This window comes from Chlorocebus sabaeus, chromosome 8 (genome assembly GCF_047675955.1).
Source record: "Chlorocebus sabaeus isolate Y175 chromosome 8, mChlSab1.0.hap1, whole genome shotgun sequence".
Taxonomy (NCBI): Eukaryota; Metazoa; Chordata; class Mammalia; order Primates; family Cercopithecidae; genus Chlorocebus; species Chlorocebus sabaeus.
This window is the reverse complement of record NC_132911.1, coordinates 27316996-27438891: the sequence shown is the minus strand read 5'-3', so window position 1 is coordinate 27438891 and position 121896 is coordinate 27316996. Positions and strand designations below refer to the sequence as shown.

The 121896-nt window shown below is 39.5% G+C and overlaps 3 protein-coding genes, 1 non-coding gene and 1 pseudogene across 10 annotated transcripts; 3 read left to right on the top strand and 2 right to left on the bottom strand.

The window, feature by feature from the left end:
• The first annotated feature begins 3783 nt into the window (after positions 1-3783).
• PBK (PDZ binding kinase) lies at positions 3784-25584 on the top strand. 2 transcript variants are annotated; one of them, XM_007962013.3, is made up of 8 exons: positions 3784-3988; positions 8489-8566; positions 13469-13562; positions 18109-18251; positions 18820-18989; positions 20611-20740; positions 24307-24483; positions 24986-25584. In XM_007962013.3, the coding sequence occupies exons 2-8, from the start codon at positions 8509-8511 to the stop codon at positions 25180-25182; spliced, it is 969 nt and encodes a 322-aa protein (XP_007960204.3). In that variant the 5' UTR covers positions 3784-3988; positions 8489-8508; the 3' UTR covers positions 25183-25584. The 2 variants fall into 2 exon arrangements, with proteins under 2 accessions (XP_007960204.3, XP_037839576.2); XM_037983648.2 differs by having other exon boundaries at positions 3809-3930.
• Positions 25585-30197: 4613 nt separating this feature from the next.
• ESCO2 (establishment of sister chromatid cohesion N-acetyltransferase 2) lies at positions 30198-60521 on the bottom strand. 2 transcript variants are annotated; one of them, XM_007962006.3, is made up of 11 exons: positions 60431-60521; positions 59471-59539; positions 57883-58687; positions 54818-54911; positions 51006-51063; positions 47037-47154; positions 46067-46198; positions 42994-43083; positions 42233-42376; positions 35386-35561; positions 30198-31809 (listed from the first exon to the last, which is right to left on the bottom strand). In XM_007962006.3, exons 2-11 carry the CDS (start codon positions 59521-59523, stop codon positions 31677-31679), a joined length of 1803 nt encoding a protein of 600 aa, XP_007960197.2. In that variant the 5' UTR covers positions 59524-59539; positions 60431-60521; the 3' UTR covers positions 30198-31676. The 2 variants fall into 2 exon arrangements, with proteins under 2 accessions (XP_007960197.2, XP_007960198.2); XM_007962007.3 differs by having other exon boundaries at positions 31557-31809; positions 54833-54911; positions 60431-60497.
• Positions 60522-61320: 799 nt separating this feature from the next.
• Positions 61321-61422, bottom strand: LOC119618944 (U6 spliceosomal RNA). The gene has a single exon (XR_005235290.1). It is a non-coding gene; the product is annotated as a U6 spliceosomal RNA (small nuclear RNA).
• A 977-nt stretch (positions 61423-62399) lies between these two features.
• CCDC25 (coiled-coil domain containing 25) lies at positions 62400-102679 on the top strand. Of its 5 annotated transcripts, XM_007962004.3 has the most exons (9): positions 62400-62535; positions 70102-70149; positions 74814-74853; positions 80512-80563; positions 84663-84738; positions 88677-88780; positions 88995-89197; positions 97070-97115; positions 101247-102679. In XM_007962004.3, the coding sequence occupies exons 1-9, from the start codon at positions 62508-62510 to the stop codon at positions 101274-101276; spliced, it is 627 nt and encodes a 208-aa protein (XP_007960195.3). In that variant the 5' UTR covers positions 62400-62507; the 3' UTR covers positions 101277-102679. The 5 variants fall into 5 exon arrangements, with proteins under 5 accessions (XP_007960195.3, XP_007960193.3, XP_072874115.1 ...); XM_007962002.3 differs by lacking the exon at positions 97070-97115; XM_073018014.1 differs by lacking the exons at positions 70102-70149; positions 97070-97115 and having other exon boundaries at positions 62408-62535.
• Positions 82161-82251, top strand: LOC119618973 (small nucleolar RNA U13; annotated as a pseudogene).
• Positions 102680-121896: the final 19217 nt, after the last annotated feature.

Below are 121896 nucleotides of genomic sequence, written 5' to 3'. Positions count from 1 at the left end.
GGCAGCCTTTTCCTACTGGCACAGCTGACAGCATTCACAGCTGGAAGCTTGCATGTCTATGTCCGCAGATCGATTTTACAGGCTGCTCTTTGTTAGAAGAGAAGATGATTTGGGGGCTGCTTTTCATTAAAAGGAAACCTTACTGAGGACTTCCTTACCCTCACTATCTGCCTAATTTCTTCTTAACTCCTATATCACAATCGGCAGCAATTTACTTAGCTTTGAAGTAATTAGAATGCAATAGCAGTAAAAAAGAGAGAAAAGGGCCGGGTGCGGTGGCTCAAGCCTGTAATCCCAGCACTTTGGGAGGCCGAGATGGGCGGATCACGAGGTCAGGAGATCTAGACCATCCTGGCTAACACAGTGAAACCCCGTCTCTACTAAAAAAAAAATACAAAAAACTAGCCGGGCGACGTGGCGGGCGCCTGTAGTCCCAGCTACTCGGGAGGCTGAGGCAGGAGAACGGCGTAAACCCGGGAGGCGGAGCTTGCAGTGAGCTGAGATATGGCCACTGCACTCCAGCCTGGGCGACAGAGCCAGACTCCGTCTCAAAAAAAAAAAAAAAAAAAAAAAAAAGAGAGAAAAAAAGTTAACTTTCTTTTACATTTTCAAACTAGGCCCTTGAAAATCAAAAGCTGAGGTCCTGCATGGACCAGAAGTTAGAGTTTATGCCGTAAAAAGATGACAGTGCCGATGTTTCTTTGGGCTCAGGCAGCCAAATGTCAGAGTTGTGGGCTCTTTTGCTAAACCAAGGAAACGAGGTCATTTATACACTGAAATAATGATCTGGGTTGCAAGCTGTTTTCCATGACAACTGACTAGTATACAAGATTTTGAGTTCATGGTTGCATTTCACAAATGATAACACTGCACTTGTGAAGTTCAGATGTTTCTACGGCTCATCTCTGGAGGTAGTTTTATGGTTGCAAGATGGGGAACAGGATGGTTATGAGTAAGGCTTTACACCAGGGCCTTTGCTCTCGTGCATGCTTTTGGCCTCATTTTACATCTGCGTCGATCTCCCTGGAGTTTCTTTTCACTAACAATGGTTAATTATGAAGCTTTCAGGCTCTGGCTTTAGGCAGGATTTTATTAGCTAGTAAGAGTAGAAAATAGGCTTGTAAAAATGTAGGACTTCATAAAAAGTATAGAACACTATAGATCCTTAAAGAAAAGGTGATGAGGTCTGTAATATAATGCCTGCACAAGAAAATTAGAATAAGAGTTGAGAGAAGGAGAGCTGAGACACTGTGCTTCTATGCTTGAAAGAGGGTGACCAAAAATGGAAAGGCCCCAGAGGTGGAGGGGTGTATGTGTGTGTGCACACATGTGTAATGTGGAAGAGATTTTAAGCACATTTGTTAAAGAGGAAGTCTAAGGGCAACATGGTTTCGAATTGAGGCTCTACCAATTGCTAAAGCCTGTGACTTTAGGCAAATTACTTAACCTTTCTGTGCCTCAGTTTCCTCATTTGAAAAATGGAGTTTACAATCATAGTAACCTACATCATAGAGTTCTGAAGATTAAATGAGCTAATACATGAAACAAGACCTGACATACAATAAATACTAAATAAGTGTTTGCTATTATTGTTATTGTTTGATGTTGAAGAAAAATGGCTATTAGAGGGGGTGAAAGTAAAGACTTAGGAGAGGAGGAGTGATTTGGTTAAGTTTCCTTAGCCCCCATCCCCTGCCTCCTCCTGAGATGGGCTAAGGAAGCTCAGGGATGCTGAAAGATTGGACTTTGAAGGGTAGAAGTAGGTGCTCTATAAATGTGTTTTTTTTTTAATTGATGAAGGACAACTTTATTATTTACACTTAAAGGCTGATGAAAAACCATTACTTATCCTATTAAAGAAAATCTAATATTTCAATTGAAAATATAGTAACTATACTCATGAAATATTAATTAAGTTGTCTAAAACACAACTTGAAAGCATCTAGCATGCATGATTAATTTTAGTACAGTGAATTCCAAATCAAGTATACATGTTACATACAGCAAAGCTAGATTACAAATTATCATCATCATCAACTTCTTCATGTTTTCTTTTCATTGGCCGTAGTTTGTGATGACACCATATTAGTGTAATAAGAATGTCTGGACCATTCGTGGTGGATTAACCAGAACATTCTGAATTGCTGATGTTACAGGAATTAATGCTTCACAGGGCAATGTGAAGCAGACATCTGCACTGTAAACTTTTGCCTTGTGAGGGACATTCGAGTCCTTACTCTAGTTGCCACAAACATGGTTTGTGGGCGTGGTGTGCCCAGTGTGTGAGTACCTGGTTGGCTAGTAACTGAACCAACATTTAACCTGGGTGAGACAGAAATAATGCAGGGTGTTCACAGGAGAATAAAAACTCCAAACAGAAGTTTCCCTTGAGTAGGAGCTATGGGCTGATGAACCCCTGAAAAACAGGGTGTGGACCAAGCTGGCTAAGACCAACTAGACCCAATGCACTGGATTTGACCTAGGCTTCACCTAGGACCTCATTATATGCTCATTAACACGCTAAATCACACCCACCAGCTGCAGTGACAGTTCTGGGAACACCCATATTGGTGTAAAAATGAGTGGCACCACAGTTCAAGAAATCTCCATCTTTTTCCAAGAATTTTCGTAACTATTCGTAAATTTCGTAACTATTCCACCCCTTGGTTAAAGAAACCCCTACAGAGAGAAACCGCAAACCCCACTGTGTGATTCTCTTGAGTACACCCACAATCCCTGTTTTTAAGTGTGTACTTTTTCCCTTTGCAATAAATCTCCATACTTTCACCATTTTCCAACTCATCCTTGAATTCATTCTCAAGACGGTGTCAAGAGCGGGGTTCAGGGCCCACCGGCATTTGAGGACCTCCCCTGGCCCACTGATATCATGGGGACTGTTATTCTTCCCTCAGAAGTTGATGCCTTTTTCTGTAAAGACTTAAGCCTGTATGTATGAGACAGGAGTTTGACAGGACTGATTTCACAAGATAGAGGTCGCAAAGACCCCTACTGATAAAACAGATGCAGTAAAGAGGGCGGCCCAAACCCACCAAAACCAAGAGGGCACCCCATGGGGAGCCACTCAGCGTTTCCTTTCCTGGTATGCCAGGGTTGGAAAAACCACTCCAGGCAAATAACCTGGATAAAGATTGCAACGGAAATCCATTAGTGGATGACCTCTGGTCATCCTCACTAAATCATTAGTTATAATGACCCTTGGTGTACCTTAAAACAGAAATTGGTTTTTCCAACCCTTGGTGTACCTTAAAACAGAAATGAGCGGCCCCACAAGGGGTACCCCCTGTCCCGAGCACTGGGCTCCCTGGTCTGCCCCATGGCCCATCCCCTCCTGGGGAGCAGATGTTCCTAAATAATCGTTGCATAAAGAATGTTGAACTGAATGTGGCAATTACATGAGTTAGCAACATTTCTAAATAACTTTTTTTTTTTTTCTCGGCTAAAGATGATTGTTCCTTAAGCCACACATTTGTCCTGATAGTGTTTCAAGGCCTCATAAACCTATAATAAAATTGACATCATAATCACGACACACTCAGCACAGATGTGAGCGTTTGGAGAGCGCTTCAGCCTTCAGCACAGGCACATGTGTTCTATTCACGGGTTTGTGCTCCTCGGAAGGCCTGATGGTTCCTGTAAATGTTTGTGCTCCCCGCGCCTTTCCTTCCTTCCCTTGTCTTTGGCGCCTGCGGTCATTGGGAAATCTGGGCGAAGGAGTAGGAATGGCGAATCGGCGGGGCATGTCCTTCACGCCGCCCCGTAGCTCCGGGCTGACACTAGCGCAGCGCGCGACCTTTTGAAAGCCGGGAAGGTTCGAATCGCAACGGCCGCTGACGCTGTCGAGCGTACTTATTGGTGCTAGAGGCAGATGCAGGGCCTCGCTGGGGGCCTCTCGGGACCGATTTTGAAGAGGTACTTGGCCACGACTTCGCTTCACCTCCGACCTTTCCTTCCCGGGGCTGAGACTCTGGTAAGGGGAATTTTTTTGCGAGCCCCGGCGGGGGCCGAGCCCGGAGCCGAGACCTCTGCAGGGGCTTTCGTGACAGGGTAGGATCTGGTTACAGCCGAAGAAGGATTTTGGCAGCCAGCCCCTTGTGAGTCCCTGGATCGGGGTAGACAGTCTGACCTCCACTCCCGAACCCTGCTGAGCGTGTGAGATGCAGAGGACCTGAGAGTCATGCGGTCCACACTTGCCCTTTGCTTTCCCTTGGACGTTCTACATCTACTTTCTCTTTTCTCCTTTACTTTTTCCTCTCATTCTTTTATTTTTCCGTTTTCTGCTGCCCGTCCGCGCCTTAGCTTTGTCAGTAGTATCCAGGTATTTGTCGAGTCCCGGGGTCCCAGGCTTAGGGCCCAAAGGTCACTGACGTTTTGACCTGGTAGATCTGTAGATTAGCTTGCTTGAGTGCTGCTCACCTTAATGCTGCTTCTTAAACAGTACTTGATTGTTAAAAATATCTTAAGTAATTCACAGAGTATGAGATTCTGCTCACGGTCATCCTACTGCCATTTCTAATGTATCTTCATTTAAATATTCACTGTTTTTTTTAGCTGTCATCTTCATGAGAACCTTGTGATTTAGAATTAGTATGGTTATTTAACAATTAATGTTAATGCATATACAATACATAACATAATCTGAGGCAGAGTTTGGGCTACTGGCCAAAAGCCATCTGTCAGTAGTTAATGCCTAAACCTGAGTGTGCAGTCGGGAAAAAAGTGGCCCTCAGACAACTGTGAAATGGATAGGACATGGTATATTGAGGTGCAAATAGCTTGGAGTAGAAGGTGGGACTCAGTCCTAAGAGAATATAATGAAATGTTAAGACTCCTGTTTAAACCTAGTTGTTTTTAGAGATAGGTTTTCTTTTTTTAAAACATGCTGCTTCTGAATATCAAATCCTCCGTAGACTGAGCGGGAAAAAGCAGTGAGACTTATAAGGCTCGTTGTAAGATTTCCAGGACACTATGCGCCCGGGTTTTCTGCATCCTACTTTGTTGGCACCTCCTTGGTTGCTTTGTTTTTCCTTTCTCATGCTTGGATGCCCTAGGGCTCACCCCTCTTCTCTCTACAGTTTACTCCCTAGATGATCTGACCTAGTCTCTTGGCTTTACTAACGTCTGCGTGCTGCCATCCCACAAACTTAAATCTTCAGCTTGCATTCTAGACCCGTATCCACCCACCTATTTGACTCCTCTCCACAAAACTCTCCAACAGCTTTCTGTCTCTCAGTACAAGCTGAAATCTTGACTGTGACTACAGTTGAGTAGAAGTCAGAGTCCTGTGGCTACAATGCTCTACTTGACTTGCCACTTCCTACCCCCAGCCTCCCTGACTTTGTCTCTTTCTCCCCCTTGCTAGCTTGCCTCTTCGTGAAGATTTCTGCCTCAGGTCTTTGTATTTCTTGTCCTCTCTCTGGAAGACTTCCACTAGATATTTGCTTGGCCCTGCTCCCTCACTTCCTTCAAATGAGTTTCTCAAGGAGACCTTTCTTGACCACTTTAAACTCAAATATTAAGCCCCTTCCCAAGGCCTTCTGCTCCCTTCACTGATATATATTTCCCCTGAAATAGTGTACGTTTATCTTCATACTTGTTTGGGTCTAGTTTGCTGCTCTATTTCCAGAGTGTAGAACAGTGCACTGTTAGAGCACATAGTATGTGCTCAGTGTGTGCATATTGATAGAGTGAATGAAGAGTAGCTTCACACAGGCAGATAGAAATCTTAGAGAAAGCTGGGTGCGGTGGCTCACGCCTATAATCCCAGCACTTTGGGAGGCTGAGGCGGGTGGATCACCTAAGGTCAGGCGTTTGAGACCAGCCTGATCAACATGGTGAAACCCCGTCTGTACTAAATACAAAAAATTAGCTGGGCATGGTGGTACATGCCTGTAATCCCAGCTACTTGGGAGGCTAAGGCAGGAGAATTGCTTGAACCTGGGAGGCAGAGGTTGCAGTGAGCCGAGATTGCACCATTTCACTCCAGCCTGGGCAACAAGAGTGAAAGTGTCTCAAAAAAAAAAAAAAAAAAAAAGTCTTAGAAGATCTTTGAGGTGCCACATCACAGCGTCCTGTGGGGAAAGATAACACAGATGGAAGAAGGGGAGTCAGAATGACATGGGGAAATTTTTTCCGAAGTAGAAATACCTCCTGCAACCACTCTGCTAAATAGTTTATCCTTCCCCAAAGTTCTGAAACTGGTTTCAGAAATTCTGCTGTCCTGCCTTCAAGTTAAATGCATCACTTCATAACATTATTACATTCTTGATAAATACATGTAAAGGGGCTCTTCAGTGTTCTCAGTACAGGTAAATCTGAAGACAATAGTGATTGTAGCTACATTTTAAACAAGATGAACAAACTTGTCATTAATAGACAGTTAAAGCTGGGCCTTTGAGATGATTTTCTTCCCCTTACTACACAGTTTTTAAATATGCTATTATTAAGGGCTCCATAAAAAATTTAAGCAAATCCCCCTTCTTCCCAACTTTTTATATAGACAAATGAGCTTATAGACATGTAGGAACAGTTTTGCTTTATAATAAATAAATCTAATAGGAAACCTAATTTTTTAAAAAGAAATATTTTTAAAATAAAAAAATTCTTAAATATGTTACAGAAGAAAGAAACACATTGAGTTGCTTTGTTTATATATGTGGTATGTACATTTTCTTTTCTTTCGTTCTTTTTTTTTTTTTTTTTTGAGATGGAATCTCGCTCTGTTGCCCAGGCTGGAGTGCAGTGGCACGATCTTGGCAAACTGCAACCTCTACCTTCCAGGTTCAAGCGATTCTCCTGCCTCAGCCTCCCAAGTAGCTGGGATGACAGGTACAGGCCACCATGCCCGGCTAATTTTTTTGTATTTTTAGTAGAGACGAGGTTTCGCCATGTTGGCTAGGCTGGTTTCGAACTCCTGACCTCAACTGATCCACCTGCCTTGGCCTCCCAAAGTGCTGGAATTACAGGTGTGAGCCACCATACCCAGCCTCATTTTATTTTCATAGACAATTTTTATAACCATTTATTGAGATAATTGATGTATCATAAAAATGCATCCTTTGAAAGTGTAAAATTCAGTAGTTTCTAGTATACTCAGAGATTAATATATCAAACCATTATCTGGTTTTAGAACCTTTTCATTACCCCAGAAAGAATCCCCATACCCACTGGCAGTCATTCCACATTCTTTGTCTCCCCGCCCCTAGCAACTATTCAGCTATTTTTTGTCTCCATGATTTGCCTGTTCTGGACATTTCCTAAAAATGGGATCATTGGATGGGCACAGTGGATCATGCCTGTAATCCCAGCACTTTGGGAGGCCCAGGTGGGTGGATCACAAGGTCAGGAGTTCAAGACCAGCCTGGCCAATATGGTGAAACCCCATCTCTACCAACAATATAAAAATTAGCCAGGCGTGGTGGTGGGTGCCGGTAGTCCCAGATACTCAGGAGGCTGAGGCAGGAGAATCGCTTGAACCTGGGAGGCAGAGGTTGCAGTGAGTCTAGATCACGCCACTGCACTACAGTCTGGGTGACAGAGCCAGACTTGGTCTCAAGAAAAAAAAAATGGTATCATCATATATGTAGCCTTTATGTGTCTGGCTTCTTTAGTATAATGTTTTCAAGGTTCATTCTTGTATATATTGGCACTTTATTCCTTTTTATGACTGAATATTCCATTGTATAGCTATGTCACATATTTTGTTTATCCATTCATCATCTGATGGAGAGTTCTGTTGTTTCTGCCTTTTGGCTGTTATGAAAAATGCTGCTTGCACAGTTTCCTTAAAGGATATAAGAGACCTGTTAACAACTACTCTTGGGAAGTGTGAGAGGGAGACATACTGATTACCTTGTTGTACTAGGTGATTTTTTTTTTTTTTTTTTAGCTAAGTGCATATATTACTTTATAATTAAAAATACCCAATCACTAATATTATGACAGGGGTAAGTAATTATACTTTTTGGTTTTAGTTTCCTCATTTAAGTAAAATTGGACGAAATGTTTGTTGAGGTCTTTTTTAGTTCTCAAATTTTGTTTGTGATAAAATGAGTGATAATGTTATAGGCGTGTTTTTTTGTTTTGTTTTTTGTTTTTTTTTTTTTTTGGTGAGACAGAGTTTCACTCTTATTGCCCAGGCTGGAATGCAATGGCACGAACTCGGCTCACCGCAACCCCTGCCTCCCGGGTTCAAGCGATTCTCTCCTGCCTCAGCCTCCCGAGCAGCTGGGATTACAGGCATGTGCCACCACGCCTGGCTGATATTGTATTTTTAGTAGAGACAGGGTTTCTCCATATTGGTCAGGCTGGTCTCGAACTCCCAGCCTCAGATGATCCACTCACCTCAGCCTCCCAAAGTGCCGGGATTACAGGCATGAGCCACTGTGCCCAGCTATAGGCATTTTTCTTCATGAATGAGAGTTGTATTCTTTGTATCTGCTGTGTAACTTGCAATTTGTTTTCATCATAGGACTGAGAGTGGTTTTCACAATGGAAGGGATCAGTAATTTCAAGACACCATGCAAATTATCAGAAAAAAAGAAATCTGGTAAGATAGCAGATGTAAGACTTTTTTTTTTTTTTTTTTTTTACTATTACTATTGTTGTTTCTCTTAGAAATGTCCTAGTAATATTTAGTTTGATTCTTTATTATCGGTCACTTAGAAACTTTAGCGTAAATCCCCTTTATGATGTTAATATTAACAAATAAGACTTATTTTATAGGTCAGGGTTTGATCATATCTGGACTAATTTTATTGACAATCTAACAGGTTTGGAGACTCTCCCTGCTCAATAATCAACTTAGCTTGACCCATTAAAGAACTGCTTTACCTTTCTCCCTCTCATCCATACGTCGCTCTTATGAGGGAAAGATATTTTCCAAGGCAACTCAATGGACAAAGGACAATCTTTTCAACAAACACCTGGATATCCATGTGCAAAAAATAAGCCTTGACCCTTAACTCCCATTATATAAAAAATAGCTAAAATTAAATTTCTAGAAAATAACATGAGAAAATATGCTGTTGTCCATTTCTAGTGACAGATTTTTCATATTGACCTTGTATCCTGCAACCATCCTAAACTCATTTATTCCATTAGCTTTTTAATAGATTGCTTAGGATATTGTATATAGTTGGTCATTTGTGGATAAATAAAGATAGTTTTACTTTGTTCCCCAGTCTGTATGGCTTTGTTTCTTTTACTTTTTTTAATTGCACTGCCTTCAGTATGTTTTTGAATAGAAACGTTAGTGGATATACTTGCCTTGTTCCCAGTGTATTATGTTAGATGTAGGTTTTTCACAAATGCCCTTTATTAGTTTGAGGAATTTTTCTTCTATTTCTAGTTATTATCGTGAGTGGGTATTGAACTTTGTAGAGTGCTTTTTCTGAATCTATTACATTTCCTTTTAAAATCTCTTAATGTGGTAAATTATGTTAATTTTCAAGTGTTAAACTGACCATTCCTTGTGTAAAGCCAGTTTGGTTATGATATATTTTATATATTGCTTGATTTGCTCATATTGTCTATATTCAGAGGGATATTGGACTGCAGTTGTCTTTTTGGGATATCTGTCTAGTTTTAGTATTAGGTTATTCTGTATTCATAAAGTAAGGTGAGAAATGTTTCTATTTTTTTAATAGAAATATCTTTTTGTTTAACTTTATGTGGAATTGTTATTATTCCTCCTTAAACTGGTGGAATTCACTAGTAAAGCTATCTGGGCCTGGAGTTTTCTTAGTAGGAAGATTTTAACTGATTTCACAGTTAATAGATATAGGGCTATTCAAGTGATCTCTTATTTTCTTTGTGAATTTTGTTAGTGTTTTTCAAGGAATTTGTCCATCACTTCTAAATTGTCAAATGTTCTGGTGTAAATTTATTCTTGATATACTCTTATTAACCTTCTAGTGTCCTTTTTTATCTCTGGTACTAGTATTTTATATTTTCTTAATTTTTTTCCTTAATCAGTATGACTTGAGGTTTATGTATCTTGGTGAATGTTGCATGCACTTGAAAAGGGCATTTTTTTCTACTCTTGTTGGGCACGGTGTTCTACAAATGTCAATAGGTCAAGCTGATTGACCCGTCTGTGTTATTTTCTTCAGGTCTTCTATATCCCTACTGATATTCTGTGTACTTTTTATATTAATTACGAGAGAAGAGAGTTGAAGTTTCCAACTACAATGTGGATTTGTCTGCTTCCCCCACCCTCAATTTCTATCAGTTGTTGCTTCATGTATTTTGAAGGTTTGTGCTTTGTTATTAGGTACATACACATTTAGGATGGTTATTTCTTTTCTTTCTTTTTTTTTTTTTTTTTTTTCCGAGTTACCCTTTGTCGCCCATGCAAAGTGCAACAGTGCGATCTCGGCTCACTGCATCCTCTGCCTCCTGGGCTCAAGCGATTCTGGTGCCTTGGCCTCTGAAGTAGCTGGGATTACAGGCATGCACCACCATGGCTGGCTAATTTTTGTATTTTCAGTAGAGACAGGTTTTCGCCATGTTGGGCAGGCTGGTTTCAAACTCCTGGCCCCAACTGATCCACCCGCCTTGGCCTCCCTTTCAAGTGCATGCAACGTTCACCAAGATACATAAACCATAAGTCAGATCCCAAAGTGTTGGGATTACCTTGTCTGGCCTAGGATGGTTATTTCTTTTTGATGAATTTATACCTTAACTATTATGAAATACCCTTCTTAATCCTCAGTGGTACTCTTTGTTCTGAAGTCCACTTTATGTGGTAGTAATGGAGCCACTCCAGATTTATTTTGTGTTTTAATGATGTTTTTCAACCCTTTACTCTTGCCCTATTTGTGTCTTTATATTTAAATTGAGTTTATTATAAATGGCATGTCTTGAGTTGTTTTTATCCATTCTGACAACTTTAATTTCCTTTGACTGTTTTGCCATTAGCTACATGTGGCTATTTAAATTTGGATACATATTAATTCGAATTAAATAAAATTACAAATTGAGTTCCTCAGTTGTATTAGCCACATTTTAAGTGCTCAGTAGCAACTGACTACCTTACTGGACAGCACAGATGTAGACATTTCCACATAGCAGCATGATGTATCGGACAGCTGTTTAGACCATTTATACTCAATGTAATTGTCTATTGTTGGATGTAAATCTGCTGTTTTGCTGTTGTTCCATAGCTCATTGATGATTTTTTAAAATCTTTTTCTCTCTTTGCTTCATTTTTTGATAGTTTTTGTTGCTCTGTCTTAAGATTTAGTTATTCTTTCTTCTGCTCTAAGATGATATAATTCTTATCCATTGTATTTTTCATTCCTAAGCTTCTATTTTGTCTTTTTCTTCCTTGTTATGCTCAGACTTTCCTTTATATCATTGAGCATATTTTTAATATTTGTCTTAAGGTTCTTATCTGCTAATTTTGCCATCCCTGTCATTTTTTTTTTTTTTTTTCTTGAGATAGAATCTTGCTCTGTCGCCCAGGCTGGGGTACAATGGTGCAATCTCAGCTCACTGCAACCTCCACTTCCTGGGTTCAAGTGATTCTCCTGTCTCAGCCTCCCGAGTAGCTGGGATTACAGGCATGTGCTACCATGCCTAGCTACTTTTTGTATTTTTAGTAGAGACAGGGTTTTACCATGGTGACCAGGCTGGTCTTGAACTCCTGGCCTCAAGTGATCCGCCTGCCTTTGCCTCCCAAATTGCTGGGATTACAGGTGTGAGCCACCATGCTTGGCCTCCTGTTATCTTACGGTATGTTTCTATTGATTTTTTTTTTGAGATGGAATCTTACCCTGTGGCCCAGGCTGGAGTGCAATGGCATGGTCTCGGCTCACCGCAACCTCTGCCTCCTGGGTTCACGCCATTCTCCTGCCTCAGCCTCCTGAGTAGCTGGGATTACATGTGCCCGCCACCACTCCCAGCTAATTTTTTGCATCTTTAGTAGAGACGGGGTTTCATCATGTTGGCCAGGCTGGTCTCAAACTCCTGACCTGGTGATCTGCCTGCCTCGGCCTCCCAAAGTGCTGGGATTACAGGCATGAGCCACCACGCTGGGCCTCTATTGATTTATTTTTCTCCTTGTATGGGTCATATTTTCTTGCTGCTTTCATGCCTGGTACTTTTTGATTGGGTGGTAGATATTCTGCATTGTCGAATACTGGATTTTGTTATTCCTTTAAAGAGGGTTTGATTTAGTTATGGTCTGAGGTTAAGTTACCGCACATTAGCTCGTTCCTTTTGAGACTGGCTTTTAAGCTTTGTTATGAATGTTTATCTGGGGCTAAAATCTAGCTGTACTATCTAGTTGTGACCCTTTAGAGGAATTTACTGTGTGTTACAGGGTTACCATCCTCTGGCTCATGGTGACATGAAGTGTTCTCAGACCTGTATGATCTCTGGTAATTGTTGAGCCAATTGCTTTCCTCTGGTGTTTTCCCAGCTTTGGGGCATCTACACGTTGTTATGTGCGGATAAGTACTTGACCAAACACTCAAAGGGAGACTGTTCAGATCTTTGAAGTGCTCTCTTTGGAGCTCTCTTTAGTTCTCTGCTCCACAAATTCTAGCCACCTAGTCCTTCTTGACCTCTGATCTCTCTCTCAATGTGACAGGACTGCTGGATTATGTAACCTCTGTCCTGCAGTCTGGAAACTGCCTTCAAGCAGTAAGTTAGGGCAGTGATAGGGCTCACCTCATTTGTTTCTCTTCTCTCAGGGATCACAGCGCTGCTCTGCCTGTTGTCAAGTGTCTGAAAACAATTATATTTTGTCTAGTTTTCTAGTTCATGGCGAGATGGTAACTCTAGGAACAGTTAATTGTCGGGAGTAGTTAATTATTTTTCATGAGTAGAAGCAGAACTCCATCTTTTCATCTTTTTTTTTTTTTTTTTTTTTTTTTTTGAGACTGTGTCTTGCTGTCACCCAGGCTGGAATATAGTGGCATGAACACGGCTCACTGTACCCTTAACCTCCTGGGCACAAGCATTTCTCCCAAGTAGCTGAGACCACAAGTGTGTGCCATCATGCCTGGCTAATTTAAAAAAAAATTTTTTTTGTAGAGATGGAGTCTCTTTATGTTGCCCAAGCTGGTCTCAAACTACTGGACTCAAGTGATCCTCCTGCCCTGGACTCCAAAAGTGTTGAGATTATAGGCATGAGCCACCACATCCAATCCCTTTATCTTTTAACAATGTTTTAAAAATGTGAAAACAGTTCGTAGCTTGTAGACCATACAAAAACAGGGCATTTTCCAACCTCTGCTTCAGAGTTACTGTAGGATGAAACTCTAAAAGTAGACTTGGTCAAAGGGTACCCATTTAAAATTAGGATATATGTTGTCAAATTGCTCTCCAAAAAGACTGTGCCAATTAATACTCTTGGCAGTAGTATATTGAGAATGTTAAGAGGTTTTGTTATTTTTTATTTTTATTTTTTATTAATTTTATTTTTTATTTCTCTGACATTTAGTATTATGTTCAACTCCAACTATAAATATCCCAGCCTCTCCGTTTATGCAGAAGCTTGGCTTTGGTACTGGGGTAAATGTTTACCTTATGAAAAGGTAAGTATAAGATTTCAGATTAACCTTTTTACATGTAACTATAATTCTACTGTACTTGGAGACAAAAAAATAGTATGAAAATTCCAGTGTTTAGATTCGGTGTCTGTTCCTGATCCTGGCTGACGGCTGTATTCCAGTCCCTAGACCCTTCCATAACTTTGCCAGTAGCTCTGCCTCTGCTTTTCTCCTAGCTTCCTCCTGATGCGTTATTAAAGGGGAAGTCATTTACTTTTTAATTTTTCATTGGCTTCCATAAGAAGAGGAAGTGGCAGGGGAAAGGGTACCTTTGTGGTAAACCAGATTCTTCATAAGAAAACCTCAAAGAGGAAGCCAGTGTTGGGTGATGTCAGTAACTGCTGTCTCTTCTGCAGCGTTGCCCTCCTAAGATATTCTCTTCTAAAAGAAGTAAAAGGTTTATAGCATCTTAATTGTTATTAAGAAGGGTAAATACATGATTTTAAAGTAGGAATATTGAGTTAAAAGAAAAATGAAATAATTGAACAAGTGTGGTGCCAATATAGCTGTCAATAAAGTGTTTTTTTAAATTACTTTTTTATTATATATTTTTTTGAAACAGAGTCTCTGTTGCCCAGGCTGGAGTGCAGTGGCACGACCTCCCAGGTTCAAGCGATTCTCCTGCCTCAGCTTCCTGAATAGCTGGGATTATAGGTGTGCACCATCACACCTAGCTAATTTTTGTATTTTTAGTAGAGACGGGGTTTTGCCATGTTGGCCAGGCTGGTCTCGAACACCTGGCCTCAAGCGATCTGCCCACCTTGGCCTCCCAAAATGCTGGGATTACAGGCGTGAGCCACCATGCCCAGCCCAAAATTACTTCTTTTAATCATTACTCGGTACCTAGTTTCATGTTTATTAAGTGGCAAAAAACTAAGTTAATATATATTCCTTACTTAATGCATTCTTGGAATCAGTCTGACTAGTCCAATCCTCCGTATCTTAGCTTCATCCAGGTTTACATTGTTTCCAGATAGAAATGCTTTCTTTAATAAGAGGCTAATTAAGACTAATTTAGTAATTATATACAATGGGTATTCCTGAAGCATTTTTGCAGTTTAAACACTTTTTTTGTATGTGTGGTATTGTTTTCTAATTTGTTTTTTAGTGTTAACTCCTATTTTGAAAGAAAAAAATTCTCATAGATTTATGGCTAGTTTCATTTTTTTCCCCTTTTTAAAAAAACTTTTTAAATGTAAAGTGTTTTTAACAAAGTTACACTGTATGTGGTTTAGTCAAAAAGCTTCAAATAGCTGATCTTGAAGAACAGCAGTGCCTGCCTGACCCTACCACTCCTCATGATTCAGCCCTGTCAACTTGGGATGTCTTTTATCCATAACCTGCAAATTTCCTGTGCTTCTCTGCTGAATTAGATCCTGTGTTTTTCTCTATCTTGTGTCTTACCATTTCTTGATTTACATCCTGTTTTCATTTAGGACATCGTGTAGCTCCCCATGAATTAGTTCACAGAAGATATATTTTTTGAGAATTTGCATTTCCAAAAATGTTTTCATTTTACTCATACACGAATGGCCCTTTTTGGTTTTCTGGGTTATAATTTTCATTTGAAAACAATTTCCCTTCAGAATTTTGAGAATGTCAGTCACTGACAGTTTTTTTTTTTTTTTTAGCTTACACTGTTGTTGTTGACAATTATGAAGCCTTTTTGACTCCTGATTCTTCATATGTAATCCGTTTTATGTTATCTGTCCCTCCCACTGTCCTGGATCCTGGTATGATCTTCTGTATGTTGCTATTTTGAAATTTCACAATGACATTAGTGGATATGGGGCTCTTGGAATCTGAATAGTTCCTGTTCTTCAATTTTTGAGACATTATTTTAAAAATTACTTTGTTGATGATTTTCACCCCTGTTTTTCTCTGTTCTCCATCTGGAATCCTATTTGAATTTTGAACTTACTGATTTCTTCATCTACCTCTTGGTTTTCTTACTTGCTATCTTCTTGGTTTTCTGAGATTTCCCCAGCTTTATCTTTCAACACTTCTATTGAGTTTTTATCTTGTTTTAAATTAATTGTCCTTTTTAGAAAAAAGCATCTTTAGTCTTTTGGAGTGCTAGAAATGTTCAGTATCTAGGAGTTGATAACACAGGTATATGCACATGTAAAAATTCACTGAGCACTTAGTATGCATATGGTGATTAATTATTACCCTGCTTCTGTATTACAGGTTCTCAACTGACAGTAAACCTCAGGCTGAAGACTTATTTTATACCTTCCAAAGCTAGTCTACCATCTTTAGAAGCTGGGGATGGGGGATGGGCAGCTAGTGCAGAATTAAGGAGGGTATCTAGGAGTCCACCGGTTTTTTACCATTATTATTTAGAGATAAGGTCTCATTTTGTTGCCCAGGCTGGAGTGCAGTGGTGCCATCATAGCTCACTGCAGCCTCAAACTCCTTGGTTTGAGCAATCCTCCTTCCTCAGCCTCCCAAGTAGCTGGACTACAGGTGTGGGCCACCACATGTGGCTTTTAAAAGTTTTTTGTAGAGAGGGGGTCTCACTGTATTGCCTACGCTGGTCTCAAACTCCTGCTCTCAAGTCATCCTCCTGACTTGGCCTCCCAAAGTGTTGTGATTACAGTTGTGTGCTACCCCTTCCAGCCCTACTTGCTTTTTAAATAACTTGCAAGCAGTTAATTGGGGCTAAGTCAGTTACTTTCATCTGCTTTCCAGCTTCTGAAATTTTGTTGCTGTTGTCTCCTCTGCTGTTATTTCCATTCTTGCTGGCTGGTATGTCTTAAAATATCCATTTGCTATTATTTTAGTGGGTTTGGAAAGGATGAAAACAATGTGTATGTTTAAGCTTCAATTTTAACCCAGAAGTCTATATTTTTTTGTTAAATCAAGTTTGCATTCCTTGGTTAAATCCAACATAGTTTTGATGTAGTAGTATTTTTAAATAAACTGATGGATTCAGTTTGCTAATATTAAAGTTTGTTTCAATTTTTTTATCTAAGTGAGGTTGGCTTGTGGTTTTCCTTTTTCTACTGTCCATTTTTTGAAATTGAAGTTATATGAGACTCATAGTCCCTTTTCTGTTCCCTGTGGAAACAGTTTGTATAAGACTGAATGGTAAATTCTTTGAAAGCTTAGTAAACTCACCTGTAAAATCATCTATACTTTGTATTTCTAGTAGGAACATTTTAAACTGGTGATTAAATTTATTCATCAGTTTTCTTAGATTTCTCTAAGTCTTTGTCCATTTTGTCTTAAATGATTGCATAAAGCTTTTATTATTATATATTTTTTCTCTTGTATCTGTAGTTTTGGTTCCATTTTTGTGATATTTATTTTTTCTTGTGTAATCTCATCAGAAATTTGCCTTTTTTTCTATTAGTCTTTTTAATGAACCAGCTTTTTGCATGGTCGAGTATTCAGATTTCATAAATCTATTCTTATTCTATAGATTAGAATGTTATGGAAAAGGTGAAGATTGACTTGTTTACTAAATTCTAAACTTTCAAGAGCTAAACTTTCAACCCTTAAAACTTGAAAAATATATCTTTCATAATAAAATGATATGTAGATGCTCATTATCCTCAAATGCTGCTGTTATCTAAAACTGGAGATTTAAGAATAGTTTAGATCAACTTACGGATGATAGATGTGCATGAATTAAGAAACCTTGTGATCCTTTTAGTATAGGTTTTTTGATTAAACCAAAAAGGTTCTGCAGTCATAGAGCTATGCCTGTGAGAGAGTGCAAAGCTAAATAGATCTTTGGTTCAATCTCTTGTTTTGTGTTCTTACCATTAAACTTCCTGTCTTAAACTTCTGAGGCTCTTTCACTAGGTTTTATGCTGTTATGCTGCATATACTTAAGTATTTTGTGATTTGCTGTACTCATAAATATCTACCGCCTCAGGTAAATCTTTCCCTGACTTTATTTTACCTGTTTATTGAGGCCTTAAAACATTCATACCTTAGATATTTCTAAAATGGCTGAATCTTCCTAGAAAATAGAAAGTTTAAATTTTTCTCATTTGTATGTTCATCATTATCTCCTTAAGCACATATCTTTGAGCATGTGGTAAAAGGTATAAGGTGAATTGGTCAGTGTGTAGTGGAGCAAGAACAGCATGCTGTTCTTTGGATGATGATATATGGGCAAAATATTCTTGATTATCTCTTCTTTAAATTTCCTAATTTTTTTTCTTTAGCATCCTACAACTCATCTCTGATACATATAATATTTAATATGTAGTAGTCCGACATGCTCAAATGGAAAAATTGGAAAGTAACAATTTTCATGTTTAAAGTTTGTAACATTCCATCTTTACCCTTCAAGTTCTTTTTTATCCTCTCCCACTGTATAGATAGTAAGACTTGTCTATTAGATCTTATCTCCCAATTGAAATGGAAATGTAGCAGAGGTGTTCATAGTCCAAAATATCTTACTGTTTTTTAAAACAAATTTCTTTCAAGTTTTTTCCCAAAAATTTGGAAGTCATTTTAAAAAGTATTGTGGTTGTATTGTTTTCTATCCTTTTTAAATGAATTTTTTTCTTAGATCTCCAAGAGGTTTGTCTCATTCTCCTTGGGCTGTAAAAAAGATTAATCCTATATGTAATGATCATTATCGAAGTGTGTATCAAAAGAGACTAATGGATGAAGCTAAGATTTTGAAAAGCCTTCATCATCCAAACATTGTTGGTAAGTTTAAATTTGGTAGTAGTGTCTGGTATATTATTTTGTTTATTCAGAAAAAGGTTATATGCTCTCTTAACTGGTCTCACTAATAGAAATGAAGAGGAAGGGGCTGGATGTTTAATGGGAATCAAATTAATGTGATTGGTCTAAAATAAAAATGTGCATATAATATTTTTTGATGCCTAAGTATGTATTTAAACTTCATGGGAATAGATAAAATTGTGTTGCTAGTTCTATGAAGATTTTTGGAATATAAAATGATCTTCATTTAGATAATTTAAATCCATTTAGGTAATTTCTTGGATTTTGTTTTTCATTTTTAATACAAGTAGGGCTGGCGAAACCATTTTATTTAGGGAAGCAAAGGAAAGTAAAAGTATTTTAATTTGTGGTACTACTGGCAAACACTGAAGGCGTTTTAAATGAGATGTACTGAATTAGTCTTGTATATAGTAGCTGTTTAATTGTATATTTGTGTTAGTCCAGATCCATGTTTTCAATCACATTACTATAAAGGACTTAAATATTATTGTTCTCTATATTAGTGAAGAAATGTCATATTTTCTTTAAGGTTATCGTGCTTTTACTGAAGCCAGTGATGGCAGTCTGTGTCTTGCTATGGAATATGGAGGTGAAAAGTCTCTAAATGACTTAATAGAAGAACGATATAAAGCCAGCCGAGATCCTTTTCCAGCAGCCATAATTTTAAAAGTTGCTTTGAATATGGCAAGAGGGTTAAAGGTAACTATGCCATTATATTTTAAATGACTTCTGTTTTTGTTCATATTTTAAATGAACAAATAATCACTTTGCAGGACATCTTTGAATGTGGATGGATATTGTTACTTGTCAGTTCCAAAAAGGGGTCAGTGGAAAACAAAATAGAGGCTTACATTTCTGCTTCCGAATTACATTCATGTGTAGCTTTATATGTTCTGAGAAATGTGTCATTTGGCAGTTTCATCACTGTGTGTGCAGACATCATACTTACATATACCTAGATGGTAGAGCCAGTTACATACCTGAGCTATGTGGTATATATAGCCCAGTTCTCCTAGGCCGCAAACCTGTATAGAATGATACTCTACTGAATACTGTACCTGTATAGAATGATACTCTACTGAATACTGTAGGCAACTGTAACACAGTGGTAAGTACTGTGTGACTAAACATATCAAAACATAGAAAAGGTAAAATCAAAATAAGATATTATAATCTTATGGGACCACTGTTGTATATGTTGTCCATCATTAACCAAAACATCCTTATGTGTACATGTGGCCCTAATCATTCATTGTCCCACATGGTCTCAACAATTTATGTATGCTTCACTGAAGATTCCAAAATTATTTCTAAAAATTACTAGACTAGCCTCAAAATTGTGATATCTTTTGAAATCTGCAGTTGTATCTTCTGATACAACTTACGAAGTTAACTAATTAATAAGTAAACTTATAAGCTATAAGTATATATATACATACTCATAGTTAACTTGGCTGGGCGTGGTGGCTCACGCCTGTAATCCCAGCACTTTGGGAGGCCAAGGCGGGCAGATCACGAGGGCAGGAATTCGAGACCAGCCTGGCCAACACAGTGAAACCTCATCTGTACTAAAAATACAAAAACGAGCCGGGCATGGTGGCGGGCGCCTGTAATCCTAGCTACTCTGGAGGCTGAGGAATGAAAATCGCTTGAACTTGGGAGGCAGATGTTGCAGTGAGCCGAGATCACATCACTGCACTCCAGCCTGGGCAACAAGAGCAAGACTCTGTCATCTTGGGAAAAAAGTTAACTTATAATTATTTTATAAGTATAAAAGGTTAGTGGGAATATCTATTTCTAAAGAAACTCTTAGAGTTCTGGTCAGTACGGCAGACTGAGATAACACGGGATGTTCCCTTCTCTTGTTTCAAATAATCTGAAATGCTGGGCCGGGCACAGTGGCTCACACCTGTAATCCCAGCCCTTTGGGAGACTGAGGCGGGTGGATCACTTTTAGCCAGGAGTTCAAGACAGACCAGCCTGGTCAACATGGTGAAACCTTGTCTTTAATAAAATACAAAAATTAGCCGGGCTTGGTGGCACCCACCTGTAGTCCCAGCTACTTGGGAGACTGAGGCAGGAAAATCGCTTGAACCCGGGAGGCGGAGGTTGCAGTGAGCCGAGATCGTGCCACTGCACTCCAGCCTGGGCAACAGAGTGAGACTCCGTCTCAAAAAAAAAAAAAAAAAAAGGTTGAAATGCTGGACAAATGTAAGCCTAGAGTTTAGGAAGGGAGCTCAAGTAGTTATATTTGGAGGTTATCACTTTTTTTATTAGTTTGTGTTTCTGCTCGTATGTGTTAAATTTTTCACTATTTTAGTATCTGCACCAAGAAAAGAAACTGCTTCATGGAGACATAAAGTCTTCAAATGTTGTAATTAAAGGAGATTTTGAAACAATTAAAATCTGTGATGTAGGAGTCTCTCTACCACTGGATGAAAATATGACTGGTAAGTTGTACTCTTAAGTTTTAAAATTTTGTTTTTAATACAGTGTTTACATTTTTAAATATGTAAGTCCACATGGATCAAAAATCAAAAACTATTTTTAAAAAGTATATGGTAAAAAGTCCCCTTTTTTCTCTCTCCCAGTCAGCCTGCAGTCTTCTCCCTTGCTACATGTACAGTATAAATTACTGTATTAGTAGTAGTAGTAGTAGTAGTAGTAGTAGTAGTAGTATATTTTAACTGGAGTTATCTTTGGGAAAGATTTATAACTGGATTGGGATCTTTAAGCAGGAAAGCATCTGGAAATAGAAAGTAAAATTTAGTAAGGTTGTGTAAAGCAGTTTATTTAGCATCAGTAAAGTGACAAGATTTAGGAAACTGGTAGAAGAAACTGGAATGAAGCAGAAAAGAGACATGCTAATGAAGGCTGGTCTTTGGCTCTTTGCCCTTTCTTCTCTATTGTATATACTACTGATCATTGGCTTCGCAGGGAATTTAAGATATGTTCTTGGTAAGAAACAAGAGCCAGCCTCAAGAGAAAGCCTCTGCTTGTAACATATTTAGTAAATAATACTTAAATGTGTCTCTTTATATGAGCAGAAGTTAAACAAATGGTTAATAAATGCTGTTTAGAACATATAACTACTTTGATATCAGAGCATAACTCTGATACCAAAACCTGACACATTGTGGGACATCCCATTGATCCTGATGTGATTATTATGAACTGCATGCCTGTATCAAAATATCTCATTAACACGTAAACATATACATCTGCTATGTACCCAGAAACATAAACTGACATTGAAAAAAAAATTCATAGTCCAATATCCTTCACAAATATAGATATCAAAATCCTTAACAAAATATTAGTAAATTCAGTCTAATACTACATAAAGACATTACATCTTGACCAACTAGGACTTATTCCAGGAAGGAAAAGTTATAACATTCAAGAATGAATGTCCTCACTGTGCTGTATGGTAGGTCACCAGAACTTACTCATCCTGCCTAATGGAAGCTTCTTGCCCTTTGTTAACAATACTGTATACTTGAGATTTGCTGAGAGTAGATCTTGAATATTCTCACACACAAAAAGGAAAATGGTAACTATATGAGGTGATAGATATGTTAATTAGCTTGATCGTGGCTGTCAGGTCACAGTGTTTACGTATATCAAACATCAAGCTGTATACCTTAAACATGTAATTTTTGTCAATTATACCTCAAAGCTGGGAGGGGGGAGTCAATATAATTCACCATATTAACAGATTTTTTTATTATACTTTAAGTTCTAGGGCACATGTGCACAATGTGCAGGTTACATAAGTATACATGTGCCATGTTGGTTTGTTACACCCATTAACTTGTTATTTACATTAGGTATTTCTCCTAAGGCTGTCCCTCCCCCTGCCCCCCACCCCACGACAGGCCCTAGGGTGTGATGTTGCCTGCCCTGTGTCCAAGTGTTCTCATTGTTCAGTTCCCACCTATGAATGAGAACCTGCGGTGTTTGGTTTTCTGTCCTTCTGATAGTTTGCTGAGAATGATGGTTTCCAGCTGCATCCATGTCCCCGCAAAGGACATGAACTCATCCTTTTTTATGGCTGTATAGTATTCCATGGTGTATATGTGCCACATTTTCTTAATCCAGTCTATCATTGATGGACATTTGGGTTGGTTCCAAGTCTTTGCTATTGTGAATAGTGCCACAATAAACAGCATGATTTATAATCCTTTGGGTATATACCCAGTAATGAGATTGCTGGGTCAAATGGTATTTCTAGTTCTAGATCCTTGAGGAATTGCCACACTGCCTTACACAATGGTTGAACTAGTTTACACTCCCACCAACAGTGTAAAAACGTTCCTATTTCTCCACATCCTCTCCAGCATCTGTTGTTTCCTGACTTTTTAATGATTGCCATTCTAACTGGTGTGAGATGGTGTCTCATTGTCGTTTTGATTTGCATTTCTCTGATGGCCAGTGATGAGCATTTTTTCATGTGTCTGTTGGCTGCATACATGTCTTCTTTTGAGAAGTGTCTGTTCATATCCTTTGCCTTTTTGATGGTTTTTTTTCTTGTAAATTTTTTTCTTTGTAGATTCTGGATATTAGCCCTTTGTCAGATGCATAGATTGCAAAAACATTCTCCCATTCTGTAGGCTGCCTGCTCACTTTGATGGTAGTTTCTTTTGCTGTACAGAAGCTCTTTAATTAGATCCCATTTGCCTATTTTGGCTTTTGTTGCCATTGCTTTTGGTGTTTTAGTCATGAAGTCCTTGCCCATGCCTATGTCCTCAATGGTATTGCCTAGGTTTTCTTCTAGGGTTTTTATGGTTTTAGGTCTAACATTTAAGTCTTTAATCAAATATGAAAACTACATATCATCTCAATAGATGCAGAAAAAGTGTTTGCAAAACCCAACATCCATTTTTGATTTAAAAAAAGATTAACCTCTCAGCTAACTAGAAATAGAAGGGATCTTAGCTTGAGAAAGGCTGTCTACAAGAACAACCTGCAGGTGTCATACTGAAGTAGGGAACAAGGCCAGGATGCCTGCTCTTGTCCAGTGTTATTTAACAGTCCTATAGCTCTAGCCACTAAAATAAGGCAAGAAAATGGAGAAGGCAAGAAAATGGAGAAGGCAAAATTGGAAAGGAAACAAACTGTCCTTGTTTCCAGTTGATATGTTGTTTAGGTAGAAAATCTCAAGGAATCTATAAAACAGCTATAGTGAAGTTAGTGATTACATTTCTGTGTATTAGCAATAATAACTGAAAATGGAATTGTTTAAAATCTATTTACAAGTACCAAAACCCAAAATATTTCAGAATAAATCTAACCAAAAAAGTCTAAGTCTTCTGTAATGAATATTATAAAGTATCACTGAGAAAATTCAGTAAGATATAACTAAGTGGAGAAATATATGACTGTGGTTTGGAAGACTCAATACTATTAAGATATTAATGCTTACCAAATTGATCTAGAGAGTCAGTCCAATCCTAATGAAAATTCTAGCTGGCTTTTTCATTGAAATTGACAAGTTGACTAAAATTTAAATGGAAATGTGAGTGGACCTATTTTTCTTGGGCTTTAAAAAAGAGCCAGTGTGTGATTTCTCCCCTTCCCTTTTCCTTGACATAGCAATCATGGAAGCATAGAAATGGTACTTCTCTCAGCCTAATATTGTTCACAAACGGAAGAAATTCAGGTCTAGAAGTGATCTGCTCAAGGTTGCGCAGCTTGCACATGTCTTTGAACCAACCCAAGCAAGGCAGTCTGGCTCCAGAGTCTGTAATCTCAACATCCACATTCTATATTCCTACTAATTTCTAAGAGAATTGCTGTTTCTCTACATACCTGCCAACTGACCAGCTTCTTGAATATTTACCAACCTGAAAGGTAGAAAGTAATCCTTATTGAGGTTGAGTGTATTTTCACATTTATTGGTTATACTGATTAACCTGTGAACTACTTGTTCAAATCATTTGCCCATTTCCCTTTGGGTTGCTTGCCTTTTTGTGATTTGTAGTGCCTGCCTTCATAACCATCTTGCTTGTTTCAGTGACTGACCCTGAGGCTTGTTACATTGGCACAGAGCCATGGAAACCCAAAGAAGCTTTGGAGGAGAATGGTGTTATTACTGACAAGGCAGACATATTTGCCTTTGGCCTTACTCTGTGGGAAATGATGACTTTATCAATTCCACATGTTAATCTTTCAAATGATGATGATGATGAAGGTATGAATACAGTTTCTAACATAAATCCCAGTCTCTTCATTCACACTAAAGATTAGTTTATATAATTTTTATCTTTCTGTTAAAATGTAAAATAGCAAGTTATAAGATCTTTAGTTGTGTAATTTCTAAGATATGTATTAGTACTGATGACTGATTTTGTACCACCAAGGTTTAATCTCACAAAAATGAGACACAGATTGAGAATAGGGGGAAAAATTGAGGCTATCCAGAGAAGCAAAAAATTGCCTTAAAAACTCTCCTTACCTGAGAAAAATGACTGGAAAGCTATCATAGGAAGGGTGGTAGTAGGGGTCGATAACCTATAAATCCAAGACTAAAGCTAATCTACTTGATAGCAGGACAATTGAAGACATTTCCATTCTGTCTATGGCAGAATGGAAAGCATATTGGACCATAAGTCTTGTTTCAGGAGAAGGGTGAGCTATTAAACTTTTCCATGACATAAAGTGATTCTGTTTATTGTTTCAATCTCTCCTTCAAGATAAAACTTTTGATGAAAGTGATTTTGATGATGAAGCATACTATGCAGCCTTGGGAACTAGGCCACCTATTAATATGGAAGAACTCAATGAATCATACCAGAAAGTAATTGAACTCTTTTCTGTATGCACTAATGAAGACCCTAAAGATCGTCCTTCTGCTGCACACATTGTTGGAGCTCTGGAAACAGATGTCTAGTGATCACCTCAGCTGAAGTGTGGCTTGCGTAAATAACTTATTCCAAAACATTTATATAGTTACTATCAGTAGTTGTTAGACTCTCTAAAATTGGCATATTTGAAGACCATAGTTTCTTGTTAACATGTGGATAACTATTTCCAATATGAAATATGCTTATGTTGGCTATAAGCACTTGGAATTGTACTGGGTTTTCTGTAAAGTATTAGAAACTAGCTACATAAGTACTTTGATACTGCTCATGGTAACTTAAAACACTAGCAGTAAAATGCGGTAAACTGTATCTAACATTAATTTAACGACCATTACTTTTATTAATGATCTTGCTTATTCTCTATTTTAATGGATCTACTGAAATTAGCACTTTGTACAGTACAAAATAAAGTCTACATTTTTTTAAAACACTGACTCTTTTGCTGATGTGTTTATCAAACGATAACTGGAAGCTGAGGAGAACATGCCTCAAAAAGAATAGCTCCTTGGATACTTCAGACTGGTTACAAGCTTATCTTGAGCTCTTGGATCTCCTCAGATCTTTTTTGCTTTAATTTATTAAATGTATTTTCCATACTGAGTTTAAAATTTATTAATTTGTACCTTAAGCATTTTCTAGCTGTATAAAAGCAATAAAACTCAAATAGAATGATACAGAATAAAGGACACTTTGGGTACCATAAGGTGTCTCAACATTATTTTATATTTAATTGATTTGAGTGTTGTCATTAAACTTGTTGAGTGAATAACGTGAGTAGGTTTCTTTCCCTCTCTTGGCCTTATTTTGCTAATCTGTAAAGTGTTTTGGATCAGTAGTTTCTGTAAGCCACAGTCCCCTGGGAATTTTCTAAATTACTGAATTGCCAATGTAGGTGGTATACCTAGATTTGGGTGTAGACAGAATTTTAAAAATTACCGACACGGGGGGTTCTTAGAAACATTAGGAACAACTGCACTCTGAACTTTAAAAATGCCTAGAAATCACTGAAGGCCTTTTGGTATAAGATTGTACCAAGCAATAGGACACAGATCATTAGTTTGCATATATTCCATCAAAATATTAATGTGACAACTGGAAGTTGTCTTAATCTGTAGAAAAACATATGTATAATTTTGCATCCTGATATTCAATAGGGTCTCTTATCCTCACTCTGACATGTGTCACTCTTCTTTGCCAAGCCAACAGAGCAGCTTCTCCAGGCCATTCTTTTCCTAGCAGTAATAGCAGTTCCTGCTTATAAGACAAAGCAGGAACTGAATCTTTCTTGAATTGGCTCTTTAACATATAAGCCATTGCTTTTGAGAAATTTGTTTCTAGTTCCTACAGTTGGGGTATCTAATAGGAATAAAGTAATACCAAGGACAAGGCCAGCAAATTCACAGCCCTTGTCTATGGTAGACATTATAAAATACTCCCAGCATGCACTGCCCCTTGAGTCTGGTGAGGTCCTAGAAATCCTCAACACAAGATTGCAGATAATCTGCTACCAACTGGGAGAAATTTTTGTATTCTTTTTCTAGAACTTGCTCTTTAAATCTCAGATGTTATCTTTTTGGACATTTGTCTCATTCTCAAAAGAGCAACATGTGACTTGGCTGGCTGAGGGTGTTTTTTTTTTTTTTTTTTGAGACAGGGTCTTGCTCTGTCAGGCTGGAGTACAGTGGGGCAATCATGGCTCACTGCAGTCTTGACCTCCCAGGTTCAAGTGACCCTCGCACCTCTGCCTCCCACCCTGAGTAGCTGGGACCACAGGTGTATGCCACCACACCTGGCTAATTATTTTTTTGTAGAGACAGGGTTTCACCAAGTTTCTCAGGCTGGTCTGGAACTCCTGAGCAACCCTCCGTCTAGGCCTCTCAAACTGCTGGGATTACAGGCGTGAGCCACCATGCCCAGTACTACCTTTACACTGAATTAATTAGTAAATCAAAATAACCTTCTCTCAAGTGGCTTTCTCACCTCCCAGAAAATCTTTCCCTTTAGAATCTGTAGAAGGCCTCCAGGAGCTTGTTATGCCTCCATAAAAGGAGATAATCAGCAGCTGCTTGAGAAATGTTGAAGATCATTCTTTCATGTCTCCTGGTACCTATTTAATCTTCTACAATCTGTTGATTAGAATAAAAATTAGAAAGGATTTTAAATGAAACAAATGCTACACATAAAAACTATATATAAAAAATGCTGTATATATCAGCTAAGAATTTAGGAAAAACAAAACAAGCCTCCCATCTTAGGTTACTATAACAAAAATACCATAAACAAGGTGCCTCAAACCACAGAAATTTCTCATAGTTCTGGAGACTAGGAAGTCCAAGATCAAGATGGTATCTGGTGAGGGCATCCTCATAGAAGGCACCTTCTGGCTGTGTCCTTACACGGTGGATGGGGCAAGGTAGCTCCCCCACCCTCTTTTATAAGGCCATTAATCCCTGAGGGTTCCTTCCACATCATGACCCATTCACCTTCCTAAGGCACTACTTACGATGGTATTACATCATCTTGGGGGTTAGGGTTTCAACATATGATTTTTGGTGGAACACATTCAGACCACAGTACCTCCCTTCCAATGAGGGGAAAAAAATTAAAATTTATAGGAAACAGAAAACAAATCTATGATAGATAGGATTAACAATGCCAATCTTTAAAAATACTAACAAAATTGATAAACTCCTAGGCAAAACTAATCTATGGAGAAAAAAGACATGTCATGAGTGAAAAAACTTTACTACAGATCCTACAGATACCCGATCTTATTCATGAACACATCAAAAGTCAAAAAAAAAAAAAAAAAATTAGTTAACTAAAGCCAGTAACATAAAAAAGAAAGACATCAAGACCAAATTGTGTTTGGTTTATTTAGTTCAGGAAAGCTAGATTACTTTAACATTCAAATAACAATGTAACTGCCATATTAACAATGAAGAAAAATCAAAATCATCTCCAAAGATAGAAGAAAGACTTTTTATAAAATCTGAGTATCTATTCAAGATGTTTGAGAGCCTCTTAGAAAACTAGGAATAGGCAGAGGAACTTCCTTAATATTAGAAATTTATCTACAAAGAAACTACAGTAAACCTTATATTTAATAGTAAAATGTTGAAAACTTTACCTATATCAGCAATGAAACAAATATGTCCCCTACCATTGCTTTTATTCAACACTGTACTAGACTGGCGATCTTAGAAATGCAATATTGTAAGAACAAAAAATAAAAGCTGTAAGATTCTAAAAGAAATAAAACTCATTCATAGACATTATGTAGATAAAAATAAATTAGAATTAAATAAGTTTAGAAAGATTGCTGAATACAAAGTGAAAACAGAAAACTTGTATTTTATGTATCAGCAAACAAGATGTAACTTAAAACACTTTTCCCAATGGCTTAAAAAAAAAAAGTATCAGCTGGGCACACTGGCTCACGCCTATAATCCCAGCACTTTGGGAGGCTGAAGTGGATTACTGGAGGTCAGGAGTTCAAGACCAGCCTGGCCAACATGGTGAAACCCCATCTCTACTAAAAATACAAAATTAGCTGGGTGTGGTGGCATGCACCTATAATCCCAGCTACTGGAGGCTGAGGCAGGACAATCGCTTGAACCCAGGAGGCAGAGGTTGCAGTGAGCTGAGATCACGCCATTGCACTCCAGCCTGGGCAAAAAGAGCAAAACTCTGTCTAAAAAAAAAAAAAAACTATCAAATAATCCTCCCAAATTGACCTATATATCTGACACAATTCCAGTAAAATCCCAACAGGCTTTTTTGTTGTTGGTAGCTTTTTGTGGAATAAATTGATTCTAAAATGTATATGGAAATGCAAAGACCAAGAATAGACAAACTATTCCTGAAGAAAAAAAGGTGGGACCATGTACTAATACTATAGCAAACATTAATATTATAATTAACACAGTCTGGTATTGGCATAAATATAACCTATATAAGATTAGTAAGAATAAACAGGCAGAAATAGACATACACATATATGGGCACAATTTATGACAAAGACCGCCAGGAGGATGCCTGAAACCATGGACAGTACTCAACCTGATTGCCCTCAATTGGAATATGTGTCTGTGCATGTCTTCTGCTGACAAATTTGATGCCTTTTCCATCTTAATTGAGCACTCATCACCCACTATGGCTACTCTGAATGGTGGGTAAGTTAAAACTTATGAATTCCTTACTTCTAGAAATTTCCATGTAATATTTTTGGTAACAAACTGTGGGAAGCGAGATTGCAGATAAGGGGGGATTGCTGTACAAGGTGATCTAGGCTCATCTTGTACGTTCATTGCCCTATCCCTAGAATGAGCCATTTCTCCCAAGAGCCCCAGGTCCTTTTGTGGAGGAAGGTATTAGTAAGCAAGATCTGGCTGGGTGCAGTGGCTCACATCTATAATCCAGCACTTTGGGAGGCTGAAGTGGGAGCATCACTTGAGCTCAGGAGCTCAAGGGCCTCAGGAGCTTAAGGACTGGCTGGGCACGTTGGTGAAACTCTGTCTCTACTAAAAATACAATACAAAAATTAAATAGGCGTGGTGACACACACCTGTAGTCCCAGTTACTTAGGGAGCTCAGGCGGGAAGATCACTTGAACCTGGGAGGTCGAGGCTGCAGTGAGGCATGTTTGTACCACTGCACTTCAGCCCAGGGTGGGAAAAAAAAGAAAGAAACCAACCAAGATTTGGGTGGTAGGTGTGCTCATTGCCACTGGGGTATCATTGCTTTGAGACCTTGTCAGTGCACTTGCTTCTTGTATGTGTTACACTTAAAACAAAAAAACACCCAACCAAGCCAAGAGTATCAACAGCAAATCATGCTAAATATTTAGTTCTTGAAATACAACATATCTAAGACATACTGAATTGAAGCAAGATGCAAAATAACTGCATATATATTTAGTTTATCTAAAGTAATAGGCACTAAAAGCAGGATTATGGGAAGCCTTTTGGTCATCTCTATGTATTATCTGAATTTTATGGAACATATACAATTTTCATAATAAAATATAATTAAAATCAGATTTAGTTGTATAAAATATTAAAGAATTTTAATTGATTCATCACAAAAGCATTAAACAATGTTAATTTAAAATTTTAAATAAAATAATTAAAAGAAATAAACAAGTACAGAAAATAGCATTAAAATATTTGCATAATTACATACATTTTAATACTTCCACATTCTTTTGGGAACCCAGGCTTTAAAATTTTGGAAACATGTTAACTCACTGGCAAATAAAATGAATGCAGATGAACAGTTTCTACATATAATTACAATCTGGAAAACGACTTGCCTATAATCTTTCTGCCAGCAGTTGAATGATTTTTTAGAATCAAAATAATTTGAACAATGTTTTGCTTTTTAAAGTATCCAAGAATTACACTAGAAAAATGTGTGAACATTTAAGTGTATTTACACAGTTCCATGGTCTCTGATCCACCAGCCTATGTATATTTACTAACCTTGGTTCTATTACCATACATTTTATAAAGACTTTTGCCAGGTATCTCAGAACAAGTAAGGTGCATTTTAAACAAGCAAAAAACTAGAAAATGAAACATCTAATCCAGCTAGGCATTTTGTTAATGACATCAATTGTCAGTAACAGGTTCCTAAAGTAGCACTACCAACATTTCCATACAACAAAAATTAACTAAATGATAATAGTGCAATTACCAAGTATAATTTTAATTAAATCTGATGACAGGTAAACATTTAATTTTATTTTCAAAAAGATTAAACATTAAGCTATAGAATTCTGCTCTACAGAAATGCATATGGGATAATCTTATTCCTTACCATCTTGTTACAAGTAAGAAATTCTAAACATTTTCTAAAGATATTCAAACTGAGTTACAACAGATGAGTGCCTATCAAGTGAAGACTTTGTATAGAGAAGTCAGGAATTAGGCTGGACACAGTGGCTATGACTGTAATCCCAGCACTTTGGGAGGATCGCTTGAGCCCAAAAGTTCCAGAGAAGCCTGGGCAATATAGTGAGACCCACGCCTCGATTAAAAAAAAAAAAAAAAAAAAATTCAGGAATTCCCTTTACAAATTGGGCATAGAAATTACTTGCCCAAGTTTAAATTTGCCTTTTTGCTTCTGATGTGGCATTAGATAATCCTGGCCCAAGAGTGTGCTTAATAAAAGACCAGGTCACATTTCTAGAGAAAAACCACTTTGTCAATACTCTTACATAAGAGTCAGGTAATTTTCCAGTTATAGCTACAAAGTTTCATAATTAAAAATTCAGAGTGCTAATCAGTGAATCACTCAAAGATTTTTCCTTTCTTTGAATCCCCAGATAATTTTCAACAAATTTATTCCTGACTTTTCAACTCATAAAGAACAAAACTGTGATGTACGTGTGTGTGTGTGTGTGTGTATGAGAGTGTTGGTCTTTTTTATTTTGATATTTATTAAATAGTCTCTATTTTATAACAAGGAGCTCTCTCAACTTATCCAGACAGTAACTCCTTTATAACTGAAATCAACTTTAACTATTAAAATTATATACAAGGAAATTAGGAGTGTTGCAGTACTTGGTTGCAAATAACTTGCCATCTGGTGTTGGGTCAGAAAATGCTATTTCATCAGTGCTGAGAAAACAGCCAAACATGAAGCAATTCCTAAAAGAGAAGAAAAGATGATTTAATAATGGAAGCAACTTAACATTCTAATTAACATGAGCACAACTTAAGTAAATATTCTTGACTTAAATCAACTTTATTTTTAGTAAGTGAAAAAATGCCTTATATTTTAGAGAAAGAAGTCTAATGATACCATTTCACAGATGAGAAAGCTAAGGTCCAGAAAAAATTCTGCTGAGGGGCAAAGGGAACCATCCACCTAACTCTAGCATATCCACAGTAAAGAGCAACTAATATAAGATCATACTGCTAGGCCAGGTGCAGTGGCTCATGCCTGTAATCCCAGCACTTTGGGAGGCTGAGGCGGGCGGATCATGAGGTCAGGAGATTGAGACTATCCTGGCTAACACAGTGAAACCCTGTCTCTACTAAAAAAACAAAAATTAGCCGGGCGTGGTGGCGCATGCCTGTAGTCCCAGCTACTTGGGAAGCTGAGGCAGGAGAATCACTTGAACCCGGGAGGCGGAAGTTGCAGTGAGCCCAGATTGCGCCACTGCACTACAGCCTGGTTAACAGAGTGAGACTCCAACTCAACCAAAAAACAACGCATCATATTGCTAATTAAAAGCAACAGATAATTAGAACAAACAAAAAAAATCACCAATTTTAAGCAGTAACCATATATACACACATACACACACACACACACATATATATATATATATATTTTTTTTGAGACAGAGTCTTACTCTGTCACCCAGGCTGTAGTGCAGTGGTGCGATCTTGGCTCACTACAACCTCCGCCTCCTAGGTTCAAGTGATTCTCCTGCCTCAGCCTCCCAAGTAGCTGGGATTACAGGCATGTGTCACCATACTTGGCTAATTTTTTTTTTTTTTTTTTTTTTAGTAGAGGTGGGGTTTTCTCCATGTTAGCCAGGATGGTCTTGAACTTCCAACCTCAGGTAATCCGCCCTCCTTGGCCTCCCAAAGTGCAGGGATTACAGGCATTAGACACCGCCCAGCCTACATACTTTTTTCAACGAAGACATCCACTGAGAGCTTTAAGAAGGGAAAAACTAATCTGCATTTTGACTACAACTCTCCTTGATCTTGCTTACCTTAGGATTAAAAGTAATAAGGGAATGGTTAAAAGAATTCAACATCTCCCACAACTTGTTTGTGAAAGAAAAAAACAGAATTAATCAAAATTGAGGGATATTCTATAAAATAACTGGCTTGTACTCTTCAAATTCTTCAATGTCAAAAGACTGAGAAACTGTTACAGATTAGAGAAGATGAAGATTAAAGAGACGTGAAAACTAAATGCAGTATGTGGTACTAGGCAGAAAAAAAAAAAAAAAAAAAAAGCCATGAAGGACATTTGAGACAACAGACAAAAGTGAAATATGGACTGTCAGATAAAAGCATTATATCCAATATTAAATTTCCCAAATTTGATCATTGTATCATGGTTATATAAGAGAATATTCTTGTTCTTAAGAAAAACACACCAATGCATGAAGGGGTAAAGGAGCGTAATATATATAACAAAATAATTCAGGAAGTTTATCTAAACATAGAATGGTAAAGCAAATGAGGTAAACGTTGAACTTACTAGATCTTGACAAAGGCTTCTTACTACTCTTGCTGCTCTTTTGTAAGTTTGAAATTATTTCAGAATAAAAAATTAGAATTTGATTCAATTAGAAGACATAAGCTTCTAATATATTAAATACTATAAATAAATACATAATATGGTAGAACTAGGTTAGATACTGGTATTCCTCATACCAAATTTATATATCTAATACAAAACATAGAAAAGTATTTCATAACTAATCAAAAATCTTTAAGATATCAATTTTTCCTACTGATCCCTTTTGTAAGTATGTACAACTGACTAGGATTTATGGCCCAAGATTGGGTCCCCATAATGGTGTTGGTATTTATTTTTTTAAAGTGGCATAGAATGCAAGAGGCTTGAATAACAGTATTCCAAAGTGTGGTCTTTGGTTTGGTTAAAGTGTGCTTATTGGTTTGTAACCTATTATCTAGACAATGAAATATGTGTAGAAATTGAGAGAGTAAGTGTTGTGAAATTCATCCATATAACCTAGATTAGGTAAATTAGCAAACAAGTTTGTGATATTGGAAACTTTAAACAGCAATACATAGTGTTAGTTCAAAGTGTGTACATGGGAATTAAAAATGGAGACTAATTTTTTGGGTTGAGATATATATACTCATATACTGTAAGACTCACCCTTTAAAAATTGTACAACTGAGTGGTTTTGTGTATATTAACAAATATTGTCCAATCACCACCACTATCTAATTCTAGAACATTTTTATTATCCCAAACCCAGCACTCATTAGTTGCTCTCCATCTTTCCTCAGTCCCTGGAAACTACACATCTACTTTCTGCCTCTGGATCTGCCTGCCTCTTATGGACATTTTATATAAATGTAATCACACAATGTGTCATCTTCTGCAACTGACTTATTTCAACTAGCATAATGTTTTCAAGGTTCCTCCACGTTGCAGCGTGTGACAGAATTTCCTTTATGGCTGAATAACATCCCATTGTTATTATTGTATCAATATACCATATTTATCCATTAATCACAGATTGGATTATACTTTTTTGGCTTTTATAAATAATCCTGCTATGAACCTTCATGTACAAGGTTTTGTGTGGACATGTTTTCTTTTCTTGAATATATAACCTAGGAGTCAAACTGCTAGGTCACATAACAGTTTAACTCTGAGAAACCATCAGATTGTATTCCACACCAACTGTACCAGTTTACATTCCTACAAGCAATGTACAAGAGTTTCAGTTTCCTCTACATCCTCATGGACACTTGTCTGTTTTTTGAGTACAGTCATCCTACTGGGTATAAAGTGGGATCTCACTATGGTTTTGTGATTTCCCTGATAAAGATGTTGAGCATCTTGTTATGTTGAATTAACTATTTGCAATTCATCTTTGAAGAAATGTCTACTGAAATTCTTTGTCTATTTTTAAATTGCGTTGTCTTTTTATTGTGTTCTAAGAATTTTATGGGTATTAGACCCTCCTTAGACAAATGATTTGCAACTATTTTCTCTCGTTCTACGGACTGTCTCACAAATCCACTTTATAAGTTATGCTTATGAGTTATAGCAAGTCTTCATTATCTAGTCACTATCAATGAACACGTACAGCTTCTGTAATTTTTCAAACCTTTACTTTGTATAGATTTATTGAAGCATAATTTCACGTCTGCTAAGTCTAATAACAATTTGAGATTGTGTTTCTGTTTTGTTTTTCTATTTTTTTCTAGCAATCCATTTTTATTTTATTAGTGTTGATCTGTGACAAATTAAACTAGTCCTTTAGCACAGGTAGTTTGAAAAGCAGTGGGCTAGTATGTTTCAGACCTGGAATGTTGTGCCCTAGACTGAGTACATCTAGTATGGTTTTTCTAGTGCCAATACCTTCCTTAGTCTGACTTTGATAGTATTTATACAGAAGTGTCTTACCAACATCCTTCTCTTTAGCTCAGAAGCTGAGAGGTACTGGGAAAGCTATGAACCTAGGGTTCTGGATCTAGATCCATTTTATTTCTTACCTGAGGGTATCAACCAGTCGTCTTGCAATGCGCTTTCTTCTCTTCAGTCTGAAAACCCAGATTCTACTTATCCCACAGACTGCAGGTTCTGGTACATTTGAACATTGCCAAGCCCTAGAACATTCTGTAGAGGTTGGGGATCCCGGACCAGCTGGTTCAGACAGGACACGAAAGGCCTGCAATGATATACACAAGCATCTACAGCTAACAACACAGATGAGTTCACACTGCTTTTAAAAAGTATTCCTTAAATAAAACAAGTATCAAAAATTTAACTTATATCTCCACCAAGTATGTTAAAAATATTTTCTATTTCTTAAATTCTTATCCATTTAGTCACACAATGCTTTAAAAAGAACTAGTGGTGTTGAGACATTCACACATTCTGGTGCGTCCCATAGCATTATGAAACTTTCCTCTTTAATTAAAGCAATTGTAGACATTAGACTCTTCCTTTCAATAAACTATATCAACCTCTAGCATTCTCTCCATCCTAAAATGTATATATGACCACCTAAAGAAACCAGTAACACTAAAGATTTGTATCTATTAACTATGAAATTTGGTTGGCATTTCAAGTTTCTTAAAAAACATTTTTATTTTGAAATAGATTCATGAGAAGTTGAAAAAACCACTACAGAGGACCATGTGTCCTTTCCTGAGTTTTCCCCAATGATTACATCTTCCATAACTGGTATAATACCAAAACCATGAAATTACCATTGGTAAAATGTGTGTGTATAGTTTCAGGACACTTAATCATACCTGTATATTCATTTAAATACCATCACAATCAAATACAGAACTATTGAGTCACCACAAAGATCTTCTTGCTCATTATAGTCACATCCACACTACCCCATCTCTCAACCTCAATCCCTGACAACCACCAATTTATTCTCCATGGCTATAATGAGAATGTTATATATTATATAAATGAAATCACACACCATATGACCTTTTGAGATTGGCTTTTTTCCACTCAGCATAATGCCCCTGAGACTCATCCAAGTTGTTAAGTGTATCAATTCTTTGTTCCTTTTTATCACTAAGTAGTATTCCATCATATGGATGTATCATAGCTTATCATTCACTTAAAGCATTTAAGGACACTTTGGTTGTTACCAGGTTTTGGCTATTACAAATAAAGCCACTATTAACATTCTTGCACAGGCTTTTGTGTGTACATCAGTTTTCCTTTGTTTTGGCTGGATCATATGGTAAATACATGTTTAGTTTTTTTTTAATTATTATTATTTTTTAAAGAGACGGAGTCTCACTCTGTCATCCAGGATGGAGTGCAGTGGCACAATCTTGCTCACTGCAACCCCCACCTCCTGGGTTCAAGTGATTCTCCTGCCTCAGCCTCCCGAATAGCTGGGATTACAGGCATGCACCACCACGCCCAGTTAATTTTTGTATTTTTAGTAGAGGCGGGGTTTCACCATGTTGGTCAGGCTGATCTCGAACTCCTGACCTCAGGTGATCCGCCTGCCTCAGCCTAAGTGCTAGGATTACAGGTGTGAGCCACTGCGCCCAGCCTGTTTAGTTTTTAAAGAAACTTTAAAACTTTTTCCAGAGTGGCTGTAATATTTTACATTCCTACCGACAATGTGTGAGAGATCTAGTTTCTCCATATCCTCACTAGCATTTGGTATTGTCTCAATTTTTTACGTACTGTTATCTCTTCTGACAGGTGTGTATTTAGTTTTTAATTACCAAAAACAAAACATTGTTTCTGACCTGAGAGTAGAAGAGAATAGTTGGCTACATCTTGCCTATTATCAGGACACAACAGTCCACTTCTTTGAGATCAAAGAAGGAAAAGGCGTTTTAAATAAATACACAACATAAAAAGATGTAAACTGTAAAATTAGTAATGTTGAAGGGAGAAAAAGTACAGAGCTTTTGTAGGTGATATAAATTGTTATCAGCTTAAAATAGACGGCTATATTAAAGGATATTTTATGTAAGCCTCATGACTAAAAAGCGAAAACCTATAGTAGATACATAAAAGATAAAGAAATCAAAGCATACCACTACAGAAAATCATCAAATCCCAAGGAAGACAGCAAGAGAAGAAAGGAATATATATAAAACAACCAGAAAACAAAACAAAATGGCAATAGTAAACCCTTATTTATCAATAATTACTTTAAATGTAAATAGAATACATTTGCCAATCAAAAGACACAGAGTGGCTAAATGGATAAAAACACAAGACTCAGCTAAATATCACCTACAAAAGACTCACACAGACTGCAAGTGAAGGGTCAGAAAAACACACTCCGTGCAAATGGAAACCTAAAGACAACAGGAAGTACCTACACTTACATCATAAAAAACAGATTTTAAGTCAAAAACCATTAAAAGAGACAAAGAAGGTAATTATATAATAAAAAGGTCAATTCATTAAAACAGTTGTAAATATATATGCACCTAACATTGGAGCACCTAAATATATATTTAGGATTCTGAAAGGAGAAATAGATAGGAATACAAAATTAAGAGGACTTCAAGATCCCACTTTCAACAATGGATACATCATCTAGACAGAAAATAAATAAGGAAATGCTGAACTTTTTTTTTCTTTCTTAAGAGATAGGGTCTCACTATTGCCCTGACTGGAGTGCACTGGTGCGATCACAGCACACTGCAGCCTTGAATGCCTGGGCTCAGGTGATCTTCCTGCCTCAGCCTCCCAAGTACCTGTGACTATAAGCATGCACTACCATGCCTGGCAAATTTTTGTAAAGACAGGGTCTCACTATGTTGCCCAGACTGTTCTTGAACTCCTAGCCTCAAGCTATCCTCCTGCCTCAGCCTCCCAAAGTGTTGAGATTATAGCTGTAAGCCACGGAGTTCAGCCAGTAAACACTGAACTACACTTCAGACCTAATGGACCTAACAGAAACACATATAGTATTCCATCCAATAGCAGCAGAATGAATGCACATTCTTTTCAAGTGCACACAGAACATTCACACAGTTTAAAATTATAGATCAATGACAGGAGGAAAAGTGGAAAACTGACAAATATGTGAAAATTAAACCACACGCTCCTGAACAACCAACAGATCAAAGAAATTAAAAGGGAAATTGACAAATTTCTTGAGACAAACGAAAATGGAAACACAGCATACCAAAACCTATGGAACGCAGCAAAAGCAGTTCTACATAAAAAAGAAGAAAGATCTCAAGTAAACTAACATTACACCTCAAAGAATTAGAAAAAGAATAAAGCCCAAAGTTAGTAGAAGGAAGCAAATAAAGATAGTAGAGATAAATTAAACGGGGACTCGAAAAATAGAAAAGATCAATGAAATGAATAATTGGTTTTTTAAAAGATAATAAAATTGACAAACCTTTAGCTAGACTAAGAAAAAAGAAGACTCAACTAAACAGAATCACAAACAAAAAGAGGAGATATTACAACTGATTATCACAGAAGTACAAAGGATCGTAAGAGACTATGAATAATTATATACCAACAAATCAGGTAACCTATAAGAAACAAATTCCAAGAGGCAATAAACCTACCTACACCAAATCATGAAGAAACAGAAAATCTAAACCAATAGAAAGGAGATTCAATTAGTTAAAAAAAAAAACAACTTGCATCATAAGAAGGCCCATCCGTAATGACATCACTGCTAAATTCTACCAGACATTTAAAGAATATTAATCCTCAAACTCTTCCAAAAAACTGAAGAAGAAGAATACCCCCAAAGTCATCTTACAAGGCCAGAATTAACCTGATACCAAAGCCAGAAAAGGACACTACAAGAAAAGTTACCGGCCAATATTCCTGATAAACAGATGCAAACTAGCACATTAAAAGAATAGTACACCATGATCCAGTGGACTTTATCCCTGGATGCAAGGATGGCTCAATACATGCACATCAATGTGTTACACCATATTAACAGAATGAAGAACAAAACTATATGATCATCTCAATACAGAAAAGGCATCTGACATCCTTTCATGATAAGAACTCTCAACAAATTAGACACAGAAGGAATGTACCTCAATATACTAAAGGCCATATATCACAAGCCCACAACTAACATCATACTCAGCAATGAAAAATTGAAAGCTTTTCCTCTTAGATCAGGAATAAGACAAGGATGCTGACTCTCATCATTTCTATTCTACATAGTTCTAGAATTCCTTGCCAGAGCAATTAGGAAGAAAAAAGAAAGGCATTCAAATTTAAAGGAAGAAGTTAAATCATCTGTTTGCAAATGATATGAACTTATGCACAGAAAACCCTAAAGACTCCACCAAAAAAACTATTAAATTCAGAAAAGGTGCAGGATACAGAATCAACATTCAAAAGTCAGTACCTTTTCTATATAGGAACAATGAACTACAAACTATCTAAAAAAGAAATCAAGAAGACAATCCATTTACAATAGCATTAAAAAAACCCACTTATGAATAAATTTAACCGAGGAGGTGAAAGATCCATACACTGAAGACCAGAAAACACTGATGAAAGAAGCTGAAGAATATCCACATAAATGGAAGGATACCCAGTGTTCGTGGCTTGGAAGAATTAATATTGTTAAAATGTCCATACTACCCAAAGCAATCTACAAATACAATGCAATCCCTATCAAAATTCCAATGGCATTTGCCACAAAATTATAAAAAAGTCCTAAAATCCTATGGAACCATAAGCGATTCCAAACGGCCAAAGCAATCTAGACCAAAGAGTAAAGCTGAGGGGCATTGCACTCCTACTGGCATTAAAACAAAATATAGCAACTAAAGGAACAAAACAGATAAAATAAATCCAGGCATTTAGAGTCAACTGGTATCTGACAAACACATCAAGAACAAACAATGGGGCAAGGACACAGTCTCTTCAATAAATGATGTTGGGAAAAATGAATATGCACAAAATAAGAATAAAATTGGAGCCTTATCTCAAACCACATACAAAAATCAACTCAAAATGGATTAAAGGCTTAAAATGACGGACCTGAAGCTGTAAAACTATAAGAAAAAAAATGAGAAAAAAGCTTGACATAGGTCTGGGAAATAATTTTCTGGCTATGACCCCCAAAGTGTGGGCAATAAAAGAAAGAAATGTAAAATCAAACTGAAGTTTCTGCACAGCAGAGTGGATAAACACAAACCAACCAACCTACTGATTGGAAAAAAAATTTGCATATACAATACTGGATAATATCCAAACTATATAAATAACTCTATAGCAAGAAAACAAATACTCGGATTAAAAAATGGGCAAAGAACCAGAATAGATATTTCTCAAAAGACATACAAATCAGGAACAGGCATATGAAAAATGCTCATTCAACATTACTATTCATGAAGGAAATGCAAATTAAAACAAGATCACCTCACACTTGTCAGGACGATTACTATAAAAATACAACCACCATATGCAGCAATCCCACTTCTGAGTGTATATCCAAAGGAACTGAAATCAGTATGTTGAAGAGAAATCTGTACTCTCATGTTCAAGGTAGCATTATTTATAGCCAAGATATGTAATCAATTAAGTGTCCATCAATGGATGAATGAATAAAGAAAATGTGGTACATATACAAATGGAATACTATTCAGCCTTTAAAAAGGAAATCCTGACATTTGCAACAACGTGAATGAACCTGGAGGACATTATGTTAAGTGAAATCAGCCAAGCAAAAAAGAAAAATAGTGCAACATCTCACACAGGTAATCTAAAGAAGTTGACTTCATAGAAGCAGAGTAGAATGGTGGTTGCCAGAGGCTGGGCGAGTGAGAGATAGGAGAAAAGGGGAAACGTTGGTAAAGGGTACAAAGTTTAAGTTAGGATAAATTCTGCAGATCTATTGTACGGCATGACTATAGCTAATATATACTTGAAAACTGCTAGAAGCCGGGCACGGTGGCTCATGCCTGTAATCCCAGCAATTTGGGAGGCCGAGGCGGGCAGATCACGAGGTCAGGAGTTCAAGATCAGCCTGGACAACATAGGAAACCCCGTTTCTACTAAAAATACAAAATTAGCCAGGCATGGTGGCACGCAGCTGTAGTCCCAGCTACTTGGGAGGCCGAGGCAGAATAGCCTGAACCTAGGAGGCAGAGGTTGTGGTGAGCCGAGATCGCACCACTGCACTCCAGCCTGGGCAACAGAGCAAGACTCCGTCTCAAAAAAAGAAAGAAAAAGAAGAAAATGAAAATTGCAAGGGGAGTAGATCTAAATGTTTTCATCACAGTAAGTTGATAAGTATGTGAGGTGAAAGATATATTAGCTTGGTTTAGTCATTTTACAATGTATACCTATATCAAAATATCACATTGTACACTATAAATATTTGCAATTTTTATTTGTGAGTTATACCTTAATAAAGCTGAGGGAGAAGGGAAAGGCCAAACTGATCACTTATACTGGCAAAAATAGAAACAAGCTGCTTTTCTCTCCAACTTCTAATAACACAAGGAGAAACTATGTCTTCTAGAACACTGCTAATTAGTACCCAAATTAGATTCTAATTAAGGGATAATGACTACTTTGCCAAAAATATTAACCTTCACTAAGCCACATGTTTAAAAACTTCGGTTTATAGATCTGCTTACTTAAAATCAATATACTTTATAGTCCAGCTGTGGAAATGATTACATGAACATAAGACTGGCTTACCTATCCTGTTTACATAAAGCAAAATTCCAAATATTAATGGAAATAAATAACCTCAATTATCCACAAGGTCAAGGATATTCCAGCAGAATGTCATTAATGGTAGCAATCTTAAATGCTGAGACTTCTCCCAACTTTTCTCTTTATTTTGCCCACAAATTATGCCAATAATTTAAAATAAATATACCATACCTGTTTGATGGGTTCTGCAATTAAACACCCAACTACTCTCTTTTCATCAGATATAAAAAGAAAAGTTTTTATTTTGTTTGGACATTTAGGAACAACTTGCTGGAAGCCCAATTCATTATCAACAAGTTCTTGGACATCTTCTACCTAATGATTTTAAAAACCAAGACAGGTGAATGTTTTAAAAAGTACAATAGAAACTATACATATTTATATACACAAAATGTATGATTACTGTTACTTTAGTGTCTTTAATTTCTATTTCTTAAATTGATACACCTCCAAAATTATTTCACTACTGATGCATGTAGCTGCTACCGTGGAAACAAGGTTTTAAGAACCTATTTTAAAGATCACTTTCAGCAGAAATTCAGACACCTGGGAGGGATAAGGAATACAAAGCATTAAAACAGATTTGTTGTAGCTTTATTCATTGTTCACGGTGGCTAGACATCCAACCTCAGAAACACAGGCAACACCAATATAAGAAATAGACTCTGGGGGCCAGTAATTTCTCAAACTGAAAGCTTAGTTTATCTTTCACAAGGGAAAGATGAACAAAAAAGATAAGCTGTGGAGCCTTATCTGCCTTCTTTACTCCTTTGTCCTACAATTCTAAGTTTAGTTTTGTATAAATTGCTACGAAAGTAATCATTAAGCAGGTACCCAAGTGAATTATGTCAGCAAAGGCAGTGTGCACTTCAACATAGGTTGATTTCTTGGGGGTGGGGAAATGCAAGAGTTAAAAACATAATGTTCCATACCTTTTTGATAGCAAAGCTTGGATCATGTGGCAGAACCAACACGATTTTCCCATCCCAAAACTCTGCTACTACACGTTCTTTCTTCCAACCCTGCCAAAGGAAAAAAGGGTCACAGTTTAATTTGTGAAGAGAAAAAAACCAACATTAAATAATTTGATGTGCAGAAGACAAAAGGCTAAACAGTAACAGATATTTTAAAAAGATGAAATCCAACTAAAAGTAATGTGGGAAGAGAAATAAAAGATGCCTAAAACAGGTACCTGGCTTCAACAAGCTTATATCCTATCTGGTGATATGTATATGATTATAAAGCAAAGTAAAGAGGTAACGGTGCGGTGGCTCACACCTGTAATCCTAGCGCTTTGGGAGGGCTGAGGCAGGTGGATCACTTGAGGTCAGAAGTTTGAGACTAGTGGGCAGGTAGGGGAGGGGTAGAAGAATAAGCCAAATTCTAAGAAAAGGCTAAATAAAAGTCCTTATATGTTTGTCCCTTATGTTTAACAAGACCATGGAAGGGCGCAGTTTTACAACTATTTTAATCTCAATCCCCAGCATAGTTGCTTTGGCATGTGGCCCTAGTGTTTGAATGATACTGAAGTATTATGGTACTTGAAAAGGGTTTAAAAACCTTGGTAAGATGTCAATGAGCATAATGGGGAAGGTGGTTAACTTGCCTTCAGGCTAAGGCAACTAACTGAATAAGCAAAGGTGTAGAGAATGGTAAAAAAAAATGTGTAACTGGAAAAAATGAGGTTGAAATATTAGAAATAAATTTAATAAGATCCATATTGACAAAACTATAAAATGTTCCTGAAAAACATCAAAGATATGAATCAATCAGAGGTATACTAAGTTTCTAAGTATACACTAGGTTTATATTACAGTATATACTAAGTTTATATTATAGTATGTACTATACTAAGTTTCTAAGTTATACTAAGATTTTTTTTTCCCTAGAAATAAATGGCATTAGTTTGACTACTTTCAATAAAAATTAGAATAGGTTTTTTATTTGGGGGGAACATGATAGGCTCCTTTAATTTGAAAGAGTAAATGTGCAGAAAAAGTCAAGACATTTTTTACAGAGAAGGATGAAAGGGAACTTACCTAACTATACATCCAAATACAGTATGGAGCTACGTTTGTAAAAGTATGGCACTGGCACAGGAAATAATGGATGGTGCAGAAGTGTCCAATAACAAGCCCATTTATATATCGGAATTTGGTATGCATTAAAGGTGGCACTGCTAATCAGTGTGGAAGATAAACCAGTCAAACAGTAATGTTGGCACACTTTGCAGTCCTTTAGGAAAAATACAAAGATCAGATCCATCTCTGACACTATGTCTTGAAAAACTTCCAGTGGATTAAAGGTCTAAATATAAAATTTATAGCTATACATTTTTTTTTTAAATGTAGGAAAAACTTCTTACTAATTTTGGGACTGAGATGATGTTCCTGACTTAAGAAACCAAAGGTCACAAATTAGCTAAATAAAAATTTTGTTTTCTTTGTAGCAAGATACACCATAAAAAGGTTAAAGAAAATCCAAGTATTGGTATTTGCTTATATATGCAGAAAGTATCTCTGAAAGATATATAGATGAACCTGTGAATGCTGGATGCCTATAGATAGGGGAACAAGGTTTCTGGAAGGGGTATGGAGAAACACTTCACTGGATACACTTCTGCATTCTGTGAATTTTGAATCATGTGAAAGTATTACTATATCAAAAATATAAATTCAAACCTTAAAAAAAGGGACAGGGAGAATGTATTTGTAACACAGGAATAACATACAAAATATATAAAGGATAACATGTCCAGTATGTTTCCACAAATTAAAGAAAGAAATCCAATATAATATAGTCTGGCTTCATCAGAGAATGTGGCTTATTCCAGCGGCAGGAGCTTAGAGCTGGAGAGGGAATGTGTCATGCGACAAGGTGAGCAGGGGCCAGATATGAAGAGATCTGCTGGCCAAGGTAAGGAGTCTCGGTTTTATTTCTAGTGCAACAGAAAACTGTCAAGTATGAAGCAGACAATGTCAGAACCTATGTTTTAGAACTTTCTGGCTGATGTAGAGATATCAAAGAGGGCAAGAATTTAAATTATACACATATACACTTTCTCTTTTGTATATATTTTATATGCACATATATAGAAAAGGTTGAGGCCAGATTAAAGAGCACCAAACTGCTGGTGGGAACTTTTTCTTTCTAGAAGTATGAAGAATCATACTAGACTTATGTTTTATTTGTGGTTTTTTTTTTTTTTTTTTTGAGATGGAGTTTAGTTCTTGTCACCCAGGCTAGAGTGCAATGGCGCAATCTCGGCTCACTGCAACCTCCGCCTCCTGGGTTCAAGCGATTCTCCTGCCTCAGTCTCCTGAGTAGCTGGGATTACAGGTGGCTGCCACCAAGTCTGGCTAATTTTTTGTATTTTTAGTAGAGATGGGGTTTCGCCATGTTGGGCAGGCTGGTCTCAAACTCCTGACCTCAGGTGATCCACCCACCTCGGACTCCCAAAATGCTGGGATTACAGGCGTGAGTCACTGCACCCAGCCTAGACTTATGTTTTAAAACATTATTTCTGGTAGCACTATGGGAACCCAGAAAGCAAGCTGTTTCAATAAACAGGCTAAAAACATTGTGAAGGTATTAACTATGGCAATAAAAATAGGGGAAAAGGAATGAGTAGCAGGTACAATCATAAAGATAGGGCCAATGATGGGATGTGTTGGGACTTAAAAGGTGTTTAATGAATGGGTGGGACCTCACCTCTCAGAAAAAACCTGGAGAAGTCATGGAAAGGCTATTTTTTCTAAGGCTATCCATAAAGACAACACTATAGTGGGAAGAGGGTATCTCTTCAGATCTTTGAATTTTGTATATCTTGACTGTTCAGCTCTGCTCAGAATGCAGTGTTTACAAAATATTTATCTTATATTGAGAAGGTAAGCTTGAAACATCATCATTAAAAGTTAACTTTTCAGGCTGGATGGTGGAAAAGAAATGTCTCTTTTAAAGCAGTTTTACTTCTAGAGCAAACTGAAAGACTATCTTTCGGCTCACCACATATTTGATTCCTTCCAGAAACCTGTGGTGATGCTGTACATGCTGCATTTCATCTTCAGGGTTGGAAGCAGTATATATCATACCACAAGACTTGCACACAGTAGCCCCAAAATGTTTCTGACCAGCGTCCTATAATTGGGGGGTATAAAAAGAAGCCCATTTAAATATAGCACAAATAGCTCTAAATTAAGTTCCTATAACTATTCATTCAAATTTCACCTAATTTTTTTTTTTTCTGCTGACACAAGAGAAAAACGAAATGAAAGTCTGGTTACTATATCCTCCTTCCCTCCCCCAAAACAAAATGAAATGAGATCAGCCGGGCACAGTGGCTCATGCCTATAATCCCGGCACTTTGGGAGGCTGAGGTGGGTGGATCACTCAAGCCAAGAAGTTAGTGACCAGCCTGGGCAACATGGTGAGACTCCATCTCTTTGGCCGGGGCGGCGGGGGAGAAGAGACCTAAAAATGCAATAAATTGATGGAACGGAATTGTTTATTTGAATGGACAGTGTAAAAACCAAAGATTCTTTTATTTTTACAAGATTCTTTACTAGACCCATGGTTCTAAGAAGCAATAAGACTAAACTGTGGAAATTATAGCTAAAACGAACAACAGAACTTTTTAATGAAAGTCTTAAATACCTGAAAAAGCCTTATTTCAAAGAGAAGAGCAAAAATTTTAGGACTTCTATATTAATTATACAATATTTTTCCTTAAGTGGCTAAGAATATTAAATTATTCTTAAAGAATATTAAAATTATTTGACTCAAGAATTGACAAAAAATAAAGTGCAGGAAAAGCACAGATAAATTCAAGAATATTCAGTGTCACCACCTATAACTCCCATTCTGTCACATAAAACATTGCTTAATGCCATTGAAAATACCAAGCTCTGAACTGTCTAATACAGGGGTTTTTCTGTAAAGGGCTAGATAGGAGAAGCTTTGTTTTGAATTTACTCACAATGATGAGCTGGTCTTTTGTTTTTTTACTTGTATCTCTGGTATTAGTATTTTTCTGGATATTGGTCTGTTTCAAGAAGTTGATAGATCCCACAGAAAGCTGCTCTTCACCTAAAGATCTTGACACAGAAAGTTGATAAATATCATATAAATTTGATAAATATCACAATTTGATATTTATTATAAGTTGATAAATATATAAATTTATAATTTTTGAGGAATTAAAGGGAAAGAAAGCAGACATTTAACAGAGTACCTTGCAATTTTTAGTGCTTTCTGACATTAACTTGATGAGATAATAGGGACAGGAATAATGAGAAATCTGAGGCCCACTCAGAGAGGGTCAGTAATTTACTCAAGGTAAAGTAACTAGTAAATGGCAGCATTAACACTCAAATCCTGGTCCTCTGACTCCAAGTCCCAGGGACTTCCTTCTACAATATCTGATGCACATAGATGCACACTTTGGAAACTGACTTCACCCTTTAAAAAAAGATTTTTTTGCTTTATCAAATCTTAGGATAATATTTACCTATACAGTTATAAAGAAATTCCTGGGGTACTGGAGGAAATAAGTATAATACTGAACTTCACAAATCCACAGGAAATCAGAGTCACCATCATATTATGACCCAGCAATGTTTTACCTGGGCAATGAAGCTACTAAATTTGCTTTTCCTTATACCAAAAGCAGCATCTCACTACTCTGAAATTCTTAAGGAAAAAAAAAATTTAGGCTGGACAGATGTAGTTGAGACAACCTTTACCTATTAGGAAAGAATGCTGAGATTGACTTACAGAGGTTGCAAACTGGAGCCCCTCAGGCCAAATCTAGCTAGCAGACATGTTTTGGTTGACCCATATGTTATTTAAAACTTTGGATTAGCCTCCAATATTTTAAAATTTAGAGATTTCACTTAAAAATGTGTATTTCCAATATTAAAAGAGACTTTAAGATCACTAAACCTCTATTCCATCAAAGAATCTACAAGTTCGAACTTGGAATAGCACATGCCCTTTTAAGTGGGCAATTCTTCAGCTGGCCCTAGTCTCCACCCAGCCTGCTGGTTCTGTAGATACTGAGTTTGTAACCCTTGCCTTGTAATGAAAGGAGTAGAAATCCCTAAAGAGTAGAAGTAAATAAGTAAAAAAAAAAAAAAACCTTAGTGCCCAAAGTAAGAGGTTCAAACAACAGGGGGAAAAAAAAAAAACCTGACAAAGTAGAAAAAAAAAAGTGGAGCATTAGCTCTACTGCATTAAGCTAAGTCAAGCTGTCTTCTTACCATTTGTCTGAAAAGTAGTTTTCAAATTGACTTATCTATGCTAAGAAATACATTTCACATGACTAGTGCAGACATAAAACCAAAGTTTCACTAAATATACTTGCTGTGTGAGAGATACACTATTCCACTAAAAATAAATGCTATTGTTGGAGGCCAAAAGAATGAGGGTTGTGACCAATTCAGTATACCACTGGAGGCCGTATGAGCAAACAGCAAACTGTTCTCATGAATGCAGGTTGCTGGCAAACTGACCAACTGCGTCTGCCACCCAGAAGGAATGCTGAGGGCAGTCATGCCCAGGCAAAGTGTTTCTTGCCATTATCTACAGGCACATTTGAAGCTTGTTAACAATCAAGTGAACCTGTGATAAATCATGCAGCTGACCTTTACCTCCTCCCCTCTGCTGTTTCTACCCAATAAATACGAAAGGCTGTAGAAGCTCAGGGCCCTTGCTCACTAGAAGCGAGAAGCTCCCAACCCCTTCTTTAAAAAGATCCTTTTGTCTTTGTCTTCATTTCTGTGTTTGTCCACCTTCGTTCAGTCCCATAGTAACTGTCACAAGACATGACACCCTAAACTGGTCTGATGAACTACTAATGGGCTGCTACCTACAGTATGAAAAAACACTTGTCCAAGTTACTGACCCTTTTCACCTTATGCAGCCTTTGCTAACTCAGCTCTCACTGACCCTGCACGCGTGATAGCCATCTCTTTGCTTCCATTTTAGCAATTGTAACATTATATACTTGTTTAAATGTCTACTCTCCTCTAACCATAACCTCGATAGCAAGACCACGTTAATTATCTTCACATCTCTAGAACTCAGTATAGCTCAATAGCATGTGATACTCTCTAAATGTTCATTGAATGAATTTTAAAAACCAAAAAACAAATGTGAGACTAAGCACTTTGAGAATCTGTAATCTATCTGAAGTAACAGATTAAATCTCAAATTGCTGATAACTGACATTTTGGAGTCTACAAAGAGAGCAATATCATATTATTTAACAAATAGTATCCCACTTTTTTTTTTTTTTTTTTTTTTTTTTTTTGAGACAGAGTCTTGCTCTGTCGCCCAAGCTGGAGTGCAGAGGTGCGATCTTGGCTTACTGTAACCTCCGCCTCCTGGGTTCAAGTTAGTCTCCTGTCTCAGCTTCCTGAGTAGCTGGGATTATAGGCATGCCCCATCATGCCCAGCTAATTTCTGTATTTTTAGTAAAGATGGGGTTTCACCATGTTGGCCTAGTCTCAAACTCCTGATCTCAGGTGATCCACCCACCTCAGCCTCCCAAAGTGTTGGGATTACAGGCGTGAGCCACAGAGCCTGGCCTGTCTCATTATACTAGACTAAATTAGTATACACTTCTATCAGTTAATTGTGGTAGGCTTCTGCTATGGTTTGAGCATGTCCCCCAAAATTCATGTGTGAAAACTTAATCTCCAGTACAACAGTTCTGGGAGGTGGGGCCTAATAAGAGGTGTTTAGCTCATGATAGCTCCACCTTCATGAATGAATTAATGTTGATTATTGAAGGACGTGAGGCTGCAAGCCAAGCTCTCTTGTTCTCTCACGTACACTCTCTTGTTTTGCCTTCTGCCATGGGATCATGAAGCAAGAAGGCACCCACAGATGTGGCTGCTTGATCCTGGACTTCTCAGCCTCCAGAACTGTGAGCCAAATAAATTTCTGTCCATTATAAATTACCTAGTCCGTGGTATTCTGTGATAGCAACACAAAATGAACTAAGACAGCTCCCATCTTCAATAAAAGGTCATGAAAGATGACAACACAGGTGAAAAATGGGAAAGGTGAGAAAAACTAGAAACAAACCTTTGAAGAGGAAAAGCTGCCCACTCAACCTAGTCATTGAGGCAATTTAAGGTGAGGTGCTCTGAGAGTAACGAAAATGTAGCCGGGAAGTTCCTTAGTTAATATCTGGAGTTATTTATAATCAAATGGAGAGAGAAGGATCAAAGCTACTTAGGAAGAAGATGTTTAGACTATAAGAAACAACTTTTTCAGAGCTCTGCTGCCTATCATGCTGTCTACCCATCCGTGCCTCCCCCATTGCAGTCTTCAGTTTTGAATACGATATTGGTAGCTTCAGCTATACTTTATGATAACATTAAGCTGCTGCAAGTTACTTACTCCTCCAGCCAGCTTTCTCATCTACAAAATGGGGTAACAGTGGTACCTACATCATGAAGTTGTAAATGCTTATTAAATTGTAGCTACTATACTATCATCCAGGGAAGGAAATATATACTAATGGGCATTTGGTTCAGATATAGATTCTAGTCCTGGCCCTAGCACCTAATAGCTGTGCAACTGCGGCTAAATTACTAACAGTTTCTTAGGCTAAAAACAGAATAATAGTATCTACCTTCTAATTTGTTGTGAAAATTAAGATAATAGATACAAAAGCTACTTATTACAGGTAAGGTATTATATGTTAGCAATTACTCTTACTCAAGCATATAAAGATATTTTCCAACTCTCAACTCTTAAGTTCTTATGTTTTCATGAGGGACTGATTTCATCACCCTATTCTCAATATTATTCTCCTATTCCTCTTAGTGAGGAAGAAAAAAAACTCCCCAAATTAAGTAACACGAGACTGAAAAAGAGACCCAGAGGACCTGTGTAATTTATAAGGCTTGAACTTTAAAACAGTAACAATTCTCACCTTTTTGAATTGACTGAAGATGCACTGAAGATTGGATAGACAGTGGACTTAGGAGAAACTGGTAGGGGAAAAATTGTGATAATGTGTATTACCAAATAAAATCAAAGCTTTAATTCATAAGATTTCAAAGGTTAATTAAGACAAAATACTACTCAAGATCGAGATTTAACAAAGAGGCAAAGGTAATCCCATGGAGGAAAAACAGTCCTCAACAAATGGTGCTGGACCAATTAAACATCCACATGGAAAACAATTTACACCTATTCAAACCTTATGTAAACTTAACTCAAATGGATCACAGATCTAAATGTAAAACTATGATCAGGCATGGTGGCTCATGCCTGTAATCCCAAAACTTTAGGAGACCAAAAACGGGAAGATCGCCTAAGGCCAGGAGTTCAAGACAAGTCTGGGCAACTTAGTGAGACTGTTTCTACAAAAAAATTAATAATAAAGTAAAAACATAAAACTACAAAACTTCTAGAAAAAATATTAGGGAATAATCTTCATGAACTTGGATTGGGTAATTAGTTTTTACACACAACACCAAAAGCATAATACATTTATAAAAAATTAATTTAGACTTTATCAAATTTAAAAATTTTGCTCTACAAAAAATAAAGAGAATGAAAAGACAAGCCACAGATTGAGGGGAGAAAATATTTGCAATCATGTATCTGATCAAAAACTTCTATCCAGAATATATAAAGAATTCTTATGGTATGCCAACAGTTCAGTGATAAATGAGAATTACTACTGATACATCCAACAACATGGATGAACTTTAAATGTATTACTAAGTGAAATAAGCCAGACCCCAAAGGATGCATATGTGTAAAGTTTTTCTTGGAAAAGGTAAAACTATAGAAATAAAAAGCAGATTAATGGTTGCCACGGGACTGCGGGGAAGGACAGTAACAACAAAACGTAGGCATAGGGAAATTTTAGGGTGAAGGAACTGTTTCTGTATGGTACTGCAATGGCTAATACATAATTCTATACATTTGATAAAACCCACAGAACTGTAAAAATCACAAAGAATGAACTTCAATGTACATCAAATGAGAAAAAAAAATGTATAAATATCAACCAGGCTATTGAGGTAGCCTAAGATGGAATGCATACTGTGAGAAATGAATCTAACTATATTAGAACTGTACAGCATAACGACACCGAAGGAGGTAGGGGGAAAAAGAGAAGCTGGCCTAAGCAACTTCAGCAAATGGTATTTTAACTAGAAGTTATAAGGATAAAGACAAAAAAACACTACTTAAAATTGCACTCTAGGCTGAGTGCAGTGGCTCACGCCTATAATCCTAGAAAATATGTATATTATTTAATATATATATTATTTAACTATATATGGAATTCTACAAAGAGAAAAAATTGAAAATATATCACATTTAGAAAAGAATGGCATGAGTTGATACAGGATTCCACAAAAGCTTACTTCGGCAATAATTACATATAGAAAAAGAGACTGAATTAGATAAGATTCATCTCAACCTCAACATGAACAATGAGATGAAAGGTAAGGGAGGCCGAGGCAGGTGGATCACCTGAAGTCAGGAGTTCGAGACGAGCCTGCCCAACATGGCGAAACACCATCTCTACTAAAAATACAAAAAAATTAGCCGGGCATGGTGGTAGACACCTGTAATGCCAGGTACTCAGGAGGCTGAGGTAGGAGAATCACTGGAACCCTGGGGGCAGAGGTTGCAGTGAGCTGAGATTGCGCCATTGCACTACAGCCTGGGTGACAGAGTGAGACTCTGTCTCAAAGAGAAAAAAAAAAATTGCACTCTAATTGGTTAACATATTTCTCACAGGGGTATAAATTAACAATTATGAAACTGTTTTACATGTTTACTGGGACAGAACAAATAAGTAGGTGAATAGTGAATAGTAGGAACTAAGTTTCTCACTGTCTGAGAGGGAAGTTGCAGATGAAAAAAGGATAGAATAAATCCTGGAGTACTGGATTAGAGTTGGAGATATCAATGTCCAGTTGGCGATATGCAAACAAAAGAAATAAGACAGGAAATGTCACAGACAAGACTAAAGACACATTACAATTAAACATAATACAGTACCTTGGATTGGATACTGGGACAGAAAGAAAACATTAATAGAAGATTCCAAATAAAGTTTAGTTAACAGTAATATACTACTACCAATATTTGGTAAACTCCAAAGAAAGCCTAGTGTTTATGGCTGGGCACAGTGGCTCACGCCTGTAATTCCAGCCCTCTGGGAAGCTGAGGCGGGTGGATTACTGGAGATCAGGAGTTTGAAACCAGCATGGCCAACATGGTGAAACCCCATGTTAACAAAAATTAGCCGGGCATGGTGGTGGATGCTCCATAATCCCAGCTACTTGGGAGGCTGAGGTGGGAGAAATGCTTGAACCCTGGAGGCAGAGGCTGCAGTGAGCCGAGATGGTGCCGCTGCACCAGCCTGAGCAATACAGCAAAACTCCATTTCAATAAAAAAAAAAAAAAAAAAAAAAAAAATCTATACCAATACCAGTTTCTTAGTTTTGACAAAGGTATTATAACATAAGATGTTAAGAACTGAGGTAACAGCGTAGGAGATACACTGCTATTCTCTGTACTTTAACTTTTCTGTAAATCTAAAATTATGGCAAAATAAACAGTCTATTAGAAGAAAAGACCAAAGTTAAAACAGCGACTGATTTGAGGAAAATAGTAAGTTGAAAGTGGGCTAAAAAAACAAACTTTAACTTTGCACTGAAAAATAATTAGAGCTCATCCTCTAGAAATAAGGCCAAGGCAGGTGAGAGTCTGAGCTGCTATGGGTAAGTTACTTAACCCAAGTCCATTTCTTCATCTATAAACGGGCATATCAGGACCTACAGTAGTTGGGAGAATTAAATGATACACTGTAGTTATTAAGTAATAAAATTTTGGTCTTTTTATGTAACTTTCATGATTTCTGCCATATCCTTATACCATTGTATTATTTTTATTCACTATTTTAAATTGACTTAGACAATGTACTAAAATATATTTTAAAAGAAAAATTTATAACTATTGTAAGTAGATGGCATTGTTTTTCTGTTATATGTTCTATTGTATCAGTGCTTTGAGCACAATCTATGAAAAACATAACGTATACTAAATAATTAGCACTGCCTGATATATATTCAGCACTCAGAAAATACTAGTTATTAGCATCATATCTCAGAATCATAAAAAAAGCTTTATGTATTCATAATTTAGTAAGCTATTTAATTGAACACTGATAGCATAAATTAGGAATAGGATTTCAGAACTGACAGGAATTTAAAAATTAACTTTAACTCTTTAGAGATCTCTTCCTAGATCATACAGCTAATTAGCAGTAAACCTAGACAAAAATCTCATGGTTCCTGATGCTTAATTTCAGTGTCATTTATAAGACTTGGTAAGTTCTGCTCACAACTGGGCTTTGATCACAAATATACATAATAGTTTTAACTTACATTGTTTTGGGTGAAAGATAGAGTAGGTATGATTTTATAATGAGAACACTCAACTCTAGAGAGCTTAAGTAACTTGGCCACAGCCATAGACCAATTAAGCCTAACATTTTGTCTAAAATTTTAACCTAGGATCTTCTTGTTTCTTGTTTTTCAAAACGCAATGCACTGCTTTACTACAGAAAACAGTGTCACAGAGATAAAAACAAAGATACTAACTACAGGCACACGACTGAAAAAAGAAAGACCCAAAAATTATTATAAGAATTATTATTATATAACATATGTAATAAAGCATTAAGTAGTTAAATTCATGCTAGTTTTCTCTTACTTGTCTTATTCTCACCAAGAGAATCCTCTGAAGGAAAAGCCTCATTTTTATCAACTGTATGTTCCTTTGATGAAACTCTGTCATCTGATGAACCCTGAAAATAGGTTAAAAAAAAAAAAAGGAACAAATCTAATTTTTAACTGTTTTCTAGTGAATGAATCCCAGATCTATTTCTAAAACAAAGGATTTGGTTTATTATGAATTACATTTCATGTGATTTTCAATCGTCAAACTATTTTTAGGAAAACTTCCCCTGCATTCACCAAGTGTACATTATCTTTTAAAAGCCAGAGTATGGCAGGGTGCGGTGGCTCATGCCTGTAATCCCAGCACTTTGGGAGACCGAGGTGGGTGGATCACGAGGTCAAGGGATTGAGACCATCCTGGCTAACACGGTGAAACCGTCTCTACTAAAAATACAAAAATTAGCTGGGCTTGGTAGCACACACCTGTAGTCCCAGCTACTTGGGAGGCTGAGGCAGGAGAATCACTTGAACCCAGAAGTGGAGGTTGCAATGAGCCAAGATCATGTCACTGCACTCCAGCCTGGCGACAGAGCAAGACTCCATCTCAAAAGAAAAAAAAGCCAGAGTACACATGTTGTAATCTGTCATCCTCTCAAAAATGTGTTATACTTCCTGATAGAGACGGCAGAATCATTACAGACGCTCACTTCCATAATGAAATGAACAAAAAAGTCAGTAAAAATGGCAAAAATTTCCCCAGCAGCCACCAAACTGAAAAGGGACAACTTTTTGCCATGAACTTTTAAAATGAGCAGCTAAGGAAAGAATAACTTTCTAGAGTCACTGGAGAGTAGCAGGAATGTGGGAAAAGCAAAGTAGAAAAAATCCTGACAGATTTCCCTCATACTAATTTGGGAATTACTAGGGAATATACGGCTTGGGGAAAAAGGAAAAACCTCTTGGTTAAAATACAACTTCTACTACTCAAAACCATAATATCCCAGCAGAGATGGGATAACCCATCAGTTTAACACTTTTCAGGGCTCCATGAGTTGGGGAAAGGGTATCCTCATGAAAATCAGATTCACCAGCCGGGCGTGGTGGCCCACACCTATAATCCCAGCACTTTGGGAGACCAAGGCAGGTGGATCACGAAGTCAGGAGTTCAAGACCAGCCTGGCCGAGAGGGTGAAACCCCGTCTCTACTAAAAATACAAAAATTAACCAGGCATGTTGGCGGGTGCCTGTAATCCCAGCTACTTGGGAGGCTGAGGTAGAGAATCGCTTGAACTTGGGATGCGGAGGTTGCAGTGAGCTGAGATCGCGCCACTACACTCCAGCCTGGGTGACAGAGTGAGACTCCATCTCAAAATAAAAAAACAGAAAATCAGATTTGCCCTTAGCTAGCAGAGATGAATTCTAGACATAGGTATTTAGCAATATCCTGAGAGAGCATAGCCCCTTTCCACAAATTTAAAATGACAAAAGCCCAGCCTCCCAAACTATTGAAAACTAACTCAATACCAAACCCATAAAGTGAAGCTAAGAAAATGAAAATAAGACAGAAAAGAGAATTACAGAATTCTCTGTTACACTGCTTACAGAGAACTCATCAGGTCACCATTCATTTGGTACACCACCAGGCTGTACCAAATAGATCATCATCATCATCAGGAGATGCATGGGGAAATTGCAGATTCTTCCTTTGTTTTACTGGATTGAGACAATTTTAGTTTGAGTTATGCCCCAAACTTTCAAAAAACTTAATTTTCATATAAATGTATAGGTATAAAGCACAGTTTAATAAATTTTGACAAAGCTTACTCTTGTAATCAAAATCCCTATCAAGACACAGAAGTGTTTTGTTGATATAAACAGAAAATGAATTAGTAAAATTAGACTGTCATGGCTTAGCCAGCAAGAACCTATCTCATTTAACAATCTACTTGGCCATACTTGATAAACAGGAAAAAAAATATTTACAGTGAGGACTAAAAACTTAAATGCCTTACAAGGGCAGAAGTAAAATTATCAAAACTAAACTGATCTAAATAGATATACACTGACTTAGAGAAATGAAGAGCCCATATTTGTCAAATGGTATGATACTCAGCCGGATATTCAGCTGATTATTGCCATGTAGAAATGAAGGCTCAGCTTTCAATATTTCATGAAACACCAGAAATTTCTTGTATTTAAAAATAATTTTGGCTCCAATTTTAAAATTATGTAGGCCAAGCAAAACATTTATGGGCGAGACTTGGTTTACTGGCCACCAGTTTATAATCTTTGCCACTGAGGTTTGAAATTTAGGTGATTACAAGAGATATGAACTGGGGTTGAATTTCAGAGAAGTGAGTGAGGAAGGCAACAATGAGAGGTGGGTTAGGAAAGACATGACTATAAGCCTGAGTGTACTGGGTATCACATAAGCCTACCATTTCTCCAGCTACAAGGGTTGTGATGAATATAAACAAGCCACTATAGACAAGGAAGCCCTGATCTGGGAGACAACCTTCCTTAAGGCTGCTTCATTGGCTTTCTGTCCCTAGCTGCCCCACAAAACCCAACTTTTTTTCTGATGAAGGTTATAGACAGAAGATCAGCAACAGAAGTTCTAGACCAGCATGGTCTAATATGGTAGCCACCAGCTACATGTACCTATTGAGAACTTAAAATGTGGCTGGGCCAGGTGCACTGGTTCACACCCGTAATCCCAGCAATTTGGGAGGGTGAGGCAGGTGGATCACTATAGCCCAGTAGTGCAAGACAAGCCTGGGCAACATGGTGAAACCCCAGCCTCTACAAAAAATGCAAGAATTAGCCAGGTGAGGTGGTGTGCACCTATAGTACCAGCTACTTGGTAGGATTGCTTGAGTCTAGAGGGTTGAGGCTGTAGTGAGCAGTGTTTGTGCCACTGCTCTCCAGCCTGGGTCACAAAGAAAGACCCCATCTCAAAATAAATAAATAAATAAACTCCTTACAATAACTAAACACTATGCTATCTGGCTTTATAAAAGCAGTCCAGAAAATTTTATTCAACTGTCATACTAAAGTTTTATTACATAGCCATTTTTAAAGTGATATATTTAGCTTTACCTTTATTAATTCCTCTTGATTTTTACTGCTTGCACTTAGTCCAATGTTCAATTTCTCTTCTAGGATCAAGCACTTTGGCACTTGCCTTGTCTCAAAAGCTTTTTTTTCACTGACAGTCTTTACATCAGAATCTTCAATCACTTCTGATTTATTCTTTTGGGTGCCCCGTGACAGCTCATTTTCCAGGGACCACTTTCTAAGAGAGGATTTTTTTCTACTAACAAAAAATGCTGCTCCACCCTGGAGCGTAACTTGTGGTTTTATTTTTTGGCTTAGAACCCGAGGAGCATTGGGATTATTTTCAGCTGAATGACAATTATTTTCTTTCTCCATAATCGGCTTATAGATCACTCGATTTTGCTTGGGATTTCTAGAATTCCTTGATACAGACTTGATGTGTCTATACCTTGGTTGATACTTAGCAGTTAAACTCTTCTGTGGTTTTTTGTTGTTCTTCTTGGAACAGACTGGTTTTCCCTGCATTTTTTCTGTCACAATGGGAAAAGATATATCTTCATCATTAGTTTTTAGACAAGTAGATCTACTCTCTTTTATCAGCTTTCTCTCCAGTGGATTGAGGTACCACTTATTTTGGTTGTAAAAAGATACAGTGGACACAGAAGATTTAAATTGTGAGCCTTGATTTGCTGATGGCAGTCTATTTATTTCAGCTGTTTTGAGTGCACTTAAAACAAAATGCCCTTGTTGAGAGCAATGCAGGTTTTCTTCATTTTTATCACTGTTTTGATTAAAACAGTGCTTTTTATTAGGTGATGGAAACAGATTTTCAGTGAAGTGTATAAGGCTATAAAAAAAAAAAAGTCCATTAAGATTATTTTGTGTCAAAATTTACATAAATCTACTGCTAAGTAATAAGCTCTACTTATAGGTCATATTAATACATGTACCCCCAAACATACACACAATTTTCTATTAGTTTAACAGGATTCTCAAATTCTGTCTTTATCAAATAAAACATTCAAATATCTTCCTAAAGAGCCCAATGTTCACGAAAACAAATACCATACACAAAGAAGCTTTGCTAGACATATATGCATGTGTTTTAAAATCTATTTCTATGTGTTGGCCATATATAAATGATAGTTCATATATTTTGCTCTATTGTCTACAAGTCCCCTATAATAATTGTCTGTAATGAACTGACTGGGTAGAGTAGTTAATATCTGAGTACACAAACTTTCTAGAATTGTTTCCAGACAAGCATCTACTGTATGCAAGACACTATGTAAAATATTATAGGGGAATAGAAAGGAACAAGGTAATAGCCGATCTGGTATATTTCCTAGCCATAGAAAATAACTTTCTTCAAGGGGCTGCTTCTATATCAAAAGAAAAAAAACAAAAACCAAAAAACAGCCTTCTTTGATTCCCTTGAAAAGGACTAAATAATTCGTTATGAAAACTTAATGTATTTTCTAGCTAGAATTAGAATATAGGTTATCAGGTTATCACTGTAGCCACAAGGAGTAGGCTAGTGGAAGAACAAAAATTTTAGAAAATAGGAGAGAACAAGAGAGACAAGAAGGTGGATTTTTCTAAGAGTTTCTATTCGTAGGCTGAGATTCACCTGTCACAGTTCAAAGAATCCTGCTTCCTCTTCCTTGGAGTAAGAGCTGCCATTGTCTTTATTGAATTCCTAAAAGAAATGACAATAACCACATTCATCAAAATATTAAAAGTCGCTTTATCAAAATTGCACCCCCTTTAATTAGTCTATTTCACACCAAGTTAAAACCCTATTTTCCGGGAGGCCTTCCTCGACACTGCTCTCCTTCCACCCCTCCCAGGGTTACACGCGCTTGCTCTGCTTCCATGGCACCCTATATTTCCCTAACAGTCCATTTAAGACATTTTCTTCTTGTTTTCCCATCTCAACAGCCTTCAACGAAGGCAGAGACCGTTTGTAACTTTTCATCAGAGCCCAGCAAGAAAATGGGTGAAGCACAGTCCTCTGCCCTTTTCCTAGCTGAGGAGCCTGGAGCAAGCCGTTTGCTTCCCTTTTAATAAAAATCTCTTAAAGTCGTGAGGCTGCTGAAAACAAATGCAAGAATGCACGAGCAGGCGGCTATGCGGCTTGTCAGAGTTCATTTCCTTCCCCTTCCGTGGCATCAGGAAAATTCCCCCCAAAGCAGCACACAGCGTTATTTCAAAGCCATTAATAAATGAACAAACTGAAAGGCCAGGGTCTCTGGGAATTCAGGTCGAGCTGCGGCTTAAGGGATGGCCCCTCTGGGGCTAAGCGAGGAAAGGTAGGGGAGGAAAGCGTCCCGACCCCGAACCCGGTCAGGGAAACAAACAAACAAACAAACCCTAAACCCAAAACAAGGAAACGCCGACGTCGGGAAGATGGAAACCCGGCGTCTGTGAGCGCGGAGAACGGGTTAGTGGCTTCTTCTGTCTCGGGGCCGCGGACCTGCCAAGCGCCAAGCAAAAGCTCTTTTCCCGTGACATTCGTCCCCACGTCCCACAAGGTTTCCCGCTCGCCTCAGCCTTCCACAGCCCTGCCTCGGCCTACTCCAGAGGTTACCTGCGCCTCAGAACCCGGCAAGCTCTCCTCACCCCAGTCAGCCGCTCCGTGAGCGTCTTCAAATTATCGCGCGCCAGGCTAGGAGGAAGCCGCTGCGTTCCGATTGGCCACGGCTCAACCCTTCCAGGGACTGGCTCGGTGATTGGTGGAGCACCAGCCCTTTCCCCGCCCACCCCAGTGGCTGTTTCCAAGATTCTCGCGCCCTGGTGAGGTGAAAAGTTCTGAGGGAAACCACGCCACCCACAATTCCCTGCAGCAACGCCGGGCTCCGTTCCCGGGGCCTTGTTTAGCTGCATTCTGGGAATTGTAGTTCTCGGCCCGGTTGAAGTCGATGTACATTCTGGGGTCACTTGGGGTAAGAAATTTTTGTAAAATGGCCTCTCCAACGTGGCGACAGAGCAAGACTCCGTCTCGAAAATAAATAAATAAATAAATAATAAATAAATAAATAAATAAATAAATACAGGCCTCTCCAAGATTCTGAATGCACATATTTTTCACATTTGAAGCTTGTTAGTTTCACTTTTTTTATCAGTAACTTTAGGTTTATATTCACTATTTTATTTTTAAAATTAAAATATAAAACTTAACATCTGCTATGTGCCAGGCATTCTTAGATGCTTTACATGTTTTGTTTCTTTTACTTCTCACCACAATCCATAAGGTATTAATATCTATTGCCATTCCCATTTTACAAATAATACAACTGAGAACCCCAAAACAATTGCTATTTACAGAACAGAGTTAAATTCTTACTTTGGAAAACCAGAAAGTTCCTAAAACGGTTATTGTTAGCTATTGTTACTATATTTGTGTCACCAGCTCCTGGTACAGTGTTTCTGGCACATTTTTAGTTTCAAATAAGTTTAGGGTTTTATGTTTATTTTTTCAAATTTAATTTTCATAAATTTGCATGTCATCCTTGAGCAGGGGCCATGTTAATGTTCTCTGTATCATTCCAATTTTAGTATACATGCTGTCAAAGCGAGCACATAAATAAATTTCGTTAAGTGATGCCCTCAATGTCATAGAAAGAAGTCAGTGAGAGTGATTTAAGAGTGTCAGTTTAAAAGGAAAGGCTGAGGCAAAAAAATAAGAATGTAGAGTTTGCTTGAGTTAAAGCAGAGACAGCTGCCCAGAAGATTCCACCCCCCGACCCCCCACCCTCCACCAGTAGCTTTGGATATGAGCTCTGTCCGGCCTTTGCTACAAGCAGGTTTTTAAAGACGAAAAAGGAGGACAGGAAGTGGGCTGATACACAACTGTAAAGCATTCTCATTTATAGAAACTACATGCATCAGTAATTGGCTAGACATTGTTAAGCTGTAGGGTGTGGGTCATAGTGTCTTGTGTGGCAGTGTTAGGTTAGTAGGTAGCTACTTGTTGCAGAAGCAGGTAGTTTCAGGAGATGAATACATAGCTCAAGGGGATAGTAGAACATGATGGGGTCTCATTTTAATACCTCTCCAGACCTAGTAATTTAAAAGGACTCTCATTCCTCAGATAAAAGTGCTTTCTCAAGAGAAATAATCAGGGCAAAACCAAGTGCTGTAGGAGCCTTACATGAGTATGATTATTCCTACTTTACGGCAGGAGTACCTCTGAGGTTCAGAGGTTTTGGGATGGCAGGCCTTCGATTTGAGCCAGAACACAGTCCAGTCCCCAAGAGGCATATTGTCCAGGTGAGTATCAGAAACAACTCACTTGTGTGCTATGTTCTAAACTCTTGGGGCCCATTAACTTATTTAACCCTAAAAAATATCCTGTGACTTAGCTGCTCTAGTATCATCTTCATTTCGCTGCTGAGGAAAGTGAAGCACAGATAGGTTAACTAATGTGCCCAAGATGCCTCTTTCCCTTAACCCACAAATCATTGAACCAAACTCCTTGCCAATACCCTTCGCCTCGCCAGGACTAAAGATGGCGCCCACGGCCGGCGTTATGACGCGCCCCGACGTCCGCCGGAAGTGCACGGAAGAGTTCCGAGAACCAGGCGGCCGCCGAGAGTCTGGTATCCTGAGCTTCGTGAGTTGAGCGCTGCTGCTCCGCGGTGGAGTCACCGCATCGCTCCGTGATCATGGTGTTCTACTTCACCAGCAGCAGCGGTGAGTGGGCGCCGCGCCCTCCGGGACCCTGCTGGACAGCGGGCTCCGAAGCCGGGACCCCCCAGTCCGCCGCTGCGCCTGACCCTCGCCCTAAAATGCCTCCTCGATGCGAGTGCCTCTTCCCGCGACCTCTAGTTCCCCCAGCACATCTGCCCCTCCCACAACTACAGGGTTTCCCCCGGCGTCCCCTCGTCATGGCGTGGGGGGCGCGGAGGGGCGATGCCACTGCTGTATTTGTATCGGGGAGTTCTCGTCCTCCAATCGGAAAGACGTCCCGTCACTCCCTGGAATTGGGCCAGAGCCTGTGGGCTCTTCCACACACCTTATCCCAAGTCTTCTTCCCACCTTCCATCTGCGGCCTTTATTCTGGCTGCACCCTGATATTTATCCCCCGTGAGAAAGGACACACCTGCTAACAACTTTTTCTTAAGGGAAGTGCGCCTTACCCTTTCAGGAAGGGGTTGTAGGGTCTGGGATGCAACAGAAAATAATAAAAAGACCCTGGAATGTCAACCCAGCCACTCCCTGGGCAGTTGATGTCCCAGATCTCAGAAGTGACCTGTGATAATGCTTCTGACTTATCTTTGACAGATAAGGAAAGGGTGCTTTTCGTTTCCAGGAAATGCCAGGTTCCGAATTGGTTTCATTCTGTTCCTGTTATTCCCCTTTCCTAAAATCAACCCCGAGCTAATTCCCTTAAGACAGTTTTGGCCCATCTTTTCCAAGATGCCTTTCCTGATCCTAGCTCCCACCCCAAGATAGCTTAGCTGTTCCTTTTCTGGGACCCACTTAATGTTCCAAGTATGCCTTTGGCATTGCACTTATCACGTGGTATTAAATGGTGTCTGCTTGAGCTAGAGTGTAAGCTCCTTGAGGGCGTGGACAGGATCTCTTTACAGTAGTCCCTACTTGTCCTGTGTTTCGCTTTCCGTGGTCACATCATCACAAGAAGAAAAAGAGTGAGTACAGTACAATAAGATATTTTGAGAGGGAGAGAGAGAGCAGAGTCACATAACTTTTATTACAGTACGTAGTTATAATTGTTCTATTTTATTATTAGTTGTCGATAATCTCTTACTCCACCGAACTGATACATTAACTTTATCATAGGTATATATGTATACCTATACCAGTACCATGCCTCCCTTAATGACAAGAAGACATTCTGAGAAATGCTCCATTAGGCGGTTTCATTGTTGTAGCAACACGGTACAGTATACTTAAACCTGCGGTATAGCCTACCACAAACGTGGGCTGTACGGTATACTGTGTTGCTCCTAGGCTACAAACTTGTACAGCACGTTGCTGTGCTGAATGGCTGTAGGCAATTGTAATACAATGGTATTTGTGTATTTAAACGGGGCTCAACTTAGAAAAAGTGAGTTGCACCACGGTGTTATGATGGCTACCAGGTCATCAGTCAATAGTGATCAGAATTTTTCAGCTTCGTTATAATGTTATGGGACCACCATAGTATGTGTGGTCTGTTGCTGACCAAAGCATCATTATGTGGCAAGTCCCTTTTATATATGGAATTCAGTATTGTCCTTGGTTTCAGGCATCTACTGGAGATCTGGGAAGGCATCCCCCACAGATAAGGGGGGACTACCGTACTTGTTTCCCTAACTTAGTGACTGGCTAGTAGTTCTCAATAAATGCTTGTTGAATAAATGAATGCCATTTTTTTCTTACTCATAGCACTGTCTATTCTGTTGCTACTCTATATGCTAAAGGTGAGGTTTTTTTGTTTTTTTTTTTTGAGATGGAGGTTTGCTCTTGTTGCCCAGGCTGGAATGCCATGGCACGATCTCGGCTCACTGCAGCCTCCACCTCCCGGGTTCAAGCAATTCTCCTGCCTCAGCCCCCTGTGTAGATGGAATTACAGGAATGTGCCACCAAGCCTGACTAATTTTGTATTTTTTTTAGTACAGACGGGGTTTCTCCATGTTGGTCAGGCTGGTCTTGAACTCCTGACCTCAAGTGATTCGCCCCCCACCTTGGCCTCCCAGAGTGCTGGGATTACGGGCGTGAGCCACTGCACCTGGCCTAAAGGTGAGATTTATTTTATGTATTTATTTTTGAGACAGTCTTGCTTTGTCACCCAGGCTAGAGTGCAGTGGCACGATCTCGGCTCACTGCAGCCTCCGCCTCCTGGGTTCAAGTGATTCTGGTGCAGCTGGGATTACAGGCACCAGCCAACATGCTTGGCTAATTTTTGTATTTTTAGTAAAGATGGGATTTCATGCTGCCCAGGCTGGTCTTGAACTCCTGAGCTCAAGTGATCTGCCCACTTTGACGACCTCCCAAAGTTCTGGAATTACAAAGGGTGAGTTTTTGTTTTGTTCTGTTTTTTGTTTTTTTGAGATGACTTCTCCCTCTGTCACCCAGGCTAGAGTACAGTGGTGTGATCTCAGTTTACTGCAACCTCCACCTCCTGGGTTCAAGCAATTATCCTGCCTCAGTCTCCCAAGTAGCTGGGATTACAGGCACACGCCACCATGCCCGGCTAAGTTTTGTATTTTGTTAGTAGAGATGGGGTTTCACCATGTTGGCCAGGCTAGTCTCAAACTCCTTACCTCAGGTGATCCACCCGCTTCGGCCTTCCAAAGTGCTAGAATTAAAGGCGTGAATCACCACGCTCGGCCAAAAGGTAAGATTTAAGTGAAACTAGTTCCACATTGTTTGTGTGGGTTTGAATAAGGTGATACTTTCTCTTTAGAAATAAGATGGAGGCCCAGGTAAGTTGTAACTCACAGACCCTACTCTTCCACCGTCATCACACTGACATCTCCTTATTTTTCTCAGTAGTTTAGGTTTCCACAGTGTGCGCCGTGAGCTATTTCTCTGTTTCTGTACATGTGGTTTGTTTTACCCATATTATTAAAATTACTAGAAACAAAATTCAAAACCAGCCTGAAAAATCATATATCCTTATAGGCCTCTAAGCATTTTCATTCTTGGCAACTCAGGCATCTCTTTATAGCTTCTCCACTCGTGAATCTTCAACAACATAGATATCCATATAAACCCAACAACGGAAAAACATATACAGGCAGGGTGTGTAGGTACTGAATGTATTTTATGCTGTTCTATTCCCCTTAATGTTACTCTAAATTCTTTAAGTGCTAGTCACACATACACAGCTGCCCTTAATAGAACAAAATGCTTCACTAGATTTGTGGGTCCTGTTTTTTTTCATTGACTTCCATTATAATATCAGAACTGTTTCCTGTTAGAAAAATATTTGGCCTCTAAGCCTAATAAAACTGCATTTGTGCAGCTGATCTTTTAAAACTGCAAAGTTAATGGAAAAATCATAACTTTCTCAGTAAAATAGTAATAAAACTTTACATATTGGCGGTATAGAAACAACAAATACATAGAATCTTCAGGAAATGAATTTGTATGGCTTGCCAAGTTTTCAACTAACTGATGGTTTTTACTGCATAAAAACTTTTTTAAAATGGGAAGAAAATCTTCATAGGAAGTTGTTCTTTTACATTTTAAGATTAATATCTGACTAAAATGTGTTCCATTTTCATTCTTTCATGCTATCTCATAAGGGAATAATTGAACATTAGTCTAATATGTCAAATTCAAGACCATCTGATTATAGATACTTGGCTCAAAGTCCACTTGTACTTTTAATACCTGTTAATATCATCTACCTAAAAGTAGGTTGTTCTATAAATTGTGAAATAATCAGATCACCTCTGAAGTTGGATTGGTTGCTACCCGTAAGTCAAGCGTCTTCCAAATAATGAGTTCCAGTACTAGTCAGCCATATTATTTAGATGAGAATAACAAATGAACTAGAATAATTCAGTTTACTTTTCCTTCTTAACATGGAAAGGAACTTAATTCAGACTTGTTGTGCAGCAATGATGTTCCTTTATATTGTTCATCTTTTTTTCTTTCTTTCTTTCTTTTTTTGAGACAGAGTCTTGCTCTGTTGCCCAGGCTGGAGTACAGTGGTATGATCTCGACTCACTGCAACCTCTGCCTCCTAGGTTCAAGCGATTCTCTTGCCTCAGCCTCCTGAGTAGCTGGGATTACAGGCATGCGCTACCACAGCTGGCTAATTTTTATATTTTTAGTGGGGATGGTTTCGCCATATTGGCCAGGCTGTTCTTGAACTCTTGGCCTCAAGTGATCCTCCAGCTTCAGCCTCCTAAAGTGTTGGGATTACATGCATAAGCCACTGTGCCCAGACTTAATTTTCTATTATGACATAATTTCAGTCTTTCAGAGAAGTTACTAGTAAAAGATTTCATGTATATTCTCCCAGAGTACCCCAATTTTTTTTTTTTTTTTTTGAGACAGTCTCACTCTGTCACCCAGGCTGAAGTGTAGTGGCAAGTGTAGTGGTGCAGTCACAGCTCATTGCAGCTTCAACTTCTTGGGCTCAAGTGATCCTCCCACTTTAGCCACCACACCCAGCTAATTTTTAATTTTTTTTTTTATAGAGACAGGGTTTCCTCATTTTGCCCAGGCTGGTCCCGAGCTCCTGGGCCCAAGTAATCCACCTGCCTCAGCCTCCCAAAGTGGTGGGATTACAGACGTGAGCCATTGTGACTACAAATTCTGGCATTTTACCACATGCCTTGTCTTTCTTTTACCCTTTCTCTTTTTCTGTATTTTTTTCTCTCCCACACACCTTTTTCCTGAACCATTTGTTAGTAAGTTGCAGTTAACCCCTGAATGCTTCAGATTTGTTTTCTAAAATCAAGGGCATTCTCTTCTCAAGAGACATATTTTATTATCAAAATTAGGAAATTAACATTGCAGCGTGGCTATTATCTAATGAAGAGGCTTTATCCAGTTCCCATTAGTGTCGTAATGATGTATTTGTAACAAAAAATACCTTACAAATCATTGTTGCATTCTTCCGGTGTCATTACTCTGTAGCCTCCTCTCATCGGGAGCAGTTGCTCAGTCTTTGTCTTTCGTGGCATTGTTAGTTGAATAACTTTGTAGAATGCCCCTCACTTTAGGTTTGTTATGGTCATTTTCTTAATCACCTCATTTAATAAGTCAACCATCAAAACATTCCTCTGTTATTCTTTTGACTGTAGCTTAGAGAGCTTGGCCTGCAGAGATAACTTTTAATATTTCATGTCAGTTGTTATTTTTTCTTTCTTGAGACAGTCTTGCTGTTGCCCAGGCTGCAGTGCAGTGGCACAATCTTGGCTCACTGCAACCTCTGCCTCCCAGGTTCAAGCGATCCTCATGCCTCAGCCTCTCCAATAGCTGGAATCACTGGCGTGTGCCACCACACCTGGCCAATTTTTTTTTTCTTTTTTTCTTTTGAGACGGAGTCTTGCTCTGTCGCCCAGGCTGGAGTGCAGTGGCGAGATCTCTGCTCACTGCAAGCTCCGCCTCTTGAGTTCACACCATTCTCCTGCCTCAGCCTCCCGAGTAGCTGGGACTACAGGCGCCTGCCACCACACCCGGCTAATTTTTTGTATTTTTAGTAGAGACAGGGTTTCACCGTGTTAGCCAGGATGGTCTCGATCTCCTGACCTTGTGATCCCCCTGCCTCGGCCTCCCAAAGGGATTACAGGCGTGAGCCACCGCGCCTGGCAGTAATTTTTGTATTTTTAGTAGAGATGGGGTTTCAACATGTTGACCAGGCTGGTCTCAAACTTCTGGCCTCAAGTGATCGGCCCACCGCAGCCTCCTGAAGTGCTGGGATTACAGGCATGGGCCACCGCACCTGGCCTATATCGTTATTTTGAAAATTCTGTTCTAATTACAAAAGCCATCTGTACGTTTTATAGCAGGCTAACCAAGGTAACTGTTGTTAAAAAATGTTTATGTTTCCATACATATAAATAAGTATGTGCTTATATAAAAATAAAACATGTATGTGTGTGTGTATACACACACACACACCATTATAATTTATTTTTTATAAATTGAATCTTCTTATATATAGATACACAAAAATACTGTTCTGGTACTTCATTTCTTCACCTGCCATTTCTTTTTAATGGGTACATAGTATTTTGTTTATGGATGTTAAAATCTGTAATATATCTAAAGAGTCTCTATTAAGGGGTGTTTAGGTTGTAAAAAGATTATTGCTTGGTGGAGTATTTTGGTACTCTATTATGGTGACATTATAGGTAGTGACGTTATAGGATTGAAAGGGTATACACTTGAACTACTGCCAGGCCATTCAGAGAGAATCTGAAATGCATTTTAGTTTTATTCCCACCCTTTTGGCATTTGTTACGTGCTACACTAAGGCCTGATCAAGGTACTACAATGGTCAGTAATAGACAAGCATTTCTGTAAACTTGGCAATGCACACATTCTTTCAAGGTACTTTTCTCTCAACTACTTCTGTACTTAGCTATTATAAATGTCAAACAAAGGAATTAGTTTTTTCTTCCCTAAGAAAGGCAACTAGGATTGATCATTTTAAGAAACTTTTCATTACTGAAAGTACAGGAAATCTCTCTGATATAAGACTTTTTAATTTAGGAGAGCGTATTGCTCTTTGTCCTTCAGGGCTCCAGGTACATGTGTGTGTTCTGTGCTGTGGAGTCATAGCCAACAGACTGTCCAGCCCAACCCTGCACTTATTGGTACTTTGCTTCAGTGTGTATTTATGCTTCAGTACTTCTTCATCGCAGGCTTTGTAGCCTGAGGGCCCAGTGTCTGTAAATTCAGGAGTTTAGTCTAATTGGATCAAACAAGTTTTGGTAGACTAGCTTTGAAACCTGGCACTCAGTTATAATTTCAGTAGGGAACTGTAATCCAAGATCAGGGATGTCTGCAATAAAACACTACCTTGGTAAAGCAAATGTCATTTCTAGGATAAGTCATACCCAGAAGATTCTACTTGATTTAGGACAGTTGTTTCTAACCCTGACCTTACATTAGAATTACTTGGAAGGCTTTTAGAAAACACAAATGCTCACTCTTGCCCACCGTAGATTTGGATTTAGTTGATCTGAGGTGAAGCTGGGGCATAATTAGATGATTCTAATGTAGATCAGGGGTCAGAGTCACTGGTTTAAAAGTTGGAGAATCATGGTCTCCCTGAATGCAATAGAGAGCCTGTTAGAATTTGCAGCACACCTGGAATATGATGGGTAATATTGGCTAAAAAAATTATGCAAAATAAAACTTTCATAAACATAGGAACTTAGTTGTGGGGTTTAGTTTTCTTTTCTTTTTTCTTAATCTTGAAGGGAAAAGTATAGGACTGGACTGGTGATACCATTGAACTGTAACCCTGAGAAAGTAGGAAAGTAGCTATTGATAGGGATGGTAAACATTTTCTTTTGGGGCCAGATAGTAAATATTTTAGGCTTTGTGAGTCACCTACAATCTCTGTGGCTTATTTTTCTTTGTTTTGCTTTTTCTTCCAACCCTTTAAAAACATAAAAACCATTCTTAGCTCAAGGGCTGTCCAAAAACAGGTGGTAGGCTGGACTTGGGTCATGAGCCATGGTTTGCCAACCCCTAATGTAAGCGTTGTCACTTGTTTTTCACATGGAACAATTTTGTTGGTAATGAAGTTACTAATTGTTTTTTATTTTTGTTTTATCTTAGTTAATTCATCTACCTACACTATTTACATGGGAAAAGATAAATATGAAAGTAAGTTTTCAAAAGCATTTGATTTTAAAATTTTCAGCAGGTAAGTGTTATGTCTCTCTCACCACCTTCCATGCCCCCGACCCAGTTTGTTGGTTCTGAGTTTTCACCTACTTTGATAAACTAGCTTATAAGAAACAAAACAAGCTCATCCATTATAAGGAACTCCAAAGGATTAACTTTCCTAGAATTTAATTGTATAAAATACTATTTGAACTAATTGGTCCATCCGTTGCTGATTAGAAACTTACACTTTACAAGAAGTATTGTGTTGTTATTTGATTTACAGTAATATGAATCACAGATTAACCTTTGCTGTTTACTTCAAATTAAAAAAAATCCTCTGTGGTTTGAACTTTGGAGATCATTTTCTGGTTTTTTTTTGTTTTTTTTTTGGGAGGGAGTTTTGCTCCATTGCCCAGGCTGGAGTGCAGTGGCGCTATCTCAGCTCACTGCAACCTCCGCCTCCTGGGTTCAAGCAATTCTTCCACCTCAGCCTCCCGAGTAGCTGGGACTATAGGCATGCGCCACCACATCTGGCTAATTTTTAGTAGAGACAGGGTTTCACCATGTTGGCCAGGCTGGTCTCGAACTCCTGACCTCAAGTGATCCACCTGCCTCAGCCTCCCAAAGTGCTGGGATTACAGGTGCGAGCCACTGAGCCTGACCCATCTATTTTTTACAACCATTTTAAAATGGTTAAATTAGTGAAATTAGTGAAAACATACTTACTGGGGCTTTTGAGGCTGAAGATGCTCTTTTTGAATTAAGAAATACTAGTATTTTTCAAACTTTGTTGACCGCTCTTCTTAGTATGAAGTACATTATGTTTTGATGTACACGTTCATATCGCTAAAACAAAAACTTACAGAAATTACTCATACTACTTGCTATTCCCTCTTTTTACTATTTCTGTTTTATTTCATTTTTGAAAGCTAATCTCAATCTGCTAAATACATTTTTTGGCCCACTAATAAATTTGAACTAAAGTTTAAAAAAAGAGTAGGTTTTCATGATAATAAAGTTATGACATTAACTTTGGGTGTGACTTAATGGTGAAGCAGTCTGCAGCATATTAATACTTGAGTTTTATATTTCTCTTACCCATAAATCATCACAAGTAACATTGACTATTAAAGCATTTTTCTTATGTAGCTGAGGAGGTGCTGCTGTCTCCCTATGTTATGTTGAACAATAAGGCAGAGTAGCAGGAATCATGATTATCTATTGTGAATACAAATCCAAATATGTTTTTCTTTGTACCATATCAAGAGTGGGAACCTGAGGCTTAGATTACTGAGAAGCACTAAAGCAGAGTTAGTTGCCACGTATGCTTGTGCGAGTTTTGCACTGTGCAACCTAGTGGGTGGGGTGTGAAGGGCTGCCTTGATTCTGGTTCACACGGATGGGCTAGCAGTGGTGCCAGCCTAAGGCAGCTGTGCCAGTGACATTCCCACTGTGTCTCTTCTGTCCTTCTCTGTTCATTTACTGTTTGCTGGGGGCTTCTCTTTATGGGACCATGTTCCAGCCTGTGTCAGGTATCCGAAGAGGAAGATTTAGTTTGCGCTTTCACAGCATTCAGGTGGACTCACACACAAAAACAAGTATGGCCCAATTTTATTGTGAATGTACTCCAAAAAGTAAGGTCTATTTTTTAAAAACTATAGACAAAATGAAGTAACATGAATAGTAAATGCTGTAGAAGGAGACAGATGAGAGCTAGTAAATGTGACTGAAAGCTGAGAAGGCTTTGTGGAGGAGTGGGTTAGAATGGATAAATTGTGGAATCCTTTGAATGTCTGTTGTAGGAATATATAGATACAAATCTAGATACATAATTTATGTCACACATATACATTTAGATGATATTTTTAGAGCTCTCTGGAGTGGCATTTTGCTGTCATTAAAACCTATGTAGAAAAAAATGTAAGAGGCCAGCCATGGTGGCTCACATGAGCCTATAATCCCAACACTTTGACAGGTGGAAGCAAGAGGATCACTTGAGCCCAGGAGTTCGAGACCTGCCTGGGCAACATAGGGAGACCCTGTCTCTACAAAAAACAACAATAAAAGAAAATATTAGCTGGGCATAGTGACACACACTTGTTGTCCTAGCTACTCAGGAGGCTAAGGCAGGAAGATCGCTTGAGCCTGGGAGGTAGGCTGCAGTGAGCCGTGATCATGCCACTGCATTCCAACTTGAGTGACAGAGCGAGAATCTGTTGTCTGAAATAATGTATGTATGTATGGAACACTTTTTCTCTAGGAATTCTTAGAGTCATTTGGAGGTATCAACTTTTCCTAGGCTGCTTTGTAAGAATGGACATTACTTCTCTAAATCACCCCATTGTCTGGCATTCCTAGCCCATTGCATTTATTTCTAATAGTCTTTATGACTTCAGACCAAGAACTCATTAGAACCATCAATTTAAGTGGAATGATTTACTTTCACCGAAAAGCTTTCAGGTCTGTTCTTTTTATCAGCCAGCAGATGTCATCAGGGAGCCAAACTTTGCCTCACTGAGGGAAAGAGATTTTTTAAATTTCTCTTTCCTTTTTCTGCTTACTTTTTGGCTATTTGCTCAGTCCTACTTAAAGCATTCGAAAGCCTTTCAGAAAACTTATGGTGTCTACAGCTGTTATGAGTGCCTTCACCCAAGATGTGTCTTCCTTTTGCTTTTCCTTTTCTGGACAGTAAATACCCCATTCAAATTATATAGACCATACTTTCTTGGGTACATTTTAAATCATCACATATGAATCATTCACAATTTTTTTTTTTGAGACAGTCTCTCACTCTGTCACCTAGGCTGGAGTGCAGTGGCGTGATTTCAGCTCACTGCAACCTCCACCTCCTGGGTTCAAACAATTCTCCCACCTCAGCCTCCCAAGTGGCTGGGGCCACAGGCACGTGCTACCATGCCTGGCTAATGTGTGTAATTTTAGTGGAGATGGGGTTTCGCCATGTTGGCCAGGCTGGTCTCAAACTCCTGACCTTAGGTGATCTGCTTACCTCAGCCTCCCAAAGTGCTGGGATTACAGACGTGAGCCACTGTGCCCAGCCTCATTTACAATTTTTAAATTGGCATTTAATACTTAAATACTTCTGTGTTAAACAGAATTATTACCAATTATTATGGCTATATGAAATATTTATTGATAAAACCTTTATGTAGTGATATATATTAGCCTTAAAAACTGTGCATTCACTTTGAGCGAATACTTTAGCTTTTAGAAATATACCTTAAGGAAATAATCAGAAATATGGACAACTTTATTTTAAAAATTTATTGAAGCATTTATAATTAGAAACAACCCAAGGGCCAACAATAGAAAAGTTTATTCATGTAAGAGAATTAGATGGTCATTGTTCCCAAAGAACTTTATTTTTATTTTTATCTAATAAATACATAGTTTAAAAAGTCAAGTACTAATAGAATGCTTAGAACTAAAAAAAAAAAATCTGACTGGGCGCGGTGGCTCATGCCTGTAATCCCAGCACTTTGGGAGGCCAAGGCGGGTGGATCACGAGGTCAGGAGATCAAGACCATCCTGGCTAACATGGTGAAATCCTGTCTCTACTAAAAATATTAAAAAATTAGCTGGGCGTGGTGGTGGGTGCCTGTAGTCCCAGCTACTCGGGAGGCTGAGGCAGAAGAATGGCGTGAACCCAGGAGGCAGAGCTTGCAGTGAGCGGAGATCGCGCCACTGCACTACAGCCTGGGTGACTGAGCAAAACTCCGTCTCAAAAAAAAAAAAAAAAAAAAAAATCCTTCTTAATACCCATGTTCCACCCCACCTGCTACCTCCCCAGACAATTACTTTTCACTCTGTTAGCTATTTCTTCTGGTATTTTATTTCCATATGTGATAGAATTTTAGGTGATTTTTCTTTTCTTTTTTTTTTTTTTTTTTTATACCCTCTCCTGAACTCTTAAAACACCCATTTTCTACATCATTCAGTAAGTATTCATCAAAAACTGCCTGATATTATTAGTCCTTATTTAATAAAAAAGACACCTGACTACCCCCAATTTATATGTTCCTTAAAGCATTACATTTCTTTTTTTTTTTTTTTTAATTTATTTATTATTATTAAACTTCAAGTTGTAGGGTACATGTGCACAACGTGCAGGTTTGCTACATATGTATACTTGTGCCATGTTGGTGTGCTGCACCCATCAACTCGTCATTTACATCAGGTATTATTTTCTTTTTATACTTCTAGTGTTTGTTTTGTTTTAAATTTTCTATAATTTTATAATCAAGTTATTTTTCTTAAGTAAAATATTGCTTTAAAGTTTCAGCAAGATCATTTTAATGTTTAAGTATTATTAGGTGAGCTGATTTTCTGAAACATCTAATGTCATGGCTGCATTGTTTTGTCAGTGTTAGTTTTATTATCTTCATATAGAAATAATATCTGAGCCTTAGATTAGAAGTATTACATAAATTTATAAAAATTATAGGTTTATATTCTTCAATTTTGAAAATTATTATTTTTTTTTCTGTATTTTCAAGCATCAAGGCCTCTGAATTACTCTTCTTCATTGAGGGAGAGAGAAATTTGTGGGAGGAGCTGACATTTCTCCCATTCTTAACTTATAAACGCTGGCATATCTTCGTTTGACAGTTTTTGTTTCTTTGTTTTCTCATATCTCATTGCAGATGAAGATCTGATCAAGCATGGCTGGCCCGAAGATATCTGGTAAGTAACAATTTCGGTTCTGCTCTCTGTAGATCATCGTTTCCTTTCTTAGACTTGGCCAAGCACTCAAACTAGAATCGTGCTTTGTACTGTGGTTTATGGGTCTTCAGGGTTAAACAGCTGACTGCCAGTTCCCTTCATTTCTAATTACCTTGCAAGTTGGAAATGATGTTTTTGAGTTTGATCTCGGGCTTGAGAGCAAAGGCCTCTAGGACACAGGCCTTCTTTTTCCTCCTTTTGTCTCCACGCCATAGTAAGTTACTGAGACCACACCTCACTTAAATATTCAGGCCACTGTTCTTGAGTGGAAAAATGAAGACTTCACATGAAGCAATGAAGAGAATAGATACAAGCATCCATGCAGATGGAATAGATGGAGGTTCTGACCGATCCAACTTTAAAGGAAGCACACTTGTTCCCCTTTGTCTTCTAAACTCCCCGATGAGTTTAGCTCTGTCTTGATCCAATCCCAATGCCTTCTCTCTAAAACAATGTATGCAAACTGTTTTAAATAACATATACTTTCTTAGTCTCCCTTTGAGATAATTTATTTTGCTCACAAAACCCAGTCCAAAAAAAAGAATACCAAACAAACAAAAAGACTTCATTTAAGCTGAATTCTTTTCTCTGTCTTAGAACACCATTTAGACTTCTACCATGCAGACCTGGGACCTTTTATGAACACGTGAGCTTCTGTCCTATAACACTCTCACACCCAGTTTACTTTATTTTTCTTCATCTTCAGCTTCCACCACTGACTCTGACCCTAGTGTTGTCTCTCTTCTGGAACACAGTCCTGCCTATGGAGTGGGATATCATCTTCCTGACTCCTCATACCTCCTACTAAATGTTATCCCTGAAGATAAAGGCACCTGGGTCCCGTTTGCTTTATTATGATAGTGAACATCTATCAAGCACTTAACTATATGCCAGATACTACTAAGTGTTTACCTCCAGTAGTACATTTAATTTCACAACAACCCTGTGAAATAGATATTAATATTATGCCCATTTTTTCAGATGAGGAAATTAAGATTAAGAGAAACTGACAGAGTCTGGTCTGTCTGCTACTGGCTCCGGCTCTGGTTCTAAGTCACTGCTTCTGTCTCCTCCAGACTGCTACTCTTTTGACTTCAACTCCTTTCTTCTCCCAGGCTGTTGCTGCAGCTCTCTCTGGACCTCTTTTCTCCAAATGTGGACACAGACCCCTCACTTAATTCCCTCTAGTGATGGAACTGAGGCTGCTGCTTTTTAGTAGAGTTGATTTAATTTTCTTTTTTTTTTTTTGGAGACAGAGTTTTGCCCTTGTTGCCTAGGCTGGAGTGCAATGGCGCAATCTCGGCTCACTGTAACCTCTGCTTCCTGGGTTCAAGAGATTCTCCTGCCTCAGCCCTCCCAAGTAGCTGGGACTACAGGCGCCCACCACCATGTCTGGCTAATTTTTTGTATTTTTAGTAGAGACTAGGGTATCACTGTGTTGGCCAGGCTGTTCTCGAACTTCTAACCTCAGGTGATCCACCTGCCTCAGCCTTCCAAAGTGCTGGGATTACAGGCATGAGCCACCACGCCCGGCTGGAACAAAGGAATTTTAAAGGCTTTTTAAAATCTGGTCCCTATTCCAGCACAATAGCCTGTCTTCTAAATCCAAATATGTCCTCAAGTTAAACCCTGCTTGGTGCTCTCTTGCCTCAAGTGGGCAGTGTGCAATGCTGAAAACAGCCAGACTGGGGCTGCCTGCCTTCCTAGGGCCTGAGACAGTAAGCTGTATGAGGACAATGACCACCTATTTCATTAACTACTGTGTTCCCAGTACCTAGCATAGGTCCTGGCACATAGTAGGTATTCAGTAAATATTTGTTGATTTCCTAATTGACTCTCTGCCAGCGCAGAAACAGTCCCCATGAACACTTCCCTACAATGGCCACATCACAGTTATCTTCATTTTGAGCTCCTGCCACCTGCAGCTGGATGACTTTCAGTTGTTTTTAAAGACCAGCTATCTCTAGACTCTCATGGAAATAAGAATGGCTGCACCTGTTAGGCAGTTAGCTGATGGAAATTTTTAACCTATCAGGTTTGAGGCATAAATACCTGCGTAGAGAAGGTTACATAATCAGATGCAGCCTGAAAATCAGTGTACCACAGTCTTCTACCTGACTTTCATTTGTTTAATTAAATAAATGGAAGAGAAATTTCCAGTTTACAACCCACATCCAATAAATTATGACCTCAGTTTTTCATTTCATTAAGGTTAGTACTTCCCAAATTGGTCTACAGATACCGAAGGCCCATTTTGACCTCCTTTAATAGTCTTGAGATGAATGACTCTTGTTGGATGTGATTGGCTTTTACCTTCAGAAGCTACACTTGAGGTGTGATGTGAGTAGGTGTAGACCTCAAAACCCATTCCAGCTGTCAATTTTGGACATATTCCAGGGAGTGCTAAGAATGATCCTGAGTTGATCACTATTCCAGAGTGGGGTGTTTGCCTGCTTCACTTTGTGGAGCTTTTGAATCATTCATTACCTCTGTGAATGTCAGCATCTGAATTTATCCCAGAAAACCTTCTGAGGCTCTTTTAAGCAAAGGGTTTTCCTAGGAATCAGTGAGAATGGAACTAAATTCACCTTTTTTTTTTTTTTTTTTGAGACAGAGTCTTGCTCTGTCACCAAGGCTGGAGTGCAGTGGTGCAGTCTTGGCTCACTGTAACCTCCACCTCCTAGGTTCAAGCTATTCTCCTGCCTCAGCCTCCCAAGTAGCTGGGATTACAGGCATGTGCCACCACACCAGGCTTATTTTATTTATTTATTTATTTTTTTTTTTGAGATGGAGTTTCGCTCTGTCACCCAGGCTAGAATGCAGTGGTACCATCTCAGCTCACTGCAACCTCCACCTCCCGGGTTCAAGTGATTCTCCTGCTTCAGCCTCCCAAGTAGCTGGGACTATAGGCACCCACTACCATGCCTGGCTAATTTTTTTGTATTTTTAGTAGAGATGGGATTTCACCATGTTGGCCAAGCTGGTCTCCAACCCCTGAACTGAAGTGATCGGCCCACCTTGGCCTCCCAAAGTGCTGGCATTACAGGTGTGAGCCACCGTGCTCGGCCCTAAATTCATCTTTAAATGTAGGAAAATAGAAATAGTGTGCATTTACTGTGTCCAGACCTCCTAATGTCCAGACCGCCTATTTCCACAGACTCCACTTTAAGTAGTTGGACAGCCCAGCTCCAGGGCCCTGAATCTGTATTCTCAGACAGTTTATGTTCATTTAGTGAAGTTTCTGGTCTCTGCATTCAGAAAAGGGTAACAGGGAAAGGAAGATAACAAGGATAAGAGGGAACTATGGTTATAATTTAAACTTTGAGTAAATGTTTAGAAAGATTTGAGAAGTCGTTTGTTTCTTTTTTAAGGAAACTTGCTCAAGATTGTTTATAGAGCTGGATTTTTTTTTTCTCTTATACTTTCATCCATTCTCTCCTGCCCTTTGTAGACGTGTATCTATCATATACAAACCTGAAACTGGTGTATATTGGAAAAGTTGCTGTATTTTGGCAGTGATATTCCTGTGTGTGTTTTGGTTCTTTCTCTCCTTATGTATGAATATCATTAAATATATATTGAATTATTTGGGTGTTTCTTTTGACAAAAGTCTACATCAGAGACCTTTAAGAAAAAATCAGAATACAATCTACTGTAGGCCCATGGGGAAGGAGATGTTGTAAATAGAGAACTGGCTTAAGGCAAATAAAAGTTGGAATGGGAGAAGTTACTTCTCAGTTATCTTGGTTACTAGTGTGATATTTTCCTAAGATTTTGAAAGACGGTAATGAGATATGTAATTTTTAGATTTGCAAAAAACACAGGTTTTTCTGGCTGGAAAATGTCCAGCTGAAGGTGATAATTACTTCGAATCTCTCACATGGGAATGCAAATGAGTAAGTGAACCACTTGGAGAAATATAAGTCAACTAAGATGTTATGTCCATTTCTGGCGATTACTAATGATTAAGAGTAAAACCTAGAGTCATCATAGACTCTGTGCCAAAAGTGCTTAATATTTTTCTGTATTCATAGTGAATAGCAAGATGACTAACCTCTTTAAAGAGGGCACTTTTATATAGAATCTTACAGTCTACATCTTGTACTAGGTGTGAAGGTGACCATTTTCACCTCTAAAACACTTATTAGTGCTTAAGAAAATGGCTAGAGAAACTTAATGGGATGTAATGGTGCCTCTTTAGGATTTTCTGAACATTCTTCAGTCTGGAAAGGTAAGGACCAAGGAAGCAGTATGACTAATGTATTAGTCCGTCTTACATTGCTATAGAGAAGTACCTGAGACTGGGTAGTTTGTAAAGGAAAGAGGTTTAATTGGCCATGGTTTGGCAGGCTATACAGGAAGCATGGCAGTGTCTGTTTCTGGGAGGCCTCGGGGAACTTTTAATCATGGTGGAAGGCAAAGGGGAAGCGAGGCATCTTACATGGCAGGAGCAGGGTGCTGGGGCCACGCACTTTTAAACAGATCTCATGAGAACTCTGTCACAAGAATAGCACCAAGGGCATGGTGCTAAACCATTCATGAAGAATCCACCCCCATGGTCCAGTCACCTCCCACCAGGCCCCACTTCCAACATTGGGGATTACAATTTGACATGAGATTTGGTGGGGACACAAATCCAAACCATATCAACTAAAGTTAACAGAATCACAAAGTGACAGTCGTGTTACCTTGTTTGTTGTGTGATGCTGGGATTCTGAAGGGGCATTTCTGGGTATTGGAAAGAGAAGGTCAAGTTCATCTGGTGAACTGAAAACATAAAAATCTCATATCCTGAATGTTGCATAGATGTTAAAAGGTTTAATAAAATTGATAGATGATAGAGTCATAATGAAAGGTAAATTTAAGGGGCGGGGGACATTCTGAATGTTTTTAGGACAATGTCAATAAAGGACAGTGCTCACCCAAGAGATGTATATTAGTATCATTGTCAGAACGTAGGGCTGGATGAACTATTGGGCTTGTGAATTATTGGGTTACATTATTGAATTGTAATCCATTTAATGATGTGTTCTGCTTAGCATCTTTAGGCCCCACCTCACTCTTCCAGCTCTCTATTCAACATTCTTTTGGATTGTTTTGCTATCACTTAAAATTTGGGATCTCACAAACAAAACTATCATCCGTTTCCCCCAAACTGTGGTTCTGCTAATCTCCCAGGCTGGCAGCGTTGGAGACTCACTGACTTCTTTCATTCCCCACTCTTTTCACCTGAAATTCCTTTCCTTGGTTGTGCTCTAAGTCCTATGCTTCAGTCAGGGGCCAAGCAAATCTCACTACCTCCTTTTTAATCATGAAGCCTTTGGTCACTGATAGTTCTTTTTATATCTTGAAAAATCACCCTTTCCAGCAAGTTAATATTTAGTATCTCTGCTCATCTTGGCACTTACTCACAGCTCCATAACTCAATGTTTCTCGTACCTCTTCATGGTGATGGGGCGCCCTTTGGAGGTGGTGACTCTGCTGTATACTCCTCATGATGCTTCACATGTGGCAGGCATGGAGTAAACACTTTTTAGAACAGAATGCTTTAAATGGCATGTGGCCTGAGGAGATAATTGTCTTGTACCTCTTGCTAAAAGTGGTTTTCATTCTTTGTAGGTTTCATGTGGACAAACTCTCTTCGGCTCATGTATACCTTCGATTACATAAGGTAACTGAATTTAAACATGGATTCATGACTTTTCTCCTGATGATGCGTCATATCTTGTTCTTTATCTTTTGCAATTAAATTGCTTAAAGTAATAAGTCGGTATGCAAATCTAGAAGTTAACGAATGAAGACATGTCTTCCCTCTGACCCAGAAAATCAGTCTGTAACATTCTAGATGATTTTTGAGGTGTAGAAGGAGGTAGTGTACATATTTCCCAGCTAGACACACTGCTTATTCTGCCACTTCTGGTGTGCTGTCTGCCATCTCTGCTTTCCTTTTCTTTCGATTCAGTTGACACTCCCAGACTTTCTGTCTCCTCCAGTGGATATCATGTGTGGCTCATGTGATTCTCCTGCCTCAGTGAAGGGCCTGTGTTCCCAGCTATCTTGGGCTTCTTTAGGAAGTTTAAAAGAACATGCTAGTAATAAAGGAAAAAATACTTAATGGTCCCTAGTAATGCAATACCACTACTTTTCCAATCTGTCTCTATTCATATATTTTGTATAGTTGAATCATAGGGTATATATGCTTGTGAGTGTACTGCTTTCTTTTTGATAAACTTTTAACTTTGGAAAAATATTAGATTTACAGAAAAGTGGCAGGAGTCATACAGAGTTCTCATCTACCCTTCACCTAGTTTCCTCCGTCATTAACATCTTACATTACTATGCTAGATTTGTCAAGATGGAGAAACTAACCTTGGCATGTTGCTGTCACCTAAACTCTGGACTTTATTTGGATTTCACCAATTTTCTATTAATGCCCTGTTTTTGTTCTAGTAGCCAGTCTAGAGTACTATATTACATTTAGTTGTGTCTGCCTCGTCTCCTCTAGTCTTTGACAATTTCTCCATTCTTTCTCTGTTTTTCATGACCTTGACAGTTTGAGAAGTACTGATCAGGTATTTTGTAGACTATAGCTCAGTTTGCATTTATCTGATATTTTTTCTTGTGACTAGATGGGTTATGGGTTTAGGGGGAGAATATCACAGAGTGAAGTGCCTGTCTCATCACAGCGTATCGGATGCATGCATTACCATGACTTATCATTGATGACGTGAGCCTTGATGGCCTGGCCAGGGTAGCGTTTGGAGGTTTCTCTACTACAAAGTCGCTTTTCTCCCCTTTTCTGTACTCTTATTTGAAAGCAAGTCACTAAGTCCAGCCCATACTCAAGGAGGTGGAGGATGGAAGTAAGCACTACTTCCTGGATATGGGAGTGTCTATATATATTATTTGGAATTCTGGAAGGAACGTTTTTCTCTTTTCTCCTATTTATGTATTCAGTCATTTATTTGCATCAGCCTAGACTCCTGTGTTTATTTTATCCTTTGAGATATGTTCTAGAACCAGGTTATTTTACTCTGATATCATTGCAGCTTCAGCTGGAGCTCTTTCAGTGGGCTCCCGTGTGCTCCCGTGTCCTCTGACTTGCTCCCATCCTTTTGTTCTTTGAGCACATCCTTGCTTTCTGGCACTACAGAGAGCTCCAGGCTCGTCTTGTGTTTTCCCTGTCCCAGCTCCAGAATCAGGCATTTCTCCAAGGAACCTTGGTTCTTTTCAGTGGTAATGGTGTTTTGAAATCAAGATCTAGACAGATCCTTTTGTAGTTTATGAGTGTGGTGATTGGCTGTTCATGTGCATGTATGAGATGTGCCACCCTTGAACCTTGTCATGTCTGATGTGAAAAAATTTAAAAAGATCTAGGCTCTGGGTGTGCCTGTTACCACTGGAGTGTCATTGCTTTTTGGCCCTCTGAGCTGACAGAGAAGGAGATACATGTATGTGTACTAACCCATGCATATGCACATATCCGTAATTGTTTCTGTATCTCTCCATCTGTATTTATACTAAGCTAAACATGAGCTCATGGGGATGGCTCTGATTGTCATCCTTTGCTTTTTGCCTTAAAGCATTTCCAGTCAAAACATTGTTTTCCGTGCTGGCACTTGGGGAGGCTGAGCCAGGAGGATCACTTGAGCCCAGGAGTTCAAGACCAGCCTGGGCATCATAGGGAGACCCTGTCTCTACAAAAAATAAAGAAAATTTAGCTGGTTGTAGAATACCCACCTGTGGTCCCAGTTACTCGGAAGGCTGAGGTAGGAGGCTCACTTGAGGCCGGGAGGCTGAGGCTTCAGTGAGCCATGATCACACTACTGCACTCCAGCCTGGGCAACAGAGCAAGACCCTGTCTCAAGATCAACAACAACAAAAACACATCATTTTCCAAAGTTAGCTGTAAGCTACTTTTTTTTTCCCACCCCTTTCAGTGATGTGATGTCCTGTGTTTGTAATATAGTTAAATTCTTTTGTCCACATTCCAACTTGACATCCCGTGGTTGATTACTTTTTAACGTGACATTTTGTGAACTTTTTTATGTTGCTATATAATTTTCATATTTGTTATTTTGACTGGCTGCATTGAGTTAATAATATGCTACAATTAATATGAAACTCCCTTGTCAGAATATAGGTTGTTTACAATTTTCCAGCATTATGAATCCCAAGAAATAACTTTCCATGATCTACCTTCTGGTTCTATGTTTTGTTTTTTTGTTTTTCATTATTCTTTTACAATAATTCTTAGGAATGGATTTCCTGGGTCAAAAGATGTACATAGTTTGGTAACTGCTTTGTTGCCAGATTGCCTTCTGAAAGTGCTGTGCTTGTTTTAAATGCTCTCTACTATTTATAGGTTTTCCAAAATCTTTTTGGGTTTTATAACTTAAAAAATAAAATAAAAACTTTTGGCCATTTTGATGAATATAAGATGCTACTTCATTATGGCGATAATATTCACTTTTTAGTTTACTAGCAAGGTTAAACATTTTGCCCCATTGTTTTTGAGGACTATATGGTGAAGGAAAAGAGGATTATAAACTCTATGCTGGAGCAAAATTCTGAGTTCTTTTAGGCAACTTCTTGCCATTTTGGAACTATTAGATTTAGAGAAAATAAATTATGGCATTACCAAATTTCATTTTGGGTCAGATTAATGTCTTCTTTGGGGAATCTGCTGTGTCAGAAGATGGAAGATACTGGTGGTAGTCCCAAGTTCACATTATCACCAATTATTACTTGTTTGAATTGAAGTTCAATTTCACTTTCTTTTGGAAGCATATAATGAGCCCAGTTTAATTTTTTTTTTTGGTAGATATGGGGTCTCACTGTGTTGCCCATGCTGGTCTCAAACACCTGGGTTCAAGCTATCCTTCTGCCTTGGCTTCCCAAAGTGCTGGGATTACTGGCATGAGCCCCTAAACCCAGCCTAATGTGCCCAGTTTGAAAGTGTGTGCTCCTTGAGGAACTTTTACCTGATTAATTTCCTGCAGTAAATGTCATAGCCATTGTACTTAGTAGGTACCAAGGAAGTGTTGGAAATGCAGAAAGACTAAGGGGTTCATTCAGACTCGGGGGCCAGACTGCTGGTTTTGAATTCTGGTTCTGCTGCTTACTCACCACGTGACTCTGAGCAAGTTACTTAACTGGCCTGTTTCTGCATCTGTAAAAGGGGCATCACCTCACTTATTCATCTTTGATTTTGATACAAATTTCTGTAGAGAAGAAGGATCAGTGTCATTTCTGTTATTTCTTCCTTATAATGAATGGTTGAGATCTACAAAACAAGAACTTTTTTCCTGATTAAAGCTGAGGATAGATGACCTACCAGATGTCTGAGAACTAAAACTACACATTTTCTTTTGAAAGGAAGGTCATAGGGACCTCGGCCAGGAAGACATCCAGTTGTCAAAAATAGGCACCATTTTCCCACAAGGTTTCTAGAAGTCAGAATGAGAAGAAAGAGAATAAAAATTACTCAGACATAATTATAATTAATATTCTGGCAGTTTTTTTCATTTCCTGTTTTGTTTTGTTTTCACTTATTTTCAGTATTTTTCATATTACAGTGTTCTCTTATTTTAAACAAACATTCCCATAATGCACACAGTAAATTTACTTTTCAGTGTTCTGTAACAGTTGAAGAACCTCTGCTTTTAATAAAATCATACCTGGTAGATAAGGCAGCGAATGCCCTTTGAGTGCCCCAGTGTCAATGGATAATGAGGTAGTGGACCAATTGGTTTATTTTTGTGTTTCAGGGAGAGAATATAGAAGACATCCCAAAGGAAGTGCTGATGGACTGTGCCCACCTTGTAAAGGCCAATAGCATTCAAGGTCAGTTTTCCTACTGGTGTTTTTAGAATTAGCATTAACTTTCTCTGTGTCTGAAATGGATTACATTTTAGTGAGCATGCTGTTGACTTTGGCCTCCATCAAAGGAATAACATGTGCTGTGCCTTTGCCATGTTTTGTTCTTTAAGATGGATGGCAATTTTGCTACCTGTCAAATAACTAAAAACTGATCTCCCCACCCCTGTCATTTTGATGGTCCTATCTGAGTCTCAGCTCTTTTTACTGTTTCCTTACCTTGAATAGAAGGTTGTCTAGATCTGTCTGTACTTACTGTTATTATAAAAAGACTTTGGGAAATTTGGTGATGTTGATAGCTAAGCAAGAACAATGTGTTTTATGGCTTTATTTTTAATGTTGTTTGATATCTTTATTTCTATTATTTGTCATTAGATTCTAGAATTAAAGTCCCCAAATCGTGCTTTTCTACTTTTTCTTTCTCTCCTCCTCTTACGTACTTTTTCCCTCTTAAATTGTGAAGTTGTCAAGTCAGTTGATCTTGTTACTTCCCCTCCCCACCGAAGAGAATCTTATTTAGTTGGTCTGGGGTGATTCCCAAATATCACTGCTTTTAAAAGTTCTCTGTGTAATTCTCCTGTGCAGTGTGGGTTGAGAACAATTAGCCTAAGTGTTTTAGGTGGGGCCTGGCATCCTGTGCTTGGTGATTACCTGGTATTTATTTCTGCCATGCAAGATTTCATCTAATCGTCATGAAGGGTCAAGAAGGATGATTATTAGGTTAGAGGTGGGGTTTAAGAAGGGAAACCAGGAGGTGGTGCTCTGCTAACGATGAGCCAGTAGATCTGATTTTAGGGTGTAGAACATAGGTCTAGATCAGGTAGAGGTTATTGTGGCTTGAGATGGAGTGGAAGGATGCTCCAGAGGGTTGGAAAGCAATCATGGTTTGGTAGAAGATAAACATGGGGCAAACCCACAGCTGATAACAGGTACCAGGGGTTGGCAATTACAGGACAAGAGCAGCGCAGCATTCCCCTTTCCCTGTCACTCAGACTGTGCTTCCCACACCTTCACTTAGGCAGCCTGAATGATGAGTCAGCACCTAGCCAGAGAAGGTAGAACTCTTGCTTTACAGAGCCACTGATTTTCAACTCTATAAGTCAACAAATTGTAATACATTTTGGGACATTCCATTTTATGAGTAGAACAGAATTTTCTAAGATTTTCAGCAAAGATCTTCAGTTACTGAAATAATAAGAATTGAAACAGTCATTATATTCTTTTCTTCTGTGTTCCAACTTCCTTCACATGTCCTTATGCCTTCCCGTGCCCCTGGCTAGCAGACATGCCTTTGTCAAAAGAGCTTTGGAGGCCTTATTCTTGGCCCAGCTGCTTTCTTCTTAATCTCTTCTTAGTTTACTAGTTCTAGAGAAAACAAAGAGGAGCAAAGAGTCATGACCTTGAATTACTCTTTCTCTCCTCTTCAGCCTTCTGCAACGATAGCTCAGCTAGCAAATAAGGAGCTAAGCCCAAGGGTCTTGCTCTTGTGAGTCAGTAGAAGATACGGTGCCAAGGAGTGGAGAAAACGGTCTTTGCTCTGAGATTTCTAGAGGACACTCCGCTTGTGGCACTTTGTAGGGACAAAATTTTCCCCCGGTTGACCACCTGCAGTGATCAGAACCAAGGACATTGGGGGTAAACTCGTTCGTCACTGTAGAATCAGCCTGTTCTGGGTCATAGGTCTAGAATCTTAGGTCAGCCTGTTCTTTGTTCACCCAATGAATCTTTCCAGATTAAACTTTTAAAAGTTTAGAAACTTTCTTGACTCCCCTCGGCCTAAACTGTTCAGTCCGGACTTCTGAAGTTGGTATTTAAGCATCTCTGATTTGACTGCGGACTTCTTTTCCTTCACGTATTTCACCCTACAGCCAAAGCCAGTATTTGCTGTTTTCTGACCTTGCACCCGGCTTGTATTGTTCCCTCTGCCTTCAGGTTTGTCCTTGTCAGTCATCAGAGTCCAGATGCAAGCTAAGGTTCAAGGTCCACATAGTAGGTATAGTGGTGGTAGTAATTGCTAACATTGATGGAATGTTAATTACATGCCTGGCCGTGTGCTAAGTACTTCACAAATTATCCACCCTGTTGAGTTAGATATTATTTTCATTTTATAGAGGAGGAAACTGATCTTAAAGAAAATTAAGGAACTTCTTCAAGGTCTTAGAGGTCTAAAGTGCAGTAGAGACTGGATTTGATGTCACCCCATTTGGCTCAAGTCTTCTGCCATAACCCCTGAGCTCTGTGAGCCTCCTCGATGAAGGCTTTTCCTTCTTCAGCTGTGAGTGGCCCCACTTTCTCTGTGCTGTCTCAGCACTTTTCTCTACCTTTCCAACAGCATTTGGTCAGTTCTCCTTTTAATCCAAGTTATTTATGTGCTTGCCGTGCTCCGTTAGAGTCGTGGAGAGCAGGAGTCATTGTCTGATCATGTTTGTATCCCCCACAGTGCCTTGCACATGGAGATTTTCTAAAGAAACTTTATTTTGAAAAAACTTTCAGATATACAGAAAAGTTGCAAGAATAGTACAGCTACCATATACCATTCACTTAGATTCATCAATTTTTAAATTTTACCATATTTATTTGCTTTATATATAGCATACTCATTAACCTTTTTAGCTGAACCATCTGAAGGGAAATTGTAGATATCATGACCCTTGAACATGTTTCTCTGGAGAACACGGACATTGTCTTAAATAACCGCATTACAGTGGTAAAATTCAGGAAGTTTAACATGGATAGAATACTGTGTTCTGATATACAGTCCATATTTAAGTTTTGCCACTTGTCCCACTACTGTTTCTTTATAGCTTTTTTTTTTTGGATCCAGGGCCATGTGCTGTATTTACTTGTGCTGTATTTACTTCTCTTTAGTCTCCTTTAATCCAGACATGCTGCTTTGTTTTTCGAAGAGTGCACCCAGTTGTAGTAATGGGATTACTAACCCACAGTTGGGGTTTGTCTGACGCTTCCTCTGGATTAGAATCCCATCATGCACTTTGGGGCAGGAATATTACATAAGTGAAGTTTTGCACATTATAGTCAGGCAGCACATGATGTCATTTTGTGCCATTTTTGGTGGTGTTAACCTTGAACACTTGGGTAAAGTCGTCTTCCAGCTTTTTACAGTGTACATGGGGATTTAATAAGCATTGAAATCTCTTGCCATCTAATTTGAAAGGACCAGAGAGAGCATCAGACCAGTGATTAAACTGCGATTTCCAGAGCTGCCAGGGAGGGTACTGGGGGTAGAGGGCATGAGTGGTGGAGGAGGTGGTGCAAGGGGTAGGAGGAGGAGTCAACAGGGCACCTGGCACTCCTTCCATCCAGAGCGCCTCTGCTCTGATGACTTCTGTATTTTCTTTAGTAAAAGGGTTCCACTGCTGAAATAAAATATAAGCAAAAAATCTATTCAACTAGTCCAATTTCCTCACATTTCATATGCGATTCAGAGGGCCGGGGGACTTCTCTAGAGGGGCTCGGCTAGCTAGCTCGTGGTAGTCCCGGCTAGAGTCCAGGGCTTGCGAGTCCCAGGCCATGGCTTTCCATTGCTGCTTAACCTTCAGAGTCAAGGAGTCCTTTGAGAATCTGAGGAAATGTATTCAGTCCTTTTCTCTCGGAAAAAACCACAATGATACATTTTGCATCCAATGTTAGAGAGTCCTCAGAAGTCCCTGAAGCTAAACCATGGACCCCTACTTGCCATAGTAATACTTCCATCTGAATTTTGTCAGCTTTACCATTTGCCTTTTGTGGGTGGTTTTGAAAAAGTGTTGGTGGTTTAAAACAATGGGTGGCCTGTTCATTCTAAGCCGTTTCCCTTGTCGGCTTATGGCAGTTTGCCAGTGGGTAAGGGAACACATTGCTCAGTCTCATCCTGCCTGCATGTTGAAGACAGTCTCTCTTGGCAGGCTGCAAGATGAACAACGTTAATGTGGTATATACGCCGTGGTCTAACCTGAAGAAAACAGCTGACATGGATGTGGGGCAGATAGGCTTTCACAGGCAGAAGGATGTAAGTGTTTTGTGCCACTGAAGGAGGCGGAGCCCCGATACTGAATGGAGTATCCTATCTTTTCTGTCTGACACCATTGTTGTTGAGGGCTGAGCATGATGTGTGTTTTCTAAAGGGAATTAAACTGGGTTGCTAAACCCCTGGAAAGCCTTACCCCTCTTCTGGGAGAAAAAAACAAAAAGATGCAATATCTTTTCTCCTATCTCCCTTAAAGGTAAAAATTGTGACAGTGGAGAAGAAAGTAAATGAGATCCTGAACCGATTAGAAAAGACCAAAGTGGAGCGGTTCCCAGACCTAGCAGCAGAGAAAGAATGCAGAGATCGTGAAGAGAGGAATGAGAAAAAAGCCCAAATTCAGGAAATGAAAAGGAGAGAAAAAGAAGAAATGAAGAAGAAGAGGGAAATGGATGAACTTAGGTATGTCGGAGCTGTGGCATTGAGACTGGCCTCAAAGATTATTCCCTGATGATTTTAATCATGTCTTAGCCATTAAAAACGATATATTGGTAGAAGGAGGGACATGTAACAAGCTCAGAACCTTCAATCAGTTTTTCATTTATATTAATGTGTTGGTGAAAAGAATTGCTTGTTTATGGCGGCAGGATATGAAAGTGGATGAAATAAAATAACTCATTTTATTCATAGAGAAACCTTCATAGGTTATCCCTAGTTTGGTTTGGTTTGTAAAGTTCTTCTGGAAAGGAAAAGGTGCTGTGGGAGGGGTTTACTATTGACTAGCTGTGCTATTTAAATAAAGTTGTGTTGGCTCTAAAAACCAATGCTAGTAACTCTCAAAGCTGTTTTTAAAACTCTTTTTCTACGTTTTGAAAGTTTAAAGTAATGTGGTAAGGCCTGTTTCAAAGCACTACCTTTTTAAACAGCTAAATATTTCAAATACAATTTGGCTCCTGAAATTCTAATGAAGACATGAATTCTAATGAAGCCATGACAATAATGATTGTTAGTCTTCTATTGCCATTGAAACCAACTGCCACAAATGTAGTAGCTTAAAACAACACAGATTTATTGTCTGAAGATTGGAAGTCCAGTAGTATTCTCACTGGGCTAAAATCAAAGTGTCTGGAGGCACTAGGGGAGAATCTTTCCTTTCAACTTTGAGAGGCACCCACATTTCTTGGCTTGTGGCTCCTTCTCCAAAGCTTTCCATAGTCACAGTCCCCTGTCTGACCACTGCCTTCTCTGCTTTCAAGGAACAGTGTGATTAGATTGGGTTAATCCAGATAATTCAGGATGATCTCTCCATTTTAAGGTCCTTAACTAATGACATCGGCAAAGTCTACTTTGCCATAGAAGATAACATATTTATAGGTTCTAGAGACTAGAATGTGGATGTTCTGCCATACAGTGCTGTACCTGAAGGGCCCCTAGTTGTTCTAATTAAAGGAGGTATTAATCCTGCAAATTCTCATCACAGAACTCCTAGATTTTTCCATGATTTGTTATTTGCAATACATATACCAAAAAGAAAAAAGGGTTACTGATAACATATATTGCCTTTGGAAATGGTGTGGAATCAGAAACACGTTGCGTAGGCACGTCCTAACCCAGTTTCGTTGGAATGCCCTGGATTCGTAGAAAGATTGTTGGGTCAGAATGCAGGTATAATGAACACATACTGTTATTTATTATTCACATGCACGTGTTTCTGGTTGGGGTTCTGCTAAAACAGGCTTAGTAGCTTCATTTAAAATACAGTGTTCATATGGAGAGCTTCAGAAACGTTACCCTGAATTACAATCTGCCAATATGAGGCCAACTAACATATATGTTTAAATATTTGATATGGCCTAGAATTGTGAATCTGCTTTGTGTTTGAAGTGAAAGAAACGGTATTAACGCTATCAGTGAGGTAAAGTGTGTGGAATTCTGAGTGATGCAGGATTTAGAGTAGTTAATTCTTTTTTGTTTTGAGTTTGGAGTGGCGGGAAATTGAAAACATGCCTTTTAGTGCCCTTTGTATGAATCGAACATAATTTTGTTTAGAAACATGATGGAACATCATATTAGGAACATAAGATCACCTAATTTACTTATAACATTGAATAAGGAAGAATAGCTAACCCTTCTGAACGTTTTCCCTCTGCCAAACACTGCACTGCAAAGTGGTTTACTGCATTCTCTCATTTAATGCCAACAATAGCCATAGCAGATTTTTAGCTGCATCTTATAGAAGAGGAAACTGAACCTGAGAAGCAATCAAGAAACTTGCTACAAGCTCATGTGGCTCCTTAGTCTCAGTCTGATTCTCAAACCTATACACATTAATTACTATACTCTTCTGCCCTCTGTTCAATTTATTCAATTTTAAAGTAATTTTTATTCAGTTTAAATCAATAAGTGATTTATAGATGTCATAATTCAAATTAAACCTGCATGCTACTAAAATTTAGGACATTTATGTGATTTTATGAGTTTCAAAAATTACAAGCATTTAAACAAAATTTGTCCACCAAAACACAGTTTCAGATCTTCTGGGTTTTTTTCCATAGTGTCATCAACATATAAAACACTCCTTTTAACTGAAGGGAAAACTCAATCTTACTAAATATAAGATTTTTGCTTCAAAAATTTAATCAGTCCCACTTTCTAAGTTGTCACTAGTCATTTGTATTTTTTAATAATCTCCATAGATCTCAGAAAACCAAAAACAATCGCTATGTTTATTTCCATTAACCATATGCCACACAGAGAACTTTCTGTCACATGCTGCAGAAGATAGAAGAACGTGGCACAGGGCTGCAGTGCCGGGAATGGGACGCGGTGACATTGCAAGGGTTTGCTTGGCACATCCGGAGCTACTGTTTGCTGTGTTCTGCAGCATCTGTGAAATTCCAGCAATAGGCTCTAAGCTTCTGACTTGTTTTGTAATCTGTTTTTACATTTTGCAGTGCTAGCATCATTTTAATTTCTGTCTTTGAATCTTCCACCCAAGATGTAGAAATCTGTGTCTATTACCGTCTTTTAATTCTGCATTCTTTTATTTGGCTTTTTGTGTTACCGAACCAAACATTTATTACATCAAAATTAAGTCAACCCATGTAGATGTCGAAACCAGAAGAAATAAGCAATAGTCAGGGAAGCATCATAAATAGAGGATGGGTGAGTAACAGATGAGAGGTTGAGGCAGGCAAAACAAAGAGTAAGGACTATGGCTACCTGAGAGGGATATTTAAAAGTTGAGATGGGGCCGGGCAAAGTGTTTTATGCCTATAATCCCAGCACTTTGGGAGGCTGAGGCAGAAGGATTGCTTGAGTCTGGGAGTTTGAGATCAGCCTGGGCAACAAAATTAGACTCTGTCTCTACAAAAAATAAAATAATTAGCCAGGCGTGGTGGTACAAGCCTATAGTCGCAGCTACTCTGGAGGCTGAGGTGGGAGGATTGCTTGAGACTTGTTGGCTGAAGCTGCAGTGAGCTTACTGCATTCCATCCTGGGTGACAGAGCTAGATTCTGTCTCAAAAAATAAAAATAAAAAGTTGTGATAGAGACTGGGAGATCAGAATTGGAACCCACAGCTCAGGTAATTGGATTGAGAGAAGTACAAGACCCAGGTGAAATGGTAAGTCAGAAAATGTATCATCAGTTTGAACATTGACATGAACTTGATTTTCAGGCAAAGATTACTTCAGCATGGAGGATAATGTGGAAAGATTTTAGCCCGTAACTGACAAAGCAGGAATCCAAACTCAAGTCTAATCCTGAAGCCGATAGTCTGTATCATGCTTCCTTTGAGGCAAGGAATGAACAAACCGGCAAGGCCAGAGTCAAGGTCACACGTAGGCAAGTGAAAGAATGAAAAATTCGGTACATTGTAGAATGACTTAAAGGTTTCCTTTGGTCCAGAATTTCATGTTGTAAGTGATAAAGAGCCTTTATAGGTTTTGTGGAATATTGGGAAAAGGTAGACTTACAGGATGAATGAAGTAACATGTAGGAGAGGAAATGGTGAAACCATTAACTAATTAAATGGATGACAGTCTCATGAAGAACCGACTTCTTTGTACCTCTTTTTGTTTATCTTATACACATTGCCACTGCCTTCTACTGTAAATAACACTGTGTGCTGTGCCTCCTCGTGTTACCTGTGAGCTCCTTCAGGGAAGCATTCGTGCATCCTTGCGTCCCCTTACAGGTGACAGAGTGCTTTGTCTATGCAGTGAGTGACTAGTCGTACATCATGAATATACTAAGATTAGCTTCCCTGGTATGGTGATTCCTTTTATGTTTCAATTTTAAAGTAATTTTTATTCAATAAAAACCAAGTAACTTATATATGGCATAATTCATGTTAAACTGCATGCTACTAAAATTTAGGGCATTCGTATGATTTTATGAGTTTCAGAAATTGTATTTAAACAAAACTTAAAAAGCAAAACACAGTTTTTATATCTTCTGGGCTTTCTTCCATAGCATCCTCAACATATAAAATATTCGTATTTAACTGAGGGGAAATAATTCTCAGTCTCATTGAATACAATTTTTGCTTCAAAAGTTTAATTAGTCCCACTTTCTAAGCGGTTGCTAATCACTTGTATTTTTTAATAATCTCCATGGATTCAGAAAACTAGAAACAATTGGTATGTCTCTTTCTGTTAAACACATGCCAAACGTATCCCAGGCTGAAATGCCAGGGTGCCATCGTAGCTCAATACAGCCTCCAATTCCTGGGCTCAAGTGATCCTCCTACCTCAGCCTCCTTAGTAGCTGAGACTACAGGCTCACACCACCATGCCCAGCTAATATCCTTATTTTTTGTAGAGGTGGGGTCTTGCTATGTTGCCCAGGCTGATCTCAAACTCCTGAGCTCAAGTGATCCTCCCACCTCAGCCTCCTTGGTAGCTGGGACTACAGGCTCACACCACCATGCCCAGCTAATATCCTTATTTTTTTGTAGAGATGGGGTCTTGCTATGTTGCCCAGGCTGATCTCAAACTCCTGAGCTCAAGTGATCCTCCTGCCTCAGCCTCCCAAAGTGCTGGGATTAAAGGCATGAGCCACCACACTTGTCCCCTGATATGGTGGTCTTGAAGTTAAGATCAAAACTCTGATAGCTAAAGAGTTGGAAGGAGTGCTCTAAAGCAGAGGGAACTATCTATGCAAAGACCTTGTATGGGAGCAGCAAGGCAAAATGCAGGACTAAAGTCCCAAATGTCTAAAGAAGCAGGGATGAGAGGGCACTTGGATCAAGGGGCCAGTCTACGCAGGCCCTTGCTGGCCGTGTTTGTCTTCATCCTAAGAGCACTGTGAAGCCATCAAAAGGTTTTAAGCAAGGGTTAATACAATGAAGCTTGTGTTTTGAGAAGGTCACTTTGCTGACCTGATTGTAAAGGGAACCGGAGTGGGTGTGACTAGGTTAAGAGCATTCCACATCACAGATGATGGTAGCTTAGAATATGGTGGTGACTTGGGGTGGAGAGAAGTGGATCAATGAGAGATAATTTTCTAGGTAAAACATTAGGATTTGATGATAGTTTGGATTGAGGTGAAGGGCAGGGAAAAGGGGGCTAAGAATGGAACTCCTAGGTTTCCAGTTGGAAATGAAATGGATAGTGATGCCATTCTTTGAGCTGGGGAACACTGGAAAAACTAAACTGGTTTGGTAGGGGGAAGACCATGAGTTGGATAGGGACATAGGAATCTGAAAATACCCTTGAGATCTCCAAAAAGATGTCAGGGAGGTAGTTGGACTAATGGAAATGGAGCTCAGAGGAAACTTAAAAAAAGGTAAATTTGTTTTTGTTTGTTTTTTTGTTTGTTTTGTTTTGTTTTGTTTTTGAGACTGAGTCTCACTCTGTGGCCTAGGCTGGAGTGCAGTGGCACCATCTCGTCTCACTGCAACCTCCACCTCCTGGGTTCAAGTGATTCTCCTGCTCCAGTTTCCCGGATAGCTGAGATTACAGGCATGCACACCACGCCCAGCTAATTTTTATATTTTTAGTAAAGACAGGGTTTCACCATGTTGGCCAGGCTGGCCTTGAACTCCTGACCTCAAGTGATCCGCATGCCTCGGCCTCCCAAAGTGCTGGGATTACAGGCGTGAGCCACCGCTCCTGGCCCAAGAAAAGTGAATTTGTGCCTCATTGTCGCATAGATGGCAATTCTGACCCAGTGATTCTTCAGCCTGGGTAGATCCCCACAACTGGGCATATGGATCCATTTAAATCTTCACGAGTGATTTTCAGATGCAGTCAGGATTGACATTCTCTGCTCTCACCACTTTCGTTTCCTCCACATGTCTTTCTCCTCCCGCTCATGCAACCCGTTGATCTTGTCTGGTTTTTTTTCTTTCTTTCTTTTTTTTTTTTTTTTGGTGGTGGTGGTTCTTTTTGTTTTTAATTCCTTGGGGATACCACTTACTCTTACAAGCTTACAGGTCTCTCCAGAGGGAAAGTCTTCCTGGTCTCTCCCTCCGGGTGTCTCCCAACTCATTATCTTTGACTGTGACATTTCTCCTTCCCACTGGTCTTCAGTTTTCAGTTTCTACAGTTCATATTTACTTGGGTGTCTCACTGTGACTTCAGATGCAGCGTGTCTCAAACCAGGCACATCTTCTTTGCAACATTTTCCCATTTCTCTTAATTTTTTCAAATCACCCAAGCAACAAACCTTGATGTCATTGTTGTTTCTTCTCTGTATTCCTTCTTACCATTACAGCTGTTAACTCCAGGGATTTATGCCCTCAAATTGGGGTATTGCAGTAAGCTGTGGCCTGGTAAGAGTGTGAGTTTAGGAGTCAGACCTGGGTTCAAAAGCTGGCATATCTTCTTATCTCTAAGATCTTGGACAACGTACTTAACCACCCTGACTCTGCTTTCTTATTTTGTACAGTGGGCTTAAAATACTCCTTGACCTATTAGGTGGTTGTAGAGGTTAGCAGTAATTTATGTAGAAAGCGCTTTCTACAGTTCTTAGCAAATAAAGGACACCTAGTAAATGGTAAATACTGTTATTTTGAATGGACCTTCTTGCCTTGACCACTTCTCTCCTCTCTCTACTCTTGTTTGCTACAGACTATTCTTTTCAAAACATTAGTATTATGTAGTCTCACTTTCCTTTGTCTCTTTGTGTATTTTTTGTTGTTTTGTTGTTGTTTTTGAGATGGAGTCTTGCTCTGTTGCCCATTCTGGAGTGCAGTGGTGCGATCTCAGCTCACTGCAACCTCTGCCTTCCGGGTTCAAGTGATTCTCCTGCCTCAGCCTCCTGAGTAGCTGGGATTACAGGTGCACGCCACCACACTTGGCTGATTTTTGTATTTTTAGTAGAGATGGGGTTTCACCATGTTGGTCAGGCTGCTTTTGAACTCCTGACTTCGTGATCTTCCCGTGTCAGCCTCCCAAAGTACCGGGATTACAGGCGTGAGCCACTGCCCCCAGCTGTGTATTTTTTAATAGTACTTTTCACTGTAGTTATTGATGAATACGTCTTATTTCCCCTCCTGGTAAGTTCTGTGGGTCCAGGCTTTGTGTTAGTCATCATTTTCTGTTTTCTTCTCATCCGATCCTCCACCCAGGCTTAGCACAGGGTCTTATGCATCATGGATATTTAATAAATACCCATCGAACCTCATTATGGCTTTACACAGTTGTGTATTATGGCTTCTTGCTGAACACATTGTGTTCAGTCGTGCAGTCAAGACAACATAATTGGACCCCACATCCAGCCTGATTTCCCACGACTTTACTTTGAGAACCTGCCCGAGTTAGCTGGATCTTCAGCAAGTCATATAGATACCATCTCTGTCTCTTTGCTCATCCCACTCTCTGGATCTGAAATGCCCCCTCACTCATCCTGCCCACTTGATTGGCTTGATTTGGATTCTCCCTTGTCTGTGAAGGGTGCCCTGACAGCTCCTGCCCACACTGATGTGTTTCCTCCTTTGAATTCCTGTAGCATTTACAGTCTGAGCTATATACCTAAGCAGTGAATCATATCAGATCTTGGCCGTAGGTGAATTTCCCCATCTAAAAAGTAGGAATGATGCCACCTGTTTCGCCAAATTATTGTGGAGGTGGTGACATGAAACAAGTGGGAGAAAGCACTTTGTAAACTATTAAGTGCTGTGCACATCTTTTTTATTGTTTATAAATATGTATCCTTTGAACGTTGCAATCTCCTTGAGCTCAGAGATTATATCTAATAGCTCTTGCGGTTCTTCTAAAGCCCCTGAGCAGTGCTGGATACACAGGAAATGTTCATCAAATATTTGTTGACTGGATCATCATATTTTAAATGTATGTGTGTGTGTTTTTTTTTTTTTTTTCCTTCTAGGAGCTATTCATCACTAATGAAAGTTGAAAATATGTCTTCAAATCAGGTATGTTCAGGTGGTTTGCATGAATGTTTGCCTTGAAATAATTCACTAAGGGTTTTTAATAATTGTGTTACTGGCCATTATTGCCTTACCTGTTGCAAATAGGTGACTGTGATTTGGCAACCAGGACACCACTCAGGCTAGAGTCTGTTAGGCATTGCGCCTCCTTCCCTGTGGACTTCCTCATGTGTGTTGTTAAGTAGCTCATCTCAGGGAAGGAGATTGTCAGAGCTTGTCTACTGTGGAATACAGGTCTATTCATTTTATATTTACAGGACTTTATTCAATTTCCCCTCTTTTCTGGTTGCAGGCATGCAAAAGTGCCTTCATTTATTAGTGTTCTATATCACTGTGACTGTAGAGTCCATATTATAATTGAGTGAGAACAAAATTATCGCCTTCAATTAAAATAAAAGTACTTACCCTAAGATCTTATGTGACTAAGTGAAGCCTAAGTGACAAAATTGGTTGTTTTCATGTTCCTTAGGACCTGGGATAAAAACGGACGATGACCTATGACACAGTACTGAAAGGATCTTCTTAACATCACATCTAATTATTTGATTGGAACTGTGTCAGAGAATTATTGTCCTTGAGGCTGTCTTTCCCAAAATTTGTCTTGAAGTACCTAGAGATAGCACAATGTAGCTGCTATTGAGCAGCCTGCAGAAAATGGAAACTGGGTGGATATATTTGGGATTTTGCATGTTTTATAGTATAGTTAAAAAATATAGTCATCCCTCAGTATTTGTAGGGGATTGGTTCCAGGACTTCCTGAAGCTACCAAAATCCTAGGGTGCTTGAGTCGCTTGTGTAAAATGGAGTAGTATTTGCATATAACCTATGCACATCCTTCCATATACTTTATCTCTAGATTACTTATACTACCTAAATAGTGTAAATGCTGTGTAAATAGTTCTTATACTGTATTTTTAAAATTTATATTATTTTAATTGTATTTTAAAAATTTTTTTTTCTTCTAAATATTTTTGAGCTGAGGTTGGTTGAATTCACAGATAAAGAAATCAAGGGCCAACTGTAACAGAATTTAAGATCCCTTGTAAGTCATCTAGTCAAACCCCAGATTTAATGCATGAATTAGAAGTAATAGGATTTTATATCTTGTTTATATCTACATATGCTTCTAAAAATTTGTAAGAACAACGTTCTTAATCCCATATCTATGAAGAACTAAATTTATGAGGCTCCTTTATGAATCGGAGACATTTCTTTATAATTTATTCCTGAAAAATTCCAGAATAGCATTATTAAATTAGAGCTTTGAATTTGAAGTTTAGAGACTTAACTGTCATTTGCTAATCGTGAGGGATTAAAAATCCCTTGGACAAGGGAGCTTTGTCACAGTGGTTGGGTCATTTAAACTCTCTGAGGGAGTATTGATCATCAGTAAAATGGAGGCATATTATTCCACAGGGCTGCTTCAGAATTGAAGCAAAGACACATCGATGTGAAAGTCTTCCTTGACCTACTCTGTAAATAGTCATATTTTTATCCCTCGTTCATATAGTCTTTGGTTGCTATTTTTCCAGAGTATCATTATGAAAAGATGAGATGTGTTTAATCCTTTCTGGAAGCTAATTTCAGATTTCTTGAAACTATTGGAACAGTTTATATACCACAGCTCAGATGTCATTGTTGGGGTTATTTTGCTTTTTGAACTTTTCTGTATTTTAGAGGCTACTTTCTACCAGAAATCTAGCCCCCATATTATTTCATGACCTTAGTCATTTCATTCTCATTATGGATTTTTAAAGTTTGTATATCATTCTAGAGTTGAGAAATAAACAAATACACACACACATATACATACCTACCTACCCACCTACATACATACATATACAAACACCATCTGATCAGTGATGGATGTTAAAAGTCCCAAGACTAGGAAATTGAATTTGTAGCCCAAAAGATTGCTAACCTTTCTACCCTTACTCTCCCTCTGTTGCTTGCAACCCCTGCTCCTGAGCTCCAAGTATGAATCAGGTTCAAGATTCCAAGGAAGTTTTGCACTGGGTGTTTTTATTCTCTCTTTCAGTGAAAATGTTTTTATAGTTTTTCTCCATACTTTAAAAGAATAGACTAATTCTCCTTGTAACCATCTTCTGTTAAGGGATACAGATGTTTGTGTTTTGTTTTGTTTTTTTTTCCATAAGTTATTGGAGTACAGGTGGTATTTGGCTACATGAGTAAGTTCTTTAGTGGTGATTTGTGAGATTTTGGTGCATCCATCACCCAAGCAGTATACACTGTACCATATTTGTAGTCTTTTATCCCTTACCCCCTCCCACTCTTCCCCAAAGTCCATTGTATCATTCTTATGCCTTTGCATCCTCATAGCTTAGCTCCCACATATCAGTGAGAACATACAATGTTTGGTTTTCCATTCCTGAGTTACTTCACTTACAATAATAGTCTCCAGTCTCATCCAGGTCACTGCAGATGCTGTTAATATATTCCTTTTTATGGCTGCATAGTATTCCTTTGTACATATATACCACAGTTTCTTTATCCACTCATTCATTGATGGGCATTTGGGTTGGTTCCACGATTTTGCAATTGTGAATTGTGCCACTATAAACGTGTGTGCAAGTATCTTTTTTGAATAATGACTTCTTTTCCTCTGGGTAGATACCCAGTAGTAGGATTGCTGGATCAAATGGTAGTTCTACTTTAGTTCTTTAAGGAATCTCCATGCTGTTTTCCACAGTGGCTGTACTAGTTTACATTCCCACCAGCAGTGTAGAAGTGTAAGCAATACAGATGTTTTATGATCCAATTTAGAACGTGATCAGTTGATTTTTCAGTTAAAGGCAAGTGTTTATGTAATAGAGGACTCAAGTTTTAATTTAGCTTATACAGGTTCATCAAGAAGAGTAATTACTGTAATTCCAAAACATAGCCCCAGACAAGTGGGAATTCTGCACATCTAACTCACAGCCTTTACAGGGAATGGCTTAAACTCTCGTTGATAACAACCCAGACTGTCTTACTGAGTTGTTCATCTTCAGTGTTTGGGATCCAAAGCTGGCATTTGAAGATACTAAATGACTCTTTCAAACATTGCTAGTGCTTTAATTTCAGATTAAGACTCTAGGGCAATCATAGTCTTGGCGCCTGGATATAACACAGTCATTAGTCTGCTCTTTGTACAGTTATCGAAGGCATTTTTACCATGGTTTCTGTTTATCATGCTAATGGAAGAGAAGCACAGAGAAAACCACTAAGTGAAGCTGGAGCTAAAACCAGACTTCACAGGAACTAATGTTTTCTACCCATATCGTATTTCTCTACCATCTTTATTAAGGGCCATTTAGATAAGCCTTAGTCTGATCCCTTTCTCTAACAATGCTGATGTCAAGCAATGGGAAAGAGAAAAGATAAAACAAGTGGAGTGTTCAGGTTGTGACACTGGCAAGCAAATCAGAATGCACACTCTTAGTGAATGTTGTCCAAAAAGGAGTCAGGGCTCTACCTTTGTGTGTGGCCTTCAGGACTTGCTCATAAGCCACGCAATGAAATCAGTCCCTTTGTGCTGTATACCGTTATAAAGGTTTTTTAAATTAAAAAATGTCGCAAACCAGCTAACTTGGTAAACTAGCCCATGTTTGACTTCCTAATGGCCTTTCCTATTAAAGAAGAAGAAGAAATCAGAGCCATGTTGTGAAGTCCCAAATCTGTGACAATGTTGAGGCTCAGATTACTGGAACTTAGGCCAGAAATAGTTTGCATATTGGCAGAATTGCTGGCATGAGGATATTGAGGTAGTGTTTGCTTGGTACATTTGTTGAAGGACCTGTCATGTTTTCTTACAGTCACATTTGTTTTGCACTGTACTAGGTCAGGTGGGACTTACTTCATTATTTAGAAATCAGTGGTCACTTATTGCTGTGTAATCAGGCCATGTAATGACACCTCACAGAATATAGATGTTGATTCAGCTATCTCAGGAAACTGACAACTTAAGATGGAGAAGTGATGAGTGAATTTAATTATTTTACTTTCTGAACTCAGCAACTGAGATGAGAAGGCAGCTTGCTAATTAAGATAATTGTAAATTTTAAATATTGAATTATTTTCAAGGCTTTTATGGTCTCATTTTTTTGTTTCCTACAGGATGGCAATGATTCAGATGAATTCATGTAAAAGGAGAAAAGGACCTTTGAAAGATGTGAATGTAGAGACAATTGCAGACCTTTTGGTTTCATCTGTGTTCTGAAGTATAAAATACAACCAAAATTCTACCTTCATCCTACCCAGAAATTATTGATTTTTGAGTTTTAAAAAAATTGTACCTTTTTTGCTGACAGAAAAGGATCAGATATGTATAAAATAGTTGAACTTGACAGCATATAACCTAACGTGAAAATGTTTTTGCCAGAACATGTCTTGGTACCTTGTGAAAGCAGGCTGCCCTTGTTCTTGAGATAGACTTTAAAATGAACCAACTCTGAAAAGTACTTCTGTTGCTCTGGTCTATCCCTGAAAACAGATGTCTTGAAACACTTTTCATAGTCTTAAAATAATCTTCACTTCTGTTAAGAAGAACATGTTGCTGGGTAATTATGCGAATGTTTCCCTGTCCCTGATTTCCCGATTAGAAAAAAGGGCATATGGGTTTTGAAAAAGAGATTTTTCAGAAGATTGTAAGCTTCAGTATTCACGTTCCATCGTGTCATCTGGGTCTGTAGTGTAGTGACCCTCAACAGTCTGTCCCAGCTTTTATATCCTTGCTTCCTCTGAGCAGGGGCCGCCATCTTAGTATCATCATATTTAAAGAAATTGATGGTGTTCATCAAGGTAGGGCCTGTGGCAGTTGTTGCCTGAGCACCAAGTAACCCAAGCCACCTATGCGACAACTTCTGGGCCCAGGAGTAATTTCTCAGCATTGAGGGTAAAATAGGATGGAGTGCTCTGTTGATCATTTGGGAGATTACCTGATTTGTGCCTTGGGATGCAGCGTGAAGCAGAAGTCCATATTGCAATTATGATTTTAGAAGGAACTAAGTGTTTCACTAGCCAGCCGAGCAACTATTTTCTTTACCTTGAAGTCATATTTGAGTTGTAACCCCAGAGTTAATTTCTCATTGTAGATTCAGTAACTTAGTATGTAACATTACTTCTCACGTGAACCACTCGCTATCTGTTGTGATTCTGAGCAGAAGATGTCTTTTGATTGCAGTATGTAAGGCAACCCCGTAGAAGGAGACAAAACAAGGAGAAAGAGAACAAAGCCTGCCAGACCAGAGGCGAAGAGATGGATATTTTACTCACACCCACAGCAGCAAGAATGACCTTCTGCAGCAGATATTCCACCTGTAATAGCACTTTGGAACTGTGGGCAAAACCAAAAGGCTAGTGTTTCCATTTATTTCACGTTGGTGAATGGGGTTGAACTGGAAAATTCACTGAGGCATAACTCACTGGCCAAATTTTGAGAGGGGATAGAAGATGACTTTAGAGATGAGTGGTTTTGTTTATGTGTCTAATGATATTCAGTCTGACGTTCTGCAATTTTAAAAGTTATAATAAAGTATCATTTTTTTTTATCTGGAAGGACATTGATATATGTATTCTTAGAATTTGCTATAAAAAGGGTAGCCCCCATTCCACAAGCTGATTTTGAGGGTGATCTTACTGTAAAAAACCTCATTCATCATAGGCTTAGTCTGACAGATTCTGTAGGGGGCTATCATCTTTCTCCTCCTCTGCTAAATGCCTCTTTCTTCCAGCTGCTCACTGGGTCAAAGGGATGTCCTTTCTCAGATACACTCTTGATTGACTGTGAATTCATAGCTGTGCTCCTTCCATACTTCCAAGGAGTCCGGCTTCTCCAGAATTCCTCTGTACCTCACACTGCAACACGTGTAGATAGCGCCTTTGAAGAATACCTATATTTTTACTATAGTATGAGAAGTCCTGGGGCTCAAATTTTAAACATTTCCTAACTCTCAGCTTACACTGGTTTAAAATGTCCAGGTCTCTCTGCTGAATTCTCTTGTTGAATTCGTAACTGTCCAACCTCATCTGTGTTGATTCCTACGCCCCCACTCCCCAGCCTCTGTGTTTTATTTTTTTCCCCATCTCTGTTGGTCCCAGGGAAAGCGAGGACGTTTTCTTTTGAGGACTTATAGGTTGATCGCCCACAGGTCAAACTGTTGGCATTCAACCGCTCTCATTTCTTGCTATTGGATTGTTTCCTAAACGTTGGATAGGGGAAATAGAAATTGTTGCTATTTTTATGAGCTGTGCCCTTGATCAAATCTGTGCTGTGGGTCTGAGTCACTTTGCCAACACTGTCTTCAGTTTCACCACTCTGATCAGCATGCAGGCGAGGGGCATGTTTAGTTTACTTCCCTAACTGCTATCTTCTATAGCTTTGGACTTCATATTTCTTATCCACTTTTGTCTAGGCTTTATGGGCAGGGGAACTTTGTCACCGTGGTTGGGCTAGAACAAATCTTAAGAAGTTTACCAACACAGATGTTGAGAAGTTTATCGAAAAGCACTGACATTAGCAGAATAGGTGATGGACATTAGTTGAATCTCTTCAGTGTCTATGTGTTTTGTTGTATTGTCTTTAACTTGTTCTTGAAGCATAGATTGCAGCGAGCCTTTCAGCTGTTCAGTGCCAGCGGTTTTCCCCACTCAGAAAAGATGGTGTGAGCCATGCACACAGCCGGCAGGATTAGACGGGGAGAGTTTCAGCTGCAGCTTCTAGTTTAAGACCAAAGCCCTTCCTCCCACTATTGCATCTGTCTGAGAGGGGGAAGTTCTTGTTTTCCAAGCTGGAACTGTTTATGAGGAAAACGGAGCAGGGTGGCAAAATGGAAAAGGAACAATTTTCTAATTTTTCCTGACACATGATACTGAGGCCTGCTTTTTCTTTGATTTGAGGTACAGCATGTGAATAACAAATTTCCATATTCAAAATGATCATATTAGAGTGACTGGATGACCTTTTGATTTTAAAGCAGACTAAAACCTAATCAGACTACAACGAAAAGTATACAATTAGAAACTTAAATTCCAAGCTAAATTCCAGCTTTGACCCACCTAACTCCAGTGAATAGGTGGCAGCTCAGAAACAAGGACGGCACCGCTGCTGCCTGGGGAAGCTCACATCCAGCTGGCACTTCGTGAGAGCTCCTTCCTGCCAGGCACGTGTGAGTTCAGCGTGGGCAAGAGACTTTTATGCACATTCTGTCATTCAAAAGGGAGACGATACCAACCCCAGATGCAGCATGTCCTGAATGAATGATCTGTAAAATACAATAATAAAAGCTTATAGTTTGAGTAGAACTGTGTGTGTGTGTGAAAGATTTCACTTCTCATTTTCTCCTGCAAGTTCCAGTCTCACAGATGGGATGTGCCTGCTTATTTTAGGCAAGTGGGGAGACGGGGGTACTTGCTCCCCATGTGATGATGCCCTTCACACAGTCACAGCAGGAGGAGAGGAGCAAATCATAGTAAAGGGAAGGTCGCCCAAGAATTCCAGGAAGAGGATTGAAAGAGCTGAAAGGCCTCGGTGTTTGAACGCTAGCACTTGGAGTTTACAGCTTGACCCTCTGCTCTCCCAACATTCCTGGGGGTCTGCCTGAAATTTTGGCCAAGGCGAGCCTGCAAATGTGAAGACTTCCTGGATGGTTTCATGGATGACTGTAGGGCTGTGGATTGTGTTCTGTTGATAGATTTTCACCTCTTTTTTGATAGAGCTTACGCTATTATGAGAATGCTTGCAGGGAGGTTTTAGGCTCAGAGGAGCCACACAAACATATAAGTTTTTCTCCCAGCTGTAAAAGCATATTTGAATTCTTAAATGTTTACTAGAGCACATTTGGTTTACATTTCTAGTCAGGGCATCCATGGATTTTAACTTCCTTAGCTGCTAGCGTTCTGGGGTTTAAATGTTTAAGTAAATTAGTCTATATAAGGAATGTAGTTTGAAACCAGAATTTTCATACAGAAAAATTTAGAGATGTGTGTATATACTAGGTGACTTAGCAGTGCAGTGACAATACAAATACCTACCTAATGCCATCTTTTAACCGGGGTCTATTGTTGGATTATACATACTTCTTTTTCTGTCTTAAATTGATTGTTTAGTTTTATCTTTCTGATTTCATTATTGTGTCAATTATTGGAGGGGCTGTGAGCTTTCTACCTTAGTGGTGTGACTATAGGTCTACACCATAGCCAGATGAATCAAGAAGCTGGTCTCTGCCCTTGGCGTGTGCTGAGTGGCACCAACCTGGCAAGGAATGGCAGCCAGAGGAAATTGTAGCTCACTCTAGAAATCCATGTAGCTTTTCTAGTTCTCAAGCCTGGTGAGTGGATGCCAATATTTAAAGCTGAAAAAAAAAAACAACAAGGAATTCTCCAAAGTAAGTGTTGTGCTTTGTTCCAACATCAAGTAACCACTGCAGTGAAAATATTAGACAAATGGCCTGACATTTCACATCCTGCCTGGATGAGGCCTTAGCTGCCTGGGCTCCTGCTGGTGTTTTGGTTTCTGCATCAGCAGTTTGCTTTCCATAGACAAGGCTAACATTTGCTTATGATTTCAGAAGGGAACTGGGATCTTTCAGGTGGTGAAGGCTGATCTGTCAGACTTGAAGCTTTTTGACCCTTGGTGAAGACACAGTGCAGGGTCAACAGATTAAAACCACAGACTGAAAAAGAGAGAATATTTGGGGCACCGTGCAGTGCCCTGGAACCAGCCTAGCCTTGCCAAAATCATCTTCCACTGTGAAGCCCTGATTTTCATGTAATATCCCTTCCAAACTCTGAAGTTTGTATTTTATTTTATGTACTCTGCATCCGTGAGACTTACATAACATTTCAAAACTAGAATTGCTTTTAGGAGAATCTTTGGAATCAGTTGGAAGGTCTGAAATAGACAAAGCTTAAATCTGGTTACCAAACAGCCTTTTTTTTTTAATATACAGAGTCTTGCTCTGTCGCCCAGGCTGGAGTGCAATGGTGTGATCTTGGCTCACTGCAATCTCTGCCTGCCAGGTGATTCTTCTGCCTCAGCCTCCCGAGTAGTTGGGACTACAAGTGCACACCATCACACCTGGCTAATTTTTTTATTTTTAGTGGAGACAGGGTTTTGCCATGTTGGCCAGGTCTCAAACTCCTGACCTCAGGTGATCCACCCACCTCGACCTCCCAAAGTGCTGGGATTACAGGCGTGAGCCATTGCGCCCAGCCCCCAAAAAACCTTTACTGGTGCCTATTCTTAGAAAATGTTTTGTGTTTTCAACAAGAAGGGGGCAGGAGGCACAGGGTCCTTTTCTGCCAAGGTAGAGAATTACCTGCTATGTTTAAAACCAGCCATTGGGGCTTTGCAACATAGTAAAACCTCAGTTAATAGAACAATTACTGCTGAAATGGGGTATAGTTAATTAAAAAAAAAAAAAACCAGAATAATAACATCAATTACTTGGAATTTTTGTCTCCCTTACTTCTGTGGAAACAGTACATCAGCAGCTGAGGTGAAGGAGTGCAGTGGCCACTCCTGTAATCCCAACACTGGTAGGCCGAGGCAGGAGGATTACTTGAATGCAGGAGTTCAAGACCAGCTTGGGCAAGATGTTGAGACCCTCTCTCTACAAAATAATAATAGTATAAAAATTAGCTAGGCATTCCTATAGTTCTAGCTACTCAGGAGGCCAAGGTGGGAGGATTGCTTGAGCCCAGGAGTTTGATTCTGCAGTGAGCTGTGATAGCACCACTGCACTCCAGCCTAGGGGACAGGGAGACCCTGTCTCTATTTAAAAAAAAAAAAAAAAAGCGGGTAAACAAAACACACAAATCTCCCCTCATTTTAGCTGCTGCCTCCTCCCTTCAGGCCCTCTGTTAATGCCCCCAAAGCCCAGGAGGTCCTGGAGGAGTGGCCCCCAAGGATCTCCTGGGCTTTGAGGTCAGGAAGAATTTTTCTTTTCCGAAAATTAATTTTTTAAAATCTACAAGCATAGGTACTTAGGGTGCAAATCAAAAGGTATAAAAGGGTATAGGGTGAAAGTGTTTCCAGTTCCCCTGCTTGGGGACAATCAGTGTTACCTTTTTAAAAATCAAAGGCAGCCAGGCGCAGTGGACTCATGCCTGTAATCCCAGCACTTTGGGAGGCCAAGAGGGGCGGATCACTTGAGTCCAGGAATTCAAGACCAGCCTGGGCAACATGGCAAAACCCCATCTCTACAAAAAATACAACAATAAAAAAAGTCCAGGTTGTGGGCACTTGCCTTATAGTCTCACCTACTCAAGAGGCTGAGGTGGGAGGATTGCTTGAGCCTGGGAGATCAAGGCTGCAGTGAGCCGTTATCTCACCAGTGCACTCCAGCATAAGCGACAGAGTGAGACCCGGTTTCAAAAAAAAAAAAAAAAAAAAAATCAAAGGCAGAAGCTCTTGTTCTGGATTCAGCTGAACTTGGGAATTCTGCCTGCTTCTAGGCCTGGCAGAAGCAGTGGCTTAGTTAGAGGGAAGGGGGTGGGGCTTCTCTCTGCCTTTGCATCCTGGGGCTCGTAATCCGAGAGAATACCACATTCCCGCACTATGGGGCTGAGGGGAAGATAATGAGTTGAAAAATGAAGAAGAACAAGATTAGGAGCCCCTTGGTGTCCCTACCGTTGAGTGGGCCTCTATGTGGACACAGAGTTACAGGGTGAATCGTTTCTTAATAAGTTCCTCTGATCCAATTAAAATCTGACCTCCATGTAGAATGACCCAAAGAAGAAAGCCGTTTGCTTTCATCCCGGTGCTTGAGGGTAGGACAGAAGTGGGCGTGTCTGCAGGTGTGAGGGGGTGGGAACAGGACTGGCCCCAGGCACCTCCAGCTCCCCTTTGATCATCTCCCCACGCCCAGCCTGCCAGAGCTTCTCGGTGCCCTGCCGCCTCTTCTTACCCCATCAGAAAGGATGGGAGAAGAGCTCATGTGTGGGTGAGGATATTGAATGCACTGTCTACTGAAGGAAAGGGGGCACACACCATTTCCACTCCTAGACCTTCCGCAGTGTGCATTTAGGATACAGCTCTGCTCCTTTTATTTATTTACTTACTTATATTTTAAATTTTTTAATTTTTTTTTGTTTTTAATTAGAGATGGAGTCTTGCTCTGTCATGGACTGGAGAGCTGTGGCATGATCTCAGCTCACTGTAACCTCTGCCTCCCGGGTTCACGCGATTCTCCTGCCTCAGGCTCCTGAATAGTTGGGACTACAGGCGCCCACCACCACGTCCGACTGATTTTTAAATTTTTATTAGAGACGGGGTTTTACCACATTGGCCGGGCTGGTCTCGAACTCCGGAGCTCAGGCAATCCGCCTGCTTCGGCCTCCCAAACTGCTGGGATTACAGGCGTGAGCCACCGTGCCTGGCCTCTGCTCCTTTTCTATGTGACTTTAGATGCATGACTTGTCCTCCCTGGGCCTCCATTTGCCCACTGGGAGATGAGGAATAGAGCTCAAGCAGGGGCAGGTAACACATGTGGGAAGGTGCTGCAGGGGCAGGTAACACCTGTGGGAAGGTGAGGCCAGTGGCTCACATCCTGTGAGCTGTGGGGGCTGCGATGAGCCAGAGAGCACATAGCTCTTCCTTTAGGGCAGCTGCTTCAGTTGTGGGGAAATGGAATTTTATAAGGGAAGTCAATGAGTAAAGTGCATTGAAAGAGCTGAACTCGGTAGGACCGAAAAAAGGAAGTTATTTGTTTCTCCCACTTTCTTCAACAATGCTCTGAATTCTCTTCCCCACCCTTAGATGCCATCTTGGACAAACAGATCAGATTCCATGATTTCCTGATCACTTTCCAGTACGGGAATTGCTATATATATTTGAGACAGGGTCTTGCTCTGTTGCCTAGGCTGGAGTGCAATGGTGCAATCACAGTTCATTGTAGCCTCAACCTTCTAGACTCAAAATCCTCCTGCTTCAAGCTGTCAAATACCTGGGACTAAAAGCGCATGCCACCATGCCTTTACAAACCACCTTTAGTAACCACTTAACTAAACAGCACGCCCAGCTAAGTTTTAAATTTTGTTTACGGTGGGTCCCCCTCTATGTTGCCCAAGCTGGCCTCAAACTCCTGGATTCAAGTAATCCTCCCACCTCAGCCTCCCAAAGTGTTGGGATTACAGGCATGAGCCATCCCACCCAGCCAAGAACTGTTCTGTTTTACAATGATACTTTCCCTTTAGATATGAAAAATTTTTCTCATTTAAATCAGAACTTCAGTCTCACATATAATTCAGAACTTCAGCTCACCTCCTGGTTCATGTCTGATACTTCACCCTGCCTCTTCCAGGATGACCCCATAGTCCCCCTCTTCCCCAGCGATGGCCCCTCCAGAATGGGGGGGGTGGAGGCTGGAGAAGGTGGGTTTAGGGAGCATTAGCCGCTGGATCCTCCAGGACAGGGGCAGAGGGCAGGAGTCAGAGAAAAAAAGGAGAGTCTTCATGGCAGGCATTCTTATAACCTGACTGTTGGTGGCCCCACTGCAGCAGGGGCCCCAGGGCTGGTTCTTTTCCACCCATTTGTGGGTTCTTCAGGCTCACTGTAAGGATTGTCGGTGCCATAGTTGTCTGATCCTGGAATGCACTTCCCAGCTGTCTTTACAATCTCACTTCTTTACAATCTCCCTTCCCCAGTCACAAAGGGCACACCTGCAGCCACCTCTGAGACTTGAGTCCACTTGGCCGGCAGCCCTCGTCGGTGAAGTCTCAACAATGTAACTCTCACCTGGAACCCAGCTTTCTCCTATTGCTTCCCTGTGATTGAGGGAAACCACTTGCTAAACGAGGCAAGTCCAGTTTGACCAGCGGCTACCACTGTCTCGCCATCCTGCTGTTGTGGGTATCTCTAGCTTGTGTCCTGCCTTAAGAATTCTCCAGGTGAGAAAGGATCTGTTCAACCCCGGCCCATCTGCAAGTTCCAGAAGGCTCCTCATTTGGCTTCGGGTAGTAGGATTGCAATAGTGGAGCTCTCCCTTCCTGGGCCCATGGATTCCCTTCGGTGCCCTTTAAATTGTCATTTCTTGTAGAGCTGTTGGGGTAATTGGTTTGGCTCTCTTTCTGTATATCATGCATCGTGTGTCTTTCAACCAGAATCCCTTCTTGCTCTCTGCTTTGAGACTTCATCAATACCCGGTAACATAACATTACAAATCTAGATTTTTTAGGTAAAGTTTCCAAATTTTTATATATTGGCTCAAAATTATTTAATACTGTATGGGCCAAACAAGGTTTGTCTGTGGGCGTGTCCATTGCCCAGGAGCTGTCAGTTTTTAAGGGCTCTGGAGAGCTCTGGCTCTGAGTCCAGTTTAGAAAGAACTCTGGGTCTTCTCTGTGACTTTCTGTGAATTCATCATCTGTGAATTTCTGATTTTCCTGGATTTAGTATGAGCCACTGGAAGGAACTCTAGGTGACAGAGTATTATCCGGTGTGGATACCACCAGTGTCCTAAAGAAAGAAGAGATGCAGCGAAGGACCAGCAGGTGGCAGGAGAGAGTAAACCCTGGTCTCAGCGCCCATCCCGCGGAGTTTCAGCGATCCTTGAGGAGACTGGACACAGGAAGTGCTGCACCTCACAAAAAGCTGTGCTTCCAGGCGGGTTTCAAAGTTCTTTGCCTTTGAAATCTTAGAAATGTGGGTGGAAGGTGCCTGAATCTTCTTCAAAACCAATACTACGTGTTGATCTCAGAGGCAAACTGAGCCAGGTGCTGGGGCTCACACTTGCAATCCCAGCTATTTAGGAGGATCATTTGAGCCCAGGAGTTTGAGACCAGCCTGGGCAACATAAGGAGACCCCATTTCATTTTAAAATAAATGCTGTTGGCTGGGCGCGGTGGCTTAACGCCTGTAATCTCAGCACTTTGGGATGCCGAGGTGGGTGCAGCTCACTGGAGGTCAGGAGTTCAAGACCAGCCTAACCAACATGGTGAAACCCCATCTCTACTAAAAATACAAAAATTAGCCAGGTGTTGTGGCACACACCTGTAATCCCAGCTACTCAGGAAGCTAAAGTGGGAGAATTGCTTGAACCTGGGAGGCAGAGGTTGCAGTGAGCCAAGATCACACCACTGTACTCCAGCCTGGGTGACAGAGCGAGACTGCATCTCAATTAAATAAATAAATAAATAAATAAATAAATACTGTCAAAGCATAATGCTTATATTTAAAATCAAATCTCTTTGGTTTCAGAATAAACTGGTTTTTTTTTTTGTTTTTTTTTTTTTTTTTTTTGAGACGGAGTTTTGCTCTTATTGCCCAGGCTAGAGTGCAGTGGCACAATCTCGGCTCACTGTGACCTCCACCTTCCAGTTTCAAGCAATTCTCCTGCCTCAGCCTCCCAAGTCGCTGGGATTACAGGTGTCTGTCACCACGCCCAGCTAATTTTTTTGTGTTTTTAGTAGACACGGGGTTTCACCGTGTTGGTCAGGCTGGTCTCAAACTGCTGACCTCGTGATCCACCCGCCTCAGCCTCCCAAAGTGCTGGGATCACAGGCGGGAGCTACCGCACCCGGTTGTTGTTGTTTTTAACAGACACTGTCTTGCTCTGTTGCCCAGGCTGGAGTGCAGTGGCGCAATCATAGCTCACTGTAGCTTTGAACTTCTGGGCTCAAACGATCCTCCCACCTCAGCCTTCTGAGTAGCTGTGACCACAGATGCACACCATCACACCCAGCTAATTTTTAAAAATTTTATAGATGCAGGGTCTTGCTATGTTACCCAGGCTGGTCTCAAACTCCTGGGCTCAAGTAATCCTCCTGCCGTGGGCTCCCAAAGTGCTGGGATTACAGGTGTGAGCTACCACGCCTGGCCAGTAGTCAGCTTCTATCTTTCCTTTGTGCATACCATGCACACGTTTCATAGACTCACAGCCTGTGGAGGTTGGAAGGGACTTTAAGGGTCATCTTAGCTGACCTAACTCTTCTGTGACCTCTGCAACATCCCTAAACAGAAGACCTAAGCCCGGGCATGAATGCATCCAAAGACGGGAGTTCATGACTCACAGCGATTGCACCTGCTGCTCTGTCTTCTGGAGCCGCACAGTACAAGTTGAATTCCTCTTTCATGTGACAGTTTAAAAGGTTTCAAGACAGCTGTCAGCTGCCACCTGTGACTGTCCCTAAACATCCCATTCTCTGTGATCCAACGAGACACAGCAGGAAAAGCAGGCATCTCAGAACAGAGGATGGCTTCTGACATCCCATGGGGCAAGACCCCCAGCTCTTCCCTGTTTGCCTGACTCCCAGGGAAGGAGCAGCTCTTGAGCTGTGCATGGCCTCCAGCCATGACTCCAGTCGTGAACCCAATCATGATCCCAGCTGGCCTGCACAGAAATAGGGTAGAGACAATTCTCCAAATGTAGCCTAGACACCTGACTCTGACTTACACCACCCATTAAATCCCCTGTCTTTTCCACACGTTATATTGATTAGATTATTCTAGGGTTTTTTTGGAGAAGGCAGTGGTTTGGACCATGGTATAGGACTTTAGATTTATTCCTTAAAATTTCTTTTTACTATATAATGTGACAAACACACAAAAGAGTGTATGAAAAGATATGTTCATTTTCAAGGATAATATTAATATAAATCCTATGTTATATTTCTGAGGTTAGGAAATAGAACAGTACTCACCCATCCTTCCTCAAAGCCCCATTTGTACCCTTTCCTAATTGCATGCCTGGCTTCCCCCCAGCTCTCCTGAATTTTGTGATAATCATCTGCTGCTTCTTCATATCTTTTATCTCTGATGTGTATTTCTGTAAACAATACACTGGTTTGACCTGTTTTCATTTGTTTGTTTGTTTGTTTTAGAGACAGGGTCTTTCTCTCTTGCCCAGGCTGGAGTGCAGTGGTGCAATCACAGTTCACTGCAGTCTCGAGCTTCTAGGCTCAAGCGATCCTCCTGCCTTGGCCTCCCGGAGTGTTAGGTTTACAGGTGTGAGCCACCACCGATTCTTCCTATTTTGAAACTCATTCATGGAATCTAATTGTAATGTTTTTTCTATGACTTGCTTCTTTCACTCAATATTACGTTTTGGTGAATTTTCTCTGTTAAAAGACATCTAGTTGGAATCTGCCTATTGAGTTACATATGGTTCTCATTATTTCCTCGAACATAATTCCTTTTACAAATATATGTACATGTTTGTAAATATTCCTTCTACATTGTCACTCCTCAAAATTTGGAAGAATGGGATAGGTCTCAGAATAGTGCCTTTGGGAAAACATCCCTTCTGACTGAGGTTAATCCATTACTTAGCACTCTTTGGGCACACTTAACCAGTTTTTTGTTTTGTTTTGTTTTGAGAAGGAGTCTCGCCCTGTCGTCTGGGCTGGAGTGCAATGGTGTGATCTTGGCTCACTGCAAACTCCACCTCCCGGGTTCAAACGGTTGTCCTGCCTCAGCATCCGAAGTAGCTGGGATTACAGGCGCCTGCCACCACGCCCAGCTAATTTTTGTATTTTTAGTAGAGACAGGATTTCACCATGTTGGCCAGGTTGGTCTCGAACTCCCAACCTCATGATCTGCCTGCCTCGGCATCCCAAAGTGCTGGGATTACAGGTGTGAGCCACTGTGCCAGGCCACACTTAACTAGTTTTAATCCTCCTGATTTTACTTTAATTTGGACTATATTTTCCTACTTGCTCACATGGTTGTCAAAAAACACTTTGCTTTAGAGCCAGATAAAATATATTTATGGTGTCTTCCTGACCTACCAGTCTAGCAACCTTGTCAAAAAAAAAAAAAAAAAAAAAAAAAAATGAATAGGTTTAGAGAACTTGTATTGACTCCTAGTGATTGCTGTACTATTTTCTAAATAACATAAAGCAGCCCTTTGATTTCTATAATTTTGTCTGTGATTGACAGCAAGTCATCAAGCCGAGAGTTGTGGGAATTCACCGTTGACCTCTGGAAAATAAGAACTACCCTTTCCAGGTCAGGCGTGGTGCCTCGCGCTTGTAATCCCAGCACTTTGAGAGGCTGAGGCGGGTGGATCACTTGAGGCCAGGCATTCAAGACCAGCCTGGCCAACATGGTGAAACCCTGTCTCTACTGAAAATATAAAAATTAGCTGGGCATGGTGGCATACACCTGTACTCCCAGCTACTTGGAAGGCTGAGGTCAGAGACCATTTGAACCTGGGGGGCAGAGGTTGCAGTGAGCTGAGATAGCGCCATTGCACTCCAGCCTGGGTGTCAGAGCGAGATCCTGTCTCTGAAACAAACAAAGAAAAAGAACCACACTTTTTGATCTCTAGTCTTGCTTTCCATGATTGCTCAAAGTTCACAAATAACACTTGAGAGATCTCCACTGACAATTTTTCAGTACCCGGGGTGTCTGTCATCTGGTCCAGGAAGCTAGGAGTTGGAGAGAACAAGAGATATTTTTAGTACAGAGAATGGACTGACTGGGACAAAGCTCTTAATGATCAGCTTCCAGAACGTGGTAGATGAAGTAATTTGTAAGAAAATCAGCAGTCGGAGTGAGAGTAAGACTCTGAGGATGAAGGGGAAAGGTTGAGACAGTCGGTGCGTGATGAAAAGCACATTCTTACGAGAAATGAATCAGAAGATTGCCAAAAGGAAGTGGTAGAGTTAGAACAATTTTGTAGTCGGTCCATTTAGCATGGAATGATAACTTTCTCCACCTGCCAATTCTGAGCCAAGGAACAGGAGAGAAGAAAGAAAACAGGATAGCCCAGGGCTGTGGATGCATCAGCTCAGGGGTGAACTTCAAGGAGTCTAGGTCATTTGTGGGGCAGCATCAGAGGGGCTGAGGGGCTCCAGGGCCCACCAGAAGGAAATGAAATATATATATATATATATGTGTGTGTGGACAGGTGAAAATGGGACAGGTAACATGACTGGGGGTCTGTCCAAGAGATGAGTGGATTATGGAAGGAAAGGGAAGGCACCACCAAGTATGAGACTGAGCAGTGGATGCGCAGAGTGGTTGATGCTGGGATGTGTTCTGGGGAAGCGATGCAGCCTGCTGCTGAAGAGGGAGCCCAGTGTGCTGGTGGGAGGGAGAGATGGCTTCAGGTGGGGCGGCCATATCACCTGAAGTCAGGGACAAGTGGACCTGGTGCCGGGTTAACTAGGAGAAAAGGGATACCCTGTTGGAGAAAATAACAGGACCAGATGCTGTGACCTTCCGTGGGGGACGATGGCAGGTAACAGTCTGGGGAAGCAGCAGAAAACAAGGCGTGGTTTCTTACTTGGCCATAGAATGTTATGCTGAGGGGAGATGGATAGCAGAAAGCTGCTTTGGTTAAGGAGAAAGCCTAAGGAGAAAAAGACTTGAAAATGAATGGAAATTTGCAGTGATAAAGCTGGGGATAGCAGGGTTTTCTGACAGCAGCTCAAGAATCAGCCTTTAGAGAATGGGTCTGAGGCCAATGGCCAGGGACAGAGCACAGCAGGGAACTGTGGGTGGCTTTTGGAGAAGACATATTGTGGATAATATGGATGGAGGCATGAGGGTTTGGAGGTCTGCGTAAGAGCGAGGGGTGATCCTGTTGAAGTCTCACAACCCTTCGATGGGGTGAATCTGACCTCTATTTTTGTAGATGCTGAAGCCCAGAGTAGCTATGAACATGAACCATGAGCTCTCTGTGGGCAGGGCTGCCTGTGTCTTCATGCATCTTCAGTTCTACAGGAGTACCTGTCCCAAGTGTGGGAGTTTGTGCAGAAGGACAGTTTGTCCATTTGCACAATACCTGCAAGCTTTTCAGGAGCATGCAAAAAGTGTATGAGACCTTCCTTGGAAAAGTGTACTGGCTTCTAGATTCAAATAGAAATCACAATCAAATACATATTTAATTAATGTCTACAAATGTCATGCTACCATATCATCCTTATGTCTAGATTTAGAATTCATAAATATTTCATTTCATTTAGAGACAGGATCTCACTCTGTTGCCCAGGCTGGAGCACAGTGATACTGTCATAGCTTACTGCAGCCTCGACCTCCCAGGCTCAAGCAATCCTCCCACTTCCACTTCTTGAGTAGCTGGGACCACAGGTGCATGCCACCACTCCTGGCTAATTTTTGTGTTTTTTATTTTTTGTAGCAATGGCATCTCGCTATGTTGCCCAGGCTGGTCTCAAACTCCTCGGCCAAGTGATCCGCCTGCCTTGGCCTCCCAAGGTGCTGGGATTACAGGCAAGAGCCGCTGCACCTGACCTTATTTCATTTTAAACTTGTAAATTAGGAGTGCACTTTGATTACTGAGGAATCATGGTCATTTGTAAACTGAATTGCTCAAAGCCAAACCTCAGAATTATCCCTGAGTTAAGGGTGAGTTCCAGGGTCCTGAGCGTTCCTGGCAAGACCCCCATTCCACCTCAGTCTTACCGACACCATCAAACTTGAGGCCATTGGGATGAATCTCAATTGTCTTTTATTACTCTAAAGGCCAGAACTAACCATTTAAAAACCCTTGTTCATGGATAATAAACCAATCTTGCCTCATTCTTTTGTTCTTTATATTTCTTGCTTTATTTTTATCCATTACATTTATCTGCCACACTGTATATATTTTGTATTTATTTGTTGGACTCAACCCCAAATAAGTTCCATAAGACCTGAAATTTTTGTTCCTTCTGTGTCCCCAATGCCTAGAACAGTGCCTGGTTCATAGTAGGCACTCAATAATATTGGTTGAGTAAATAAAATTTCTGAAAGCAAAGTTTTTAAAAACTTCAAAATTTTACAGCAAATACACACATATATATTTAATGCATAATATGAGTAAATTTTATTGCATTTGATGTGAGGTGGAATAGAGCTTCTAAAAAAGTAAGAAGCTTGGATGTTCTTAAAATGGCCTTACTCATGAAATGAGGGAGGGGGGAGGAAGGGAAGGAGGGAGGGAGGGATGGATGGATGGATGGATGGATGGATGGATGAGTAGGTGAGTAGATGGATCATAGGTGGATGAATGGATGAATTGGCAGATTGGGTGAATAGGTGGGTGAATGGATGGGTAGGTGAATGAATGGATAGATGGATGGATAAATAGGTGGATGAATGAATGGATAGATGAATGGATGGATGAATAGATGGATGAGTGGATAAACAGGTAGATGGATGAATGGTTGGATGACTGGGTGGGCGAATGGATGGGTGAGTGGATAAATAGGTGGATGGATGGATGGATGCATGGATGGATGAATGGGTGGATGAATGGGTGATGGATGGATGGAGATGGAAAGGACCTTAGAGATCAGCTGGAACAGAAATATACCCTAATTTGATCATCCAGGTGGTGATGGAGACTCGACTAGAACCAGGATCCTGATTCCTAAGCCAGTACTTTTTTTGAAGCCCCACACACATAGTGGGTAAAAGATGGGGTAAGGGTCTTAGCTATCAGAGATGAGTTTATTATGAAACTGATGAAGCTTAAGTGGTAGGGTCACCTGACTTACACTGCCCCTTCCCAGGCTGATCTCTAATTTCATGTTTGTAATGTTACATTCTCTAAGAGTCCTCTTGAAGAAAGACTCTTGCCAGAGTATATTAGCTTCAAGCTTCCCAAAATCAGGATTCACCTGATCTTGGGCAGAGACAGAATGGCCTCCCCTCACCACTACCAACCCCCTCTCCCTATACACACATCCATCTGCTGACTTGCTCAGCACCCTCCTGTGTCTTACTTGCCAGAGAGGGTGAGGTATCCTTCCTTATCCAGCTTTTGAGCACCCAGCTTTGAAGCACCCCACATCTCCTATAATCTCCATAACCTCTCTAACCAGTTCTTTTGTGGGGAAAAGCCCTCATCCCTCCCCGTCCTCTGACCTGGCCATCTCCTGTTTATCCTTGAAGACTTAGCTCCAACATCTTCAGGAAGTGCTCCCTGATCAGCTGCAGAGTGAGTCATGGGCTTTTTCTCTGTGTTTCTTGGCTCTCTGTAATTCCTCTACATTAGCACTTCTCAGAGTAAATTATAATCAATGAGTCATTCCCAGGGCTCTAGAGCTGCATCTTTTCTATTTTAGACCCCACAACATTTTGGTGACAGAGGTCTCAAAGAAGTGAGGAGGATTGGGTCTTTAAAGACAATTGGGAAGGGAGACAATTAGTTTGCCAATTACTACATCTGCTTCTTCAATTGCAAAAAAAATCAACAGCGTAGGGGAATAAATAATAGGATGTTTACCAAGCACCTCTTCTGTGTCAGAGACAGTGTTGTTTAGTCTTTTCAACTCCTTTGCTATTGTCAGAATTGAATGGATGAGAACTCAAGAGACCCTGAGAACTAAGATGGCTTGGTCAAAGTCACACAGCCTAGACCTTACCTTCATTCCTTTTTTTTTTTTTTTTTTTAACTTTTATTTTGAATTCAGGGGTACAAGTGTAGGTTTGTTACATAGGTAAACTTGTGTCATGGAGGTTTGTTGTACAGATTATTTTATCACCCAGGTATTAAGCCATTAACCCATTAGTTATTTTTCCTGATCCTCTCCCTCCTCCCACACTTCACCCTCTGAAAGGCCCCACTGTGTGTGTTCCTTTCTATGTATCCACATGTTCTCATTATTTAGCTCCCACTTACATGTGAGAACATGCAGTATTTGGTTTTCTGCTTCTGTGTTAGTTTGCTACGGATAATGGCCTCCAGCTCCATCCATGTCCCTGCAAAGGACATGATCTCATTCTTTTTTTGTGGCTGCATAATATTCCATTCTTACCTTCATTCTGACAAAGGATAATCTTTATTCTGCCACCTTCTCTCTCCTTGTGTGAATAGGACCAAGCTTGCTGCTATTTATCTTGTGTTAAAACCTCCACGTTCTTAAAGTCTCCCAAAATAGAAGAACTTGCATTTCTTCTTGCAGGCAGAGTAGCTTGTTTTTGCATCGAAATGTCTGCTGAGGTCTAACATTCTAGACATATCCTCAATTTATGTCTTGAGACTGTTGGATTTCCTGGAGCTTAAGTGATTTAGAGGGAAAGAGAGTGATCATTGTTTTTTCACTTTCAAAAAAGCACACAGGAATTCTATTCTGTGTTTCTGAAATTAGTTATAAGAATACAGACACATATATTACCTCCAAGAAGAGGAGGGAAGATAAAAGCGTGCAAGTTTTGCTTTTATGCAGTCATCTGGGTATTTTGAAATTCTGATTAGTCCTAATGGAAATACATAAAGCGTTCACCCCTGTTGTGTCTTCAGCTGGTAAAGCTACATCTCCATATCTGCTATTGCATCTTTTGTGGCCCAAATGAATTATTCCACTGTTTTTAGATAGTTTTCCCAATAAATACTTCCCCATCCCCAAAGAGCCTGCAGTTTTTCCATTGGTCCAGCTTGCCTTCTGAAAACCATGGAGCTGGAGTGCGAGGTCTTCACATTTCTGAACGCTGGGAGTCTGTGAAGTTTTGAGAGTCACAGGACTCCCAAATTCATTTGAAATGCATTCTTTGCCCAGGAAGGGTCTTCACTGCTGGCCTAATGTTTTGGGAACGTTTTTTTCAATCCAAATAAATTAGGCAAACGTTCATGAGACACCTGACCATTTCAGGCCTTGCCTAAGCACCCAGTTAATAACTTTCCCCAAAGACATCCTCAGGTCGCTGGGGGCAGATACATCCACAGTAGTCCAGTGACCAGATGACAGAGTGCTTTGCGGGCACAGAGGAGGGGGCAATTCGCTGACCTGGGCCAGGGAGTTTTCCACAGAGAAGGTAGCTTCTGGTCTGGATTTGAAGGATTGCTCAGAACTCACCAGGTTGTGGAGAAGCATGCTGGGCAGAGTCTGGCAGAGAAAAGAGGCCATAGGCTGGAAAAGCATGAATGAGATAAGGCCATGCATGTGCAGGCTGCTCAGCACACCGTGGAGACACAGTAAGCGTCCCTAAATGTTTGGGGGTAGTTATACCACCTGGGAGTCTGGGGCAGTAGGACTGAGAGGATGTGGTTGGGAATGAGAACAGCAAGGAAGGTTTCAGACAGACAGACAGACAGACAGACTGACTGACTTAATGCCATGCTAAGACGTTAGGAAGAGGACGGGCATGGTAAGAACCATGTTTTATACTTCTTAAAATTAGTTTCTTTCTTTTTCTTCTTCTTTTTTTTTGAGATGGAGTCTCACTCTGTCTGCCAGGCCAGAGTGCAGTAGTGCAATCGTGGCTCACTGTAACCTCTGCCTCCTGGGTTCAAGCGATTCTCCTGCCTCAGCCTCCTGAGTCGCTGGGACTACAGGCACGTGTCACCACACCTGACTAATTTTTGTATTTTTAGTAGAGACAGGGTTTCACTATGTTGGCCAGGTTGGTCTTGAACCCCTGACCTCAAGTAATCTGCTCGCATCGGCTTCCCAAAGTGCTGGGATTATAGGCGGGGGCCACCGAGACTGGCCTCTTTTTTGAACAGTTAATACAATCACATAGTTCAAAATAAAAATGACATGATAAGACATACATTGAGAAGTCTGGGCCCCACGCCTGACTCCTTCCATTCTCCCACTCTGCTGCTGTAGGTTACCACTTGTATTATGTTGTTTGTTGGTGTCATTCTGATGTTTATTGATATCAGCATCAACATCTGTAGCTATACCTGCATCTGCGTCTGTATCCATATCTAGCTATGAAATTTCATTGTGGAGCAATTTTCATCTTCCAGAAAATTTGCAAAGAACTTCACCTAGAGACTGCGTTTCTGTTTCACCAATTGTCCAAATGAGATTATAGCAAAGGACCCAATCCCAGCCAGGTTCCATGTCACACCCAGCTGTCCCATTTCTCTAGTCTCTCTCACTCTGGAGCAGGTCCTTGGGGAGTCCTTGAATTTCAGGCCCTTGGCATTTTTTTTTTTTTTTTTTTTGATTACTGCCCAGTCTTTGTAGAAGATCCTGCAATTTAGATTCATGCACTATTTTCTGGCGATTAGACCCAGATTATACATTTCTTTGGCAGGGAAATCACAAAGGTGATGCCGTGTTCTTCTTACCACGCCCTATGAGATTTCACATGATGTGGATTTGTTCAATTCCTGGTGGTGTTTGTTTTAATCAATTAAGAAGATGTCTGCCAGATTTCTCCACTGTACATTTCTGTATCCCATTTTGTACTGAAGTGGTATTTGGCATGGTGATACTTTAAGACTATGTTATTATCCTATTTCTTATCCCACTTTCACCTACTAGTTTTAGCATCCATTGACGTTTCTGCCTGAATTAATTAATACTATGATGACTATAAAGTGATGACTTTCTAACTTTGCCATTCCGTCTTCATTTATTAGTTGGCATTTCATTATCAGAAATAACTTTTTCCGTGTATTTGCTTGTTTCTTTACTTAGATTAGAGTAGATTTCCGATTTCATCTAATGAATTTGTGATGCTCAAATTGTTCCAGATTTGAGTAGCAGGAGGCCCTTGAAGCTAACTTTTATGTCCTTTTGACATGTTCCCATCATTCTTTTTTTTTTTTTTTTTTTTTTTTGAGACGGAGTCTTGCTTTGTCGCCCAGGCTGGAGTGCAGTGGCCGGCCGGATCTCAGCTCACTGCAAGCTCCGCCTCTCGGGTTCACGCCATTCTCCTGCCTCAGCCTCACGAGTAGCTGGGACTACAGGCGCCCACCACCTCGCCCGGCTAGTTTTTTGTTTTTTTTTTTTTAGTAGAGACGGGGTTTCACCGTGTTAGACAGGATGGTCTCGATCTCCTGACCTCGTGATCCGCCCATCTCGGCCTCCCAAAGTGCTGGGATTACAGGCTTGAGCCACCGCGCCCGGCCTGTTCCCATCA

Excerpts from the sequence above, each read along its gene's own strand:
- CCDC25 (XM_007962002.3), top strand. The coding sequence starts at position 62,508 with ATGGTGTTCTACTTCACCAGCAGCAGCG. Across the intron at positions 74,854-80,511 it reads GGCTGGCCCGAAGATATCTG|GTTTCATGTGGACAAACTCT; the intron begins GTAAGTAACAAT and ends CATTCTTTGTAG. Across the intron at positions 80,564-84,662 it reads TATACCTTCGATTACATAAG|GGAGAGAATATAGAAGACAT; the intron begins GTAACTGAATTT and ends TTTGTGTTTCAG.
- PBK (XM_007962013.3), top strand. The coding sequence starts at position 8,509 with ATGGAAGGGATCAGTAATTTCAAGACACCATGCAAATTATCAGAAAAA. Across the intron at positions 18,252-18,819 it reads TCATCATCCAAACATTGTTG|GTTATCGTGCTTTTACTGAA; the intron begins GTAAGTTTAAAT and ends ATTTTCTTTAAG. Across the intron at positions 20,741-24,306 it reads ACTGGATGAAAATATGACTG|TGACTGACCCTGAGGCTTGT; the intron begins GTAAGTTGTACT and ends TGCTTGTTTCAG.
- ESCO2 (XM_007962006.3), bottom strand. The coding sequence starts at position 59,523 with ATGGCAGCTCTTACTCCAAGGAAGAGGAAGCAGGATTCTTTGAACTGT. Across the intron at positions 51,064-54,817 it reads TCTTGGTGAGAATAAGACAA|TTTCTCCTAAGTCCACTGTC; the intron begins GTAAGAGAAAAC and ends TTCCCCTACCAG. Across the intron at positions 35,562-42,232 it reads TTGCAGAACCCATCAAACAG|GCCTTTCGTGTCCTGTCTGA; the intron begins GTATGGTATATT and ends ATATCATTGCAG.